The sequence below is a fragment of the Myotis nattereri genome (genome assembly GCF_964212035.1).
Source record: "Myotis nattereri genome assembly, chromosome: 17".
In the NCBI taxonomy this organism is placed as follows: Eukaryota; Metazoa; Chordata; class Mammalia; order Chiroptera; family Vespertilionidae; genus Myotis; species Myotis nattereri.
The window spans coordinates 43,736,531-43,880,709 of NC_138092.1; the positions used below are offsets into that span (position 1 = coordinate 43,736,531).

At 43.8% G+C, this 144,179-nt stretch overlaps 3 protein-coding genes across 3 annotated transcripts; 1 reads left to right on the plus strand and 2 right to left on the minus strand.

The window, feature by feature from the left end:
• Positions 1 to 6,780: 6,780 nt before the first annotated feature.
• KLHL38 (kelch like family member 38) lies at positions 6,781 to 11,602 on the minus strand (the record flags this gene model as incomplete). The annotated part of the gene is made up of 4 exons (XM_081111593.1): positions 11,519 to 11,602; positions 9,490 to 10,843; positions 7,936 to 8,041; positions 6,781 to 7,070 (listed from the first exon to the last, which is right to left on the minus strand). Exons 2-4 carry the CDS (start codon positions 10,840 to 10,842, stop codon positions 6,781 to 6,783), a joined length of 1,749 nt encoding a protein of 582 aa, XP_080967719.1. The 5' UTR covers position 10,843; positions 11,519 to 11,602.
• Positions 11,603 to 31,138: 19,536 nt separating this feature from the next.
• Positions 31,139 to 56,976, minus strand: ANXA13 (annexin A13). The gene is made up of 10 exons (XM_081110997.1): positions 56,814 to 56,976; positions 50,433 to 50,527; positions 47,480 to 47,650; positions 44,676 to 44,709; positions 44,493 to 44,572; positions 42,501 to 42,569; positions 41,976 to 42,077; positions 37,958 to 38,033; positions 34,451 to 34,563; positions 31,139 to 31,742 (listed from the first exon to the last, which is right to left on the minus strand). Exons 1-10 carry the CDS (start codon positions 56,815 to 56,817, stop codon positions 31,623 to 31,625), a joined length of 864 nt encoding a protein of 287 aa, XP_080967123.1. The 5' UTR covers positions 56,818 to 56,976; the 3' UTR covers positions 31,139 to 31,622.
• Positions 56,977 to 93,643: 36,667 nt separating this feature from the next.
• FAM91A1 (family with sequence similarity 91 member A1) lies at positions 93,644 to 136,422 on the plus strand (the record flags this gene model as incomplete). The annotated part of the gene is made up of 24 exons (XM_081111242.1): positions 93,644 to 93,715; positions 97,886 to 97,970; positions 98,972 to 99,123; positions 101,684 to 101,741; positions 102,421 to 102,488; positions 103,284 to 103,397; positions 104,607 to 104,697; positions 105,080 to 105,142; positions 108,690 to 108,796; positions 110,086 to 110,124; positions 110,869 to 110,981; positions 111,417 to 111,532; positions 112,335 to 112,447; positions 113,845 to 113,931; positions 119,846 to 119,978; positions 121,223 to 121,443; positions 122,748 to 122,882; positions 123,073 to 123,186; positions 125,434 to 125,506; positions 127,280 to 127,429; positions 129,719 to 129,823; positions 130,806 to 130,929; positions 132,417 to 132,486; positions 134,370 to 136,422. 24 exons carry the CDS (start codon positions 93,644 to 93,646, stop codon positions 134,553 to 134,555), a joined length of 2,589 nt encoding a protein of 862 aa, XP_080967368.1. The 3' UTR covers positions 134,556 to 136,422.
• Positions 136,423 to 144,179: the final 7,757 nt, after the last annotated feature.

Sequence of the window (144,179 nt, forward strand, 5' to 3'; positions counted from 1 at the left end):
CCAGTAAACCCCTTTCTCATATTGCACCGCTCCCCACTCCAGGTGCCATTCTGAAAACTTACCTTCTCTCTCCTTAAATCTTAAATGCCTGGACTGCCATTCATTCATTCATTCATTCATTCACTCATTCATTCAGCAATCTTTGTTGATTGCCTTCTCTGTGTTAGGAACTAGGGTGACAGATATGAACAAGGCATGCATGTTCTGGGTCCTCTTGGACCTTCCATTCTGGTGGGGACATCAACTAAATAAACTCAGGAAAGCCAATAAAATAATAAATGATTATGATAAAAGGTATGAAGAGAAGAAACGGGGTGAGAGAGACTGATGCAGTGGGTGGGTTGGAGACTACTTTAGATAGGGTGGTCAGGGTGGGTGCTGAGGCGGTGCTGGAAGTTCTTGTGATAACTGAACTATGTAATACAGGTACAGTGCTTAGTAAATGGGCAATAAATATTAGCCATTATTACTAACTGACCCATTCATTCACCCCACATTTTTTTGAGGGCTGATTGTTACACCCATTTGCATAGACACCGGTGATCTCCGTCTTGAATGCAAAAGTATCAGGGCTCCCTCAAACGCATCAGCATTCTTAGCTTTGACTTTCAGATAAGTAAGCCAAATAAATCTATACCCAAAGTGGGGACGAATTCTGTTTTCGTCTCAAACACTCCACAAACGATAAGTGTCTCAGAGGCTCTGCTAATGAATTGTATTATTTTCCCTTTGGTCTTATCTGAAGCACAGATGTCTCCACATTGCTTCCCTCCCAGTCCCTTTCAGAAGGTTTTGATTATGCGGTTGCCCTGAGGTGGCCTCTTGTCTCTGAATGTGGATGGAGCTGACAGGTCTCTTGGGGGAAACTGCAAAGACAGCCTCTATTTTGAATAGGACATACCTCTGTGCCTACGTCTTCCTAATTTACAGGCACCTCAGATTCTTGGATCTCTGTCCTCAAAGCACCATTTTATGGCCCATTGGCTTGTTATGGAAGCATTACTGGGAAATTCTGGACCACAGGCCCTGGAATCCTAATTATATCAGACAAGTGCAATGAAGACCAAAAGGGACTGGTGGATATCTTTAGGGAACAAAACCCAACTTCCCCACAAGAAGGGAATGACGTGGCCCTTGAATGGGAGCCTAGAATTCCTATAAGATTGCGTGAGAGCTGACATTTCAGAAACCAGACCCCCTCCCCCAGCACCCTCAGGATTAGCTTCTGCTTTGAGGTGCAGCCTCTCCGGACGTCACCCCAAAGGCTTATGTTGTCAGCACTGAGAATAGGACACGTGGGGTGACGTTGTGCTAACAGATTAGTTCTCTTAGATAATTGCTTATGTCTGACCCTGGGCTTCATCTCATGGACCCTAATTCCTCCTTGATTGGCATTTGGCACATGTTGCTTATCTTGGACTTTTGGGAAGTGGCTCAGAAGCTGTGTCTCGTATACATTGTCTTTGGAGTTTATTAAAAAATTACTAGTCCCCATGAAATGGTTTGTTTCACTTGAACACACATTTGCTGAGCTTCTTCTCAGTGCCAGGCCCCATGCTACAGCAGTGACAGATGTCCCCGCCCAGCAGATGTCCCTGATGACAAGAGGGAATTGAGGATGAGCCACGGTCACAGTAGCCTAGGCTGAGGCAGAGTGGGGTGAGGGTGCATCAAGGATGCCTTCTTGCAGGAGTTGGTATCCTTGTGGGGATGAATAGTGCCTCCCCCAAATTCATGTCTACACAGAACCTCAGAATGTGACCGTAATCACAAACAGGCTCTTTGCAGATATGATAAGGTAAGGATCAAGATGAGATCACACTGGACAAGGATGGGCCCTAAATCCAATCAGAGATAGAAGAGAGCACACAGAGAAGGCCATGCGATGATGGAGGTATAACCCAGAGTGATGCAGTTACAAGTCAAGGATGGCAGTATTTTCAGGAGCCACCAGGAGCTGGAAGACACAAGGAAAGACCCTCCCTTAGAGCCTTCAGAGGGAGCACAGCCCTGCCGACACCTTGATGTTGGACTTCCAGCCTAGAGAACAGGGAGAGAATATGTTTCTGTTTTTTAAGCCACCAAATCTGTGGTAGTTTGTTATGGCTGTGCACTTTGGGCTCGTCTTGAATAGGGTTCCAGGGCAAATAGCAATGTAATCATCTTCCTGCCACATCGCATACTCTAGGATCTATTTTTCATTGTTGTCAGATGGATCCATATTAATCCTTTTGAAAGGTTAGACACCATCTGTTCCTACCTGATTTAAACCCCAATGTTTAAATCAGATAAGGCCTGTTTTCACCGAGAGCAGGCCGGACACTGCAATGGTGTTTAGGACCCATTTACTTATGCATCCACTTATGCATTCCACAAATATGTCAGCATTGTCTGTTTGCCAGGTACTGACTGAACTTGGCCTAGTGGTTCATAGGGAACCAGGCTCTTAATATTGCCCCAAAAGAGTTTCCCTTCAGTTTCATTCAACAAGTCTCTATGGTGCTACAATGTGAAAGGAGCTGGAATAAAGGGAGGGAGGGGACAAAGGTTGGAGAAGCCTCCACAGAGGAAACAAAGACCTGAGGAGGCAGGGAAAGGCACCATAGCAGAGGGAATAGCATATGCAAAGGCACAGAGGCATGGACATGCAAAGCATGTTGGAGCGAGGCACGGGGTGTCAGACATCCTAAGAAGGACAACGAGTTGGAGTAAAACCTGTCACAGTCCTTGTCCTCTGGGGCGTTATTGTTTTTTCACAGGTGGCAAAAGTAAATTCAGCTTCTTTGGTATCTTTGGTTTTAAAGATGTGGATCCTGGGAACTTTCTGTTGTTCACCAGAGAGAGTGGATGCAGAAGAGGCAGGGTCACAACAAAGACGCCACCTGGAGGGGACACCGGAGGCTCCAGGTCAGGGGGTTCACCTTCAGAGCCACCACTGCTCATGGGGAGAGCGTCGGAAGGGTCTGAACGGGGTGGGGCCAGCATGCCACAACTCCGTCCTGCCGGGGCCATTCCGCCCTGCGAGAGGATGGCCACGTCTCGGTCAGGGAATGGCCTGCTGGCCGGACTCCTCCCAGGACGCCTGCTGGGAGCCAGGTCCGGGCTGGGAGAGGTTTCCAGGGCCCTGCTTCCCACTCGCCCCGCTGCAGCTTCTGCCGTCTGTCACTATTGCTCTGTCAGGCTCCTGTCCTGTCACGGTTTATGTTGGGACGGGGAGTTTGATATTTTCATTAGTGGTTTTTTCTTGCTTAGACCTCGCTCTGCTTCATTCCCCCCTTCCCTTGTTGCCTGTTGAAATGATTCATCAGGAGAGTTGACATTTTTTAACTTAAAATGTTTTAGTTTAACTGCTGCCGGCTAAATATATTTTGACCTCAGCTCTGTCCTGCGGCTCTCTGCTCAGCTGGGGAGACCAAGGAAGCCTGGTGCCAAAAGCTTCTCTCTTTTTTTTGGACTGAATCCTCCTCAGCAGATCGGAAAGGATGCTGCGTGCCCTGAGGGTTGTTTTGCAATCAGTTCAGATGGGGCTTGGCCAGTGGGATGCCCAGCCGTGTGAATGTACCTGCCGCAGAGGTGTCTTATCTGATTCCCGAAGCTGGCCAGCCACGTGTCCAAATGTGTCTGGCCCTGGCGCCATCTTTCTTTATAGAACCCGGTGGGCAATTTACAGAGTTGTTCTGTGCCCCAGGGAGACTTGGACGAGCTCCAAGTAGCCACTAAGGCTGGCAGCTTATTAAGTACTGGATGGAGATGGAGGGAGAGACAGGGTGTTAGCAAGTCTCTGACGGAAGGATTTTTGGAGATCCCAGAAGGCATTTAATGACAGCAAGAGTCCCACTTTAAAAAAAAATGTTTTGTTTTTTTTTAAAAAAATACATATTTTCATTGATTTCAGAGAAGACGGGAGAGGGGAGATAGAAACATCGATGAGATGCATGGATCGACTGCCTCCTGCACGCCCCCTGCTGGGGATCAAGGTGCAGCCTGGGCAAGTGCCCTGACTGGGAATCAGACCATTAACCTCTTGGTTCAGGGGTTGACTCTCAACCACTCACGCACACCTGCCAGGCTAGAGTCCCACTTTTTTAAAAAAAAAATGTATTTTTTAAATTGATTTCAGAGAGGAAGGATGAGGGAGATAGAAACATCGATGAGAGAGAAACATCAATCAGCTGCCTCCTGCACGCCCGACACGGGATCAAGCCTGAAACCTGGGCATATGCCCCGACAGGGAGTCGAATTGCAACCTCCTTTTCATAGGATGGTGCTCAATCTTTGAGCTACACTGCTGGGCAAGAGTCCCGCTTTTAATGTGGGGCAAGTAGGATCCTTTATAGACAAAGCTCTTTTTACCCTCCAGGCTTGAGCAAGGCAGGCCATGCCTCTTAGTCCCCCACCCAGACTCACCGAACTCAGTTCAGGATGGCAAAGGGACAGAAAGAGAGGACAGGATCAAATCTGAGTAGAGGATCTGGGCTGCTTCAACTGGTGCCTACATACACGACTCTCTGTAGATCCAGTCTTGATATTCATTGACTAATTATTAATCCACCCACCATATACTTATTGAAAATCTATATGTATGTGGCTAATACTGAGACTAGCCCTGGGAATGCAGAGAAAAGGGCAGATGTAAGGGTCTAGAGCAGTGGTTCTCAACCTTGGCTGCACATTAGAATCACCTGGGAATCTTTTTAAAATCATGATTTCTGGGCCTCATCCTCTGGAAATTCTGTTTCTTTGTTACTAATGTTGTGGCTCTACCCCATAACAAAGAAACAGAATTTCCGGAGGATGAGGCCAAGAAATTAGGATTTTAAAAAGATTCCCAGGTGATTCTAATGTGCAGCCAAGGTTGAGAACCACTGGTCTAGAGGGAAAGACAGTAATTACAAATAGGGTAAGAGTCTCAAAGATAAAAATACAGAAAATAGCCCTAGCCGCTTTGGCTCGGTGGATAGAGCGTCAGCCTGCAGATCAAAGGGTCCTGGGTTCAATTCCAGTCAAGGACACATACCGTGGTTGCAGGCTCCTCCCCAGCCTGGGCCCTGGTTGTGGTTCATGCAGGAGGCAACTAATTGATGTGTTTCTCTCACATCGATGCTTCTCTCTGTCTTTCCCTCTCTCTTCCGCTCTCCCTAAAAATCAATGGAAAAGTATCCTCGGGTGAAGATTTAAAAAAAAAAATACAGAAAGTATAGGAGACAATGGGAACATTTAATGAGAGAGCTGACCCAGGCTGGGGTGTGGGGGGGAGGGGAGAGGAGGGGGAAGGGGAGGGTACACGAAAGGCCTCCTTGATTCAGTGACTTTTACCAAATCTGGTGTGTAAGGTATAAATTGAAATTAGGTCAGGTGAAGAGGTGAGAGAGGTGTGTATTAGGCAGGGGCAACTGCAAGTGCAAAGGCCCTCAGACAAGAAAGAGGGGGCAGAAATAATAAAGATCGCTTGAGCAAGGGTCGGGGGAGGCTTCTATCACACATGAACAGTCCAGAGCATGGGCCTGTGGTGCCAGACTCAGGGCAGCAAGACTCATTCCAGGTGTTATAGGTGGGGAGAGGACTTTGCGTACACCGATGGGCTGGGACAGGGCTGGCTGGGACAGGATGGGGAGGGACTCGCATATGACGGTCTTCAGTGCCCACAGATGAGCAGTGAGGTGGTTTTGACTGCGCCTTATAATGACCTAGGATGCTTTTCAAAACTACAGCGCTCTGGGCCCCGCCTCTGAGAATCCCCATCTGTCCCTCTCCACTGGGGATCAGTCCCGTGTTCAAACATCTTCCCAGGTGATTGTAATGTGCCTCCAGCTTCCGCTTATTCCTGCGCCCGGGACTGGGCCCAGCGTGGGAGGCACTTTGAGATAAAGAAAGCCACAGGGAAAGGCAGCCCCAGCACTGGGAGGGCAATAATTGCTGTAATCTCTGAAGGAATTTGTTGGCTTTCCTCAGAAGAGCAATTCTCATAACATTTACCAAAATGAAAATCCTGATTAATTCTGCAGGTTTATAGCTCCCCAGAGGCTGGAGAAAAAACATCTCTTGGCACCAGAAGCAAACTTTATTCTGGCAGCACAGACAATGCTGCGAACACTAGATACGGAGCTGCACATACTTTCTGGAATTCCAACGCACCGCATCCCTGGCCTCAGGGACACTCGGCCATGGCCACTGCTCATGCTGCCACCCGGACCAGGGGCTTCCAGGGGCTCTTCGCCCTCCTGTCCCAGTCTCCATGGTGTTCGGGCAGATGTGGCTTTTGTCAGCCCAGCATGTCTTCCTTTGGGGAACCACTTCTATGCCATTAAGTGCCGTTCAGATAGGTTGTCCACGATCATTAACCCCACCTCTGCCTGTAGGGACGCCATCCAGGACTAGCCAGTTATGGTAGTATGATCCCTGGAAATGGTGATTGGCTCAAGAGGTTGCATGGAATTCAAAAAGGGCCAAACAGCACTGTTTAATTCTTTTTAGTGTTAATGTATGGATAATGGTAAAGTCTCTCCTGAAGATGCTAAACTAGAGAATGTGAGTCTGGATTTGTCCTCACACGGTGTAGAGAAGAGAGAGAGAGAGAGAGAGAGAGAGAGAGAGAGAGAGAGAGAGAGAGACAGTATTTTCCAACAACAGGCCTGGTTCCAGGTCTCCGGACTCTGGAACTTTGAGTCTCATGAGCTCTGGCTGCACCTGTTTAGGGTCAAGTTTGTTGGAGTTGGGTTCTGTCTCTTGCAACAAGAACGTCTGGACTAACACAGCCGGTTTTTTGGTTTCTCATCGACCTCAGGAGAAGGTGGAGGCGTGGGGAATGCACTGGAGAGTGAGGCAGGCGTGGTCAAAGAGTTTGTGAGGCAGCTGTCCCTGCGAGGTCCAGGTGTCCGTCTCGGGGTCGTAGCAGTCAAAGGAGGCCGAGTCCTCGATGTGGCAGTCCGTGGTCAGCCGCCGGCCGCCCGTCACGTAGAGCTTGTTCCCCATCACCGCGGCCCCGTGGTGCATCCTCCGGTCTTTCATGTCCGCACATTTGACAAATTTGTTGGACTGAGGGTCATAAGCCAGAATCCTCCTTGTGTAACCTGGAAGCCAAGTGGTACGGCAGCAAGGTCAGCATTGCTCATTTGGGCGTGGAGGTCAGTGGTCTGGGTACGAGTCTGATCTCTGCCCTCGCCTAACACTGAGGCTGGAATCTGAACTACAGCGTGGAACGTTAACCGGTAACCTGCCCAAGGTTAAGTGTGCAGCAGGGATGGGGCTTGGCCCCTGCATCCCTAACCCCAGGTTAAGGCAACACATAGTCCGTTTTCAGTGGGGAGCAGCCTCCTGACTCCAGTGCCTTTCTCAGCCTCACTGGCTTCTTCATCCCGCTCACATGCCCACCCCAGAGCTACAACAATCCAAAGAAGGAACCTTTGGGAACTCATGGGTCCTCACAACAGCCTTATCGGGTGGGGCCCTCTGAGGATCTCCATTTTACAGATGAGCAAACTGAGGCACAACAGAGTCATAACTTGCCAAAGAGCATCCAGCCAGGGAGTGGCAGAGGCAGGATGTGAACCCAGATCTGTCGGACCCCCAAACCACGACACTACGCTGTGATTACAGAGGAATGATCCATCAGTAGCTAATGTTAACAAGAGCAAACGTGTTTTGAGTATTTGCCACGTGTCTGGGACCACGCCACGTGCTTTCAATACGTGAGTGTGTTTTATTATCACAACAACTCTGTGAAGTAAGGCATTATTTCATTCCTGTTTACAGAAAACGACAGGGAGAAACTTCTGGAGGGGAAAAGAACTTTGTCAAGTTGTCCACACCCCCTCAGCCAGAGGGATGTGGTTTTACAGAGACAGTCCTGCAGAACAACGTCCGTCTGCGAGTGACCCTTTTTCCATGGCAGATGCCAAGTTATGCCCAGCCTGGCGATCCTCTGCTCAGACTCACCTCCCACGATGACAATCCGCTCCCCCAGCACCACTGCAGGGGCACACACGTTCTTGATCATTCTCGTCTCCATTTTGAACCACGTGTTTCTGGAAATGTGATAAACCTGAGGGGGAGATAGAATCATGGCGCTGTATTTTAAAGTGATGTTTTCAAAAGACAGAAGTAGTAATTAAGCCCCGGAAGGTGTGGCTCAGTTGGTTGAGCATCTTCCCATGCACCAAGACGTTCAGTTCCCTGTTCAGGGCACATGCCTGGTTTGTGGGCTCAATCCCCAATGGGGTGTGTGTAGGAAGCAACCTATCGATGATTGATGTTTCTCTCTCCATCAATGTTTCTCTCTCCCTCTCCTTTCCTCTCTCTCTAAAATCAATAAAAACACATTTAAAAAAACATGGTCCTCTTTAAAAAGTAGTAATGAAAGGGTGAAATGGGAGAGATTTTTCCAATTTTTAGAATGTAGGTATATTACTATCAATAAAAAATATAATTAAATAACAGAAAGAAAAATATTACTAGAAATTGGTCTTCATGTGACCCCCATGAGATCAGAGGCTGTGTTTCTATAAAATGGGCCAAGAGTTATGCATTGTAGCATGTGTTTGCTTTCCTTGCTCGGGACTATTTTTTCTTTTAATGAGAAATGGAGCAACTTGGATGGTCATGAAACCAGTGCTTTTTCGGTTATTTTGATTTCTAGCTCATGTTTAAACGTCTAATTGTTCCAGTGTATCCGAGAGGGTCTTGGAGCCAAGAGCAAGTCTGGGGCTACGTGAGGAAGACTCTTGGACAGCTCATGCTTGAGAGTCATTAGAACCATAGACAACATGAGGCACGAGGAAAGGCAAACAGAGCACTCGGAAACAGAGCAAATCAGGATCCCCAGAACTTGTTTTCCTGGTAATTTTATCATTTTAAAGTTCAAATATCAAATGTAAATTAGTTTATTACTGGAAGAATTTAGCACAAGAGAGATAGGATGGACTTCATATAAAAAAAAAGGAACAAAAATATTCATTTATAGAGGAAAATGGCCCAGTATTATTCACTGGGAATTCTTTCTGTGTAAAATATAATTGCCATCATATAAAGGCCTTATTATTTTTTAAAAATCAGTTTACCAAATTTTATCATCACAACCATCCAATGAAGTAGGTAATATTATTAACCCCCATTTTTCAAATTAGACATTGAGGTTCAGAGAGGTTAAGTGACATTCCCAAAGTCACACAGCTAGAGTGAGAAGAAGAGCTGGTCTGGTTGAGTCCAGAGTCCATGTTCTTCACCTTTACATTCATGGTTGTATCTGATGTACCTTTGTATATATGAACCTTTCACAAAATAATTCATAAATGGATAAAATCTTGTTGAAATTAAACTTCCTTCCTCCCTCTCTTTCTTCCTTCTTTTCCTTCACCCCTCACCCCCACTTCCCTGCAGATGACAAGTGTGTATGTGTGTGTTATGCGAGTATTTATATGTGTGTGTGTTTGTGTGCATGTGGCGGGGGTACACACTTAAGCACTTACATGATGAGAAGGACCAGCCATTTACCTGGATAAGGCGCACAGGGTTCTGCATAATGTCCTCTCCCCCGAAAAGGTAGAGTCTTTGGTCTTTCACAGCAACTGCAGGGTGCAGAACCCCCACTGGCATGCTGGCCATCTTCTCCCAGGCATTGCAGATGCTGTCATATCTCTCCATGGAGCCCAGGACCTCCTGCCCTTCTCCAATCCCCCCGATGGAGAAGATGAAGTTCTTATGGGAGGTGCTTCTGTGGGAGTAGCGGGCCGCCAGCATGGGCTGTCCCAGCCTCCACTGGTTGAGTTTCAGGGAGAAGATGTAGACGTGGCGACGGGGCTCACCCTTCTCTGTGCCCACGGCCATGCCTCCCAGCACATAGACGCTGCGGTGCAAGGCCACGGCTGCGGCCTTGTAGAGCCGGGCGGGGAGTTTGGCGAGGCTCCGCCATTGGCCTGTCCGTCTGTGGTACAGCAGAACGTCCCTGGTGGTCTGCTGGTTGTCCTTCCTCCCACCCAAGAGGATGAGGAAGTCTTGGTAAGAGTTCCTTGGGGGCACGTGCCACGGAGGTTGGAGGTCTGGGACACTGGTGGTGCCATACAAAGAACACATCTGCCTCCTGGCCATCTCCAAGACGATCTGGCATGAGGGCGAGGACTGAAGGAGGGCGTCGTTGGCGATGAAATGGTGGAAGAAGGCCGGGTGGATGTACGGCAGCCTGACGAGCTTGAACAGTTCCTGCATGTGTCGCTTCCGGGTCTGGAGGTCATGCTTGACCCAACCCATGAAGGCCTCAAACACCTTTTCCTCCTCCCCGCACAGCCCGTCGTCCCCCAGGTAGTCTCTCAACTCCAAGGCGCAGAGTTCCTTCAGGTCCGCGGATGCGGCCACCTCTGGGAAGTACGTCAGGGCCACCTCCCTGGCCGTCTTCTTGAGGGTCTCGCAGCTGAGGATCTCCGAGAGTCTGATCATGCCCAGGCAGTTGCTGGGGGTCAGCTGGCTCTGCAGGTAGGAGGAGCAGGCCTCAAAGAGCTTGGGGTACTGCAGCATGGAGGCAGCCTCCAGCAAGGGCAGCACGTTCTCAGCCGTGATGGGCACCTCCCCCGTGTACACATACAGGACGAGCTGCTCCAGGGTCGTGGAGTCGATGCCTCTCAGCTGGACCTTGGCCTCCCCGCTCTCCCGGAAGTTGCTGCAGAACATGGCCCGGAAGTAGGGGCTGCTGGAGGCCAGCACGTTTCGGTGGCAGGGTACCTCCCAGGCCCCAACACAGATGATTACATCCGTCAGGATTCTGCTTTGTCTTAAGCCATTGAGCTGCCTCAACAAGTCAGAGGAGAAGTCGTGGTCTTTGAAGAGCAGCCCATCTGCTGACTCCTTGTCCATCTTGCAAAGAAGTGGGGTGAAGGGGAGTTCCAAGAGGGAGCACGTACAGGAGGGTTTAGCTGTCGCAGCTCGGAGACTTAGAGCATCTGTGTCCACTCACCAGTGCGTATGGGTATCGCCAAGAGTATTGCTTAGTGAAGATTGCAGAGGGAGGCCACCCACACTCCAGACCCCACAGCTGACACCTCTCTTTTTGGTTATGATTGCTCCGAAAGGTAACAGGCAAATAACATCTTCCTTCAGATAATCTGAGAAAAAAACAAGCAAACAAAAACAACTAAGGTTGTAGGAAGGTACTGATGGTCGGGGTCTGAAATGTTAGCCGGAAGCAAAATAAACAGCCCGTGCACTTGACCAGCGGAAGTCTGTGAGCCTTTCTCCAGATTCTCAGCCTTCTGTTATTTAGTGAACTCATCTCTGCATCTTTCTGGGTGTTAGTCATTCCCCAAGCTTGTCATTCTGAGGGGGCGTGGCCCTCTGGTAACCAGACAGAAACAAGGGATGAAAAGGGACTTTTGCAATACATTTATTGAAACATGACTTCACAAATTCGTTAGGGTTTTGTTTTAAAGATGGGATAAGTAGAAAGCAGAGCCCCAGTAATACCCTGGGCGGGGTGTGTTGCTCGACACCTGGCAGTCCACCTGCAGAAGAGGGAAACGTTAGAGACATTTACCTTGTTTGGCTGCAGTGATAGCCACCGATGCCTGGTCCGACGGGTCCCGCCGGAGTTTCCACCTCTGGCTCCAAGTGAAACCATAAACCTGGGCCTTTCCTTCAGTTGACAAATGGTTGGTCCTGGGAGAGTTCTGGATTTGTTTATGCTAAAGGAGCTTTCACAGTTTTCTAGAGCGTTGTGACAGAGCTGCTGGGCAGGGAGACGGTGTATACATTCCAGAGCTAAGAATAGCTGCATATGTATTTTCCACTGTTGGGACATGTGACTTTCCACTTGCCTTTTGCAGCAACCCCAGGGCTGGCAGGGCCGCGCATGCCCACATGCCTGTTTCCTTGGCAAGTGTTTACATCGGCATAAATAGATCTGAAGGGACGGCTTCTCTCAGAGAAGACTTTGCTGCCTGCTTGGAAACATCCTGAAGTGCCTGGGAATTCTAGATGTTTGTAAACAGGTTGCTGGGGCCTGGGATAGTTACTGACCATAGTTCTGGGCACGTGGAAGGTGGTGGATGGTCACAAGGGAAGCCAGAATGTGGGGTGCTGTTTAATGGGTTTCTGTTTCCACCGGAGTGGCAGGATCATTGGTGAAGGCTGTGATTGCCTCCTCCAGGCTCTGAGATGATGGGACCCATGACAAAAGCTGTTTTGAATATGTGTGAAGCATCCCAGGGGTTCCAGACTCTGGGAGACCAAACCTTTGTTGCTTCTCCTGACCCTAGAGGCTTCTGTCTTCAAGTGGTGAGGGCAGCTGTGCTCTCTGCATCATACTGCCTTTCCCAGACACGAGCGATTGTTCTTCAGTTATTCTTTTTATAGGTCTGGCTTGCTTTTCTGTCTTACTTTTCTTTTTTTCTCCTTTTAGAAAGGCTTGAGCTAGAAGCAGGAGGCAAGGTTTATTGCTCCAGGCTGTTCCAGACAGAGAGAGAAAGAGGGAGGGAGGGGAAGAGAGAGATGGAGGTGGGGAGAGGGAGAAGCAGCAACAGAGGGAGATGGGGGTGGGTGGGGAGAGAGAGAGAAAGAGAGAGAGAATGGAGGGGGAGGAGGGAGAAAGAGCAGGAAGAGGGAGAGAGGGTGGCAGGGAGGGAGGGAGGGAAGGAGAGGGGAAGGGAGAAGAAGGGAAGCAGGAAGAGGAGAATGATGAGATGATGGAGTAAGCGTTAGTCATCAAATATAAGAATCAGAACCAGGACGGAAGGTTATAGAACCACCAGGACGAGTAAAAAGGACCTAGGTCTCTCCTGCTCCCATGTCCAGAGAGTTCCTGTTTGGGGATACCAGCAGCGAGTGGCAGGGAAGCCCGTCTTTCTCTCCTTGTCGGTCTTGCTTGGACTATTGCAACATCCTCCCAAGCCAAATTTTCTCTTTGTTCCAAGTTTCTCTCCCCCAATACACCCTCTCTGTCACCACCAGCGTAACCCTGGAGAAGGCAAACCAGAACCTGCCGGTCCCCTACATCATGCCCTTCAATGGCTCCTATGTCTGCAGGATGAAGTCCAGACTGTTTAGCAGGAAACAGAGTGGTCTCCTGATACGTCCCACTTAAATTTTTTATGCTAGCTCCATCAGACAACTTGCAGATGCTTGTATGTGTCCGGTCCTTGTTGGGAAGGCTGGATGACCTGGCCTGTAGGACACCCCAGGGCAGGGTGGAAGGAGTGTCTTTCATTCATAGTTGCATGGATCAGCCCCAAAGAGTCCAGAAGGTCAATGGCCACCAAGTATATCCTTAACATGTCATTGGGGCCAGGGACCTTGGGGCCAGAATTAAGAGCAGAAGACCTGAGCCTCGGGGGTCAGAGACCTATGGAGATACACCCATTAATTAGAATCCTTTGAGGAAATGGGGCAAGGAGCTGAATGTCCTCATTTATTTTAGGTCCCCATACATTCAGACCCCAAACTCCCAAAGAAGCACATAAAGTTAAGACAAAAAAAAGTCTGCACAGTTTCTCTCCTGGCTGAGTGTGCTGGGCCCGGATTCCCGTGGAAGGGGAGGCTGGTTCAGGTCAGCAGCAGGTCTGACAGCTGCAGGCAAGGAGGCCACCGACATGCTCCACCAACGCATGTCCGGGCCCCGTCCTCCTATCGCCATCGGGACGAGACGTAACTTTCACACCAACCAGTGAACCATGGCAGTCGGTCCCAGGGAGCTGTGTGTCAAGAACGTGCAGAGCAGACCTGCACCTACAGGGCTGAGAGCTCCTCGAACACTGGAAGGCTTGTTGTCTTGCGAGCATCTCCCATTCCCGTCAGTAGGTGAAGGAGAAGAAGGGGAACAGACACATAAGGCCTCAGTGGACTGGATCGTGAACAGCTGTAGGAAGGAACTTGCCTCTTGCTATGTGATTTAAAAACCTGTCTAGGTATGTGAGTTCCTGCCTGCCGGTGTCTGCATCTGTGTGGCTGGGTGTGTTATTTGACCAGCTTGTGCAAAGCTGAGCAAGGACTTTGTACTTCAGACAATGGCCAAAAGGCGGCCTGCTCCTTGATTCTGGTGTTGCCATGACGACTGTGCTCCAAGAGCTAAAAGCCTAACCCTGCATTTACTAGGCCGGTATTGCAAATGACAGCACAATGTCTTCATATTTTTCCCCCTAGGGAGGGTCAGGGAAATACAGACCAACAGAGAGAACAACAGGACTGCTAGTGGGTTGTTGGTATACAACCTGCTGTCAGGCCCCCTTCCTCCCTGAGAACTGCATCCTGACCCGATGCATCATTTATGCCACAGATTAGCTTTCTGGGCTCTAAATCAAATTGGAAGAAAAAAATAATACGATCAAAGATGCATTCTTGCTCTCTCATTTTAACACTGCGAGTCACCAAGAATAATACACTTGCCTTGGCCTCCCTGCTCCCCAGCGGGCGCTCCTGGTGGTGAGGTAGGCCTTTAGGCAAGAATATCCTCCCTCCAGGCCCCTGAGGCATGATTTGGCAATTTTATGCTGGAGTGTAGAAGGTGGATGACCTACAGAGAGATGTCTGTTGAGAAGGTGAACTTTACTCCCAGATGTAGAATTAATTAGACTCCCTTGGGGAAATGTGAATTGAGCAAGGTAAGGGTCTAATTAACTAAGCGTCCGCCCGTCCGTCTGTCCGTCCATCCATCCATCCATCCATCCATCCATTGAATAAGACAAGGTCCCTTGCCCTTGTGGTACTTACCATAAGGGAAGTAGGGAAGATAGACAAATAATTTAAGTGTCCTAAGTGTTATGAAGGGGTGCCTTTCTTAACCTCCTCCTTCCCGAGTCACCCCTGTCCCACCATGAATTCTAAGTCCTCTAGAAAGAGAATGATATACAAGCTCTCATATCAGGCTGAGTTTTAGTCAGGTGTTTTCATCTTTCTCTCCTGGATTGTAGCTCCTTGAGGGCAGGAAAAAGTCTACACTCCTGCCCCATGTTTGGAAAGGCAGAGAATGGAATTTGTTGACAGAGATTGACACTGGACACTATTGGCTTACTTTTGCCTTTTCCAGACTGTATATATTTTTACAAGTGGCTTTCTTTTAAGTTTTTATGACACATTTTTAAAAATATATTTTATTGATTTTTTACAGAGAGGAAGGGAGAGGGATAGAGAGTTAGAAGCATCAATGAGAGAGAAACATCGATCAGCTGTCTCCTGCAACACCTCCTATTGGGGATGTGCCCGCAACCAAGGTGTATGCCCTTGGCCGGAATCGAACCTGGGACCTTTCAGTCCGCAGGCCGATGCTCTATCCACTGTGCCAGACCGGTTAGGGCAATGACACATTTTTAATCTATGTTTTCCTAATGATCAAAAATAAAAGTTAAAAAAATATTTTTCAACTTCCTGATAGTTAGGAAACAGAATCTGAAATACTTTTTACTTCTTTCTCCCTGGTTTTTGTAAAGATAACCTGGAATTTGGCTCAGTTTGCTGTCATCAAATCATTTTATATACTGTATCTTATTTTTTAAGAATGACTTTTTGCTATTTGCTTTTGAATCATGTTTACAACTATTATTTAAACTTAGCTACATACTAGGCTGATTTACATTTGCACCGCCAGTTCTGTTATGCTGCACTTTCCCATTCTTACGTGCTTAACTCTGACCCGTCTTTTGATTAACTGAAGTTCCTTCACTCATAATATTCTTTTTTTGGAAGAATAGGGGAAAGGTGCATTTTTCTGAATCCTTCCTTATCCAAGGTTCTTTTTTCCTACCATCTACAAACAACAGCTTGGCTGGGTACGATAGTTTAGGACAGTGATGGCGAACCTTTTGAGCTCGGTGTGTCAGCATTTTGAAAAACCCTAACTTGACTCTGGTGCCGTGTCACATATAGAAATATTTTGATATTTGCAACCATAGTAAAACAAAGACTTATATTTTTGATATTTATTTTATATATTTAAATGCCATTTAACAAAGAAAAATCAACCAAAAAAATGAGTCCGCGTGTCATAGGTTCGCCATCACTGGTTTAGGATCAATTTTTTTTTATTATGAACTTCCAGTTATAAATAAATCAAGGGGATGTGATGTACAGTATGGTGACTATAGTTAATAATACTGTATTGCATATTTGAAAGTTGCTAAAAGAGCAGATCTTAAAAGTTCTCATCACCAAAAAAAATGTTATAACTGTATGGTGATAGATGCTAACTAGACTTATTGTGGTGACTCCTTAGCAATATATACAATTATCAAATCATGTTGTATATCTGAAACTAATATAACGTTACATGTCAATTATATCTTAATTAAAATAATAAATAAATTTTTTTTCTTCAAAATTTTCTGAAAGTCACCCACATTATTCTGGAAAAACTGCAGTACTACAGAGAAGTTTAAGAATTAACTGGTTTATGTCTTTTTGATTCTTAAAATTATTTTTTCTTTTTTAAAATGTATTTTTATTGATTTCAGAGAGGAAGGGAGAGGGAGAGAGAGATAGAAACATCAATGACGATAGAGAATCATTGATTGGCTGCCTCCTGCACGCCCCCTACTGGGGATCAAGTCCACAACCCAGGCATGTGCCCTTGACTGGAACTGAACCTGGGACCTTTCAGTCCAAATGCTTTATCCACTGACCCAAACCAGCTAAGGCAAAATTATTTTTCCCATTAATTAAAAAACATTGCCAGGATATGTCCAGGTATCTGCTCTTTTAAAAAAATTAAATTTTGCCTATAAAACATAGCTATTGATTTGTTAATTTTGGCCTTTACTCAGCCTAAGAAAATTTTCTTCAATTATATCTTTGATTATTACTTCAATTGTAGTTCTCTTTTTAATGAATTATATATATATATATATATATATATATATATATATATTTATATTTAAGTTGGCCTCCTCTTCTAAATCATTATCTCTTTTTAAACATTTACTTGCTTGTCCTTTCCTCCTGCATTCTAGAACATTATCCCAAATTTACCCTTTACATCATTGGTGTACTTTCCCATAGGGTTAGGCTTCTTTTTTGCTGCTTCCAATCCATATTTGAAATATGTTATTGCATTTTTATTCCTCCAAAATAATCCCACAATTCATCTAGCTTTCTTTCTGGCTCAGTTTGATTTCTAGAAATTTCTGCTTATTTTATAAAAGTAATGTCTTTTGCCTGGCCAGTGTGCTCATTGGTTGAGCATCAACCCATGAACAAAGAGGTCCTTGGTTCAATTTTCCATCAGGGCACATGCCTGGGTTGTTTGCTCGATCCCCAGTAGAAGGCATGCAGGAGGCATCTGAATGATGTCACTTTCTCATCAATGTGTTTCTATCTCTCTATCCCTCTCCCTTCCTCTCTAAAACTAACTAACTATACACACATACACACTCACACATCCTATATAATAAAAGCCTAATATGCAAAAATTGTCCCCTCGGGCGGGAGTTCGACCCACCAGGAGTTTGATCACTCGCTATGATATGTGCTGACCACCAGGGGGCAGCATGGAATGAAGGGCAAGGGGGCACAGCGTGGAATGAAGGAAGGCCCCAGCCAGCAGCCAGCAGCTGGGGTAAGGAAGACCCTGATTGGTCCTGATCGCTGGCCAGGCCTAGGGACCCTACCCATGCACAAATTTCGTGCACTGGGCCTCTAGTACAGTGTTTGCCAAACTTTTGGACCTCACAGACTACCAGTGGTCTGCAGATCACCGGTTGGCAACTGCTGCTCTAGTGTGTGTGTGTGTGTGTGTGTGTGTGTGTGTGTGTAAGTAAATATCTTTTTTTTCTATTGATGCTGAAGTTTTTAAAAAATTTTCTTCTGGAGTATTTTCCCATAGTCTGGCTCTTTTCTTTATTCATCTTTGTGTGAACGATTTATGCAGACCCAATGATGGCCAAACAATAGACTGTATAGCATGCCTTAGGAACCACTAACTATCCCTATTGAATATCCTTCTTACATTGATAGTTGAAGGGATGGTTGGCTGCTTTTCCCACTTCCTAGCTCCATTCCCAGGGGTCCTGTGGCATCCATGAAGCTTGGCTCTACAGGACTAAGGTGTACTTTTCTTCTGTCTCCAATGCATGAAAAACTATAACCCCAACTATCTAACAGATGCCCCTAGCAGGACCCACAGCTTTCTAAGCTTATTTATGACGATTCCATTTTCCCCTCAGGATCCACAGGACTCTGGCAGGGATGCTCCTCAATCTTCCACATTTTGCCCTGTTGCTTGCTTCTGAGTTGCGTTCTCTAACACAGTGGTTCTCAACCTTCTGGCCCTTTAAATACAGTTCCTCATGGTGTGACCCAACCATAAAATTATTTGCGTTGCTACTTCATAACTGTCATGCTGCTACTGTTATGAATCGTCATGTAAATATCTGATAGGCAGGATGGTCTTAGGCGACCCCTGTGAAAGGGTCGTTCGACCGCCAAAGGGGTCGCGACCCGCAGGTTGAGAACCGCTGCTCTAAAAGGATATGGTAAGACTGTGTGGGGTGCATGTGTGCGTCTAAAACTGTACTCTGGCTGCTTCAAAAGGTATCACCCATGCAGCAGAGGATAGCTGGCCAAGTTTAAGATTGGTCTATTATCTGGGTCTTTGAGTCAAGGAGCAGTAGTGTAGAAGAAATGAACTCTCTCTTTACTGACTTTCAAAGAACTGGATCTCCTTTCTACCATGAGGTAAAATAGGAATAGGTCACTTGCTATTTCTTTCAAACCAATTGTATCTGCTTCTGATACTGGGTTGATTCCCATAATGGGTTATAATCAGTCCTAATTTTCTGAGGTGTGGTGAGTATTCACCATTCCTTGTAAATCGTTTTTGGTGAGAAATAAATGCTACTAAGGAGACGCTGTATTACCTTCATACCTTGTTATTGAAGTTCAGTCCTCAGACCTGCCAGGGATTCAGAAGCCTCTTGGATAAAGGCTTCCCTTGCCATCTCTTTCTTTCTTCTACATCTGAATAATCAAAAGGCAAAAAAAAAAAAAAAAAGAGTGGGCCAAGGCAAACATGGTTGATTTGGTAACCCCCGTTCCTAGGGAAGCATGCCCAAGTCTCCAGGGCTTTGGGTAAGGTAATAGGAAGTACCCTCTTGTGTTTTCCATTCCAATGGGCAGGCCAGCACAGGCCATAGCGTTTCAGACATGAGCTGGAGGTTGGGGAGTCTACTATTTAAACTCTTTGTAACACCTAGTGCATTGTCAGTTGTCCAATAAGGCATTGCACAATATTGGTAGTAATTATAGCAACCAGAAACTGCCTTTCCACCCAGGAGATGTGCACATTACTCCTATTGTCATCTCCAGAATTTTCTTCAACACAGGTGCCCGGAGGAAAACTTTGTTTGTGGCTCCCAAAGTAGAACATTATACAATGGAGGTGGGGGAGTGGCAAACTGACAGCATAACTGACATGCCAGTTGTCAGTGAATGTTCCTCCAGAAATGGTTTTATAAGAATAGTAACAGGGATGATCTTTTTATGAAATGAGGAGATCCACCGGGGCATACCAACTCATTTCATTCCAACACAAAATCACTGAACAGCTTCTACACACCTATTGTATCCCCTGCTCATGGAATGTGTTTGGAGAGACACACAAAGATCTCATTTTTACCAGACCGTATACTAGTCCTCTCTACCTGAAAAGCGCCTCCTTCCCTATTTAGAGCAGATAATGAATTAGATAACAGTGGGGAGGGAAGTGCAGAGGAGAAGGAGAAAAGACTGTTCCAGAAGGTGTTATAAAAATGTAAATTATGCCCAGAAAGAATGTGCCCGTCCTGTGATTAGTTTGTCAGATAAGCTAGTTGGGGTCCGAGAAGGGGCACCTTAGGTAAATAGAGTAACACCAAACCTGGGATGGTGGTGGTGTATTAAGCTGATGCTTTTCTTTTTATTTTTTTAAAAAAGAATTTTATTGATTTTTAGAGAGAGAGGAAGGGAGAGGGATATATAGAGGGAAATGACGATGAGAAAGAGTCATCAACCAGCTGCCTCCTGCACGCCCCCTACTGAGAATCAAGCCTGAAACCTGGGCATGTGCCCTGACCCAGCATCAAAACAGTGACCTTTCAGTACATAGGACGATGCCCAGCCAGCTGAGCCACACCAGCCAGGGCAGGTGGTGCTTTTCTTAGAACACTGTTTCTGGGATGTTGAGGGATTGTTGGGCAGAGAGAAGGTCAGACTTGGTCTTACCGCTGAATGGGCAGAGGAAAGGGTGTCGAAGACAAACTTGCTTGCTTCACAGCAATGCCTGAGGTTTGCCCCAGAACCTTTGCAAAACATTTCCTTCCAGTGCATCACACAAGGGGCTCAGATGTTCTGATTTAGGCGGAACAGACCTTTCCCACTGGACATTTTCCCGTGAACGTTCTGCCAGTGGTCACTCCCTAGGCTGTGTTCCCCTGCTGCTCCCCGCTATCTCCCCATCTCATTTTCTCCTCTTGCTCAGCCAATTTATTTCTGTTTACAAAACCAATATCCTGTTATCTCTTCTATTATCACATCTCATGAGCACTTTCCTGGACTTAACTGGTTCCAGCCTTTTCCTGTTCTTTTCTTGGGGGCAAGGAGAGAGCTGAAGGGAAGCCAGGCTTCCCCCCAGGTCAATTTGCTTATGAAATAAACCATGAGTCAATAATCCAGAATGGCTCTTTTTCTCATCTGTCTGAGGGCCCAGGCTGTCCATTTCCAACGGTTACATAAAGGAAGGAAAGCAGTCTTTGAACAGACCTAATGTTACCACTTCCATTCAGGTGCCTCGGAGCTGTTCCCTTAGGTGTGTGGTATAATCCTCAGGGTAACCCTGTGAGGCAGGTTTCATTCAGCTCGGGTCTTCGGTATAAATATGTCCCAAATATTGCACAAGACATATCCATGCCGAAATACTTCTCAGCATATGAAGTTCATATTTCAGTGTATATCCTGAATTTTTGTTTGCTAAATCTGGTAACCCTCCTTTAAACCCTTGCTACCGATGAAGCTGTGTGACTTGCTCTGGGGATTTGCTTAGGATGCTAGATTCTTGCTCCTGTCTTTCTCCATTGACAACAGTCAAACAGGAGAGAGAGAGAGAGAGAGAGAGAGAGAGAGAGAGAGAGAGAGAGAGAACATAAAGAAAACATAATTTAAGGTAAATGAATGTGCTCTGGCTTCCTGCCATTTGCCATTTCATTAGACATTTTCACCTACAGTCAGGAGCTGCCTGGCAGCACTTAAATTCATTAGAGGGCACAGTGATGATCTGATACTTTGGCTGAATCCCGACCAGAATTTTGACCTTTATGAAAGGGACATGACAAAGCAGAGAGCCCAGAGGCCTTAGCATCCTCAGCCATGAATGCCTGCCTTGGATTTGGCACTAAATCTACGAACCAGGTCACCTCTGTTAATTATTTTATGAGTTATATTTTCTTTATAGAAAAGTTGAGAATGGGTCTGCTGACCTTCATTCCTCATGGAGCCATGCCATGTAGCATGGTACCTCATCTAATACCAGACAGACCTGGGTTTAAATCCCAGCTCTGCCACTTACTGGCTGTGTGACCTGGGCAAGTTACCTAATCTCTCTGTGCCTTGGTTTCCTCGTCTATACAATGGAGATAATGCTAGTGCAAAATAGAATGAAGGCCGTGTGGTTTTGAGGTGAGGCTTACTAATTACTTCTTTCATTGAAACAAACACTTCATTGGCAAGCTAGTCAACTCCTCCTATAAACAGCTCCAGTCAAGGGCTGTGAATGAACGCCTAGCTCTGTTCTAGGAGCAACTGGGGTACCAAAGAAGCAGAAAACCCAGTCTGTGCCCTGAAGGACCAATGGACGATATCCTATGGGAGGAGAGCAGTTGAATCCGGGTGAAACAACACGACTATAGAATTAGTGTGTGATGATTCAGTGCAAATTCAGGCACGATGCTAAAGAGGAATGAGTAGTGACAATCATGTCACAGGCTTTTAGGGCCATTGGAGTTCACCAAGGGCATTTACACACTTTTGAGAGGAGGAGTGGTCAGAATGCGGAGGGGGTGGACCTGGGAAGCTCCTTGGAAGAGGGGGTTCTTGGAAAAGTAATAGATTTGGATTGAAAGATGGCACCGCTCATGGGACAAGCCCAAAGTGCAAAAGTGGGGGAGCTGGTGATATCAGCAGAACAGCAGCTGGGACTTTGCACTTCCTGGAATGCTGTTCTCTTCAATATTCATGTGGCTGGCTTCTCAGAGTTCAGAACATTATTTCCTTGACCACCAAAAGTACCTTGCATGCCCCCCCTCCCACCTGTCTCTCTATGCAGTGTCACCATCCTATTTTATTTTTTTATCACCCTTAAAAATATATCCTATTTATAATGTTTCGTTGTTTGTTCTCTGTCTCCCCTAATAGAAGGGAAGTCTCATGAGAACAAGAACCTGGGGCCCATAGTGGGTGCTCAATGAATATTAGTTGGAAGAACATATAAGCAGGTAGATAGGGCCTCGGTGCTAGCCTAAGGATTTTACAGAAAAGTAAGAGGCTTCAATAAAAGCTATATAGAAGTATACTGTATATCCCCAGAAGGACCCTTCTGTGCCAAGAGTCAGTGACTGCTCCTTCTTTTCTTTTTGCTTCAAATGAGTCTGGGGGGGTGATGGGAGGTTTGGGGCATGTCCTGGGTTTCGGAGCCTCCTCAACCTGCAGCTGTGTCAGGCACTGGTTCCCACCCTGGCTTCACATTCAAGCCCCTGGGGGAAATGGAGAATTTCCTAATTCCCGGGCTGTCCTCCAGTCTAAGTCCAATAAAATCCAACTCTCTGGGGGAAATTCTGTAAGCTCTGCAACCGAGGGTGGGAACCTCTGTGCTAGACACCATTGACGTCTCTTATGGATTCCAGGCATGATCAACTGGCCTATCTTACTCACTGTAAGAGATAAAGTAGACACTAATCACTTTTCTCCTCATCTGCCTCACACCCTGCCCAGGGGTGAAGTGCAGACAGCTAAGTTCTCCGGTGCGTTTCTATATTTGATAACCTGTTTGGAATTAGCTGTACATATCCTTCCCCTGGGTCGACCAGTTCTGGCCAGGCCTCTCATGCCATCCAGACGAAACATTATTTTGGGGCCTGGCAGCCCTGAGCTGGCTTCTGTTCTGCTGGCCCCATCAGCTGGCTCAGTCCCAGCCTCTACTTTTACTGCCCTTGTGGCTGTCACACACCCCCAACTTCTGTTTATCATGTCCTCAGCAATGCTACGGACCTAGAGTGACTTACTGTGGTTGATATTATTTACGTCACACGGAAGATGCCAAGCTCGCGCCATTGCCAGCAGATCTCATGTCCCTGCTCCCCAGTTGGCCCAGGCAGAGGAGGCTGGAGAAGGTAGGTGATCTGAGGTCTCCCTCTTGGAAAGGGTTATTGAAGATCCTTTACTCTTGAAACTTGCACTTGAATTCTCAGAACTTGAAACCATTTTGCTGAGTGTCATCCTTCCTCCCCATCCGCTGTATGCCGATATAGATGTTAATCTTCTTGGGCTGCATGTGCAATGTGACCTCTGATGAAGCAGAACATCTGGGCAATTATCTATAGACCCGGTTCTAATTGCACTAATTGGAATAGAATTACTGGAGCTGCAGAGAGACCTGCTGCTGCCATCTGGGTTCTCAATGCCAAACAAGAGGCAACCAATCAGTAATTTAGGTGATGGATGCCCTGGAGCAGTTCAAGACCGATTTTGCTCATTAGCCAAATCTCTACTTGCCCTCTTCCTCTCCTCTCCACCCCCAGCATTTCCTTCAGAATGTGATTTTCATAAATCATGTGACTTGTTTTGGAAACTATGAATAACGACTGTAAACATGACATTGAATCTCCCTAATCTTTGGGTACCGTGAGAGTTAATCAATTAATTAGCCCTCCACTTAACAAATATGTTGAATGAGTCATTTGTAAACAAATCTTTATTTAGCACCTACTGTGTGTCAGTCACTAGGGTCCAGGGGGATGGCAGACAATAGACAAGCAGAACAAATAAATCAATAAATAGGGATGGGCTGTTGTGAGATCATAATAAGTGCTGTAAAGGCAGCACTATGATTGAGAAGGGGGTGAAGGGAAAGACTATTTCTTAACTAATGGTCAGGGAAGCCAAGGTGGTCAGAAATATAGAGAATTGCTCTGCATACTGGGGCTGGAAGGCTGAGTAAGATGGGGTCCTTGGTCCCACAGAGCTCCCTGTCTCATTGGGAATAGTAATAAAGAGAATAATGAAAAATAATATAGTAAGGTCTATGATGAAATTGTGTAAAAGAAAGAGCACAGAGGAAGTGACTAGCTACATGGGATGGGGGCAGGCAAAGTGAGATTGGGATGCTCAAACTAAGACTGAAAAAACAAGTGGAAGTCAAAGGATAAAATTGGCTTGAAAAGGGGAAGAAGGAAATGGTGTGATGTATTCATCTAGTCAACCACATTTTATTGAGCATCTACTAAGTACCAGGCATTGTTCTAGGAGTTGGGGCTACGGTGGTGAACAATGGAGAAAAACTCCCTGACCTAGCATTTATATCCTAATGGTGGCATGGGATGGACAATGGATAAGTAAACAAGTAAAGTGATTTCAGATGGTGAAGACAATCTATACTAGTATAAAAAGCCAATGACCAGAACGACCAGAATGACTGGTCGACTGGTCACTGTGAACCCACTGCAGCTGGCCAACCTCCCCCAGCCTCTCCCCCTGCCTCTCCCCCGCAGCCAGCCCTGCCCCAGATCAGCCCCCCCATCCCAATTGGGGGCGGGGCCAGCTGGCTAACCGCCCTGGTCGGCCCCACCCCTGATTGCCACCCCCACCCCCCCATCAGCCCACAGCCCCTCCACCTGGCCAGCTCCACCCTGATCAGCCCCCACCACCCTGATTGGGGCAGAACTGGCCAGCCAACCTCCTGTATCCCCTCCCCCCCCCCCCACCAGCCTGGCCCTGATTGGCCCCCACCAGGGCAGGCTGGCCAGACCCCAACTGTGCAAGAATTCATGCACTGTGCCTCTAGTCCAGGATAATGTTAAAGGGAGAGTTTGGAGGTGCTCTGAGGGCAGTGATGGGGATGAGACTTGATATGGTCTCCAGCATCAGCTTTTGGAGGAGGTGACATGTGGGATCCTGGGGTGCTTTGAGAGAAGGAACATTCCAGGAAGAGGGAATCACAAGTGTAGAAGTCCTGAAGAAGGAATAAGTGACAAGTTTGAGGAACAGAAAAAAGTCCTGTGTGGTTAGTACCTGGTAAGTGAGGGGGAGGGGGCGTTCCAGAAGGAGTCCGAGATGAAGAAACTGGGAAAGCAGGAAACCCAGATATGAAGCCATTGTGTGGGTCCAGGCTGGACAAGATGGAGGTCTGACTTGGAGTGACTGCTATGGAGGTGGTGAAACATGGAAAACAAGGTATTTAGAGCAGTTGGACTTCTGATATATGGCCCTTGAGGGTTGAGGAAAAGGAGTACTCAAAGATGACTTTGATTTGAACAACTGGGTGGATGGGGGTTGTTACTAACATGGGGAAGACAGAGAAGGAACTGGTTTTGTGGGGGGAAATCAATTTTTTTCTTTGTATGCATTTAGGGTGAGATGCTAATTGGCCATCTCAGTGGAGAGGAAGCAGCAGTCCTCATAAAGTCTCATAAAGTGGCAAGCCCTTCCACGCTCTGGGACAGTGTGGGAGAGAGCTGGGGTAGAAAAGGCAATGCTGGCTGTGGAATGGGAAATGGCCTGGAGGAGGGATGTGTCTGGAGGTGGGGGGACCATCCTGGTCTGTCATGTCAATCCAGGTGGGAGAGGGCGGGGGGCATGAATCCGTCTGACATCTATCTGCACTATAGTTTTGTCTCCTCATGCAATAGACTGCCTCATAACTCCATCTCAGGGTTGGCTACCCCAGCACAGATGGGCGTCTTGGTTAGACAACAACACAGCTGTTGTGTAGGGTGCTCTTGGCCTGCATCCATCTCTGTACTAAGGGTTTCCAATACTTTATCTCATTAATCAGCACTAAGATGCTATGAGGTGCAACTCCTCTACTTATGCATAAATGTAGTTGCTACTTCTGTATTGTTTAATATATATGTGTGTGTGTATGTGTGTGTGTGTGTGTGTGTGTGTGTATATATATATATATATGGATTTCAAAGAGGAAGGGAGAGGGAGAGAGGGGTAGAAACATCAATGATGAGAGAGAATCATTGATTGACTGCCTCCTGCCTGCCTTCTACTGGGGATTGAGCTGGTAACCCGGGCATGTGCCCTGACTGGGAATTGAACTGTGACCTCCTGATTCATAGGTTGATGCTCAACCACTGAGCCACACTGGCCGGGCTATCCTTATTTTAAATGTAGCACATCTTTATCTAGTCTTCCTGGGGTATTCAATTTAGCTTTCAGAAAAACAAGAAGTCTTTGTTTTGCATTTATGGTTAATCAGCTTGTTTAATATTTAATTAAATTATGTAATTACAATAGTGAGTGCAATATGTATAAACAGATTTTGGAATAAACACAATGCACTCTTGCAAAATGCATGAGCTACCAGGAGAGAGAGGACTTCCTACTCAGTCCCACACCACCCTCCAGCCTTCAGAGCATCTGTAGAGAGGACTGGCATGTTGGTTAATGTGTCAAGTAGGTTAAATAAAATTCAATTAAAAGTGGTCCTACTAATGGAAATACACACACAATTCATATTTGCATGTGCCAGACACTTGAAGTGAATGCAATACTTGTTTGGAAATGATTTTGCTTTTCTGATGATTTTTTCTTCTGGCTCAACCTTTTCCAAAGACTGGTTCTGATTTGAACTGGTTCAGTAGGATTTTAAAAACAACCACTTTGATTGTAAAAAAAAAAAAAAGTTAATACTTGGGTTGGATACAGAGTTTAGCCAATTAGTGTGTTCATTTTGGTTTGTGAGTCATATTATCTGGGTCCACATTATTCATAGTCAGAAATGATTCAAAACCAATGTTTTTTTCTTCTAGTCTAAAAGGGCCTCAGGCCTCTTTTGTCCTGATATATCATTGTTCTAAGCAATCCTGAAGTGACATTTATTGGGGACCAAAAAAGATGAACAGGAAGAGACTGACATGAAAACCCACTGTCTTGATTCTGACACTGAAGGTGGTCTTGGTTTTCTCTTCCCTTACATGGTATGAGTCTTGGCTAAACATATTTTGAGCTCTCTGAAAGTTGGTTATCTTAGGAACTGAAGACATCAGTATTTCTGGTTTAGTCACAAAGAAGTCATGGAGCATTCTCTTCGAAACCTAAGGACAATTCCTTGGGTACTAGGTAATTGGAGGTCTGAGAACCACTCAACCATGGCCTTCCCCTTCTCCCCAGACCGAGGACTAAATCTGCCATTCAAAATGGAAATGTAATCAGTGGCACATACAGGGCACTGTGTGGTTTGCATGGCTCCTTTTGCTAGGAGCTTTCTTTCTACTATCTTGTTTGTGCCATTTCAAGAAGTCAAAACCCCCTTCTAGCATGAATCAGGTGGTACTGGATGAAACTTGAAGACCTCATATGAACTCATGTCTAATTTAATATAGATTCAAATGGATCTATGTCTGTATCTGTACTTACATCTCTACCTACATCTACACCTATATCTATGTCATGTGTCTAAATATATGTACAAATATAGACATTTGATACATGTCTTAGTATATACACCTATATTTCCTAGTTCTGTCCACTAAGTGGGCCTAGAACAGGGGTGGGCAAACTTTTTGACTCGAGGGCCACAATGGGTTCTTAAACTGGACCAGAGGGCCGGAACAAAAGCATGGATGGAGTGTTTGTGTGAACTAATATAAATTCAAAGTAAACATCATTACATAAAAGGGTACGGTCTTTTTTTTTTTTAGTTTTATTCATTTCAAACGGGCCGGATCTGGCCCGCGGGCCGTAGTTTGCCCATGGCTGGCCTAGAAGCTATGACACTCCAGTAGCCATGAGCACACCCAGTATCCAGATCTTGGTTTCTAATACCATCCTATCTAATAAAGAGGGAATATGCTAATTGACCCTCATGCCATCACAAAGATGGTGGCGCCCACAGTCAATAAGGAGGGAGTATGCTAATTGACTGCCACACCCACAGCTACAAATATGGCAGTGCCCAGTCCCCTCGGCCCTACCGGAGTGGCTGGCCTGGCCACTCTGCATGCCTACCTCTGGAGTTCCCCAGTCCCCTCAGCCCCCCAGCCACCCAGGGCCGGCCTGAGGTACAGGCAAGCCTCAGATGGCAGCTGCCCAGCCACCCAGGGCTGCCTGAGGCTCAGGTAACCAGGGCTGACCAAGACTTGCACTGCTGGCAGTGGCAGCAGCAGAGGTGTGATGGGGGGGTCGCCTTCCCCTGATCGCCGGGTTGCCTCCTGCCCCTGAGGACTGTGAGAGGGGGCAGGCCGGGCTGAGGGACCCCCCCTCCAGTGCATGAATTTTCATGCATCGGGCCTCTAGTTATCCAATAAAAGGAACCAGGGCACTGTGGACAAATGGCAGATTGTAGGACTTGGGAAGAGAATATGCAAGATGGGCCTGGAAAATCTTGTAGTGCCAGAAATTAAAGAAATACACAAAAGCCAAGTGAAGGGGTATATCGAAGGGACATAGGAGCCAACTGTAAGAGCTACCAATAGACAAAGCTGGAACAATTTGAGCAACAAAGTAAATAATATAGTATTGGATTAAATCCAAAGTACAAAATCTATACTGATATAAATAAATTATAGAGTAGATGAATAAAGGAAGAACAGGCAAACCTCCTATACAGAAGAATCCAAAATAATTTATGTAAAATTCTCCACTCACAGAAGTGGACCATAACTTCCTAACTCTGAAGTGTGGGCAGTACACAGTGACTTCCTTTTAATGAGTACAGTGGAGATACCTGACCAACACTGCCTGAGCCAGGTGATCAACATCGTGTTAACAGCATGTCCCCTTGGTATGATGGGAATGGCACTTCACCTCTGTGATCTTCCTCCCCAAAACCCATAGCCCCAGTCTAACCATGAGAAAACATCATACAGATCCAGCCTAAAGGACAGTCCACAGAAAACTTGCCCAGGTCAACAAAATCAAAGGAAAGTCTATGAAAGTGTTACAGTCCAGAGGAGCCTAAAGAGACATTACAACTAAATGTAATGTGATATTCTCATGGGAACCTGGGACAGAAAAACAACATTAAGTAAAAACTAGGGGAATGCAAATAAAGTGTGGGCTTTACTCAGTTATAATCTATCATTAGTTCATAAGTCATGACAAATGTACCATATTAATGTTAGGGAAACTGGGAGTAGGCTATATGGGAAACTCTCATTACAACTTTTCTATAAATCTAAAATTTACAGAAATAAGACCAAAAAAATAGAAGTTTATTTTGAAATATTCTCCCTGGCCACTTCTTTTCTTTCTCCTGATCCCACATTCTGGTCTGCACCCTATGGCCTGGTCACGCAAGAAACTGCAGTGGCATAAACATGCAGCCTGGACCTCTCTCTCTGATCTCTCTAAATTGAACATGGCAGCTCTCGCTTGTTGATACAGAGAGCTGAATGCCACATCTAGTTTTATGGCACCCTCATTTCTTGGCTTATCTAGATTCTGGGAGCTTCTCTGAGGCATTTTTATTGGCTGTAATGTGGTGTGAGACAGTTTGTTTGCAGCCTGGAGGAATCCTGTGCATTGGTGTCTTGCTGTTGGAGAAGCCAGACCCCGTCTGCGGGGCTGAGACACATTACATTGCTCAGTATATTGAGAACATGAATGTGAACATAACTTCTTAATTCGCTAATCACCGTGGTATAGCCACTAGAAAGACACACCATGACATGTATTCCTATACTGAGTGTTTGGACTATCTGCTGTATGTTGTTGATTACGCACCCAGAGTGATTTCCCAAAGCCCAGTGTTCCTCACTTAAACGGCGCCGTTGCCCCAAGGCCCAGGCCCACACTTGGCAGGCAAAACCATGGCTAATGGGATTCAAGAAAACTCTGGCAGCTGCATTGTTGCCTCCCCAACCCTTCCCTTCCTTTCGCCATATCCATGCCTCAGGAGAAAGGATATCATTGCCTCCTGAACAATTGAGTTCCTTGATGCTTCTGAGCCTCTGCCCAAGCCCTTCTTTCTCTGTTTCTCTGGAGACCTTCTATACTTTCTTCAAAACCCAACACAAGTGTATCCCTTTGAAATGTTCCCAAGTTACCCCAGGCAGAGCTGCCTGTCCCCTCTTCTGCGCATGGGTAGAGAGCTTTACATGCCTGTATTCATGTACTTACAGCATTCGGTTGAATAGCGGAGGCATCTGTCTCTATTACTGACCGGGGAATGAACTGCCCAAGGCATGGCCAGTGTTCTACTTACTTATCTTTGTATCCCCAGAGCCCAGGCTGCATGTTTATGCCACTGGGTAGTAGGGAATTAAACAGGTGAATGAATACAGACCCGTTACTTTGTGTTATTTTTCCAAGAAAGGCAGTTAGTCGTATAATTTCTGAACTCAACCAACCCTGAATTAAAACCCCAACTCTATCACTTGCAAATGAATTTAGCCAGGTTATTTAATGTCTCAGTTTCCTCAACTGATAAATAGTAGTAATATTAACCTCATGGGACTATTAAGAAGATTACATATGAAAGTATGCTACTTAGCAGTGCCAGACACAAATACTCACCCAATGAATGATAACTATAATTGTTGGGTCAAAGTGCCCATGTTCTCTTGACAGGCCCCTCTGTGTCTAGCAACATGTAGCCATGTGAGACAAACATCTTGGAACAGAGATGCTATTGGTGCGGAACCAATCCATTTAAGCATCAGCTCATTGACCTTGATCCTATTGGCACTGTGCCCAGCCTAATTGTATTTGAAGATCAGATGGAAGACTCAAGTGCCTCAAATGTCTACAGAAGCAAGAAAACCCATTTAAACCAGGTAACAGATTAGTAGATTTTACCTCTAGTTATATTTCTCATAGGCAAGTCAATTGTTTCCTTGCTGCTGGCCTTGATGACTATCCTTGGTGATTAGTAATAAATAAAACTGTTTGCATTTCCCCAAATATGTTTGAGTTTCTCGAGGCACATATTTCTAGGACAAGAGCCAAAATTAATCAACCCAGTCTTAGTAAAAGCTGCTGATGAAAGCATAATCCACAACTTTAATTAACATTGAGGCTTTGAAATTGAACACACAGAAGGAAAATTAATGAATTGGTTAATTTTGTCTTTCCTGTACCTTAATCATTCAATCTTTACCCAGAACACACATACCCCTGTGCGATATATATTCTTCTAAATTTTTTACCACCACAAATGGAGAATTATTTTCATCACCTGCTGATTTCATTTGTGCGCGTAAAGCATTCAGTTACCATGCTAAAGGAAAGTTAAGAGGCAGCCCAGACCCTTGCTAAGCTGGTTTGCAAGAGTGACCTGCTCAAGCATCTCGAGGCTGCTGTCTTTGACTTAAACAGCCTGGCCTGGCTGCACTGCTGAAGCTGCCAAGAAAGTAAACCAGGATTCTTGAAGGCTTTTTGTGCTGGAGTCACATTTGCAAATCTTGTTTGGAACAGGCTCTTGACAAAGATGGTTCCTCCCTGTGCTCCTACCGCTCTGGCTTGTTTCAGTGCAAGAGGGCTACCAGCAGTTTCCGGAAGTCCCCAGAGGTGTCCGAGCGAACCATGTCAGAGAGGGACTTCTGATACTTCTCTTGGAACTTAGCTTTTATCCCCTGAAGGTCAACCTGTAGGAGAGAAGACAAGAGCAATGGAGACGGCATTTACAGCGTGCTCACCATAAATGCAGCAGCACTCTGCGAAGCATGTTATTCTCCTTTGCTCATTTATGCCTCAAAGCAACCTTCAGAAGTGGGGGCTATTATTCGTCCTATTTGTGGATGAGAAAGGGAAAACTGAGTTCAGCTCCCCAAAGGTTGCAGAGGTGTCTATGTGTGTGTGTGTGTATATTCCAGTAAAACTTCATGGACACCACAGCTTGAATTTCATATGATTTTTATATGTTGCAAAATTTTACTTTTCTTTTGAAGTTTTTACAGTTATTTAAAAATAACCCATTCTTAGGTAGCAGCCCTGGGCAAAAGGCAGAGATTTGACATGAAACCTCTTTTCCTTTTGTACCCTGATCAGCAAGGGCATTGGTGCCAGTCAACAAAACTCAAATCCACTTGTAGGACTTATTTTGAATCTAATTCATTGGAAGCTTGAAAACCTAGGTGGTGAAAGTGGGGAGAGGACTCAAGAAAAACAAATTAAAAGATTGTTCTGCTCTGAAGACTTACAGCCTAGGAAGGGAGAGAACACTTGTCGTAGAAAAGACATAATTCCAGATGGAACATAGTGAGCCTCATAAAAGAAGCACAGCACTGTCTTTAAGCAGTTTTGTTGCTTTCCCCCCCCTTAACTTTTTAATTTAAACTCTATTTTGCTTTCTAGACAGACCTACAAACCATCACTCAAGTTATGATTCTTTTGTCTCCTGCCCCAACTAGAGAGCTGAACAAGAGGAGAAGGGGGGTGAGTGAGGAATTGTTTGAAGTGGGTGCTGAGCAGCAGAGATCTTGGAGCAGGCAGGTGGTGTCTATCTCCTTGCTCCCTTGGCTTGTGCACTGCTTGGCTGGGGGGGCGGGGCAGGAAAGGGGGGGTGAGTGCACACTGTGGCTCTGTTCTTGTACCATAATGCTTTGGGGGGTTAGTGGTTCTGGCTAACTATATCTAGCTGGGCCTGAAGCATTCTTTTTGGAGATATATATTTATATTGGTTTCAGAGAGGAAAAGAGAGAGAGATAGAAACATCAATGATGAGAGAGAATCATTGACCGGCTGCCTCCTGCAGGCCCCTACTGGGAACTGGGCCTGCAACCCAGCGTGTGCCTTGACTGGGAATCGAACCGTGACCTCCTGGTTCATAGGTCGATGCTCAATCATTGCCCAGCACCAGCCAGGCAAGGGCCTGAATCATTCTGAGGGAATGGTCCACATGTGGAGATGACCCAGGACATGGTCAGTGCTGAGATGGCCGAGCATCTTGGAATGAACACTCCATAGCCCGTGTTGGAGTGGACATGGAACCCTGAGGAGCCCTCCGGACCCATTGTTCCCCTGGGGTCTTGTAGAATCCCTGCCCTGCTCTCCACCTGCCTGCTCCTTCGAGTGCCTCAAGACTTTGGGTGGGGGGGTTGAGTTGCTAAGAGACAGAGAGACGGAGAAGACAGAGACCTGGAGAGGTAAGGGAAAGGGAGAGATTTGGAGCCACGGAGGAGAGAATGAGGACTGCTGGAGAGGGGCAGTGAGACAGAAGAAGGGGAAGAGGGAGGAGAGAGAAGCATGGACTTTAAGAGAGAAAGAAAACTATGAATAGGGGAGAAGGAGGAGGAGAAAGAGGGGGAGGAGAAATTCCAGGAATAGAACTAAAAACGAAAGAACAGTCTTGTTGCTAAGCTATACTTAAAAACAACAGGGTTAGATGTTAAGTATTATTTGTCAAAAGCTGTGGGCCAGAATTTGGGTTGGTATCCTTCCCCCTCCATTTAACAATTTCTTGAGGGAAGATGCCTGTGGTTTTCAAGTGCTCAGTTACTTCATTCTCCAAGGCTTCTCCTACTGCAGCTGAAATGCGTTTCCCATAATTTTGTCATTTCTTCTGTGTGTGGCTCTATATTCCAAAGCATTTGCTATGAATCCTGACAGCTGCTCCCAAGCTTTGGGCTACTCATCCCCCTGTCGCTTTCTCTGTCCCTTTCTTGCCATGCATTCTCAAGGGGTACAATATCGTTCCTACCAGGGCAAAAAGTGGTTCTTATAGGACAAAAAAAACTCAATTTTTTTTTTATGTAAAAGTACCTATAAATGGAACATAAATAAGTATACAGTGTATTTGTGGTGTTGACATTTCTTGACGGGGGGGAAGAGGAGCAATTAGGAAAAAAATGGGTCCAAAAAGACTCCTTAGCGGGGCGATTGATAATTTTAAAAAAGTTGAGAAATATTGTCTTGTACTGATGTGTTTCTTGTGCAAAATCGGGCTTCTGCTCATTAAATGAAGGCCTAGCTCAGGAGTTAGGAAATCGTTTGCTCATTGTCTGTACTGCTGGGTGACCTAGGCCATTGCTAACCTTTCAGTGTCTTAGTTTTGCCTTCCACGAAATGGGACCGAGCCTAGCTGCACTGCCCAGGGCTCCACCAGGTCCCCTTTGCACACCACGCGAGTTTTCTGGAGCCACAGATGACAAAAATAGAAGTGGCTGTCCGTATTGTATGTTTACAAAAAGCGACAGGTTGAGGCGTAGCACAAGATCTTTCAGAGCCCAGAACCCAAAGGATGCCTTTGTTTTACTTTTTCTGTAAATAGGCCCTTAGTAAAAATGATTTGTTGATGACATGATGGCAAAAAGAGAAGTTGCAGCCTGCTACTTTGGAGTCGAGTGTGTCTTACCTCAGCCCTGGTCACAAAGATGTGAATTAGCGTCTCCTCATCGGTCCCCACACCCTTCATGGCCTTGTACAGACGCTCAGCAAAATAGCCCTCCTGGTCGCGGGCACACCTCACTGGCGGGTGAGGGAAAAGAGAACATGAGGCAGTCACATTTGGTTGAATAACGTGGAAGGAACAGAGATGGCCCAGAGTGTCACCTCCCACCCTTGGAGGCAACTGGATTATGGAGCAGGTGTTAGAAAGGAGCAAACTCCATTCTGTTATATCATGGGATCTGGAAGATTCCCCAGGTCAGTGCACCTGGATGCTTCAACCAGAACCCAGTCAAAACCCCTTCAAACAAATAAGAACCCCCCTGATCCCCAAAGACGCTTGGCATGCTCAGGCTCTCGCTACAAAGTTCATGCTTCTCACCAGCAGCAATAGCTTCCCATCTCAGTGAAATCTCTGACATTGGAGTTGGGTCCGGAGAGGAAACAGATGGACCGGCAACCTTGCTATAACACAACTTCATGATGTTGGAGATTCCCTCGGTTGGCCTGCAGCCAACTTTCCTGTGCTAAACAACCTTCCTTCCCTTTGTTTTTCTTCCCTGGGTTTGTTCTGTGAGTCTCATCTCTGGATCTTTTCCAAGTTCTCCACTCTCCTCTTAGTTTGCGGTCTGGGATGTGGGCTTGATGTAATGTTCGATCTTGCCTACGGGTCACCTTCCTAGGATGCTGCTAGTTGCTCTCATCTGGCCCTCTCCCTGCCCGCCGGCTTTGATCTGATCCACACATTAATGAGGCATGGGTTTGACTCACCAAGTAGGAGATAGGATGCACCTCTGGGGATCAGTCATTCTTTTCTCCCCTCCTCCCAGGCTCCTATGGGCCCCTATTGACTAACACTTTGGGGGAAATGAGCCATTTCCTCTTTAGGTTGTTGACATTTACCTGGAACACGTCATGTTTTTTATGTTAGTGATTGATAACAAGTAATAACTTCAGCATATGCCTGTACTGCACAGCCTTCAGATGTCCTTAATGGAAACTCTTGTTTTCTAGGTCATTGCCCATGTGTTGGATGCTTACGAGGAAGAGAGAGGAACGGGATTAGGGAAGCAAAGTCCAAGTTGGGGGTCTGTCTTCTACTTTTGTAGGACATGTGTCAGCCATCAGAGTGTCGATGGACAAGAAAAACCCAGACCCAGTTGTCTGTCCTCTTTAGCCTGGGAACAATCTAAAAGCTACTGAGTTGGCGGTGGTGGTTGTGAGGGGAACCTGTCGATCTGGGGAGTGGCATGTTTGGGACTCTGCGATCCCTAGACATTCTGAGCTAGTGCCCCCACAGTCTCTTCCTGAAGACCGCCAGCTGTGTGGTACTAAGTGATGGTGACATGTCTGCCTGCCTATGTCCACATGCTCTACACAGGCGTCTTTTCCCTTGGCATTCCGTCTTCCTGATATTTTGGGGAGAACATTCTCAGCTTTTCTTCTGTAGATGATCTATGCTTGGTAACAACCTCCGTCCTTAGCGGTGGCAGAGATCCCTCAGAAGTTTGGATGGGGCTTGCTAGGAAAGAGATGTGAATAACGAGTGAAAGCCCAGGCAGCTGCCCCGCCCCAAGGCTGCCTCCTGCTCCCTCTTATGTCAGAGCAGGTGTTCTCACACTCCAGGGAGCATAAGTGAGGCCCTCGGGGATCCTGTCAAAGTGTAGCTTCCAGGCTCCGTTGCTGGAGGGTCTAAGTGGGTAACCTGCAGTGGGCCCAGAAAACTGGATTTTCACACTGTCGGGGGAGTCATTTGGTCTCACAGCCCCTCCTCCTTGACTTTAGCCATAAACCGGCAACTGTATGAGATGGGTGGGAGTATGGGATGAGAGGACTGTCTAGAAAATGTGGTCATGAAGTCATGTCTGTCTACTATCTGTGTGGTTTCTTCTCCAGGTCTTTCCCAGCCGCTTTTATGTTGGCTACAATGGAGGACACCTACGTCCTGGTTTCATGCTCCCAACTACGGGGCCTGAGCCTCTCCCGCCTCTGACCTGCCTCGCTCGGGCTGTGTTTGTTTGTCATTGCTGTCGCCTACTCGGTTGATTTGTGTGCATCTGCCATAAACTGGAAGCTTCTTAAGAGCAGAATGTGGACCTATTTACCTCCGATCCCCACACCTAGCAGGACCCCTGGCCCAGGCAGGTGCTAAGCACGTGTTAAAGAATTGAGTGGTTTTATTACCATTAATATTAATAAGGGTTTTATTCATCAATAATTAATATTCATGAAGATTAATCTTATTCTTTTGACTGAACTGGTGTTTTCCTGATTCTCTGCACTGTAAGCACAGGATGTGTTTAGAGCCTCTTAGCTGGGCTATGAGTAAGTCTCTCCACTTACTTAAGACACTCATTCTTTGAGTCCTAAGGACAGTCTACCATGTACATTCAGGAGAGTTCAGGGCTTTCAGGCCTCTGTACATCACAATAGAAATCCTGCTCATTTGAATGCAAAATGAGGATGGATTTTTTAAAAATCAATTGCTGACATTTAAAAAAATAGTGGCAGGGGAAGCCGGCGGGGAGAAAGGAAAGAAAAAGAAAGAGGAGAGAAGGCCTGGCAGTTGGAGCACATTTTTTAACTTCCAGGGCTGCTTTCTTGGTTCTTCCTCTTCTGGGGAAACACCTCTCCATTTCGTGTGCCATTTGGGATGGTGCCCTGGACTCCTTGCCACAGGAGTGTGGACAATGGACAATGCCTTCATTCCAGGGCTTGCAAAAAGGAAAAAGGAGCCTGCCAGACACAGCCCATGCCCATCTCTCTCTGCTATTTCCTGCCTCTGGGCTACCCCTGGAGAGAAGGTTCTGGTGCCTGCTTGGCATGGTCAAGATCTGGTCTCCCTCCCAACTCTTTCTTAAAGGACCTCATTCATCCCCAGTGTTGAAGGGAACCAAATGGAAAAGGACACCCTCGAGCCATCAGGCATGTGCAGCAACTTGTTCGTGAATCCAGAACCTGGATGCTTTGGAGTGTGTGTCGTATGAACTGCATACCGTTCCCTGAGACTGAACAATGGTCCCAGGCTGTTGACAGCTGCTCTCAGGGACCTGCAGCCTTAGTGGGACTGTCGTGAATGCCTTGGTGTGTTCCCAGATGACCTCTTCAGGACAAAGTCACTCAGTCCAAGTGTTGCCTGCTGGCTGCTCACAGCTGAGTCCCTTCCAAGGAACTGTCCTTCAAGGAGGGAGCAGCCTCACCTAAGCTTGCACGTGCTCCGGGGCTGCCACCAGCCGGCTGCTTGATGTGCGGGCCCCCTTGCCTCCACTTTGGACCTTCCGGCTTCAGGACTCCTTGGGGACCAGCAAAGCCCCTGTTCAAACTGTATCACCTTCATTCCCTGCCTTGCCCAGTGCTGCCTGGAGATGTTGTTCCCAAACTATCCTACGAAAGCTTCCTGCGCACAAAGCTCCGTCCCCGAGTCTGTCTCCAGGCAGCCCCGCCTGAGTCAGGGACCCGCCTGGCTCTGCTTTACCGAGGGTCAAGTAGGCCTTCTGCAGATCTCCCGACGTCTCGGCTTCAATGGCCTCTTCGATGTCTTTACCGATGAGCTGGAGAGACAAAGTCCAACCATTAGTTCAGGTTTTGCTTTGGGTGCACTTGGGGCCCTTCCTCCACAGAAAGCACTAACCTCTCCCAGATTTGGTGACGCGGCCTTAAGGAACTCCTGTCTGGCCTCGGGGTTTGCGGGGCTGAAGGTGGTTGCCCCCATTTGAGTGGGACTCTCGTGGCTGAGGAGTTAGTCCAGATTTGACCCCTTAAAGGATTTAAGCCCAGTCAGGACCACACCCTGAGCCCCAATTTCCTCCTCTGCAAAATCAGGGGATGGAAGAATAATGAACATGTATTGTACAGTATCAATTCTTTATGTTTGTTTATACATAGTACTGAGTTTCCTATGTGTTTTTTTAAATTCCATTTCTAATTTTCTAGGAATTAGAGATTCTAATTTCTAGAAGGCTGTGGTTGTAATCATCTGACCCACACCTTCCTCGTCTCCTTTGTCCTTGGACTGGGGACTCAGTCTCCTACAGTTTGGGTGAAATAAGTAGCGGCTGTGAAATTCCTGGGAAGAACTTGGTCTAATGTTTCTGATAGAGTGGGGCTGCAGGGGCTAAAAGGGGGGTGGGCTGACCACATCAAAATGCCACTTTCCTTCATTCTGGGGTGATTCCAAATGGTCCTATATTCACCACCAGCTCGCATATCGCTCTGCACAGCATTACATGTTAGGTTTCTTTCCAAATATTTACAGAAGCTGGAGTTCAGAGTAAAGTATGACTGTGCTTAACCAAGTATCGGCTGGGCGGCTGGGCTGTTCAGGGCAGGCCAATAAAGAGAAAGGAGGGCTTTTTGTTGGGCTCGGGAAACATGTCTAAGCATTTGAAATACTGAAACATCTTTCCTAGAAATTATCTTCAGAGGATATGACACAATTGTGATTCTATAAATAATGGGGGCCCCGAGGACACGCCAGTGGAGTCTGTGGAGTTTATTCTGAAAACACAGGCCAACAAAATATTCTTTGTGATGCAAGCACCATGGATGTGGGGGGCGGAGGGCCCAGATTTAATGACGCCTCGTTGCTTGGTCTCCGTGGTTCGCACACCGAGGGGTCTGGTGTGTGTAAAGGACTGGAAGCAGACCCTGTTGGCTCCTTCTGGTCCCGTCCTTTCCTTAGCTGTCCCCAGCCTTTAGGGGGTTGATGTGGGAGCTGGTATTTCGGGAGGGACTGGTATCACTTTCCCACGGATAGGGTTCTTGTTCTGTAGGCTGAGATTGCATTTCAGGAGGACATTGTATTCATGCAGGTCTGTGTTCACTAAACAAATCCTCGCATGAAAACACTTTCTGTTTCTATTGTTCATACTGGGCCAGGCAGTGCTTTTCCATTTGCTGTAGAAGCTGAGCCTACACAACAGATAAAAGCAGAAAAGCAGAGCCGTTCTGGGAGGCAGGGGATGGGTTCCTTTGCCAGTCCTGGGCAATAATGCCAGGGTCTGCCCACTCGGGGTCTCTTCTTAGCACAACTCCAGGGGGCGCTATTCACACAATACAATGCGAAGGCATTGCTCCCTCTTCCCTACGTACCTCCTGTCCCAAACCCCTCCTGGTAGCTACTAAGGCACCTCCAGGGGCTCCATGGAACACAAATGAAAATCAATTGATGGGCACAAGCAACTGTGACTCTCCTTTTCAATGGCCAGCTTTTCATTTCCAGAAACATTTAATTCTTAGGGGGCTCTTTGGACAGAACCAGGTTGTCTGATCTTAGTATAAAAACACATTGTGGCTGAAACTGGTTTGGCTCAGTGGATAGAGCGTCGGCGTGCGGACTGAAAGGTCCCAGGTTCGATTCCGGTCAAGGGCATGTACCTGGGTTGCAGGCATATCCCCAGTAGGAGATGTGCAGGAGGCAGCTGATCGATGTTTCTCTCTCATCGATGTTTCTAACTCTCTATCTCTCTCCCTTCCTCCCTGTAAAAAATCAATAAAATATATTTAAAACAAAAACAAAAACAAAAAAAACCACATTGTGAGGGTGAATTCCAGACCAGCCTCAAAGGCTTCTAGTTAACCAGGTAGGGAGAGTTTTAGAAAAATAGGGATGTAAACCAATTCCTCCAAATTGACAGTGAGCCCACAGCAGAACCCTATAAAATGACTTTGGCTACAGCAATTAACGGGCTAAAATACAGACCATAAGTCTCCAACCCCAGAGAATCTGACTTAGTAGGTCAAGGGTGGGGACTGAGAACTCTTATTTTTAACAAGTTCTCAAGTAGATTTGATGCTGTTGTTTCAGGATTAATATTGGTAGAGAATAGCCATACTCAGGTACTTAGTAGTTTACACACACACACATACACACACACACACACACACACGCTCGCATGTATGTGCCTTTATAGTCATTGGCAATGACAGCCATCCCAGAACCTCTGTCCACGGCCCCAGTCATGTGGGAAGAAGGTCGAGGCCACAGAGAAGGTTTTCAGCTCAGTCTGCACAGCTCCAGGCATAGAGGCCCTGGGAGTGTGGGGTCAGCTGCCTTTGATCATGTCTCTGGGCACGATTTGAAAGCAGAGGGCCCTCAAGGCTTATATACAGTGATGATAAAATTCCGAAGCTTTATTGTCTTTTCATCTGCTGGCAGCACACAGGAAACACTATTTCGAGTGAGGAGCAGCCAGCTCCAGCCGAGGCAGGAGCTCGGGCTGGGGAATCTTGGAGTTCTCGTCCACTTTCTGCTACCGACTTGCTGTGTGGTCCTGATCAGTTACAGATGGCTCCTGACTCACAGCAGCCTTTCCTTGTCCAGCGGTCACGGGCAGCAATGGCTGCTCAGCCTACATGATAGTTACGTTATGGTTGTGAAATTGAAATGAGATACAGGGCAGAGAAGTGCTTTGAATAGTTAAAAGCACTCCACCAATATAAAGTAGGAGACCAGCGAACTTCTGATACTCCCCAAGAGGCTTCTTGCAATTAAAGACCGCTGTTTGGGGAAAGACTCACCATTAAGTGCCTAAAATAGCTACTTCACTTTGTTGGCTTAAACTTTTCATTAGATTGAAAAATTAATTGTATAAAAATAATTTATACACATCTCTTCAGGAGTGTACCTCTGAGGTGTATCACATCCATCTTGGGGGTGGTAAGCACTTAAATTAGAATGATGATAACAGCGAACGCCTGTATGCTTACCGCTTGCCAGGTGCTGTCCTGAGCCTTTTATGTTTGTCTTATTTAGCTCGCAAGTTAACCCCCTGAAGGTGTACTGGTGAGGATCGTGGCTCCTGCTTTACAAATGAGGATGGAGAGGGTAGGTCCCCTGCCAGCGGTAGATCCAGGACCTGAACCTGTGCGCTCTGATTCTCGGGCTTTGCTCCTGAACTTGACACTTCTCTGCTTTCCTAGCCTCCCTTATAAAGCAGCGTTTCCCAGACTTGGCATGGCCTTTGGAGCTGGACTATTCTTTGTCGTAGGGGACTGTCCTGTGCATTGTAAGATGTTTAGCAGCATCCTGGCCTTGACCCACTCAGCTGTGGGCAAACTACGGCCCGCAAGCCGGATCCGGCCCGTTTGAAATGAATAAAACTAAAAAAAAAAAAAAAAAAAAAAAAAGACCGTACCCTTTTGTGTAATGATGTTTACTTTGAATTTATATTAGTTCACACAAACACTCCATCCATGCTTTTGTTCCGGTCCTCCGGTCCAGTTTAAGAACCCATTGTGGCCCTCGAGTCAAAAAGTTTGCCCACCCCTGCACTAGATGCTAGTAGCACACAGTGTAACAACCCCAAATGTTTCCAGACATTATCAAATATCCCTGGGGAGGGAGGGGGTGCAAAATGATCCCTGATTGAGAACTCCCTGTTGTAAAACAACTCCCCACCTCCCAGTTCCATATTCCAGATTGTGGCTTCTCTTAGAAATAACACAAGACTCAGTTTCAATGTGACTCCTTGCCCGGGTGCTTGATCACTCACAATTTGATAGGCTTGAAAGGTGGCCCGTAGCTGCTTGTAGCTCCTCTTGGCCAGGACTTCATTGAAGGCAAGTTCGTCAGTGCCCCAGCGGCCCTCCCCTGCCTCCGGAGTCAAACACAAACATTTCATAAAAGCCTTTGCAAAAAGACTGAATAGACAGTGTTGGGACCAGGCCTCACGTACAGGAAATGATAAAATATACTTTGAATAGAAGCCAAATTGATTGACTAAACACTTGAAGCTTCTAACCCATGAGTGTACTTGACTTAATGGTTTATATTATTTACACCCCCTCCCCCCTCCCACCTGGTTACAAAATGGATCTGAGGTGGTTAACCCCCGAGTATAAGAATAGGACTTATTCCTTTAGGTTCATGATGACTGTAAATATAACAAAATATTTCAAAAATCATACATTTTTCCTGAGTAACTCCCATGTGCATGAAATAAAGAAACGTTTGTTGGAAATAAGGCTGATACATTTTCAGAAAGATGTTGCCGAGACTGGCACGCCTGCCCACTTACATCATACAGCTCTTGGGCATCCTGACCAGCTAGATCTTGGTCCACATCATCTCCTTCATCACGATTAGCCTAGAAAAATCGACACATTGTTATGAACTTGCGTTCCTACCTGAGCACAGAAAAAAAAAAGGGGGAAATGGGATGGTTTCAGAGGGGTGGCCTGGGAGAGCCAGCCTGGTGAAGCGCTGCTCTTTGCTGCCATCTTTTGGGCACAACTGATAAACAGAGTAGTTTTAGGACAACACTTGTTTTTTCTTTTCTCTTCTTCTTTTTTTTTTTTCTTTTTCTTTTTTGGTAGGAATCAGGTCACTCATAAACCCACTGACCTCTTAAGCAGGCTGAAAGCAACCTCACAATGTCCCCTAAGGTCAGTCCATTGGAAAGTTAATAGTCTTCCTGTCAGAATATCGAAGTTTGCCTCCGAGGGTCCCACTCCTGAAGAATTCTGAAGGTTGGCTATGGAAGGTCTTGAGGTCTAACCTAAGCCCTTTGTGGCAGAGAATTCTAAGATGACCCCAGTGGCCCTCACCCTTGCATAATCCCTTTCCCTCAACTGTGGGCCAGATGTGTGAATGTAATGAGATAGCACTCCTGCGATTATGCTGTGTTAACAAGGCAAAGGGGATGTTTGCCGATGTGATTAAGATCCCTAACCGGTTGAGATCATCAAAAGGGATAGTGTTCTGGTGGGTCTGAGCCAATCAGGTGAGTTCTTAAAAGGTCAGAGGTGGAAGAAGTCAGAGAGATGAGCTCCTACAGGCCTGGGAGAAAACAACTTTGAACTGTCTATGGGGGCATTTGACAAGGACTGCAGATGGCCTCAAGGAGCTGGTAGTGGTCTCTGGTTGGCAGCTACCAAGAAAACAGGGACACCAGTCCTACAGCTACAAGGAGCTGAAACCTGCCAACCTGCCAAGCTTCAGTAAGCTAGTCAGAGGACCCAGGTCCTCAGATGACATGGTGGCCCTGGCCTGACTCCAGGGTCTCAGCCTGGAGAGACCCTGAGCAAAGGACTCTGCTGGCCTTAACAGGATTCCTGACCAGTAAAAATGGGGAGATCACAGAACTGTGTTGTTTTGAGTTGCTAGGTTTGTGGCGATTTGTTATACAGCAGGAGAACCCGTATATACTTTCTACCACAGTCCGTCTATCCACATGGAGAGGAATGAGCAGAGGAAATGCACAGAACTCGTCAGATGGATTTGTCAGTGAGATATAGATGCTGTCTGGCTGGAGGCCTGGCTGGGAGCTGTGTCCTTGCAGGGCCAATTCTGAAAGCCCCACTTTCCTGGCCAACCTCCCTGCAGGGTTCTTACAGGGAGACAGAGTTGTGTTGTGAAAAGGGCCCTGCTTGGGTCAGATGGTCTGTTTCTGGTTCCTGGGCTGGGTCTTAACTCTATGTAAACCCGGGCAGGTTACCCATCTTCTCTGAGCTTGAGTTTCCTCATTGACAAAAGGAGGTGGTGAGGCTCAATGAGGTAACTCGGCAACTTTCAACCTTTTCATCTCATGGCACATAAGCTAATTACTAAAACTCTGCAGCACTCCGAAAAATATACTAGTATTTTTTGCTGATTTGGCAAAAAAAGGTATAATTTTGATTCATTTACACCAGATGGCTAATGGTTGTGTTGGTTGTTGTCATTTTTTTATTTGACAGTCTAAGGGAAAAGAGGTCAGTGCCCCTGACTAAATAGTCAGATATTGCGTGTTTTAAAAGTTCTTGCGGTGGACCCATTAAAAATACCTGAGATACTCATGAACAAAAAGGGATTGTAAACTGCAAATGACTAGACTGTTATTGTGGGGAAATTCCCAATTGAATAATTTCACAATAGCTGATCTGACAGCCTGGGTTGATGATCCATGGGAAGCACTTTTAATAAAAGGAGATGTTTACTGAATACATGGCCTTTTCCCGTCATGGTACCATGTTGCCCAGGGCTGTTTCCCAACCTCATAAAGCTCAGGAGACCTCTTTGCTCTTCTTACCTGTAGCAGGGACACCAGAATTTTTTTTAGGTTTCCACTCGTATCATCTTTGACATCTGATTCAAGGCTCCTGTCAAATACTTTTGAAGAAGGAAAAAGGAAGGAAGAAGCAGAGGGTTTAGTTCCCCACAGGCATTTTGAAAGGAACATTCTTCATCTGAAATCAGACGAAAGGTTACTTACACCTTTGGTAGGCCTCTTTGATGGCGATGATTTCCTAGAAAAGATAATAAAAAAAAAATCAATACTCCGAGGTGGGTTAATGGATAAGCTACAGAGACACACACAGAGGGAAGAGTCCGGGACTGGTCTCTGGATACTGGATGCTTCCAAAGAGGGCCAACCTATGGGTCAAGGCCTAGGCCTGGAGCAGATCCCGGGAGGTATGAAGGGGCCCCTTCCGTGCAAACATTTCAGACACACAAGTAAGGTATACGAACATTCTTCTTAGCTCTAGAAAGGGGTATAGCTAAGCTAGTGTCTTTCATTACCTCCTCACCACACTTCACACCTCCAACCCCATCCAGGTAGCCAGCATTGGAAGTTCAGTGCATATCTTTGCAAGTAATTTTCTTTGCCTTTGTAACATATATATGTGTGTGTGTGTGTGTGTGTGTGTGTGCTACTGAAAATATATAGAACCGTTTTGTGGATGTGTTTTAAAAGTGGAATACTGAACATATGGTGCTTTAAGTTATTTTTTTCGCTCAGTAATATACCTTGGAGATCCAGCTATGCTTATACAGTTACCCAATGTTTTCTAAATGGACGTAAAAGGTTCCTTCCTGCGATAAACCACAGTTTGTTTGGCTAGCCTCCAGTTGATGGACATTTAAGTTGTTTCCGATTGTTCCCTACTTCAAACAAGGCTTTATTCAGTTGACAATTTGTTGTGTGCAAGAGTATGCGTTTGTGTACAGGGTGTGTCCTGGGACAGTTGCTTTATATTTCAATGGCTGGTGCCAGGGCATCCACTCAGGCGCTGCCTCAGTTTACACTTGAAGCAGCAGTGGGTGCCAGGCATTTCTGCACAGTATCACCTGCAGGCTGTTTAAAATGAAAGTCAGCATGCAGTGATGGGTGGTGGGTGGGGTAGGCGGGCAATAGCAATGAGAAGCCTGGCTCCTGTGCTTTTGTGGGTGGGAGGGGAGGTAGATGGGGGGCAGGGGGCCCACTTGTGTCTAAGCCAGCGGTTCTCAACCTGTGGGTCGCGACCCCTTTGGCGGTCAAACGACCCTTTCACAGGGGTTGCCTAAGACCATCCTGCATATCAGATATTTACATTACGATTCATAACAGTAGCAACATTACAGTTATGAAGTAGCAACGAAAATAATTTTATGGTTGGGTCACAACATGAGGAACTGTATTTAAAGGGCCAGAAGGTTGAGAACCACTGGTAAGCAGCTCCCTTCTGTTTCCCCTCCTTCCCACCCACTACCTGGATCTGCCTGAACCTGGGGCCTGCTTGCTCTCTCTCTCTCTCTCTGCTTTCCTTCTTTTTACTGTCAGACCTACTTGATTGACAATAAGGGTCTTTGCTTGTTGTTTGAGACCAGGACCTGTAAAGAACTAGGCTGAGAGGGAACAGCATATGGTCAAGTAGGATTAGAAAAATACTCCTCAAAGTAACCTCCGGCCAAGGCAGGCTGCTGAGTGCCCTGATCTTGGACGCTCGAGGGGACTGTGGTGCTCCTGCAGCGGGGAGACCATTGAGGAGGGAAAGTTGTGTGACTGTGGGGCTGAACTGATGCCACTGCCCTTTGCTAACCCTCCTCTAAGTCACAATTTTAAATGGAAACTCCCAGAAACGGAGGGTTTTTTATTATCTCGTGGGAAGTGAGGAAGTCCAGGCAAGCTCCGGAGAGGGTTTTGGAGCATGGTGGCGCTTCTGGAACTCAGTCAGACAGCCCAGGCCCAGCAGAAGCCACCAGCTCAGGGTCGTGGGCACGCAAGGTTTAAAGGGCCTTTTAGTGGCAAGCTCTGTTGCTTCCTGCTCCAACCACTGCTCCTGGTTCCTACCCGGAGGCCTCACGACTGTTGGGATTTTCTGCCATTTTCTTGCTGGGCCTCCCCAGTTTACTGCGATGGGTGGTTGTGGAAGAGGGAGGGGTGTCTCCAAATAATGATTTTAGACCCTCTTTACCCTTGTGGCTTCTGGAACCTAAGATGAATGGGCTTCCCCTGGGGCCTTAGCAAATGCTCTTTTCAGCTGCTGGAATGTGGCATGTGCCCAGCGGACAGGGGAGAGGGCTGCAGATGGAAGGACACAGAAACCTCCAGAGAGGGGCTGGCAACCCTGGGGTCCCCCTGCACCACCCACCTCTCTGCCTCCGTATGGTCCTTTCTGTGCTCCCTGCTAGGTGAGAGCCATGCACGGGGCGGTGCCCACACATGCTTGGACTGCTTATCGCAGTATTCATTCCAGAGACCTGCAAAGTCGGGCTGGGAGGGAGGAAGCAGAGCCTTTCCTGCTGCATATAAAACTGTGCATCTGGCCTTAACCGGTTTGGCTCAGTGGATAGAGCGTTGGCCTGCAGAATGAAGGGTCCCAGGTTTGATTCTGGTCAAGGGCATGTACCTTGGTTGTGGTCACATCCCCGGTGGGGAGTGTGCAGGAGGCGGCGGAATTGATGTTTCTCTCTCATAGATGTTTCTAACTCTCTATCCTTCTCCCTTCCTCTCTCTAAAAAATAAATAAAATATATATTTTTTTAAAAAACTGTGCATCTGTTTAGAAAAACAAAGGCTGCCTTGGTACAGCCTTTCTGGAAGCATCTATTATGTCAAGCCAGTGGCAGTAACCCCAAGACTGACAGCCAGAGGATTGAAGAGGCATCTCTCCTGCATGGGCCAAGTGGACACATTTCTGCCCAGACACTTGCTCACCCAAAGGGTGCAGTGTCCCTTCTGCCTCCTGCTGCCATCTCTGAGGGGTGTGTGGGTGCTCCCTCGGGGCCGGGGCCGAGGGCTTGGCTGGAACTAACCTTATTGGTTCTCGTGCACAGGACCTCGATGAGCATTGCCTCATCCGTGCCCAGACCCTTCATGGCCTTCTGCAGCTGCCTGGCATCGTACTCGCTGGGGCGGTCCAGCAGCGCCAAGGCTGTCTTCTTGAAATGCCCGCTCAGCTCACTCTCCAGCACCTCCTGCAGGTCCTGTCGGAAGACATCCAAAACCCTGGCTTTGAATGGCCTGGGAGAAGAGGGGCAGGGGTCTGCTCTCCCACCGCATGGCCTCGGATCCACAAGAAACCTACTATGGGCACTCGAGGAGTGATCGAAACAGGAGCTCTATGGACACAGTGACCTGCTCTGGGGGACAGTGGTCACCCTGATTACCCATCCATTCCCCCCCAGGACTGGCAGAGGGCAGAGAGAAGATTCCCTGCTCATGTCTGGAGGCCCCAAAGGTGAATCACAATAACAAGCAGCATTTGCAGAATATTTGGGGGTTCAGAGGGCTTTCTCACTGATCCCCAAAACGGCCCCAGCAGGGGATGTATGGACAGTACCCCCATTTACTGATCTCAAAAAGATGAAGGACTCACCCCCAGACACTCAGCCAGAAAGGATTAAAATACAGGCTTGTAATTTCTAGGGGGAGCAGATCTTTTGTCACCCAAATGGGAATGTTTGAAAGTGAAAAGGATAATTTCAGAAGAAAATAGGACTAAACAGGGACCTTCTTGGGCAAACCGGATGTCTGGTCACTCTGGTTTTCTTGTGAAATCCTGAAAGGAACACTTACAGTAGTTGATGTTTGGATTATCAGATCAGCTGTCGCGGTATCACAGTACTTGTGTTCGAGTCACCCTTATTTTACTTAATAATGCCACACCCCCATAACTTGTATTATAGTAGTAGAGGCCCGATGCACGAAATTCATGCACCTCCGCCCACCGCCGCCATGGCCCCCACTCACTGCAACTTTGTCTGGAAGGAAGGAAGTCCAGAAGGACATCCAGTCTAATTAGCATATTACACTTTTATTATTATAGATTATTGCCCCTGATTTTCATGGAGGCTTGCTACGCAAAAGACCATAAAAATGATGTCCATACAGTTGCGATACAATTACTTAAAAAAACTTTGATATGTTACTCTAATGTTTTAAGCTTGTCTTATTGATTTGCTATGTCTCTTATTTATTACATAGTGTTATAATTGTACTGTTTTATTGTCAGTTAGTGTTACTCTCTTCCTGTGCCTCATCTATAAATTAAGCTTTAGCATAGATGCGTATGGATAGGAACAAACAGGATATATTAGGGTTCAGAACTATCTGCAGATTCAGGCATCCTCTGAAGGTTGTGGAATGTGCCCGCTGTGGCTGGGGCTGCTGTATATAAAAATGCAGAGAAAAGAAACCCGGCTGCCTATTCTGACAAGCCACAGGCATGAAAACAAATCCTCGTGTGTTTACATTCTGCTTGGACACGGAAGCCGGCTCAGGGTGCCTCGGCCCTAACCCTGGTTCTGCAGCTAGCCAGTCATGTCACCTGGGGACGGGTGTTCTCTCTGAGCTCAGCTGGCCGGGGGACTTCGGTTTGTTCGTCTCTAACATCTTCTAGCTTCGTGATGCCGTGATTCTAGATCGCCTCTCTGGAAGTCCCGCTGTCTGGAATTGCAAAGCTTTGTGCCAGAGTATGCGCCCTTTATCTTTACCAGAGCCCCGAGGCCCTCACTTCAAACCCACTGACTCTTATTTCACAGTAAAACTGAAGGTGCCTGCGTCGGACTTTCCATATTGCTCCCATGGGCATAGACATGGCACTTGAGGGGCTGCTGCAGTTAAAGGGGCTGGCATGGATGATGGCTCAACCTCATTCAGTCTCATTAAATGCAGCTGAACTGCAGTGTTATCAGTGAATGACATTGTCAAGCCTGAGTGTGAAGAGAGATACAGGAAGACGGTAGAAGCACAGCCATTGGGGCCACCTGGTGTATCAACAAACAGCTGTCTCATGGCGACGGGTTCTCCAGGAGGGAGCGCTGGCCCCGCGGTCCTGGATCTGAGTCCTGGTTCTTTCTCTTACTTGCGTGTGATTTTGCATAAGTCATGTAAACAAATGAGCTCCACTCCTCCTCTCTGTAAAACGGGAACATTCATGCCCAGCATAGCTCCCCTTTGCTGCTATGTGCTGGCATTCTCCTGCTTGATTCGCCCAGAACCTGAGAAGGGAGGTAATTATCATTGTCCTTCTATATGTGAGGGGACCAAAGACTAAAGGGTTCGTTGCCAGCCCAATGTCAAATTAGTCAGAAAAATCCATCTCTCAGTATGTCTGTTTATAAAGAGTGATTGAAACTATAGGGGTTTCATAAATGTGGATTAGAATACATTATAATAATTAACACTCACTTTGCATACTGATCATTCTAATGACATTAAGAAAAGGTTAAATTGTGTTCATTATATAGTAATATAAAATACAAAGCCTAATGCATACTTAGCAATTTCTGTACATAACACCATCAACAACAACAAAATGAAAGAAATGTTTTGGTGGCTTTTTTTAGTTTTCTGTACCCATCACTTATGAAAGATGTATCATTCTTGAAGACAGCCCAAAAAAATGAAGAATTCTTCGATAAAGACCCACTTGTGAAAACTGATTTTCAAATCACTGGCCTATCTGTAAGTTAATATGTGGAATTAGTCCAAATGAATGGAGAAAATGGCAGAGGGATTAATAGAAAAATGAAGTCAATTAGAAAAAAAATGAGTTAGAGAATACTGGTTTTACGGGCCATTAAGTTAACGAGGCAATTTCAGTTTTTCTGAAGTCAATTCAAGTTTTAAATAGTTATTTCATTTTTCCTCTTGGGATAATTCAGTGAAGCTGTAAAGACACTCTCTGCTGCCTGGGGAACATCGAGGAGGCAGACACGTCAAGGCCCAGGCCGTATGCATGCTTGCGTGGACCCTTGGACTCACCTTGCCATACGTTGCCTTGTACTTTTGCTTTATTTGTTGCCTCTCATTCGACGTCCTGCTTGATAAGATTTCAATGATGGTCGCTTCATCAGTTCCTAAAGGGCAGGAGAGAGAAGCAAAGTAAATGTGAACAAGAAACAAGATGGAGATTTATTGTAGTCAAGTGTGAGGAAGCCAGGGTCGTGGTCAGAGGCTGTGGTGGAACCCAGAGGGACCCTTTAGCTTTAGTGTCTTGTGGAGAATGGTATTCTTTTCACTCGCTTGACAAATATCCATGGAGGCCTTACACTGCATGAAGCACAGTGCTAGGCATTGTGGTGGTAAAAGGAAGAAGTGTGTGGCCTATTCCTTAATTTCACTCCTAAGTATACACTCGAGAAATGAAAACAAATGTCCATACAAAACGTGTACACAAATGTTTATTGCAGCATCATTCATAATAGCCAAAAGATGGAAACCACCAGAATGTCCATCAGTAGACAAATGGATAAACAAAATGTGGTATAGCTATACAACGGAATATTATTTAGCCAGGAAAAGGAATGAAGTACCAATACCAGCCACAATATGAATGAGCCTTGGAAACATTATGCTAAATGAAAGAAGCCAATCTCGGAAGACCACGTTAAATGATTCCATTCATGTGGAAGTCCAGAATAGGAAAATCTATAGAGACAAAAATATAGGCTAGTGGCTGGCTGTGTTGGGTGGGGGACTGAAAGCTGAAGAGTGGAACGTTTCTTTTAGAGGTGATGAAAATGTTCTAAATTCAGCATGGTGATGGGCCATTCCCTTAGTCTTAAGGATTAGTTTCCACTTTACAATTCTGGGGAGACCTAGCTTTTTTATTTCAATTAGAGAAACAGAACATTCTAGGATGAGCTCACTTGTAAAAATAGTAGGGGTGAATTGCCTGCCTCATTCTGGTTCAGTTCCAACACTGTTATTTATGTTGTTCCTCTTCATTTCCTCCTGTAACATTACCTACGTAATGTGTATCCAGTTACTTCCTCTGTGACATTTTTTTAACTTCTGAGTGCCAGAAATCTCACCTCAAGAGGGATTTCTTTAAAAATCTCGTGAATCCACCCCTTTCTTTCCTGTGCGCTGCTCTTGCCTGGGTCTAGGGCACCCGTATCTCAAGCCTGGACCTTTACGCTTGTCATCCCTGGAAAGAGCCTTCCTATCTCCCAGGTGGCCCCTGCGCTGTATTGTGGCAACCAGGAATCTGGGGCTCATCCCTGGCTTCCCGTTTTCCCTCACCCCACATCCAATTAGTCACCACTAACACCTCACTACCTCACCGCGCGGGTGCAGCCATTTCTCTCCATCTTCACCTCTGGCACATGACTCAGCAGAACTAATGACGCCTGAATGGGTTTCCTGCTTACACTCCCCTTTTCCAATCAGCGTCCCCTATCCCCAGAATGACCTTTCTGATGAACAGGTCAGCCTGCGCGTGCCTCTTCGTCACACCTTTCAGTACAGGCCCCTTTAAATCCATGATCCAGTCTCAACTCGTCAGTGGGGCACAGGAAGCCTTTTGGGTTAGTTCCTACTTGCCTCTCTAAGCCTTGACCCTCCCCACTCACCTGCTCCCAGGCCTCCCTTCCATCAATTCCATGGATCACTTGCAGCTTCTAGTACAAGCAGCACTTTCTCTCTCACCCCTGGGCGTTGCATGGGCTGTTCCCTCTACCCGGAACATCTTTATCTTTGACCATCACGTTCACTCCTCCTCCTCCTGTAGGACTCAACTCACTGGCTCCCGTGGCCTGTTCTTCTTCTGTCCTGTCTATCACGCCACTGTGCCAGTTCCGTGGAGTGGGGGGTTCTGCTCGCTGCCACTTTCACAGAGAAGCTCTCAGTATTTCCCGGAGGACTTGATGAGTGAACGAATGTTCAAATGCATGCATACATGTATGAATGAATGAATGAACGAATGAATGGAGAAGTTTGCACTGAATTCCACCGAACCTTTTCTCTGCATTGGTGTCGGCTGCATGTGCTTCTCAGGTGGATTGTATGTAACAGGGACCAATGGGAAGCCCTCTACTCTGATGCCATAGTCAACCTATACCTGGATAATTCAGGAAAACGGAGTTAAAATGTAAAAAGTAATGTCACTTAGACTTTCCTTCCTGAAATGCTTTACAAAGAGAAATCAAAGAGCAAAGCAGACCGGAGATGGCTCAGCAACCGCCTGGAGGTGTGGGGAGGCGTTGGGAGGCGTGGGGAGGCGTGGGGAGGCGCAGGGAGGCATGGGGGAGGCGTGGAAATGACTAGATTTCCCTCAAGCCCCTTGAGTCTGGGTCTCAGGTTTATCCTGGGAGCCGTTCCCACTACCCAAGAAGGGATTAACTGAACAGTGACCTCATCTTACATTTCACAATATGCATGTCATCTAAGCAGTCTGTGCTGCCCAACGATTTCCTGTAAACATTTACAATGGTTTGAGGCGCTGGGGCCAGTCCCCAGTGGTTCTGGGAAAGGCTTTTAAAAATACGAGACAAGAAGGAACCTCAGCCCTGACTGCATGGGACACTGTAGAGTAATTACACAGCAGAGGTCAGGAGAGGGTGACCAGCAGCCTCGGGAGGGCCTCCTGGCTTTTGCTTTCCCAGTAATTTTCTGGGAAGATACAGAGCTGAGTTTCAGCAGGATGAAGGTCACTGGGTTTGAAGTGCCTTTTGCTTCACACCAGGGGCCCATGTGCCAGAAGAGTGAGCCCCGCAGTGAGCCAGGGGCAGCAGCTCAGCTTTCCTGCCTCGCCGAGCCTGGGGCTGCAGCCCCATCTTTGGTGCCCAAGGGCCAGTGGGCACCCTAGCCGGTTTGGCTCAGTGTATAGAGTGTCAGCCTGCGGACCAAAGGGTCCCAGGTTCGATTCCGGTCAAGGGCATGTCCTTTGGTTGCAGGCTCCTCCCCGGCCAGGGCCCTAGTCAGGGCTCATGCAGGAGGCAGCCAATCAATGTGTTTCTCTCACATCGAGGTTTCTCCCTGTCTTTCCCTCTCGCTTCCACTCTCCCGAAAAATCAATGGAAAAATATCCTCGAGTGAGGATTAACAACAAACACACCAGTAGACTTTCCAGTCCCTCCAATCTCTCCTTTGGAAATGGAGGTGCAGGGAATGAAGCACGAATGAAGGAGGATTTTACCTGCCTGGGAGGGTCATTATTTTCTACTTGCCCACTGGATTGGTTTCCTGGCTCTGTATTAATTTCCACAAACTTGGGGGCTTAAAGCAACAGCAGGGCCTCACTCCCCTCAGAGGCTCTGGAGGCGGCAGGCAAACCTACTGTTTCTTGGTTTGTGTCTGCATCGCTGCCTGTCTTCACTTGGCCTTCTCCCTGGGTCTTCTCTTCTGTCTCCTTTAAAGACACTTGTCAAAGGATTTAGGGACCACCCAGGTAATCCAGGATGACCTCATCTCAAAATCCTTAATTACATATGCAAGGACCCTTTTCCCAAATAAGGTCATCTCTCCGCTTCCAGGGGGACATGTTTTTTGGGGGGAGGAGGGAATGGGCACCATTGAACCTGGTGTACCCTCAGCCATAGAGAATAAGGACCTCACAAGGGTGGGCCTCTTCGCTGCTCATGCTAACCTAATCGCCTTTGTGTGGACTTTGGATCTGAGCATATGGTTGAAAAGGAGGAAATGAGCATATAGTGAGGGCCAGTGAGGTGCTGGGCCCTGTGCTGCCTGCTTTATCCTCAGCACCTCCCTGTGCGGAGACAATATTAGCCCCATGTTGTAGACGAGGCAACGAAGGTTAGGGCACCAGTAAGTGGCAGAGCAGTAGCTCAAATCCAGGTCCAAAGTTCATCCCCATGCCTGGGGGGGAGAGGGAAGAGCCGGGGCTCAGGGTGGCAAGGTCGGCTCCTGCGTGGCTTGAGCGGCATTGCTTCCTCTCCGGGGACCTCACATGGGCTAGACCTCGCTCCCCAAAGTGGGGTTCTGGGACCTGCTGCATCAGCATCACCAGGGAACTCCCTGGAAATGGACAGTCTCTGAAACCCCTCAGGTCCTCCCAGTCAGCACCTGCATATGAATGAAGACTCAAAAGCACATTAGGTTTGAGCAGCTGGGGACTAAGAACATCTCCATGGCAGCTTTCCTCGCTAAGATCCTCTTTCTGTTTCCGTGAGGGAGAATGGCAGCCATCCTTTAACGCTGGGGTCCATACACTCTCAGGATTGAGGCATTGTCTTCAGAAGGGCCCTGCTGGGATGAGGGCAGCAGAGGGACACAGAAGCCTGAGAGGAAGGCCTGACAAAGAGCATCAGCATTGGGGGGACAGTCAGGGGCTATTGCCCCCCCACCCCCCAGGACCCAGACCAGTCACTACTTAGGAAAGGTGAGGAGAGACACCAAAAAAACAACAAGGAAATCTCTAAGTTTCATGTTGCTCTTTGAAAAAATCAAATATTATTTTGTGGTATAGCATTCTTGTTATTTTGAACTGAGTAGATGGTGAGTGGATAGAAATTGCACATAATCTTTTGAATTATGGGGCCTCTAGACCTGCTCTACTCAATACAGTGGTAACATGTGGCTGTTGAGGACTTAAACTGTGGCTGGTCCAAGTTGTAATGTTCTGTGAGTGTAGAATACATGTCACATTTTGAAGACTTAATGTGAAAAAAGGGTTTTCAAATATCTCATTAATAATTTTTATATTGATTGCTGAAATACATTTGATACAGTATTGAGCTAACTAAAATATAAAATTCAAGTTAATTTCATTTTTTTCTTTTAAAATCTGGCTTCTCAAAAAATTTAAATGACCCACAAGGCTCACCTTTGTGGTTGTTGGACAACAAGGCCCTGGACAACAGTGACGTCTGAGTATTAAATCCAGCCCTGGTAGGGATGGTATATCAATGAGATGGGTGCATGGTCTTGCTGACAACTTTTGCCAATGATACAATTTTGCTTTGGCTTGTGCTTCTTGGTAAAGGTTGGAATGCTTGACCTTCAACCAAATAATACCTTTCCAAGATAGCCCTAGTTTCTGTTCGCCACCTTCATTTCATAACTCTTTGGTCTTGAGCAAGATAATTAACCTCTGCGCCTCAGCATTCTCATCTGTTACATTATTATAATACAACTTTACAGGGTTGTTGGGAGGATTATACAAGCTTGGCACTTGGCACTTAGAAGGTGCTCTACAACCGTGACCAACACAAGAGTGGTCCCACCTTGTGGCCACATCCAAGCACATCCAAAAGCGGGGAGAGAACAGTGCATGACTTTGCCATCCAGTAGGTGTCCCACCTGTGCTTACTGAACTACACCCGCATGGTGGGCTGAGCATGTGGGGGTTTATCTTCAACCACAGCTGAATCATTCCCACACCCACTTCAGCTCTTGGTTCCAACCCACATCCAGGTGTTAGGACCTCACTCACGAGGCAGCAGGGAAGCACCTGTGAGGCTGGCTCAGTCACTCTGCAAAACTCAGATCTGTAAACATCCTGCCCCTTCCAGGCAAATATATCTCCCGACAGTTGTTCAAACATAAGATTGGCCAGGTCTGGGTATAAGCTAGGGGCAGCTACTGCTGAGCTTTCCTCTGATGCCCCAAACCAAGCAACCTGGTTGACATCCTTCATTTCCAGTTCTCTCTCTCTCTCTCTCTCTCTCTCTCTCTCTCTCTCTCTCTCTCCTCCTCCTCCTCCTCCTCTTCTCCCTCTCCCCTCTCCCTCTCCCTCTCCCTCTCTCTCTCCCTCTCTCTGATTTATTTAAGAATACTTACTATGAAGAAATCTCTTCTACCACTTCCCTTTCAGATCTTTTCCGACCTCAACTCCTTTGAGTCCTCCCAACATTTCTTGGGCAATAAAGGAATACGAGGGGTTTAGATGACATTAGCCTTCATGAACTATACTTCTCCTAAATTTTCTTCCACCTCCAGGGCAAATTAAACATTGTACTATCCAATTTCTAGCTGTTATATCGAATCCTGAAAAGCAATAAGATCCGATTATAACTTTGGAATCTTTTATAGAGAACCTTAGAAGTAATCAACTTGGGTTAGCCTAGAGCAGCCGTGGGCAAACTACGGCCCGCGGGCCGGATCCGGCCCGTTTGAAATGAATAAAACTAAAAAACAAAAAAGACCGTACCCTTTTATGTAATGATGTTTACTTTGAATTTATATTAGTTCACACAAACACTCCATCCATGCTTTTGTTCCGGCCCTCCGGTCCAGTTTAAGAACCCATTGTGGCCCTCGAGTCAAAAAGTTTGCCCACCCCTGGCCTAGAGGATACAAGTTAACTGGGAAGTCATCTTCCTAAAATCATGGGAAAGTTGGACATGAGATCAAATTTAATCAACTTCAAAAGTAAATCAGCAAACAAAATACATTCCATACCCATTCCTTTGCAGGCTTTGTTCAGCTTTTTGGCGTCTCGATCCACATCAAAACCCTGATGACTTCTCTCTTTGGCCTGCAGAAAATAATTGAACAGGAGAGTGGATAATAACAGGCATTCTTAAATTATCTGTGGCCAAAATTGGTAGCTAATTAGAAGAGCAAGCAGGTATGCAAATGAGGGACCAACTGCCACTTTACATGCGGGTGTATGTGGAAATCAGCCGGGGACACTGTGGCCCCAGAGAGATGGCTGGTACTCCTTGGGACCAGCTGGCCTTGGAAAGCCATGGAGAATAGGCCCCTTTGTTCTCAAAGACAATCAGCCTGGCCAGCTCTGAGCTGAGTGATTTTCATATCAACGCTACCTTTGTGTGACTGTCTCTGAAACAGAGTGCAATGCAGTGGGCCAGCGTCCTGCAACGGTGGTTCCCCCTTTTGCCGTGAGACACAGGTATGTCTAGGGAATAGGTGTTGCCACCCAGAAGCTGAGGATTCTAAGATCTTATTCCAGATCCATTTGGTGGCCTGGGGTAAAGCTTTGCCATTCACACAAAGAAAGACAATGTTTAGTTAAGCAGAGGTACCATATAGACCAGCCATAGCATAGTTACTGGTTTTTACTGCTCCTTGGGGAAAGGAAGTTCTATGTATACACTAAGCTAATGTTTCTCATACTTCAGTCATTGGCATAATACATGCGCTGATTTGTCCACAGCTACTTAATTCTACATTATTACATTATTTGCTTACTATTTTTGTTTCAACCGACCTACTTTGTTTTTACTTAAAAGTTATTTTATTTTATTTTATTTTTTCAAATATATTTTATTGATTTTTTTACAGAGAGGAAGGGAGAGAGATAGAGAGTTAGAAACATCAATGAGCGAGTAACATCGATCAGCTGCCTCCTGCACATCTCCCACTGGGGATGTGCCCGCAACCAAGGTACATGCCCTTGACCGGAATCGAACCTGGGACCCTTGAGTCCGCAGGCCGACGCTCTATCCACTGAGCCAAACCGGTTTCGGCCTTAAAAGTTATTTTAAGAAGGAAACTTCTATTAGCACTAAGATGCAAAACCAGTATCGGTTGCCTAAACAAAAGATAAACATGAAAATAAATATATCACTATAAAAATGTTAAAAGTTAATTGCAGTTATGCAACTAGTAGCTTTGAACACACCCTGCATTTCTCAGTGCTTGGTCTTTCCTCACAGGGACTCTCTTTGAGGAGGTGTCACTGTTTCCCATCCTTCGGTGAAGGCGAGCTTAAGGGCTCCATCTACACCACCGATTCCCCTCTCCCTCCCTTCATGTCCTGTGGCTCCTATTGGGAATGCATAGTGCACACGTAAGGCCCAGTGGTCACGTTGCCTTTATCTGTCTGGCATCTCTAGTTCACATGGTCTCATTGGACTGTCAGTTCTAGGGCTTGGGCCCCATTGTCTTGCCCCTGGTTGGGCACAAACCCTGTCACTCTGGCAGTTGTGGCTCGTTCAGGAGTGGGTAATCCAAGCAGCATTAATTAGAGTCTTTCCCTTGGTTGCGATGTAGATATTGAGAGAGATACGTCTGTCCCCACTGGGCTTGCTAAGCTAGAGAGTGTGGGTCTAGGGCTGCTGGCATCCACACTGTCCACTACATGAAGGGAACATGAGTTCAGAATGAAGCAAAGCAGAGGTAATAAGAGTAAAAATATGGGGGTTAGGAGGGGAGAGATAGAGATCGAGATAGAGATAGAGATAGATAGAGAGAGAGAGAGAAGAGAGAGATTGAGTAACATTGTATAAATCCTCAGATACAGCATTGCCTAGAGACCCTTGTACTTCCCAGTTTCATTAGGTAGCAAACTACCACTTTCTCTTAAGTTAATAACGAGTTTCCACCCTTGCAATCAAAGGTGTCCTGAGAAATAGCCAGGGACTGGGGGAGGGCTGGCATCTAGACCTTGGTTAATGAAGAATCGTGTCATCCTAGAGCCAAAGGGATCTCCATGGCCACCTGGCGCCCCACTGCCTTCGGATGGTCAGTGTGTGGCCCATCCTGAAGTAGGTGTCACCAACACAAGTCAGGAGGGGACCTTCCATTTGTTGAGCACCTGCCACGTGCCAGACAGTGTCTTCATTTACAGACCTTTCTTCATTATTCACAGGGAGGAGTGGGCCTTAGGAATCTGCTTTACAGACCAGGAGAGCTGGGTTCAGACAGGTTAGGGAATTAGTCTGAGGTCTGCGGGATGCAGGTTTGCATCCAGCTCAACGTGTCTCTTAAGGCCCATGCTCTTGGGCCCAGCGCACCATCCCGCCTCACACTCTGTGACCGGGGCCTTCGTGTCCAGCAGAGGAGTGACATAGCCCAGTTTCCCTTCCAAATCTTCTGTGGAGTATAATATAAGAAAGCTATCTGGTGCTTCCGAAGGCGTGTTGGCAGGACTAGCGACGTAATTTGTGGGGCTCAGTGCAGAATGAAAATGTAAGGCTCTTTGTTCAGAAATGATTAAAAATTCTAAGACAGTGACATCTGAGTATTAAACAAAGGTGCCAGGCCCTTCTGAGTGTGGGGCCCTGTGTAACTACACAGGCTTGACACTTACAAAGCCTGCCTTGCCTTTTTTTTCCTTTTAAGACTTTTTATTGATTTTCAGAGAGAGAGAGAGGAAGTGAGAGGTAGAAACATCAATGTGAGAAACATCGATCAGTTGCCCCCTGCATGCCCCCTGCCCGGGATCAAGCTCAAGACCCAGCCATATATCCTGACCAAGAATTGAACTGGCAACCTTTCAGTGCATGGGATGACACCCAACTAACGGAGCTACACGGTCAGGGCACCTGCCCAGCTTTTTGATGCAAGTCTGGAAGGGGTGGTTGTCTGAGTGTGGGAATGCGGGTAATCTCAGAGAGGTAAATGGTGTCCGTGCTTTTCATTAGAAGCATATGGAGGCCTCAGGAAGTGAGGTGGAATTGAACCAGAACAGCAGAAATCTCGTATTAGCAGACGGATTCATATAATGTTCTGGATGTCCTCTCAGCCTCATCAGTGCAGAGAAGTATTACCTGTTCCACTTCACAACTGACAAATTGAAATAGAGACACAGGTCATGAGGTTGTGCCCCGCCGGGGGCCTGTCCAGCTGGGGTCACCCTTGCTGAGGTGGTGCTGGCAGTGCTGCCTCTTGCCCACAGGGACACTTTTCCTCATTTGCACAAAGATGCTGCCAGGGCTTGCAGGTGCCATGTGGTGACTTGCTTGGGATCACCTGGCCGGGCGATGGCCGATTCACAGCCAGGGCTGGAACCAGGACTGTCTGACTGTCAGGTATGAAGTGACATTCCTGCCTCTAATCCCTCTGTTTCCCTAAGGAGGTTCCATGATAACATAGAGTTACAGGAGCGGAGGGATGGGAAAAGACCCTCTGAGCACGCCCAGTTTGTTTATCCAGGGCCGAAAGGTAAGTGCCATTCGGGCTGAAATGACTGTGCTCTCTGGGGGGTGCAGTGGGAGAGTGTTGACCCTCCTGTTAGAAACAAAGGTATATTGAGACTTAATTTCTCTCTTTTTATTTAACAAACGTGGCATAAAATGCACATCAGATGCATGGCCGTCAGCAGGGCTAATCACCACCCCCGGGTCCCTTCTAGGAACCGTTAGCCATGCTGGTTAGCTTTCCTGATCCCCAGACAGTCTGGTCTTGTTCCTCGTCACAGCAGGATATTTCATGTCAGAGTGAAGGAGTCATGTGATGCGATTTTTTAAAAAGGGGAAAAGAAAACAGTCTGCTTGGAGTTGTCCCCTCTGCGTGGCAGGCACTGCCCCCACAATGGGCATATTCATCCGCCAGGGCCAGTGCTGATGCAATGGGGTGCCCTGGGCTTGCTCTGATGAGCTGGGTACCCAACTCCCCCGGAGTGTATGCGGAGCGGACATTCCACATCCATTGTTCATTGTCAAGGGGCCAGGCAGCTGGCGTTGGGGCCTAGGGCTTGTTTGCCAACCAGATTTCCTTTTTGAAACTTGAGGCCACGAAGCAGAACGTCCACATGAAGCAGGTCTGCAGGAATGTGAGTCAGACACAAAGTGGGGGTGCAGGGGGCTCCAGGATGGGGACAGACAGGTTTGTGAGGGTTTTGGCAAATACACACATATTTCACCTTCTTCCAACTACAAGTCATAATAGGTTTTTGTGTTTTGTTTTTTTTTAAAAAAATAGGATTTGTACTGATACTCAGGAGACACATAAAAAAGACAAGACATTAGATGCTAATAAAAACGATTACAGAAGTCTGGGCTCTCAGCCCACATGAATCCAAGTTTAAATGTGGGTCTGCCTCGTAGCAGCCCTGTGAACTTGGACCATTAACCTTTAGCCTCCCTGTCCTTATCTGTAAAGTGGGGGCAGTGTCTGCCTTGTAAGATTGGAGACTTGCATGACATAATGTTTCAAATGCCTGCGAAAGAGAGGCCCACACAGTTGCCGGCCTTCCTTTGCTTCTTGGGCCATCCCTTGCTTTTTGTCTTGTAATGATATTTAGATTTCAACTCTGCACATTTTGATTTACCAGGTGGCCAGTGAGCACATAACAGTCAAGTTTAAGAACACGGCTTTCTAGTCATAATCCAGTGACTGCTTGTTACTTGGGGACCTTGGGCAGGTTTGGGAACCCCTCTGTGCCGTGGTTTCCTTAAGATAAAAGGGGATGATAATAGGCCTGCCTCGCAGGACTTTTGTGAGAATTGAAATGAAGTCATTCGTGCCAAGTATCTAAAATGAAGCCTAGCCTCAGCTGGTGTGGCTCAGTGGATAGAGCGCCGGCCTGTGGACTGAAGGGTCCCGGGTTCGATTCCAGGTTGCGGGCTCCATCCCCAGTAGGGGGTGTGCAGGAGGCAACCAATCAATGATTCTCTCTCATCGTTGATGTTTCTATCTCTCCCTCTCCCTTCCTCTCTGAAATCAATAAAAATATATTGAATTAAAAAAAAAAAAGCCTAGCAGAGATTGTGTTCTTAATGAATGGAAGCGATATTAGTTGGAGGCAGATCGCCAGTGAACTTTCCAGAATATGTTAATCCCTTTCCTGCTCGAGACCTTTTCATCTTGTCAGTGGCACGCGGACGATCAGTTTTTCATGGATCCCCTGCAGTTTGGATCTAGAGTTCCAGGATATATTTCACACAGGGCAGTTAAGGGGTTAACAATTCAGGCTGTGAAGTCCTGGGGGCTTAGGATGACACCCCAAGGCCACCAAGCTTGCTCATCAGTCTCATTGGACAAGGGTGGTCGTTCACACCTGATTGAGTGTGAGACACAACCTGGTACCTGGTGAAGTGCTGCCTGTGCCAATGTGTCAGGTGCAGCGTGGAACCAGATGCTATTCACCCACAGAAGGTCCTGCCTGGCCACGAATACGCTGGGGATGGCCCATCTTGGTGTTTCTTCCTTCTAGCATGCCTCCCTGTCACTTCTCTGTGTCCCCATGATCCTGCTTCTAAAACCAGGAGACGAGTGCTCCCTCTCTCTGGAGGAAGGAGGAGTAGAAATAAACGGAGGTGCTGTGAGCCTCAGAACCGGTGTCACCTGGACGGAAAGAACAGTGGACACACCATCTCTGGGAAAGGCCTCAGGGGTGTGCCAGCACCTGCGCATCCACTGCCCCGGCGGATGCTCCGCTCTTGTGTCAGGTTCTGATACCCACAGTGGGAAGGGCAGAGTGGAGAAACAGACACGTGGCCAAGCGCTTCTGTCCCCGTGCACGTTAAGGAAGTCTTAGCTGTTCTGATCGAAAGGGGGCATTTAAAGAAGGTCTTCCTACAGTTTGCAGCAAACCCTGGGGATGGAGTGTGTGGGAAAGATGTTGGTGGATATGGTTTGCAAAGTGCTTGCTTTGTGTATTATATGGGAACCAGGATTTTCCAGGGCCCAGCCTTCAGTGCACTCACATTTAAGTCACTCCTACGGTCAGCCGGGTGACTTGATCTTCTATTTGGATAGCATCCCAAGTGGAAAATAAGACTGCACTGCCTCCTGAGAGACAACTGAATTCATTAAAAAGCAATAGGCGGCAGGCACATCAGACTGTCCTCGGAACAGTTCCTCCCACTCTCCCTGCGTCCTCTCTTGCTTTCTCTTTCTCTGCTTCCTTCTTCCCTTTCTCCTTCCTCCTCCCTTTTTTCTCTCTCCCTATCCTGCCCTCAACAGACAGGTATTGAAGATCTATTGTGTGGTGCTCATTACCCCAGGCCAGGGGACTTAATGGCCTATGAAACCCAGTCCTTGTCCCCAGGGAAATAAAGGTGAAAGTAGATCAACTACAACTGCGTTATGGGTTGGTAAACAGTTGGGGGCAAATAGCTGAGAAGAGAAAAAGGGATTTTTATGGAGAAGTTGACATTTATGCTGGTTTTTGAAAGATGCAGAGAAGTTAGGCAAGGGGGGTGGTGAGGAAGGGGAGGTCTGGGGGTGAGGGAAGGACATTCCAGGGAGAGCTACAGCGTGATGCTTTCGGGGTCTGTGCATACATGTGCTTAGTATGACCTGTCACTGTGCCACTGCAGAGCAAACATGGTTGGTCTAATGACCTGGTGTGGACTTGGGAGTCAGACCGACTGTGTTCAGTTACGCTTTGCCCCTCGCTGGTTGTATGTTGGTGGGGAAGCTGACACATCTCTCTGAGCCTTTGTTGTCTGTCTTTAAAGTGGAGAAGCACCCACTGACAAGGGTGGTGTGAGGTTTGGATGCAGTCGTGTTTGGGATGCGGTGGCGCATGCCAGATTACAGCGAGCACTAGGTTGGTAGCACGTAGGTGGTGGGATGCTTGGTGACAGAGCATGTCAGGCTCATTTGTAAACTCTGAAATATTATCAAAATGTGATGGGAGTGGCATTTTGATTGTTTGCGCTTCCCAGTGCAGTGGCCCTGGCTGGCTGCAGTCTGCTCGGTAAATATTTGAGAGTGTTGCTTGGTATCCGGGCTCTGAGACAGCAGGGCTCTGAGGAAGTGCTAGGGACAGAGGGCAGAGGGCTCATTATACATGCCTCTAAAGAGGGCTGCTATTCCAGCGGACGTGAGATCGGGAGGAGGCTGAGGAGATTAAATATGAGAGCCAGGATTCAAACCAGGTAGTGGCCTGGGCTTATGAGCAGGAGCAATATGGGGGCAGGTGAGGGTTGCGCTGGGGAGAGCCTTGAACTTCCCTGAATTCTCCTCAGTGTAAGCAGCGACCATTCCCACTGCTGGTAAATGGCACCGTGAGCCAGTGTTGGCACGTTGGGCTTAACTTGGGTAGATTTTACTTTGTGTAGATTTTAAGGTCATTATAGAATTGGGGGAACTGAGGTGCAGTTTGGGAAAGAGACTTCCCTGTGGTCATATAGGTGCCCTTTCCCAAGACACCCACCCTTGAGCCTGGCATGATGCTATTTCTCTCCTCATACTTTCTAAGTCTCTATTTTCCCACTTAAAAGGTGGTAATAATAGCACCTTCTTGTGGGTCGTTGTAAGGATTTGTATCAAAAGTGCTTGGCATGCCCTGACCGGTTTGGCTCAGTGGATAGAGCATCAGCCTGCGGACTCAAGGGTCCCAGGTTCGATTCCAGTCAAGGGCATGTACCTTGGTTGCGGGCACATACCCAGTGGGGAGTGTGCAGGAGGCAGCTGATCGATGTTTCTCTCTCATCGATGTTTCTAACTCTCTGTCCCTCTCCCTTCCTCTCTGTAAAAAAAAATCAATAAAACATATATAATTAAAAAAAAGTGCTTGGCAGGTGGTGAGTGCTCCATGTTATTCTTATCACTTCCTCCCACCTTGACCTGATTCCCATGGAGTGTTGAATGAGCTCTCGACATGGTGCTTTGTGAGGCGCCTTTAAAACTGATTACATCATTTTGTCCAAAATCAGAACCCATTTTGTACTTATTGATCAGTAGTAGCTTAGAGTTTAAGAGAAATTTATGGGAGAAACACATAAAATTGAGAATGACAGCAGACTATAAAACACTATGTGCCAGGCCCTGGTCCAAACAATTTACATATAGTAACTCATTTATCCTAAGAGGTAGGTATTATTACCTCCTATTTTGCCGATGAGAAAACCAAGACATAAGGAGGTGAATAACTTGCCTGAAGTCATGCAGCTAGTAAGTGATGGAATTCAGACCTACACAATCTGGATTCAGAAACGCCACTATTAACTTATTCACCAATTTTTTGTTCCTGTCAAAAAATTTTTTTTAATATAATGGTAGAAAAGCTCAGTTCAATTCTTAGAATGCTGGTCTTTTTACAGAAACACCAGTTGAGACCTGCTGCTTCTCTAATAACCAGGGAAGCCAAGGACCCCTTGCATAGATTGTGGGATTATAAATGTTCTTGACCATGAAACACAAGGAAGTGAAATAAAAATCAAAGGCCTCTCCTGTGGGCAAAGAGTGTGTGTGGAGAGGCCTTGCTGTTCAGGTCTGCTCCCAATATTTCTTCTGAGCCAAACGGAATCACATTTTCTGCTTCTCATCTGTAAACTGGGACCAATTCCTGCCCTACCCAGCAGAATCTCAGGAAGATTAAATACGGCAATGTGATTCATTCTGTCATTATTCACAATAGATTTTAAAAAAAGATGTGGCATATAATGTATATAATCCTGGATCCAGATTGTGTTTGAATTCCATCACCTACTACCTGTGTAAAGGTCATATTGGCATCTGAAGTTTGAGAAACAGTGAATGTACCCAATCCCCATATTTTACAGATAAACTGAGACCTGCTTGTTAAGTCTTCCCAGGGTCACCTACTTGCTTATGGAAAAAACCCTAAACTTTTCTCTCTCAGGATAATTTTTAAACCTCTAACTGATCATTTATTTGTATTTGAAATCAGGTAGTATGAATGCAGTGTTGTGCTATTAAAGTTCATGAATTCAGAGCCCGAAAATATCCTTGTGACATTTACATAGACATGTTTAGTAGACATGGATGGGCAATTTGAAACAGAACAGAGGGGCCATTCACATTTTTAAAGATGAATCTTGGATGATTAGTGGGATATTGTTTTATTAAGTTGACTATTTCTTGGGTACAGTTTCTTTGGAACAGTAAATTTGATAAAGTCTTGCTTTTAGGGTTTTTTAAAAATCAAAATCTACTCAAATGCTCATCAGAGAAAAAGTAAAGCCATTAAATAGAAAATATATATATTGCAATATATTCTGTTGGCTATATTTAGGCACAGTTTCAATCTTAGAAGAATATCTGGCATTATACCATGTAGTTATTGCTCCATTTTAATTAAGATTCTCCATGGTCACAGTGATTAATGACAAAGCCAATTCCTCCATTCTTAGATCCTCTTCCCACTTGTACCCCGCTTTAGAAATCTATTAATCAAGAGGTAGACCAGATAGCTAGGAAAGTATGTTAGGAAACTTGGGCTCTGTTCAACCTTAGCAGGGTGCTGAGAATGCACGGAGCTGTTTATTGCTATTGATCCATCTTTTCAAAGACGCAATCTCAAAATGCCATGTATAAATTAAGTATTGGCCATCAGTCTAAATGAGTAGGAATATTTGCATCATTGGCAGATAAGGCTGGAAAAACAAAGCAAAACAAAACATTGGCTTGGATCACATCTCAATATGATTTACTTACATATGTTGCTAATGACTATGAAAATTGAGTGAAACGTTCTAGATTAAAAAATGATTTTTCTCCTAAGTTTGAGGTTACTTAAATGTTGTCATATTAAGAACATCTTTTGATGAAGATTAATATAGTTAGGTCGGTTCCAGAAAAATAAGCTTTCTTAGCCTATGCCCTGGGTTGTACCTGTCAGTGTGATATTTATCAGTCAATGTGATATTTACCAGTCAAAGGTGACTATGGGGTTGAGGCCTGACCTTAAGAAGATCTTAGGCGCCGTTATTCCTGAAAGTACTGACAATATACTTAGAAGTGCATACGATGAGATGGGCCTACAGTGCAGTGGGCTCTGGTATAGGGAGATTGAATGGAGGCTGCGCCCAAACAGAGAGGTGAGTTTCACTCAGTATCTTTCTAGGTGAGCCTTGCTCATCTAGGCAGGAGAACCAGCAGCTCCGCAGCCTCATTCCTGGGTATTTCTGCAGAAAAGCCCTCTCACCCTGGCCCTCGGCAGTTACTGATGGACTAACAGCCTTTTGCGGGGGAACCGCTGCCTCTCAGTTCCTATTGTCACCAACGGGGCTACAAGGGTCAATGTTCGAGATGAGTCGACTTTTACCTGGTGATAAAAGAGGCAGTCAGTGTCGGGGAATGCCTGGGCCAGAGGAGCGAGCAGAAATTCATGGTTGCTGGTTGAAATTCAGCCAGATAAAGATATTATGGGGTCATCTCCTACCTAATAGCCTTGCTTTCCCATCTGTGTCCAATGAAGTGATTCTTAACCAACCAGGAGCAATTTTGCCTCCCTGGGGACACCTGGCAATGTCTAGAGGCATTTTCAGTTGTCACAAATAGGGGAGGTGCTACTGGCATCCAGTCATAGAGGCCAGGAATTCTGCCAAAAATCCTACAAGGCACAGGACAGCCTCTCACAACAAAGAATCCTCTGGCCCCAAATGTCAATAGTGCCAAGATCTAAGGTGCTAAGGGTCCACAACCTTGGCCTAGTGGTTGTAACAATTCTGTCAACACGTTAGTTTAAAAGGTGTTGAGAAGGCTGAGCTTCTCCTGGTAAATGGCACATAGGTACCGACTAAAGCAAGATCCCAGTCACAATGAGCAAACTGTGGTGGTTACCTAAGAGGGAAGATTAGAAGTGGACCATGGTGTCCTTAATTTTTTTAAGCAGCCCAGGTGACAAATCTGAAAGACGAATGTAGGGATGAGGTAACTAGGAGGAAGAGCTGGAGTTAAAGTCCATCCAAAGGGAGAAGCCTGTCATCACCCCCCTGTTTCTTTGTCTGCATCACAGTTGTTGGAGGCATCACAGCCTCCACCAGCAGCCTCAGCTGGCTCATTCTTAGGGGCCCTTTAGTATTATGACTTCCTTCTAGAGGCAGAATAACATGCATTGTCTGGAAATAAGATTTTGTGTCCTGGTGAAAATGACTGTCTGCTTTGAGGTTGTCCACAGATTGTTTGGGGAGTTAGAGACCCCTGAAGAGTGTTAAACCTCTAGCTATCCAATTACTGCTGTATTGCATCAACAAAAGTGAACCTGGAGGATAGTGTGGTAGTGGGGAGATGCTGGCTATTTCTCAACCGTGAAAGAAACCATGCCTTCAAGAGTTATGAAAAATGAAGCACTTTCCTCACTAGAAAAGAATTATCCATTTCCTTCTTCTATTGCCAAAGGCTGTTTTCTTTGCCAATTTAATGAAGGTATGAACTCAGGATTCATTGCCTGCAGGAAAAAAAGAAGCCAGTGTGCTCTGGAATCCTCAAGAGTCAATGATAAGTGGGTCAGGTGGAATTGAAAAGAGAAAATATTGGGGGCTGAGCTGGGCCAGTGCAGCACTGAATGGTGCTGTGTAGTAGAGCATAATCAATGATAGGAACAAGTTCTGATTTGCTGAAAAGGAAATGAGGTGAAGTAGCTAAATTTACTTTGAGCAAATTTCTGTCTCAATCAGAATCAAAACAATGGACCTTACTATTCCCCCTGAGAAGGGAGATTAAATGTGCATTGGATCCAAACCTATTAATTATTTCTTTAAATTTAAAAAAAAAACACCATTTTTATCTTTCTTTTTGTTCCAATCAAAGAAGGTGTGCTGTGGTGGATGCCATAATGTGACGTTCAAGGGCCTTTTAGTTTCCTCTTACACTCATGGTGCTGTTCTGAGGACTAACTTTCTGAAATAAAAGTTTTCCTGGTAAGAGAGGTATGGCTGCCTGGTCTAGGCTGGTTTCTGCTTGGGGTTCACTACATTTCTTTGGCTTTTGGGGTCATATTTTAACACATACTCTCAGTTAAAACGACACTTCCTTTTATCCCAAATTCTGATCACATTTTTACCTACCTCCAGAGCCTCCCTCCTTTTCTTGGGAATCCAGACCTGTTCCCCTGTGTCACGTGACGCCCAGGTGTTCCTATCCACCTTCACCTGAATTTGCCTGGTGTTTACCTGCTGCAAGTCCCAAACTGCTCTCCCTTTTAGACAATATTTATGTTGGCACAAGGAAGTCATAAACGTGGCATGTTCACAAACACCATGGCAGGTTGCTGAGCAGATGTTCCCACATTCACAGGCTCATAGTTTTCATTTATGGACACTCACAATGGCACCTGCCTTTGTGGGCAGGGTGCTGATCTGTCCTGTACGGGTGCTGGTGTGCTCCAGGTCCGTGTTTCTCAAACTCTGCTGCCCATTAACATCGCCTGGGGAACAGTTGCCAATCCCAATGCCCAGGCCCCAATGAATTCAGACTCTCTGGGGGTGGGACTCAGACATCTGTGGTTTCTAGAACTCCCCAGCGTGCAGTTGGAGAATTTGTTCTCCAGTTCAGTGCAATCACTTGAGGATCTTGTTAAAAATGCAGATTTTTGACTCGGTAGGTCTGGGTGGGCCTGAGAGTCTACATTTCTAATAAGCACCCAGGCAAAAATGTGGATGCTGCCACCCTTCCAGAGACCACACTTTGAGTAGCAAGACAAGACTGTAATCCTGTCTAGTGGGTCTTCATCAGCCTTGAAAGTAATTTTCCAAAAATCATTAGTCCTCTTAAGTTTGTGATTTTTTCCTTATATATCAATGGCCCGCCTATATCTCACTCCCTCTCTGTTACTCCACCAATACCCTACAGCCACACTCGATGGCAAAGTCATCTCACTTGATCTCAGCACTCTCTTTCCCTCTAGATTCCGATTCTCTTGAAAACAATGCACATGGTATATTGGAGTGTCATTTGGCTAAACCGAAGCATATTTTTCTGTGGAACTTATTTTTCTGTCTATGCACAAAGTCATTGAGCACAAGGATATACGAGGATATGCCCTTTAGGCTCAGCAGATTCTTTGAACATTGTGTGATTTAGCAAATGATAATAACCCAGTATCTTATTACTGCTCCAAATAGGCAAGTCACAAACACTAGTTCTTTAGTTAAAAAAAAAAATCATTACTCGTGACAAAAGGACGGGGGCAAAGCACAAAGCGAAAAAAGTAATTTTCAGTTTTTAGAATTGGCTAGTATTCCATATTATAGTACCTTGGAAAATGTAATCTTCTGGCCAAGACTGTTGGCTTTAGAGCAATATTTGCCAAACAGTTATCTGTAGAACCCTGGTCTGTGGGCATATTTTTGGGGATTCAAACCTCTCCTGGTAGGCTTCTTAAATAGTATAGTGAAAGCCGATAACTTACAAACTAATATAAAGCATATTACATCATCAGGATGGCCAATCATGACCAAGACTCATGATTTCAATGCCTGCATTTGTGTGTCTACTTATGACTGTATATATGCTAAATCGCCATACTTTAATTGTGCAGGATAATGATAAAAGAACAAAAAACAGAGGGAGGTTTAATATTTGCATTTCAGCCAAGAGGAGGCCCAATTATATTGCAGAGAGTCTTATAAACAAAAGTGTATCAGTAGTTTGGATAGAGAAACATGATAGGAGAACTAAGAAGTCACACAGCACATCACAGCAATCAGGACCGTTTTCACACTGAGCAAGACCATTTAATCTCAGCAAAATAGCATCATCTATTACACGAAAGCAAGAACATACATTTGGACACCATCAGCTTATGTTTTACTAGGATTTAATTTTTTAAAATTTGTTTTGGTTATATAGTTGCTTCAGAACTACAAACGTTGTCTTAAATTTCTATTCAAGTTACTTTCTTTTTTTAAAGGAACTTGCATGCCCCCTACTGAGGACCGAGCTCACAACCCAGGCATGTACCCCGACCAGGAATTGAACCACGACCTCCTGGTTCATAGGTCCGTGCTCAACCACCAAAACATACCAGCTGAGCTCAAGTAACTTTCTAATGCAAGTCATTTAAGTTATTACTGGGACAATGTTTTATACTTTCAAAAAGTTTTGCATCTACTCATTTAGCAACATAGTCTTCAAACAGATTCAGTCGTTGGGCACACCTTAAATTCTGTTAGTATTTTCAAAAATGTCCTAGTGGCCATATTGTAGCCTCATGCTCTGCATCTTAAGGCACTGTTAAGGGGACACTGCTGGAAATGTAAGCTCAGTGCTTAGATTACATTTTTAAATTAGCTGAAAATATCATAGCAAACGTTTTCTGGGGGAAATGTTTCCTTGCTTGGAAGTAATGCCTGGTGATGACATTTTCAGACTGGAGGATGGCAGAGGGGCCAATAAGACAAGTGGTGGCGAGTAGCGCTGGGCTCATACGAAAGCCCAGTCATACCTATGGTTTGGAGGGAAAACGTGCTTACAGGCTGATGGGGCTCTGGCTGTCCACTCCCTGACGGGCGGCTGAGCGGCTGCACGGCTGCCGAGGGTGGGGTGTCCCCTTTGGGCAACTGCTGACTGCCCTCTGAGAGGCAGTATGACTGGCTCTGAAGAATCAAAAGAGAAATACGTAAAAATGCTAGACCACTCACAAAGGCCAGCTCCCCGTGGGGTTGACTTTCAAGGGATGAGATGCCAGGGGAGAGGAATAGGTTTCGGTTTCTCTGAAAGATATACTGACTGGAGGGCTCATAATCTTGGCTAGTATGTAATGTCATTTACAGATGATTTAAAAAATAATGCCTCTCTGAAGAAGAAACTTGTAGGTTTGCAGCCATATGAGTGCACGTTTAATTTATAGCAAAGGAAAAAACCCATACAAACCAAGTTAGAGTTTCCGGAACATTTTGGAGTTTTATTCTCTTTGCTCCTTGTGCTCACACAAGAAATCATTTTGTTGCTGTGGGAAGCCATAGTAGGTGCAACAAAACCTTATGAAAAGTCTTACTGTGACAGTTTTAGCTGTTTATTTTTCAAGATTTTACTCTGACCTGCCTTGTGCACAGTCGGTTCCAAATGCTAGTATTTTGGTCAGTTGTTAGTTATCAGTGATTTAGACACTTTTTTTTCACATGAGCCTAGGTATTTCAGAAGAAAAGTAAAATATTGAGTCCATTTCCTAGATATTTGCAAAATATCTGGATATTTGATGCTGTTTAGAAATAATACTGGAATATTTTCAGCTTTTAATCCAAGTTATATGGCCTTGTAGGAGTATTTTTACCTTGGTCTACTGATCTTTGCAAGAACCCTGCCTTCCCTGCAGAACTCTGATGATCAGTCTATGAACTTTTGTGCATCTTTGCTACTAACAGCGCTAGTCATTCATTCCACAAATACATATTAACCATTCTGCTCTCTGCAAGGCACCTCATTTTAAACACTTCCCTGAAAGAATCTTCATCATCACCTTAATCTCCCTCCTAAGAGATTTTTGACTAATGGGGCGGTGGCGGAGGGGGGGGGGGGGAAGGAATACATTCTAACTGCATTTTAAAAGCATGATACGCTGTTGTGAAAATCAGTCATAAGGAGTCATCACAATCATAACGTATAAAAGTATTAATTATGATTTCATAGTTTAAATTTCTACACATGCTATATAACCAAAAGGAAAACTGTATTCGATTCCCAAAGGCAATAAATACTTACATGATGGTTGCCCATTTTCGTTTTTCTGAGATATTTGTTCTGTATTTTATGAAGAGATCAGCTCTCCTAAAGGCCAAGTTGATAATGGTTTTCCCAGGACATACGATCTCTTGAGTTTAATAAGTAACCTTTGGCACTGAATTTGAATACACTGTTGGGGATGGGTCGGGAGTGGCCATATCTACGAATGAGCTTAACCTGTCCAAGCTGCCTTATAAAGAAATATTTATTAGTAAATCAAGTGTAGGGTTTTTAAGTTTAATAATCTAATCACAACTAAAAGACCAAACCTGTCTTTTAGGTTATTGAAATGTGTGTATTTTTTTAAAAAATTTTGGGTGTTCATTTAAAATGTTATACCTTGTAATAGTAAAAGCACTAACCAGACTGAAAAATCTTTCTATTTTACTAACATCACTTTTATTAGAACAGACAATCTTTTTGAGGGCTACACTGAGTTATGCTATTAACATTATAATTTAGCTGGTTTTTAAATTTTAAAAAGTAATATGTGCACTTAGTAAACTTTTTTGCTCATAATATGAAAAGTTATCATGAAAAATAACCCTCCTAACCTCCCAGTCCCTCCCCTAGTGGTTTCTTGTGAATACCTTCCAGAAATGTGTATCTGTCTGTCTATTTATTTGTTTGCCTGTTACCTCTGGACTGCTTTTTTTCTCTCTCAACAAATGAGTTTGTACAATGCATTCTGTTCCATATCTTGTCTGCTTCACTATATTAAACACATATATGTCATTGGTATATTTTCCCCCAGTGACCATATGGTAGCTTATTATGGGTATGAACCAAACCTTATTTCATCAGTCCACTATTCAAGATCATTTCGGTTGTTTTGGTCTTCTGCATGAATCCTTGTGTATGTGTCCATGTTTATCTGTAGAATAAAATCTTAGAATGCAATTGCTGGCCAAAGAGTATGTGCATTTAAAATTCCAGTAGGTGTTGCCAAATTGTCCTTCGCACAGACATAAAAATGCTCCAAGACCAGCTGACCCGATGAGGCTGACTTTCAAAAGACAGAATGTATGCCCCCTGATAATATGCCAGTGCGCATTTCTCCACATATTGGCCAACACTAAACAGTATTAAGGTTTTTCATTTCTGCCTATTTCAAAGATGAAAAATGGTTACCTCACTTTTTAATGTACATTCCTTTCCTTTGAAATTCTTAAAATTATATATCCCATTTTTTTAAAGCCATGTTGCATGAATTTTCCTGTGGTCTGCTTATGTCCTTTGTATTTATTTTGAGTTATTAGTGTTTTCATTATTTATATGCAACAACACGAGGTTTATAATAAGACCAGGGCTTTTGTCGAGTGTAACAATTATTTTGTTGTTTGTCTTTTGTCTCTGAGTATGTTTTGAGTGTGTATGTGTGTGTGAAGGAAGTGTTAAGTGCTTATGTATTTATCTATATCAATCGTTCCTTCTTTGGCTTGCTTAGAAAAACATCTCTGCATTAAGATGATTAAAACTTCTTGTACATTTTCTTCATGTTCTTTTACTGACTTCATTTTTTAAGGCTTACATCTTCGAGGCATTTGGAACTGATTTTGATAGAGAGTAAGGAAGGAATAGAGTCAGCTTTCATTTGGGTTATTCAATCGATCCTAGATAGTTAATAAATAATTCATCTTTCCTCTTCTGGCCTAAGATGCCATTTTTAGTTTATGCCAAAATTCCTGTGTAATATCGTATTAAAATTCTGACAGGTTTATTAAATTCTGAGTGTATATATTCATTCTTTTGTTCCTTAACCTTTATCTATTGAAAGCCTTTGGATGTGCTGGTGGCTGGGGCTACAACAATGAATAAGACGAATGTGAATTTTCTCTTCTTAGCACCTACAGGCAAGTAGAGGAGCTAGACAAGAAACACACCATTGCAGATTGTGGGATGGGCTATGAAAACAATAAATAGGATGCTGTGATAAAGGCTAGCACGTGCATGGTGTGTGTGTGTGTGTGTGTGTGTGTGCAATTTACTTTAAATAAAACGTGTGTTCTTCCAGGAGCTAACATTTAAGCTGTGAACCAAAGCATGAAAAGGAGCTGTCAGTTGAAAGAGAAAGTGGTCCAGATCAAACCAAGTGTTTTTAATTTGTGCTAAGGCTCAGCAATAGGACAGAGCTTTGCAAATTAGAAGACATGAAAGATGGTCAAAGAGGCTGGCGTCTGCTGTGTGCCGGGCAGGGCAGGAGGGTGAGTGCTGGAAAGACACTGGTAAACAAGACAAGACTCCCCTCCAGGAAGGGGGGTGGAGACAAGAAGACGGAAGTTACAACTACCGCATTGACCCTTCAGTATTATTTTGTCTCCAGTGTCTAATTTGTGCTCCGACCATCACTGTCTCCTTTTCCCAGCCTCAGACTTCTCGGGGCCAAGTCCTCCCTGGCCCACCTCCGTGAATCAACCTTTGCATCACTAACCCTCCTAGAGCCCTTGATCAGTGACAGCTCTCTCCCTCCCTTCCTGTCCCACCTCCCGGCTGTTGAAGCTCAAAGTCCAGGAGGAACAGGGCGATCGGATGTGCAGTGTTCAATGTGGAGATAAGTTCTGTTCCAGGATGCTGAGTTACTGAGCACAGGAAATGTGTAAAGAACATCCTGGTACAGTTCATGGCCCCAGGGAGGTGAGAGACACAAAGCTTAGAGGCCCAGGAAGAAGCTGAAACTGTTTTATTTTAATTTTTCTTCGTTATTCAGATTTGCCCAGAGTCAGGTTTGGAATGGACTGAAACACACTATTCCTAAGAGCTCCCCCCATTTTCTCCTCCGCAGTTGGATGGGTATGTAGTAAGGTGGCCGGGGTAATTCCGAGCAACAGCAGGGGAAGGAGAAGGCCCCCGGAATTTCTCGGAGGATGTCAGGGCTGGAGCCCCAGAGGGAAGGTGGAGAAAGCGTGGGAGGGGAGGTGAAAGACACGACAGGGGTAGAGAAGGCACAGAAGAGATTGAGAGGGGTTTTGAAGGTTTTTTTTGGTATAATTTTAAATATTTAGCGATTCTACATTAACACATGCTGTGTAATATCTTTAATATACTGGGGCCACTTATTTCCACCTCTTGGGTTTTGGTGGCTCTCATAGTGGGAATGGCAGCCCAGGTTCTCAATTCCCCCTAACCTTGTGGTCTCCACAGCAGGTCACAAATCAATCCTGCCGGAGTCCTTCCTGTTCTGCCTGCCACGGTGAAGTTTCTAACACTTCCTTAAAATGTTACTCATACATCTGTTAGCAGTTGAATTCTATTTCCCCGCCCCTTGCCCCCCAGGACACACTGAGGGCATAACCCTCAGTACCCCTGAAGGTGACTCTATTTAGAAACAGGGTCTTTGCAGATATAATCAAGTGAAGAAGAGGTCCTCAGGGTGGGCCTGAACCCATTGTAACTGGTCTTTATTTATTTATTCTAAAAATTCCTCACCTGAGGATATTTTTTTCCGTTGCTTTTTAGAGAGAATGGAAGGGAGGAGGAAGGGGGAGAGAGAGAGAGAGAGAGAGAGGTGAGAGAGACATTGATTGGCTGCCTCCTCCACACACCCTGACCAGGGTCGGGGACCAAACCTGCAACCCAGGTACGTGCTCTTGACCTGAGGTCAAACCCATGACCCCTCAGTGCTAGGGCTGGTGCTTTAAACACTGAGAAACACCAGCCAGCGCTAACTGGAGTCTTTATAAGAGGCAATTGCCATGAAGACACACACCCACACAGGAGAAGGCCGTGTCATGATAGAGGCAGAGACTGGGGTGATTTAGCTACAAGTCACGGAAGGCCAAGGACTGATGGCCACCACCAGACGCCTGGAAGAGCTGGAGGGGTGGGGGGCGGGTGGCAGGATTCTCCTCTACAGGTTTCAGAGGGAGCATGGACTTGCCAGCACTTTGATCTTGGACTTCTGGCCCCAGAACTGTGAGACAATACATTTCTGTTGCCATAAGCCACCCAATTTGTGACACTTTGTTACAGCAACCGGAAGACCCCCAGAGAGAAGAGTTCAGTGGGCAGGAGGAAGAAGAGGAACTGGGTTTGGCTGAGAAGTCAGGGGTAGAGCCAGAGCGGAGAGCCATCCCCAGGGGGTGTGAGAGTCTGGAGACGTGGGGAGGTAGAGCACATGGAGGAGAATCACAGACAAGGGACGGGCTTGGAAAGCCTATGTTGGGTGGAAAGAAGAAAGAGGCCATCAAAGGGGTTGGGTGGTTCATCAGAGAAAGTGATAAAAACAAGATGAAACAAATGAAGAATATGCAGCATTGGGATGCAGGCTGCCTCCTCCAGGTCAGCCCTCACCTGCTTTATTATTTTGTTTCTTAAGGCGTTACACTAACTATGCGGCGTACTTAATTTCTAGTATTCCTGAGATTCCTTACAGCTCTAAAATCTCCTAAGCACAAGACGTTTTTTCCCCCCACACTGTTCTTCTCTCACTAGAAATAGCTTTTACGATCTCCGCTGATTTGTGGGAGTAAACTATAGGGAGGAATGTCAGATGAAATTCTTAATTTTATGACAAAAAAAAAAATGAATGCATTTAGAGTTTGGCTGCATTTTTGTATTTCAGGTATTTATAGGAGAGATAATAAAAACCCCAATGGATAAAATCCTTCCCACCACCAGGATATGAGAGTCCCTTTTATTCTGGGCTTTTCCCCAAAACTGAGCCTCACCCCAAATCTCCTTAGGCCTAAAGGGAACATTATTTTTTGTTTACCTGTTTACATGTTCTCACCCCAAAATAGGACTTCCCACAGCTTTGGATGGCACTTTTCACATGGAAATAACGGCAACTGCCTTTCAACAGGTATTTGTTGAGTGAGAGCAATGGAACGCTGTCTCCCATTAGCCAGATTTTGTTATGAAGAACTCCAAGGGATATACACATTTCTTGAGCACCAATTTAATTCATGCAAACATTTCTTAAAATGAATGAATACTTTGGCTGGGAGAAGTGTGTGTGTGTGCATAGGCTCTCCTCACTTTAAACCAATGCAGGTTAGGGAGACTGGCCTGGTCACCTACACACCCCAAGATGACCCTGTAATTCTTACACTGTTTCTTTCAAAGGGGATTGATTCACTTGTGCATTCTAACCCACTGGTTACTTCATGAATGAAACAGTTAATTTATTGAGTGTCTGTTATGCGCCAGGTGCTCTGCTAGACACCGGGGACTGGTAGTCACAGGACCCAGTCTGAGCCCAGTGGAGCTTACATTCTATTGGGGGAAAAATAAAGAAGTCGACAAAGACACAAACAACATGCTTACAGATTTTGAAAAGGGTGAGGCTGTGCAGAGGAGAGAGGAGAAAAGGAGAGGTCCCAGGTGTGCCTTAGGTGTGCTGGCGCCACCGGCGGGACAGCGGGAGTGGAGGACACAGCACAGGAGGCAGAGAAGGAGCCGTGACTCACACTGAGGACAATGGGAAGAAAGCGAAGTCTAGGAAGGCAAGACAGTGTTTCGAGAAGGTGAGTAGTTAACTCTGCCGAATGCAATCTGTGAAGCGAGCAAAGGGTCTAAAATATATTTTATTTGTAAAAATGGACCTTACAGGTTTTTAAGAATATATGTCATGCGAATGAAGCAATCTTTTCTCAGATAGTTTTACTTTTTCATTACTAATTAATAATGAATTTTTATTTAGTTTAATTTTAAAAAAATATGTTTTTATTAATTCCATAGAGAGGAAGGGAGCAGGAGAGAGAGAGAGACACATCAATGATGAGAGAGAATCATTGATCGGCTGCCTCCTTCACGCCCCCTAATGAAGATCAAGCCCGCAACCCAGGCATGTGCCTTGACCGAGAATCGAACTGGTGACCTTTTGGTTCCTGGGTCAATGCTCAACCGCTGAGCCACACACAGATGGGCTAATTTTTTCAATTTAGCAAATTTAATTTTGTTTTTGTATAAAGAGATTTTATTATAATTGGAGTCAGCTTGATTGGGATGAGGTAGAGCAGGTGGCCGCTCACAATGTCACTCCAAGGGCGGCTAGGTCCCTCTGGCCGCCTCACTCACCAGCTGTTCTGCCCCATTGTTATAGCTCTAAAGTGTGGGGTTAGAGTTAGACAGTACCTTGTAAAGTCCCTCCCATCTCAAGATTCCTTGGACAATTTACCTTACCCTTTCTTATTAAAATGTATTAACATCAATGAAAAAAAAAAAACACTTTTTTTGCTGTTCCAAAAATTTGCATAAGGTTAGCATTGCCAGTGTTAATGTGCAAAAAAAAAAAAAAATTACACATTTTTATTTCTGACTTTTCATTTCATGATCCTGGGCTAAGCCGTAGTGAGATGCAAGATCCCCATCTGCAGACTCCGATTACATTGATGACATCTGAAAGCCTGTTCCACGTTAGAAATTAAATTTTACTTGACAAGGGCACACCGTGGCTAAGATGCCCGCGATAAGGAGTGTTCTTGCCTTTTGAACTCCCCGTGTTCTGTCTCTGTATCCTGGCTGACTTCAAGCCCTGAGCTTGCTCTAAAGAAGGTACATGTTGCAAGTTCTTTGTTCCAAGGCCCTTTGCTCTCCCAAGGACCAGCATGTGTGGGCTCCACTCAGGAGGCCGCTCGGCTTTATTTGACGATCCACACATGGCAGAAGGTAGATTGCGGAAAGCTGTTCCATAAAAATCTCCCCTCGGCCTGCATTTCAGATCTCACAAATGTCCCTGAACTCTCTTTAAAGGCTGTAGAAAATTGTCATATAAACCCGATACACTGATAACAGATGAATCATTGTTAGAACAAAAAGCTGATGAATCACCTGCTGACCAATATGCCATAGAAATGCCAAAAGGTAAAGTGATGAAGGTGACACACCGCTTTTTACCAGATAACTAAGGTTTCCTAACCTTTCCTGATATCAAGACTACTTTTAGAGATGTAATTCTTAAAGTAACCGATGTGATCAAGCATTACTCAGAATTTAATTAGTACCTTAGATGAGCTGACAATTTCTCTTCCATAATTTATTTTGTTAATCCTCATTTTAATCCCAGGGAGGATTAAATGATCAGTGAGTGGATGTTGGGGTGCTGTGTACCCCAAAGATGTTTAGTAGATAACTGAGAAAACAAACACAGACAAACAGTAATTATGTGCTAAGTAGATGCACAAAATAAACAACGATAAAACTTGCAAATGGTTCTTTTTCCACTGCAGCAAATATAAAAATCCCATGTAGATGGGAACTCATTTTCAATATTAAAATATTCATTTTTTGTTGATTCAGTGCAGGGCAACCCTGTTGAGAGCAAGTGTTTCAAACAAATTAGTATAATAAAGACCATTAAAAAGGAACATGTTTAGTTGGGTTGAAAAGATATACAAAAACCCTCTTGTAGTCCAGCTGGTGTGGCTCAGTGGTTGAGCATCGACTTATGAACCAGGAAGTCACAGTTCAATTCCTGGTCAGGGCACATGCCTGGGTTGCGGGCTCAATCCCCGGTGAGGGGTGTGCAGGAAGCACATGATCAATGATTCTCTCTCATCATGGATGTTTCTGTCTCTCTCTCCCTCTCCCTTCCTCTCTGAGATCAATGAAAATATATTAAAAACAAACAAAAAACCTTGTAGAAAAATCAGCTGCATTACATAGGCAATAGTAAACTTGCAGGTGCCTAACGATAGATATTATATACACTGCAGAGTTTTTAATTTGGTGGAATTTTGTCTAGAGCCACCACCCAAGGTAAGCTTGTCCTGCGGTACCTGAGAGGCCAGAGCGGGTTTGGAATGGAGAGGAAGGCCAGAGATCAGTGTGCCTTGGGTTGGTAAGTGTGCCAGCTGGTAAAACATTATTTCTGGGTGTGTCTGTGAAGGTATTTCCAGAAGAGATTAGCATTTGATCCAGTAGGCGTGGGTAAAGAGAAGGTTTGCCCTCATTCATGTGAGCGTCTGAATAGAACAAAGAGATGAAGGAAGGGCCCCTTCCTCTCTCTCTCCTTGAGCTGGGATGGCCATTTTCTCTCGCTCTTGGCCATTGGAGTTCTGGTTCTCAGGCTTTCTGGCTTGGACTGAATTACACCACCCGCTTTCCTGGGTCTCTGGCTTGCAGGGGGCAGATTGTGGGACAACTTGGCCTCCATAACTGTGTGGCCCAATTCATATCATATAAATGTATGTCTGTATTGGTTCTATTTCTCTGGAGAACTCTGACGAACATGTAAACATTTGTTAAAGCTGTGATATTGAGTTGAAAGATGGGCTTGATATTTCAAGGTTATTATTACCCACCTCTGTTCTTCGTTCCACTTGCCAAGACTAGATGTTTCATAACACCTGCTGAACTCACCTACCCCCCTACTATGTGCTGAGCACTATGAAAATATTAACGATAGAAATGATAAAGTCATTATTGGGGTCATTGATTGCATCATTATTGAGAAGACATGCATTCACCACCTCATTGTCAAAGGTGCCGTGGAAGCAGGCCTCTGTGCACTGGGCTGGGGAGTCTATGCCTCAGGTCACCAATGGGAAGTTGAAGACAGGAAGGAGCCAATAGATTTCTCACTCCTCTTACCTCACATAACTGTTTGGAGTTACAGTAGTTTCATATTGCCTCTTGAAAGGTGTCACACAGGACTAAGCAATGAACTGTGGTTTTAGCATGCAAGCTTTATCTATTTGTTTTCTAGAGAATGGGGGCTACGAGATTATTTTTTAAAAATTTATAGAATATTATCCCTGAGTGCCATGGAGTACCTAAGGTAGATGAGTGGTAGGGGAGTAAAAGGGAGAGGAAATCATGAAGGGCTTCTAGAAGGAGGTGACCCTTGAATAGGGTTTAAAGGGAAAAGTAGTTGGGCAAAGTATGGTTGATGAAAGAAAATGAAATGAGCAAAAGTAGAGACATGAAACTTATTCAGGGAATAAGGCTTCTACTTGGAAGGCAAGTGAAAAATGTGGAAATCTTGAAGTCTTACTAATATTTCAGTTACTGATTTTTATTGCCACTTAATAATATTAAGTAATGTTATCTATATATATAAAAAAAGGCCAAGTGACCAACTGCATGTCTGTCCGACTAACCAGCCGGTACATATGACGCGCACTGGCAATTTAAAAAGGAACGTTGACTCACGCACGCACGATACATATAAAGCTCTCGCTGGTGCCAATCGCACACCTGTGTTTCGATCTGTCATTGTCAATCGTGAATTTGGTTGACACTGCTATTATAAAGGGCAAATAGCAATATTAAAATATTTCTTCTAATTAATTTTCTTTTAATGTGCACGAATCCATGCACCAGGCCACTAGTTTCTTTTTTTTTTTTTAAATATATTTTATTGATTTTTTACAGAAAGGAAGGGAGAGAGATAGAGAGTCAGAAACATCGATGAGAGAGAAACATCGATCAGCTGCCTCCTGCACATCCCCCACTGGGGAAGTGCCCGCAACCCAGGTACATGCCCTTGACCGGAATCGAACCTGGGACCCTTCAGTCCGCAGGCCGACGCTCTATCCGCTGAGCCAAACCGGCTTTGGCGAGGCCACTAGTTTCTTAATAACATGGACATTAAGTAACAACATTACTTAATAATATTAATATTATTACTAATGACATTATTACTTAATATTATTGTTACTTGAATATTAGTAAGAAGGTTGCTTTACTTTTCTCTCAATCGAACCTTCCACTGTGGAGCAGGTGAAAGGTGAAGGATTTAGGAATACCCTGTTGTTCGCATACAGGTGGCCTGAGGACTGAGTGCATGTGCCCGTCAATGTTGCCCCACACGATGGGTTTTCATTTGTTTGTTTGAATTGGTTGTCCATCAGTTTCACATAAAACTTAGAATTCCTGTTTCTCTTGAAAAATTAGAACTTATGACCCCACATGAAACACATGGGCACACTTTAGATGAAGGTCTGACATTCCCACAGCCACCACTACCCCCTGACCTGGATCATATTACTCATGTTCATGACTTGCCTACTTCCTCTAGCATTTGCATTTGCAATTCTGGGAATTTACTTGCTATTGGGCAATCTTGGACCAGTGAGAAAACCTCTGCCCCCTACTCTCCCAAGGCATTGTCTGTGTGGCCATGAAAGCTCATCTTGTTGAGACTGAGATGATTGACACAGTGCCTGCTGCTTTTGGGCACCAGCTCCTGAGTCAGACTCAGTCACCAGCATGTCTGATTGGTGAAGCTGAGGTCACATGCTCATGTCAACTGCAAAGGCAGCTGGGAAAGAGAAAACTTGTCATATAGAGCTTCTTTGATTGGAGATGGGCTCTGCCTCTCCAGCAGGATTAGTACAATGTTTAGATGTTGAACAGCCAAATGAATGACAAAAAGTCTGCTCGAAAGGGGTTGGCTATCTAATTGTGGCACATCTACCAATGGGGCACCTGAGATGATTTCAAACAACCTTGCATGATTTTATATATATATTTAGAAAAATACAAATAAGACATCAAATCTGTGAAGGACTCAAAAAGTTTCTAGAGTATGATAATTTTAAGAAAAATCTTGAGTAAATAGTAGTTTAGATGATAACTTGGAAATAAAGTTATTATTTACATAACTGAACTTATGGGAATTGATCTAGATAAATGCAAGTCATTAAATTTCTCTTTGTGCCAAGTAATAATAATAACAATATGTTTACAGTTATTGAATTCTATGGGCCAGAGAGACCCTATTCTAAGCACTTCATTTGTTTGTTTAAACATCTCATCAACTTTATGAGATAGTGACTATTATTTCCTCAATTCTATAGATGGGGAGCCTAAGGCACCAAGTGGTTAAACAACCAGAGGTCCCCCAGGAAATTGTCACATGAGGAATCGAATTCAGGTCACTGCTCTCCACTTGACAACTTCAGAACTAGGGTGGGAGTGGATTTCTGGGCAATGATTGTACAGAAAATCTTCAGAACTGATGTGGGATTCGGAGTCAGGAATTTGGAGATGAATGCTTTTGGAGAACTCATTTTTGTGTCAAATGGTTTGTAGTCTAGAGGAGAGATCTCAACCTCGGTACTGTTGACATTTTGGGCCAGGTAGTTCTCTTTTTGATGGTGGGGGCTGTCTATGCATTTCAGGTAGCATAACTGGCCCCTGTCCACAAAATGCTGGTAATAACTTCTCCAGTTGTGACAACCCAAAATGTCTCCAGACATTGCCAAATGTTCCCTGGGGACAGAATTGCCCCCTGTTGAGAACTCCTGGTCTAGAGAATTCCGAAGTACCTCAGAATTCTCTGCGGAGCCCAGAAATAATTCCGGCCTGATGAAATGACGTGACTAAGCAGCTCTGGTATGTTTTTCCCGGCTGTTCTTTCACAGTATCATGTCATTATTTGCTAATAGCAGGTGTGTCTAGTTTCTCATTTCAGAAATACACGGTACCAGCTTGTACCAGCTATTGGTTTTTAATGCAGTATGTGGTAAATCTTTAACTTTGTGGTTTATTATTATGAACAATCAGCTTCTCATTTTTCTAGAATCCAATGGCTCTACACTTGGCAAGAAACTACAAGTGACCTCAATCTCTTTAAATATTTAAGCCAGGCCACATTTTTTTTCTTGACTTAATATTTAATCATATAAAGAATTTTTTGGGGGGGGGGTGTTCTATGTAAAATAAACTAGGTCCATTCTCTCTATATAAATATGTTTTTATTAGGACTTTAATTACAAATATCAATATTATGATAATGAAATATTAATATATCATAACATTTTAATGAGCTACCAAAGGACAACTCACCTCTCAGGTGGGGCGTTTTGGTTATTAAATCGGTGACATCAGACTCTAGCAAGAGCGTTAGCTAATCCTTTGTATTTTGGTGTACCTGGGCCTCCGTGGTATCTCTCTACCATTCATTCTTTGCCAGTCAAAACTCCTTCCCCATCCAATCCCTTCAGATCTATCCAAGCATTAAAGCCCACCTGCTCCATGCTTGCTTCCAGAATCCTTAATCAGAAGAGCCACTTCCTTCCACTGGACCCATGCATCATCTTGTACCTACCATTGTGGTCAATGTTTCATTGAATTAAGTACCTGGATTCTCAACCCAACTAGAAAGTAAATCATTGCTTTATTCATCTCTGAATCCCCCGATACATAGTCTGTTATCTTGCACATAGAAACCACTTAGCACATTTTTGCTGAAAGAATGTATCCTTTAATTAAATTAATCCTTCTCTAGAATCAGAAATCAATATTTGACAGCAAGACAAAATCAGTTGCTTACTCTATTTCCGTTGTGGGGCTGCAGGAATCATATTGTGGTGGGATCTAGGTGTCAAGTCTTCTATCTTCTCCCCCTGTTACAGAGGGAGAGATTTTCCTCTGGGATTTTCTTTAATGCAGAATGTTACCTGCTTTGTGTTTCTTTCACATTTGGGGGTTAACCACAATCTTTCGTGTTCATTTCATGGATGGAGTCCACAAGCAATCTTGCACCCTATACTCTTTGTAGCCCCAATCAGGGTTATCTGCCTAAAAGAATCCTACAGGATCTTAAATCCTCCCAAGGATTCACACTTCCCTTTTAGATACAGGCCCTTGCGTAAGTCACAGTTTGAGTCCTCTTGGTTATTCTTTTTTTCTGAGGAGCCCATGGAACCTGCCAGGCTTCCCCTCCTGACAGGCCCTGCTACCAAAGGTTTGCTACCCAAGGATGGTACTGTGTGGATCCTGATGCTCTCTTAGAAGGAACGTAGTGTGTGACTATCCCTCCACTTGAGTATTGCCCCTTATCTCCAATGTGCAGAAAATAAGTCTTAGCTCAGATTACAGCTGGCCGTTGTCTGGGGTTGAAAATGTTCATACGTGACTATTTCTGTAGACAAAGAAAATTGTGGGACCTAATCCTCCTCACAGTCTCACCCTGATGGTGTGTGTGTGTGTGTGTGTGTGTGTGTGTGTGTGTGTGTGAAGGGGAAGGAGTGGGAAGGGTGGAGTCTTAAATCCACCAATTAAGATACTCTTCCTGTGTAAATACGGTCATCTCATCGGGTCTATCAATGGTTTCCATTCTGCAAATGCCCCACCTTAAAGATTCCAGTTTCCTCCCTGTTTCTCCTTAAGATACGCCCATGGGAACGAAAATAATTCAGAAAACAAAGACTGGTTTTCAAAACTATGTTTTACTCAAACTAAAAATATCCTACTCTTTATTTCAAAAGGTGAACCTTTCTCTTCGCCTTTCTTCTTAATAATTGTTATCTTCTCAAAGGCAAATGGATGATGCTGGCTTTTTTATTAATTTTTTCCTGCTGTCTGCTTTCCTGGGCCTACCTTTTACCAGGTGTACAATTCAGTTGGCTACACAATCCAGTTGGCTTTCTGTATTCTTTGAAAGAAGAAAAAAAACAACAAAAAATGACTCTGCATTAAGGCTATACAAGTTCTGAAAAGATATGGCTTCTAATGTCCTTTAACTTAATCGTCCCAAATTCTAAACGAAAGAGAGTTTCACATTTCTATACAGCAAGGGAACAAATGCTTACACAGACCTGGGCCAAGAAAGAGCCCATTTACCCCTGCCCGGGATCAGCTGTAGTGTTGCCAAGGAAGTATCCCCTATCTCACTCAGATGTCATAGATAGAGGTCACGACACAGTCCTACTATGCCTGACCTTAATTCCAGATCACATTTACTCTAGTAGACAAACTCACGTTTCTTGTTAGACAGTTAAGAGATTACGTGTTGCTAACAGTGTAAAGTTTGAATGACATCATGTAGAAGGAAACAAAAAGATTTCATTTCAGCCAAGTTTTAAGCCACTGTGACAATGCACCCAAATAAGCTAAAAGGCTCTGAGATGGACCAATGCCATATGTGTAACACAAACTCAGATAATTTCCATATTAGTCCCGTGGTGTGTAATTCTTTATTTATCTCATGGCTCTTGCAACGGTTATCAAGGGATGGTGGAATTATTCCCTTGGTCTGCATGAATGTTGAACAGATAGATGCCAGATTAATTCTCGTACAAAAAAAGGCCTAGATTGGGGGGATTATTTTGCATGTCCAAAAATGTATTATAGTTGGCTGCATAATTATCATTATAGAGTTAGAATAAATGTTAGAAGGTATCTTTGTTCAACTCCTCATTTTGCAAATTCATTTCAACAAATGCTCATTAAGTACCTAAGGCCAGAATAAGCCTAATAAGTGCTTGTCAATCCTTGTTGTGCCTTGAATTGCCTATATTTATTTAAAAAAATATGCATACTGCTCTGGACGGTTGCTCAGTGGTTAGAGTGTCAGTCCATGATTGAAGGGTCCAGGTACAGTTCCCCATCAAGGGCATGTACCTGGGTTGCAGGCCTGATCCTGGCCCAGGCCGGCATGTGTGTGGGAGGCAGCTGATTGATCTGTCACTCTCACGTCAATGTTTCTCTCTCTCTCCCCCTCCCCCCCCCACCTTCCACTCTCTCTAAAAATATGCATACCTGGACTCCAACTGAGGAATTCTGATAAAATTGCTCCGGTGCGAGGCCTGTATATTGGTAGTTTAAAAACTTCTCGAGTGATTCTCATTCTCCTAGCACTACCCTCTCCCCTCATTAAAAAACAAGCAAGCAAACAAAAACACCTGGCATTAACATTTTTTATTGTATATTTTATCTACTTACTTAAATTAATAAAGTAATGGAGGAAAAAAATAGAGGAACTTTCCAGCTGCCTCCTCGCTTCTATAGGCTTTCATAACCCCATTCCTTTTACCTGTGTATTTTTTCAGCTAGTCCAACCTCTTTTAAAATAAAAAATTGAATACCTCCTGTAGAATGCACAAGTTCCATTCACTCAAAATGTGATTTTTACTCCTCATCATGGATACTGTGAAAACATATTCAGGTAAGGATAAATCATGCTTTGTAGCTGACTGATTTGTCTGAGCTACCAAAGGGCACAAAACTTCAGGCTCAATGATGACCCTGAGATTGTATAAACCCCAGCTGGACCACTGCCCAGCAGTCCTAAATGCATCATTTCCCAAGGAAGAATTGACCGTATTTGGTGCTATCAGACATTAGACACAAATTAAAGAAAGAATTTCAAGGACTTTAAGGCCTGAGAGAATGGTTTGGATAAAAGTCAATAGTCAGAAATGGGGGAGAGTTTGCAGTTTTAGGTAAAGAAATGTTGTGTGAGATCAGCCCCTAGTGGGCACCTTGAGTATTACAGTGGTTCCGCATTTCAGTGGAGGTGATGTGGCTTGATACTGGAAAGTTCATTTCTACCGCAGACCACGAATGTTCTAAACACAGACTGGCTTCAGATGGACAAACTTATCACATTCTCTATATTATACATCAACATATAATATTAATCTTTCACAGGCTCTATGGCAAGAGGCTCTCTCTGCCTCTCTCTGAAACAGGCTTGTAATTCTTGGTGGTTTTCCACCATTTGCAGAAAAGAGAGACCCCTGGAAACTCCATGTAGGAAAAAATGGTCCCACATGACCTTTGCCCTTCTCACCTCTCCATCCTCACCTCCTGATTCGTCAGGATCCCATTCACAGATTTAGGAGGAGGAGGAGTTTTCCAGGTGGAGAAGGAGGAAAATGCATTCAGAGAGGAGATCTCTATGCAAAGACCCAGCATGTGGCAGGTTTAGGGAATTGCAAATGCATTTTTGAAGTGTGTAATGCAAGAGAGGATGGCTGGCTGGGCCTTTTAGTCTGGCTTTCATTGCCTCTCATTTCCACGCTAAGTGACAATTGGTGGAACAGAGACAGGGGCACAGAAATACTTCTCTGCCCCAAAATAAACCCAGAGCAAGCAGGACGGTTTTCACAGCAGACAGAGTCCATCCAGAGGTGGCGGGAGTCACGGAGAATGTGGCCCCTGAGAAGGTCCCTGTTCCGTCTTAGCCAGACGGCCCATCCTCAGCTCCAGTCTCTGGGAAAGGGGTCTGATGCTGTGGGGTTTCCCACATTTTCAAGAGAATTCCAAAGTCTGGATTTTTATGAGAATTCTGCTCTCTCTGCCCCATCTATTCATTCATTCGTCCGTTCAATATTTATCGAGTGACTACTATGTCTTATTCTAAGCCTAAGGACACAGCAGAGAACAAAAACAGACAAAAACCCCTACCTCAGGGCACTTCCAGTCTAACGGGAGAGATAAATAATTCTAAAAATGATGTAAATTATTAAACACATAAGATGGTAATAAGTGCTATGAAGAGCAAGAGCTGAGGAGGACTGGAGCTGTGTTACAATGTTGAATAAAGTGGTCAGGGAAGAGAACTGAGAAGGTGACATTTCAGAGCTCAGGTGTCATGTAACTAGTTCACTCATTCAATACATTCTGTGGTATCTATCTGTGTGCAAGGCAAGATTCTAAATACTGGAGATAGACTGATGAACGAGACAGACAAGTTCCTTCCTACTCAGAGATTATATTCTTGCTGGGGAGACAGACCACAAATAAGAAACCAGATAGGATAATGTCAGAAAGTGACTCCTTGCAACAAAGGAAATAGACACAGGTAGTGTGTTAGACAGAGGAGGAGGAGAAGGGGGCAGGCTGGACAAAGTAGTTGGAGAAGGCCACGCTAAAGGACAATTGGTGGAATAACGGAAGCCTGCTCTGCAAAGGTCTAAGGGAAAAGCTTGCATTCAAGGTCAAAGAAACAGCATCCTGGCCAGTATGCCTCTGTTGATTGAGCCTGGTCCAGGCACCAAAAGGTCCCGGTCAGGACTCGAGCAGGAGGCAACCAATGGATGTTTTTCTTTCTCTCCCTTCCTCTCTGTATCTAAAAATCAATGGAAACAATTAAAAAAAAAAAAAAAGGCCAAAGGAGCAGCAAGGGCAAAAGCCATCAGGTGGGAACCATGGTGTTGAGCATCAGGAGGCAGTGAACTGGTTCATGAGAGAGAGCAATGCATATGGGAAACCCAAGGTCAAGCCCAGGCAAAATGGTGAAATGTTTCCAGTGGCTTCCTCCCCTCCCGTTCTTTTCTCTAGACATCATTGCCTCCCCTACAGGTACTTCTCTGGTCTCATTTAATCCTGAGTTCTTTCTCTTTCAAACTTTCAGAAAGGGATGTGATAGTTCATATATACCCACCCCCTCAAAAAAAATACCCCACAAAACAAGCAAACGAAAAAAGCACACGATAAGGCTAAAAAGCTATTATTCCTCCTACGGGGATTTACATTTAAATTATAATGATTTAATTATGAAATTTAATGCATCAGCTGTTGGGGCGTTGGAGTAGTTTATTATTGGGGAAGTATATTAATGTCCTATAGCTGCTGTAACAAATTGCTGCAAATCTAGTGACTCAAAATGACCCACATTTATTACCTTGGCGTTCTGGAGATCAGAAATCCAAAATGAGTTGGCAGAGCCGTGACCCTCTGTGAGGCTCTGGGGGCAAATCTCTTTCTTTTTCCAGCTCCAAGAAACTGCCCCCATACCTGGCCTTGTGGCCCAAAGTCACTCTGAGCTCTGCATCATCGTCACATCTCCATCTTTGACTCTGGCCCTCCAGCCTCCCTTTCGTAAGGACCCAGTGGGTACACTGAACCCACTCAGATTAGCCACTAGGCTAATCTCCCCATCTTAAAATCCTTAGCTTCACCACAGAGGAAGCAGTCCCTTTGCCATGTGAGGGGACGTAGTCTCAGGGCACAGGCATTGAGACATGGACATCTTTGGGGGGTTGTTATTCTATATCAGTGATGGTGAACCTTTTGAGCTCAGCGTGTCCGCATTTTGAAAAACCCTAACTTAACTCTGGTGCCGTGTCACATATAGAAATTTTTTGATATTTGCAACCATAGTAAAACAAAGACGTATATTTTTGATATTTCTTTTGTATATTTAAATGCCATTTAACAAAGAAAAATCAACCAAAAAAATGAGTTCGCGTGTCAGAGGTGACATAGGTTCGCCATCACTGTTCTATATACACACAAAGCGATATTCTGGAGGCTGTGAAATTAGATCACCAGAAAGCTCCCTGTATTCAGGTTGTTTCTGCTCACTATTTTTGTTGGAATTTCAGGAATGAAACAGTTCGGTAGTCTGTCCGAGGGGCAGCTTGCCCAAGCCATTTGGGTAATTTTCCTTCGTCTCCGTGGGTAAAGTCAGATAAGATTGAATCTCATTGCCCTTGAATTTCTGAACACATGGTTCACCCACAGGCTCATTTGCATGGCAGCTTCTGGGAAAGGGCTTTTCGCACTCTGCAGTGTCTGACCGCTCTGGAATTTGAAAAGGAAAGGGCTAATGAAGCAGAAATAGCCAGGCCTGAGTCCGCACCTAAAGGGATGGTCATTATTGTTTACCAGTGAGCAGTTGTTTGTGCTCCCTGCTGTTGGAGGGAGCAGTCCTGTCCTTAACTTCCCAGCAGAGGGGCCTTTGAACCCTGTAGGTTGACCTGTTGTCTCTCTGAATTGCTTTGTTTTCCAAACTCTCAAAGACAGGTCACCTTGGGGGAAATGAGGCAGATCAGTACTGTAATCAGCACCCTGATTCTCATAAGCCAAACTCTGCCACCAGATTATACTCTGAGGGACTTGCCATTTGGATTCTTCCCATACCTAGCTTTGACCCATTACCATTCCTTCCTTCAAATTCTGCCTCTCTCAGACATTTATTAGATTAGAGTCTTTTCTATTTTCATTCTTTCTATTGTAACTACTATGTCAGAGTGTTTTCTTTTCCTGGCCCAATTTTCAAAGGTCTGTGTCTTATGGATTCAGTGGGAGTTCATCTCCACCATGTCCCATCTCCTTTTGTAGTTCTTGATGTGTCCACACTATCTTCAATATTTGTTGATAAAAAAGATGAATGTAACAGGTGGTTGTCTGTTTAACTGTTATAATTAGCTAAAAATCGTTGTTTAATAGGGGTTTAAAAATGATGTCGACTTTAATTTTTGTTGTTACTTACATTGCATTAAATCAAAGTTAGACTTTGGAAGAATATGGGTTCTATACTTAGAAGCATTAAAAATGATCTTTGAGGGTGATTTGTGTTGTTGACTTTAACTGAACATTGTCTGAACTGGAACAAGAGGCGGGACAGTTCAGGGAGAGCCTGACTCGAGGAATTGAAAGGATGGCTCTGGCATCAGGCAGCTTTGGGTTTCGGTTTGGCTCCGTCACTACCACCTGTGTGATCTCGCCAGCAAGTCAGGCAGCCCTGCCAAGCCTGTTTCTTCCTCCGTTAAATCAGAATGGGAATAGCACTATTCCTTCCTACGGTTCTGAGGAACAACAATCTATTGCAAGTCAAGGGCTTTATATATAGCAGACAGGTAATCAATATTTGTTGAATAAATGTCTCATGGTCAGAGTTCTTTTAACTTTAACTATGATGATGAAAGTCTGTAAACACAGGATTCAGAGCACTTAGTTGTGGGCTCTTATAGTTGGACTAGGGGCCCAGTGCATGAATTCATGCACCTTGAAAGGAACTGTGGGCCTCGAGGCTGCCTTGGGGACAGGGGTGGGTCTCAACCCATTCTCTGTGCCCCTGCCTGGCCCCTCCCTCCACACCTCCGGTCCCCTGTTTGCTGGCAGCTCCGCTTCCAATGCCGCCACTCCCATGCCCTGATGGCGCTGACCCTGCTTGTACCCACTGACGGCGCAAAGCAATTGGGGCTGGCGCCGGCAGTGGGTGTGAGAGGCAGGCGGGACCACAGTGTGCAGGAGCAAAGAATTTTCAGTAACCACCAGAGGCTTACCCCAATGACAGCAACTGGCACCCCGCCTTGCCCCCACTCACCTGCTCCACCATCCCGCCGAGGCCGATATCCACCATATCCCCTGCTCTGCTGCCTGCTGCCAACACCCACCAAGTTCTGCGCGCCCCCTGGTGGATAGCACACATCATAGTGACCGGTTGTTTGGTTGTTCCACCGTTTGGTCTATTTACATATTAGCCTTTTATTATATAGGATAACCTCAGATCAATACACTTATGCAAGGGGAGTGTGGACCACATTTGTTTCAACTCATCAGAAACAATGGGGTTCTTGCTATGAGTTAGACTGGTCAGCTGCTGAGATATGGGCTAGGTATCTTTTAAAAATTCCTGAGTATACAAGTGTCGGTGTATAAAAAACAACAACATTGTTTAAAACTGAAAAATAGTTGCAAAAATACTGAGCTTGTCTCTAGTTGCTGCCAGTAACAGTGGTCATGGGTTTGCTAAGCCAGTGTAACAAATTCTGGAAGAAATGGTTCCCAAGCATCTCTCTAGAACTGAAACTAAATAGGCTGGATTTCTGCCTTTAACAAGTGACTGGAGGCATTTGTATGAAGAGAGCAGAAGAAAGCAGTAACCAAGGGGCTGCCTGCAAGGGTGTTTCTCTCCTGGGTTCCCTTTCTGCCTCCCTCGCTTATCGCTTATCAGCACCAGCTTGTTTAAATTCTCAGCTCCCTGAATCTCTCTACATTGTAGGAATTTGGATCTTTGTTTGAAGCAGATCCCAAAGTTTCTCTTCCACAAGATTCAGCTACTACCTGGGAGGGACGAAAGGTCACCAGACCTTTGCTCTGCTACTTCCCAGCTTCTCACTCAATTGTGGGGAAAGCTCTGACTTAGAAACTCCCTAGGTGGTGGTGCCCAGAGGCACAGGCCTGGGGTTGGCTATGGAGAAGCCCTCTGGGGGCTCACTGCTCTCGCATTATTTGAAACCAGCCATTGGCTCTTGTAATCGCGGCTCTTGGGCCCCCTGGGTTCGCATTTGGGGGCAAGTGGGTCACCCAATAATGGCAGTGCCAACCCAAGCGCCCTTTTTGATTCTTCCCCAGAGCGACTGCGGGAGACGAAGGGCGTGGGCAGGGGACACAGGTACCCGGGTACCTCTGGACATCACCTCGTAGCCCCTCCCCGGAGTGCAGAGGGCGGGGCCAGAGGCCAGCCTGGAGCCCCGCCCCTTCGGCCTCGCGCCAGCGGGCGGAAGTGACGCACACCCAGAGCCATTTCCGGCGGGCGAAACTAGGAAGAAACTTGAAGCTGCCAAGGTTTCCCCGTGCCCGTCCCCGCGGCTCCCGTGCCCTTTGGCCCGGGCCGCGCCGAGCCGTCGGGAGCCCTGGCCATGGGGCTGTGCGGGCGGTCGGCGGTGTGAGCGCGGGCCTCCCGCGGGCCCCCCGGACAGGCCGAGGGCGGGAGGCGGGAGGCGTCGTTGCAGCCGCGGGCCGGGGCGCCCCCGCCGGCCAGGGCTCGGGGCACCATGAACATAGACGTGGAGTTCCACATCCGGCACAACTACCCCTGGAGCAAGTTGCCGGCCAACGTGAGGCAGGTACGGCCGCCGTCTGGGGCCGGGCCCCGCCGCGCCGTCACCTGCTGGCTGCGCCCGCGGGGCCGGGCTGGTTGCTCTCGGCTGGCTCCCGCCCGCCCCCCGCCGGGTCCGGGGTGAGGAGGGGAGGCTCGGGGGCCGCCGAGGCTGGAAGCTGTGGGCTGGGACCGCGCTCTGGGCTCGCCTGGCGCTTTTGCTTGGAGCCTCCACTGCCCCGGGCAGTGGACGAGGCGCCCGCGGAACAGATGGGAGACTGACCCCAGAACTTCTGGGCGCGGGGCCGGGGCGGGAAACCAACCAGAGCGTTGCAGGCGACAGCAGCTCCGACCCACCCGTGTTGTCATATACACACCTTCTCAGAGGAGGGAGGGAGCCGTTGTTCGGGGAGTGTCGCGAGGCTGTGCCCCGGGGGCATTCAAACAGGGCCCTAGAGGACGAGTGAAAGCGGGAATGAAGGTTTCCAGGCAGAGGGCACGTCCTGTCCAAAGGCTCGGGCGCGCGAAAGCGTGTCTGGAGAGAAGCAGGCGACCCGCTGTCCCGGGCGTTTGGAGGCGCAGGTCCAGGGACCGGCTTGGAGCGGGGGTTGTCTGTGCGCCTGGGCTTGGGAGCAGGTGAGGCTGGAACAGCAGAGCCGGGTTTTGAAGGGACTTCGTCCTTTTTTTTTTTTTTTTTTTTAACTTTATCCGCATGACAAGATGGGTTTATAAGAGACGTTTCAGCAAGAGAGGTTTTTGAGAGTCAAGTCTCAAATGCTTGAGGTTGATTTTTACTCCGTTGTTTGATGCATTTATTGAACACCTACTGCGTGCTCTGCCTTGTTCGCAGACAGACCCTGCCTTCATGGAGCTGACATTTTAGTAAAAAAAAAAAAAAAAAAAAGATCGCAGATGAATAAGCGTAGAACATAGCAGGTGGTGGAACACCGTGGGAAGGTAGTGTGGTAAGAGCTGCAGATGAGCCACTGTTTCTCTGGTCAGAGGTTGGCCTTCCGCTGGGTGCGGAGTGGAGTTCTGCTTCCCTCGGTGCTGGGCAGTCGCCCTGGAAAATTCGGGAGCGTGGTGGTGGTGGTGGTGGTGGTGGTGGTGGTGGTGGTGGTGGTGGTGGTGGTGTCAGGGTTATTGCTCTCCCGGCTTGGAGACTTAGTTCTAGGAAATGAATAATTTAAGGCCTGGCGATGCATCACGTGGCAGAGAAAATACTTTCACTCCGGGATTTCAAGAAAGCAGGGAAGTGGAAGGATAAATCGAAGGAACTCGGAATGCGTGGTTGTCCGTGGCTCCCCGTGCAGCGCTTAGCTGGACCTGGAAAGAGGGGTCTGCATCCGAGGGAGTCAGTCCCGCTCGCTGCGTGTGAATGAAGGCTCTGGTGGACACTCCTGTTCTCTAGGGCTCTGTGGCGGATCGGAAGACGGTCGGAAGGACCAACAGTCCTTTCCTTTGTTTCCTTTATTTTCCCTCGACTCTTCCTTTCACAAACATAAATGTGGCATAATGGAAGATTATGTCCAACATGAGAAACTGGCCTTAGTTAGTATTGGTAAAAAAACATTTCTAAACCTTAGGCATGACTATTAAAAGTAATTTCAGAACACTATTAAAATTAGGTACAAATGTGATATTAGATTAAACAATTTTGGGGGGTAAGAGCACGTAAAAGAATAGCTGTTTAGCTTAGGATAAGTTTGCACTGGTAGACGGCATTGCAAAGCACCTCTGCACAGGGTACGCGGTGGTCTTTCCACTGTGCCTGGGCCAGGCTCCGCCAGGGTGGCTCATCCGCTCTCTATCTCTGTGTCTTGCCCTGAGAATGGGCCCCTCCCATCCATTCTTCACACTACACTGGGGTGAGCTTTCTAAACACAACCCCGATTCGCTCACCACCCGTCTCCTGTAGTGTAGATGTACGTGTGGCTTCTTCGTGAATCTCAGATACTAACTCCTCCGGGAAGGGGTCGCTGGCCTCCTAAATCTGGGTCAGTTGACCCTCAGATAACGCACCTCGGCACTGTATTTCTACACTCCGATAGCACGTAGCCCGCTACAGTGCATTTTCTCGTTACAGTACTTGTTTTGCTTTGGTTTTTGGAGCACCTATCACATAGATTTTAGTAAATATTTTTGGAGTGAATGATGGCATCAGCCGGAGATCTTGCCCCAGGAGCTAAGTGAAAGCTCAGGCAACTTAAAAGTGGGGGATGTTCCTTGTGGAAAGGATTTGGATTTGGCATTAGAGAGATTCTAAGTACTTTGATAAAGTTTCCAGCAACTTCTGATAAGTTTAATTGGGAAATGACTCATTTTCCGGTTCTGAAAGCTGGGGGGAAAGGTTTCAAATTGTTAAAATTTTTTTATTTCAAACTATTGTTTTAAAACTTGCTTTTATATGGATGAGATGAAATATTTTTATGGGGTATGGGTCATACTAGACTTAAAAAAACATAAAAAGTTGTGGAAAAGGCCATTATTTCAGGATTTTAAAAGTAGTTTATGAGTATCTTGTAGTCATTGTTCAAAACAATTCATTGTTATTTTAAATCTTATGAGGAGGTTCTGTATAATCCCAAAAAGGTCAATTAAAAAAAAAATCTGTAATTTTTTTTTTTGAGTTGCACATTGAGGTTGGGGTTTGTAGGAACATCTGATGGTGTTTTTTTACGGCCAGTGCCTCTGTTGCCCCTTCATCTGTTAGAGGTCCTTCTATATGCAGCCCAACTCCATTTGTTAGACCTGGTCAGTACTTCTGCAGGGTCAGCGCTGTCTGAGAGTAAAATGAGCTTTCTTTAGTTGCCTCCTGCAGTGGCAACAGTGTTTTAAAATGTGAATGGTGGGAAATTTGGGGTAGGAGTGGGAGACAAGCGAAAGAATCTTTGTGAACAAAGCAGTTATATTTTGTGTAGTGGGTAGTGAAGAGTAAAATCAACTGTTAATGTAGTTCTCGGGTATGTGTGTGCACACCAGTGAATTGATCAGGACCAGTCATTAAAGCCTAGTGCAGAGACTTAGATGTTTAATAGATACTGCACTTTCTAATTAGCTTATAAATAATGGACCCTTATATTTTGTATGAGTGGCTTGAGTTACACTTTTTCTTCTGCAGTTACATTATCAGCACATACATTCCGACGATAGTGTGAGTTGTGGTTTAAGCTGTGATAAATAATCTAGTTGCAGGAAGAAAGATTTTTAGTTTTCTCACATCACCTTTTTTTTCCTTAAGATACTATCCTCTAATGGTTCCAATTATTTGCCAGTTTATGTAGATGTTTCATCTGTTTTATGAAGATTGCCTTAAGTGAAAGTATGTGTATGGACATTTACCTGGGCTTTTAAAAACCTGTGAGTAGGAAGTATAATCACTCAACCCTCTGATCTTTCTGTTGCTAGTTTCCTAAGATGTCTAATTTTACTTTATAGCACATCGGAAGGATTATACCTAGTAATTAGAAGAGGGATAGCAGTCACATATTAAGTTTATGGTTACACATTGAATATAATTTGATTATAATCAGGCAAACGTATTCTTTGCTTTCATGAGAACCCAACTTTGAGCTAAAAACACTATGTGCACAGCTGGAAAGAGTTTTTTGATCATTCCAATAGTATATTGGAATTCTAAAAGTTTCTAAATGTTTTCTAATGAGACCATAAGCAGATGATGTTTTAAAGAAGTAATCTTAAATTTAGAGGTACATTTGAAAGTACATTCTCCAGAAATCTTAATAATCATATTCTTCAGCTAAAAATAACTATCAGACCAGAATCCATTGTCAGTGGCCATTCTTAAATTTAAATAAATGTAGGTGCAAGAAACCATCCATCCATTTACCCAACGGTGCTAAATTGGGAGAGTCAGGAAAGGAAATCTTTGTAAGTAGAACTTAGTGCTTTGTTAAGTGAAACTATGATCTCAAATTGCTCTTTTATGTTAAATACTTCAGATAATTTCAGTAAGTCCTTTTAGAATAGCAGACTGGAAATAAACACATTAAAATTTTGCTGTAAAACCATAGCAGAAATTTAGGACAGTAGTATAATATCTAAGAAATTCTTCTCTATTCCGTTCTGGAAAGTTTAGATTTCAGAATAAAGTTAGGGGACATTGTTTTGAAATCTTTTGGGGAAAAAGTACTATAGTTTAGAAGTTATTTTAAATCTATTTGAACTTTTTTTTTAGAGTCTTGGAAATTCACAGAGGGAATATGAAAAGCAGGTTGTCTTGTACAGCATCCGCAATCAGTTACGATACAGAAATAACTTAGGTAAGTAGAGATATTTTTACATTGAGATGGAATTGACTGTTGCTGAATTATCATTTCATAAATCCTATATTTTCAATACATATTTTATAGTACTGAAATTATTCCATGTGCAGACTTTAAGGAACTATACTGACCAATCCCACCTAACAATTTGCATTAGCAAGTAGATTTTTCTTCCTAAATCTGATGAAATTTATTTTTTAGAGTATTGTTAATAGGTTTGTTTTACCTATAGAATATTAGTCTTGATTCAAATGCCCTCTTTTTACTTTAGGTAAGAAAACATGCCAGAAAAGAAGTATATTAGTTTTTAATAATTTTTTACTTTGAGTTTGTTTTTGTCTCCATAAGTTTTCCAAATACTATAACTTTAATGAAAACTCTTTCTATAATAATTGGAGTACTTTTTAAACACAGTTAGTTTCATGTTTTTATTTGTCAGGTTACTTTGATTAGTTTAATCTATTGTCCTGCTAGTCTTCCCTCCCAGGTGCTCTTCTCATTTTAAATATAGTATTTCAGAGAGAGATTTTCTTTTTAAACTTATTTCATGAAAGTCAGATGTCTTTTTACATTTAAATCACAAAAACCAACAAATAATTTTTTAAAATAGACTTCATTTTATAGAAAACTATCATTCGGTTTGGCTATCTTGTAAAGTGGCATAGTAAGGGTTTGAATGAATTATAGATTATGTTTTATACCTTTTTTGGGAGACATTCCATGCTTACTTTCTTTACTTTTTGATTTGGTATTTGTCTTGTCTGTCTCTATCTGTCCTAGTATACATTTTACTTACATATATTATACATAGTACTTATATATTTCTTGTGATATAATGTTTCTTTGTTTCAACTTAGTTTATTTTATTTATTTTCTTCCAAATTATATACTTTTCTTTTTAATTAATATTGAGTTGTAAAGTATTTCTCATTGCATTTGTAATTATATGTAAGTATTAGACATGTGAAAAAACTGGAGAATTTCCTTCTTTTCCTCAGTTAAACATGTCAAGAAAGATGAACGCAGATACTATGAGGAACTACTAAAGTACAGTCGAGACCATCTCATGCTGTACCCTTACCATTTATCAGATATTATGGTAAAGGGCCTGAGGATAACACCATTTTCATATTATACTGGGATTATGGAGGTGAGTTTACTGTGTACCTGAACCATTAGGAATGGGATGGGACCACATGTCAGGCACACTTTGCAGATGACCAGCTCTGCAGCTCTAGTAACATTGGACATTGTTTCTGAGTTTATACTGTAAAAAGGTCTGATGGAGTAACCATCAGGTGGTTGATAACTTTAAGAAAAGTGTTTGTTTATAAATTAAACAGTACATTAGACATGTAGTATATACTAGCAAAGTTAAAGTGGAATCATTTGGGGGTCTGGAATAAATTAATTCAATTTACATTTCTCATGGGAAAAAATGATTCAGTTTTTGAACAAATTGCATTTCAGACAGCCTTCTAGAACTGATTAGGTTCAAGAATCGAGGTTCCACTGTAGTTGTCATTATCAATATTTTCATAGTACTTATTTTTATTTGTTCTTTTTCCCCCCAAATATACATTTTTTTATTGATTAAGAGAGGAAGGGAGAGGGAGAGAGAGATAGAAGCATCAGTGATGAGAGAGAATCATAGATTGGCTGCCTCCTGCACACCCCACTGGGGACTGAGCCCGCAACCCTGGCATGTGCTCTTGACTGGAATCGAACCCGAGACCCTTTAGTCCACAAGCCGACACTCTATTCACTGAGCCAGACCAGCTAGGGCTGTTCTTTTTTATGCTATTACTAGAGGCTCGGTGCCTGAAATTTGTGCATGGGTAGGGCCCCTAGACTTGGCTGGCAACCAGGGCTGATTGGGCCTTCTGGCTGCTGGCTGGTTCCTCCCTTCTCCAGCTGCCGACCAGGGCCTTCCTTCATTTTGTGCTGCCCCCTGGTGGTCAGCGCACATCATAGCAAGCAATAGAACTCCCGGTCTCCTGGTTGAACTGCGGGGACACTTTGCATATTAGCCTTTTATATATATAAAAGATAGATATATATCTCATATATATATCTTTATTTATATATCTTTATATACATATATCTTTATATATATATAGATAGATAACATTAATCAGCCATTTTTGTTAGCAAAGTTTATATAACATTTATTTCATTTAATGCATGACTAAGGTTAAAAATGTGGGTGACAGATTGAACATTAAGATCAGAGAAACTTAATGTATTTAGCTGTTTACTACCTATAGCAACAATAAATGATGATATAGATCTGGTGTTATATAATACATGTGTCAGACTGCTAATCTTTTTGTAATTATTAACTTCAGATTATTAGCTGCAGAGTTAATAGCCTTTTTCCAAAGGCAGTTTTTAGGCCTCTGTTGAATAACTGTAAATACCAGTTACATACTTTTTAAAACTGAGCTTTTTGTAAAGACTGGCAGCATTTATCTAGTATTCATTTGCTGTTTGATTATATTTGAGTGCTACTGTTCTGTGTTCATTAGCCACTTTAAGCACAGAGAGAAGCCTAGAACTAAAGGAGTTGGGCACCTGTAGTAACAGGGAGATTTGCTCCCTTTACTTATGTCCTTGTGCTCCTTACTCACGGGCAGTTCTGTAGTCCCCTATTTTCTGTGTCCTTATTTTGAAGGAAATACAAAGTAAAGCTTGAGGCCTGACAGCCTAGGTTTCTGTCAGTCCCTTTCCTGAGAACCAGAGTAGCATAATGGAGGTGGCTGCTAATCAGTGAGTAGAATTGTTGTTGCTTCTCTGACTATATTTCTGGTGTTGTCCACAGGTTTGGGGGAGATAGGGAAGTTTTGTCCCACTTACCAGCTTTCAGTTATGTCCATGTGCTTGCTGCTGTCTGGTTTCTGTTCTTACACCATTGGGTATAACTTTTGGGTTGAAAATGGGTGTTATCCCACAGTAAACAGTTGGTTTAAAAAGCAGATGGGCCAAAGCCGGTTTGGCTCAGCGGATAGAGCGTCGGCCTGCGGACTGAAAGGTCCCAGGTTCGATTCCGGTCAAGGGCATGTACCTGGGTTGCAGTCACTTCCCCAGTGGGGGATGTGCAGGAGGCAGCTGATCGATGTTTCTCTCTCATCGATGTTTCTAACTCTATCTCTCTCCCTTCCTCTCTGTAAAAAATCAATTAAAAAAAAAAAAAAAGCAGATGGGAGTTGGAAGAAGCTGGATCCTCAGTTGAACTCTGCAGCCGATTGGGACTTCTAGGAGCAGAGATGACTGTGTGGTCAAACACTTTGCTGGCAGTACATGTCTTAGATGTGTGTTGATGGAGCTGTGATACATTGCGTAGCCTTTTCTCAGGGTAGGAGTCTAGGATGAGATGTGAAGTGTGGCGAGGTTGGCATCCTGAGCTCTCCTAGAGGTACTCCTTGCTTAGCTTCCACAGGGCAGAAGTGACAAGGCAACTGTGTGGGATTCATAGAGAGTGCTGAAGGAACCCGGACCCGACAGCCTGATCTTCAGGTATTAGGTGGGGAGGCCAGGTGGTAAGTGCCACTGTGTGGCACACATGCTTTAGGTACCCAAACTCTGATCTCAGTGCTTCGTGTAATAGTTATTGTTCCTCTTATTGCTATAGAGCTATATGTTTAGACACATATTTTTATCTATAGACATTTTGCATTTAAAATTTTTTATTTATTTTTTTCTTTAAAAAGGATATTATGAACAGTGAGAAAAGTTATGATTCCCTGCCCAATTTTACTGCTGCCGACTGTAAGTATTTAATCATGCTGAAGGCAGTAATGTTTAGTGTGTCCTTGTGTGTGCATGCTATTGTGTCAGTATTGTAATGTGTGAGACACTTGAAAGATGAGAACCGCAAGCATCATTGTTGATTGATACAAGTCAAGTGTAAAATTTAGTCTAAATGTCTCAGAAGAATATTTTGGAGTGTTAAAATCAGAAAAATGGAACTAGTGTATTTATTTCTAGAGAATGAAGTTCTTCCTGATAGTTGGGCTGTGTTGTGTATCAGATGAAGAGAAAAAAAAAGTTGTATATAATAATTTTATAGCATGATACACAGTTATAACTAACAATTTGCTGGTGTTTTATTAAGCTTATTTTAATGAGTGTATATTTGAAATGGGACATAGTTCTGTTGTATAAGAAGAAACTTTTGCTGAGAAGTACACTTTGACTTCCTGAAATTGGGAGGACTTCTGCTTTTAAAAAATTTTTTCCTTTAGCATTGTCAGTAGTGTTTACTTTAATTCATCTCTCTCAGTTTCATTTTCTTTTATATTCTGTTTGAAGAATTCCTTTTAATTTGATATTGCCAACCAATAATTAAAAGATGAACAAAAGCCAAGGGTTTATTCCCTAAAAGACTGAGTGTCCTGACATGTCATGATGCATTGAAAGTCTTTACAGTACAGACTCTTCCTTCCAGGTCTAAGGCTTCTTGGCATAGGAAGAAACCAGTACATCGACCTGATGAATCAGTGTAGATCGTCAAAAGTAAGTTAGTCATTTCCCTTGCTTTCTCATTTCTTGTCCTCCTGATCACAGTCTGATTAATTTTCATGTGTTAGAAATAATGAATTGTAATTTCTCTGATCAAGTAAAGTATGCTTCACACAGAAACCGTACAAAAACTTAGTATTCTCTAGGCTATCACTTAAATGATTATTTAATTAAAACAATTGAAGGCATAGAACATATAGTTAATTTTTAAAAATATTTTTATTGATTTCAGAGAGGAAGGGAGGAAGAGGAGGAGGAGGAGGAGGAGAGAGGGAGGGAGGGAGAGAGGGAGGGAGGGAGAGAGAGAGAGAAAGAGAAAGAGAGAAACATCAGTGATGAGAGAGAAGCATTGATCAGCTGCCTCCTGCCCGCAACCCGGACATGTGCCTTGACGGGGGAATCAAACTGTGACTTCCCGGTTCATAGGTTGACACTAAACCACTGACCCACACGGCTGGGCTATTTTTTAAAATTAATTTTGTCCTGTTGGTCTTTTTTCTTGCTCATTCTACTCCCAGGGTTCACTTAGTGGGTAAAGTGAGTACACTTTTCCAAATGCATTTTCACATCCTGGGCTTCATTTTAGTCTGGATTTAGATCCAGATTTAATGATTAGTCTTTTTAAGTAATTTATTGAAAAATAATTTGAGATTATTTTCTACATTCATGGTACAGATTCTTAGAAATGAGAATTTAAAAAGGTATTAGCCTGTTAGAAACAGTCTTCAGATAGGATTGATAAAAAAGAAAGTACTAAATTTAGACTAGTTGCAAACTGTACTATTGCAGAAATTTTTCAGAAGGAAAACAGCTCGTGATCTTCTGCCAGTAAAGCCGGTAGAAATTGCCATAGAGGCGTGGTGGGTGGTGCAGGCTGGATATATCACAGAAGACGACATAAAGGTAATCTTATAAGTTATTTTTTATTTTAAAAACTATTTTTCATTGTAGTTCTCTAATTTTTAAAAAGTAACACTATTCTGTTTTCTTGAAGAAAATTAAAAATTTAAATGACCTTATTAGACTAGAATATTGGTAGGTTCCCACGATACTCTTTAATAATGAGGGAGACTTGACTTGGTTCATGTGCAATATGGGAATTTTAATTCAATAGCAATTTCAGGTAAATTGATGTGATGCTGCAGCTACCGACAGTCTTTTTGGTTAACACTTTTGAGCACTTGCTCTGTGCTTAGATGTGCCTGGCACTATTCCAGTGCTTTTATGTTGTCTAATTTGTTGCTCAGAGCAACCCAGAGGTATGTGTGATTTGTACCCCGTATCACATATGAGGAATGTGAACAGAGAATTGAAGAGATGGCTCAAGTCACAGTGGTAATAAAGGTCCAGGATTTTCACCCAGGCAGTTTGCTATGGAGCCTGTGTTCTTAATTACTGTGCTAATTACTGTGTGAAGTGGTAGGTGCTTTGATGGGATGGTATCAAGGTGAAGAGAAATGGTACTGTCAGTGGTCAGACCACATTTGATATGAGCCTATGGATTTTAGAAGAGACGCTGTACAGGAAAGGGGTGGGGTGACGGACAAGGGCCCTAGAGACCAGGTCGGTCATATTCTGTGTGGCTAAAGAAATGTAAGTGAGCACGTGGATTTTTTGTTTGTTTGCATTTCATTTTACCCCAGAGGACGGATAAATCAAATGAGTGGAAGGCTTAGAAATTTTGTTTTAGTATAAGTATTTCCTAACAGAGCTGTCAAGCTAAGTCATAAGATAGTGCACTTCTTACTCAGCATAATCCTGTGGAGTTTGAATCAACTTTATTTTTGAGAGGTTCAGAATCACAGATGAATCAGATTCCAATTCAAAGAAGGTCAGTAAATACTGGTATTTATTAGTGAACATTTATTGCTTACCAGCAAATATTGTTATTTATAGTTACTTTGTTTTCTGAGTTCTGTTGGTAGCATCTTTTGGCACCTTAATTGATGGTTATGAGCATACTTTTTTGTTAGAGTTCTGAAGTGATAAATGAAAAAAAAATGTTGTTCAACAAATGGCATCTAATCATTGGTTTAAACATGAATAGATTTGAGGAGACATGGACTAGTTAATTTGGACAGAACTTAATTGAAAATATTTTGCTTTTCTTAGATATGCACTTTGCCTGAGAAATGCGCTATTGATAAGATCATCGATGCAGGCCCTCAGCTCTCTGGATCACTAGATTACAATGTAGTACATAGTAAGTGGTTAGTAGAAATGGTCTTTTGTCAACATAAAAACGTGTTTTAAGGCTTCAACAATTAATAGCAATTACTTATTAATTAGATAAAAATAGTAATATTTCCTAAAGGCATGTTATTGTATGAAATGCGACCATAGTCCATTGAATCCCACTGTGGCTATAATTAGTCACATTCATTAGAAATTTATACAAATGGATCATAGAAAAATTTTTAGTTCTGAGCATATGAGGGAAGCTGAGATTTGAAAACTATAATTCTTCAGTTAACTTTTTCACATGGCATTCAGTTGTATGAATCTTTACTACAGCAAATTAGGAATCAGTTGTTTTTTTAAATGTTTAGTATTCCATCTAAAAGAAGGTGCTTTTGCTTCTATAGGTTTATATAACAAAGGATTTATTTATCTGGATGTACCAATATCCGATGACAGTTGTATAGCAGGTAAGCATATGCTAATATTTTTTCATTTTTTTTAATCGCTCTGGGCACAGAATTATTACTCTATTAAGTTAGACATAAATCATTCTAGGATCTTTGATGTTACAATTTTGCAAAGAAACTCTTTTTCTCATTACTCTGTATTCCTTATTTTTATTTTTATAGTATTTTGTGTACATACTATATTAAAGTAATAGAAACTTAAGATAAATTTCTCACAATACTAAATCAGAGTATTGTTTTTATAAATTTATGTCACATTATAGTCCTTGCTTGGTGCATTACAGCTTTTATATACAGTAATATCATAGAATTGTGTATTCTCCATTTCCACTTATCTGTGCCTTATATTTCATGTCACTGCTATCTTTTTTATCTTCATCTTCTCACTTTCTACTTTACCCAAGTTAAATCAATGAGGCCCTTGTGTATTTCATTCTACGCTTATGGGGTATATCAGTTCATTAAATCATTCCCATATTGCTGGTTATTTAGATTATTTCCAGTGTTTTGCTACAATAGTGATGTGGTTAACATTTTTGAACACAGGATGGAGCTCTTTTCCTATAGGTTAGATTTCTTACCGATTGGTAGGAGTACTTGTTATATGTTACAAGTATGTATTCCAGCATTCTTGTTGTGTTATCTTTTATTATACTAAGGTATCTAATATTTTTGTGATCAGTTATAAAGTGTCAAAAAAATTCCAGGGAATGGCCCTTACTATTAACAATTGACTGGTGATAGAGCTACTACGAAAATACTTCCTCATATCAGTGTTAAATCTTTTTTTTTTCCTCTCTGCCTTTCAGTGTTGAACCTTGCCTGGTTGTCATGCACTAGTGTGTCCTGATCTTCATTTGTGTTAGCATGTGTTATGATTCTTTAATAATGCATTTGTATAGACATGAATTCTGTTTTAAGCTTGCGAGACAGCTAAAAAACTCAATGAAATACTAATTCTGGTTTGTATAGTGGGTGCTATAACAAATCAAATACTGGTTTTAAAATTTGAAAGATTTTGACAAGGAATTAATTCTGGAAGAACGGTGGTAGTGGCTTCCTGTCACCATTGGAAAGTACGAAAGCTTTACTCTGGTCCCTGCTCTCATTTGATAAACTGACTGAGTCATCTGAGATCCACCTAAAGAGATTGGTCTTTGATTGGTTCATTTCAGTCCATTTTGATAGTTTAAATATTATATTGGCTCAGGTTATCTTTAAGTTTTGAAGGGAGCATCAGAGAAGGGCTGAATGGATGGCTTCTCTATTACAGTGTCATGTTCTGCCATGGCTCACACAGTATCTGGCAAGTTTTGGTGGTACAGACAAGACCCATGGTATTATAACTGCTGTCACCATGTTACCTCTGGCTGTTCCCCAAATTGGAATAACCCATGAAAGGAAAGCAGTTTGATAACATGGAAGTCATCAAATTCAGCACAAAAGACACCTGACGGTGATTTCAAAGGAAGCAGTCCAGCTATGTTTCAACAAAAAAACAAGTACTGTGAATGGTGGAACAAATAAATGTGGGGAGAGAACTACTTTGACGAGAATAATTATGAAAGGGTCTGTTGCTAAATAAAATCCATTTATTCCATCATCACATTTTATACTTGTACATTTTATGTCTACCCTTTCCTTTTAGAGCTTTTAGATTTCTATTGTGCTTAGATAGAGTTCTTCTAGGTTATATAAACAGCCTAAAAGTTCTTAAAAACCTTTGTCATATATTTTTAAAACTGTAATCTTGGACTTTTTTTCCTACATGATGTGAAATACGGGCTCAACTTAAATTTTCTTCAATTGGATAACCCATAGCATTTGGATAAATGCTAGCATGTTTTTTCAATAACTCATTATCACTGAATGGAAGTATAATTTGTCATATATTAAATTTCCCTCTATATTGGATTAATTATCATATCCTTTATTCTTCACTTATTTGTTTTTATTCTTAGACCATATTATTTTCATTACAATGACTTAGAGTAATCTTTAATATTAGTTATAGCCAGGCCTTCGTCGTGTCTTTTCTTTATAACTTACTTGGCTATTCCTAGGTGCTTTTAAAAAAATTTATCTTTATTAATATTTTTTGAGTAGGCAATAATTATGATATAAAATTCTAAATTTACAAAAGAATATAAAAACATCTGCTTCCCCCCCCAATTAGCAACCACTGTTAAGTTTTTGTATATTCTTCCAAAAGTATACTAAGCACATAGCATATATGTATATGTCTTTTTGTGTGTGTGGTTTTATTTTTATACAGATTGTGTATTCTAGCTCATACTTTTAAAAAAAGCAATATATATTGGAGACTATTCTATATCTTATCATATAGAATGCCCTCATTCTTTTTGCCTAGATGTATATTTCTAACCTCCCAGTGCTGTGGTTTTCTCATCTCTAAAATAGGGGTATAGTATTGAACAATTCATGAGGTTAAAAGGATTGAGTGAAATTGTATATGTAAAGTACCTGGCAGTTGTCTGGCACTTAGTAAGTGTTCAATGAATATTTGTTATTACTAATTGTTACACAACTGGTAGTGTAGTAAAAAACTAATTATATCAAATATGGGAATTCTAAAATATTTCTGTAAAGAAACCTTTGATCCTTAAAAGTACTTGGATGACTGGAACCATGGGTAGCACTAACTTAGAAGATGATGTGTTCCAGGTCTGTAGTGAACAACTCCTGAAATGTGCATTGTGGTTCTTCACATGTCTTCATTTGGGCCCCTTGAATTTTGTCTGATTTTTCTCTGTTTGGAATAATTTAGATGGTGTTACGGTCAGGGGACACAGAGAGACCCTAATTTTGCTATGCTCTAAGCACTTCTGCTTTCTCAAAAATTTTTCAAGGGAAATGTGCCCACGGGGCAAAGGGAAGCACGGTGCCTGTTACCACCTGGGCAGAGCGCTCTGCTAAATTGGATTAGAGCATCTGGACCAAAGAGAGGGAACTAGTGAGTGTGGAGAGCCAGGATTGGGCTGTGGAAGGTCTTGACTTTCTTCCCGCTGAGAGGATACAGAATAGAGAGCCCCAAAGAGGAAATTACACCAGTGATGGCTGGTAAAAGTGGGTGGCAGTCACATAGATGTGTTTCCCTCTTCTGGATGGAGTGGGGATGATGGGAGAAAGGCAGAGAGCCAGTACTTTCAATCCGTCTGTTTTTTGGGTAGCCTAGTAAGCCAGTCCTTTGCTTTTCTGCCTTAGCTCAGTCCCCTCTGCTGCCTTCCCATTCTGAAGCAGCCCCAGTCCCCTGGCCTTGCTACCGAGCCCATGTCCTCCAGCACTTCCTCTGCCTTTAGTGCTGAGAGGTCCATGCCTGTAGGATTTATGCTCTGCCATCGGTCTTCTGTGTGTAGACAGGGTTGTAATGGCCGTAACTTCAGGCGTCTTGGTATTGAGTGGGTAAAGTGAGTCAAAAGCTGAATTTCGTCTTTTAAGTGAGAGGTTTCTCTTTTTGAATGGCTATTTGAATTGCACATTCTTGTTTTATAAAATAACTGAGAAAAGTCTATTTTGTTTATTTTAGTTCCTCCTCTGGAAGGTTTTGTAATGAATCGAGTGCAAGGTGATTATTTTGAAACTCTGCTCTATAAGATATTTGTTTCAATAGATGAGCATACTAATGTTGCAGAGGTGAGTGTACCAGCGTCTTGTGAAAGAATTTAACCTCAAGATTATAAGTTAAGTTTGTGTAAAGTAGGTAAAATTATTTAATGATACAGTTAAAATGTTTTAAAAACTTGTTCATGGGTAGATCATGGACTGTTAATATGCTTTAGTCACTATTCTTAAGTTATTTTCTGCATATATAAAATTTGGTAAATAACTTTTTATAGGACTTTACAGTCTTGCTCCGGGTAACAACATGAGAGAGGGACCACATATATGACAGTGGCTGCATAAGATTATAATGGAGCTGAGACATTTTCTATGGCCTAGTGACATGCACATAGCACAATGAACTATTTTTGTGCTGGTTTCCGTCTGTGGATAGTAATGTTGTCAGCTAGACTTGTGCACTTTCCACAGTCTTTCCCCTTTCTAAACCAGTGTTACTGCTGGACCTACCCTTGTGGTTCTTGTTACAATTTTGCAAAATGCCCTTCAGCAATATCCATTAGCAAACTTTGAAGAAAACAAGTTTCTTACTTTTAGGCACTGGAATGTACAAGGCACCTGTTGGTAGGATGGGTGGGGAGGTTGGGCAGAAAAAAACAAGTAGCCCAAATGATCAGTTATGGAAATCAAGAGCTAAAACACAGGAGCCTGGAGGGGTGGGCAGGTAGGAGGTGGCGCGGCTCTTTATCTAGTCCAGTGCCTGGCAATGTGTTTATTCCAGTTAGCCTTCTTTGGAATGGACGGCTCTGCACTCAAAGCTTAAACCAGGCACTTAATTACAAAAAGAAAAGTCAGCTGTAGGGCTTGAACTACAGTTACTCAATTACCCACATGTTTGTGGTGATGCCGGTGTGAAAACACCCACTGCACTGCCAGCAGTGCAAAAGTACGGCACACACAGTTACAGTAGGGGCTGTGTCATCTAGGTTGGTGTACGTACACTCTGATGTTCACACAAAGACGAAAGTGTCTAATGTCGAATTTCTTAGAATGTACCTGTCTTTAAGTATTGCATGACTGTATAATAAAAGGATTGTAGACTATTTCTTGCTCATGGAAATTTCTTATTTTAAATTAGATAAAATTAAAGAGGAAGGTATCTTAAATTGTTAAGGTCATTACCTGAATTCATACTACTCTAAACATTCTAGAGATATGGAAAGGAGAAAGTTCTGATTTCAAAATTTATTCAGTCTTCCAGATGTTCATAATTTAAAATGTTGCTGATTATAGTTAAAGTGTCTATTGCAACCATGTAATATGCTGATAATTCTAACAATGTAAAACAATTTTTTATTTTCCAGCTTGCAAATGTCCTTGAGATAGACTTATCCCTGGTGAAGGTATATAATTTTTATACTCTTTTTACTTACAGTGTAAATACTGAATGGATTTTATCATATACTAGAGGCCCAGTGCATGGGTTCGTGCACGAGTGGGGTCCCTCAGCTTGGCTGGCGATTGGGGCTAATCAGGGCCGGATGGCCCGGGGTAAGGACCATGGGAGGTTGGCTGCTGTGGGAGGTTGGCTGTGGGAGCACACTGACCACCAGGGGGCAGCTCCTACATTGAGCGTCTGCTCCCCTAGTGGTCAGTGCGCATCATAGCGACCGGTCGTTCGGTCGTAACAGTTGCTTAGGCATATATGTATATATTTATCTTGACAAGCTACCAAGAAACAGAGGCAGTGAGATTCTTTTTAGCTGTCAGAGGACGTGTGCAGAGGACCTGCTCACAAGATAGAAAAGAGCAAGATAAGGGCCCCCATGGAGTGAAAAGGAGGGCGCACCCACACTCTTTCCTGAGCAGGAAGCAGGCTGATCGGTGTCTTGTGATGAGATAATTAAAGCAACAGCTCCGATACTGGGGATAGATCTAGGGAGGGCCAGGCCGGAAAATTGGATGCCTTCCCTCTCTGACACATGTGAAGTCAAGGGGACAAACAGGCCTACTGAAAATTGCTTTTTCTACCTGTGGGTGAAAATGCTTGAGGATCACTATAGGTATAGTCTGTGATACTATTTTGTCTACAGAGGTTCTGATGTCTGGTTTATTTTAAATGCTCATTTCCTATTTATTTCTTTCAGAATGCTGTTTCAATGTATTGCCGATTGGGCTTTGCCCATAAGAAGGGACAAGTAATAAATTTGGATCAACTTCATTCATCGTGGAGAAATGTTCCATCTATAAACAGATTAAAGTAACTCATTTATTTAGTATGAGATATTAGAATTTTTATTTGGAAAAAAACGTATAGTCTTACACACTAAAATTTTACCTATTCACTCTGTCATTTGAGGTGAACCCTATATATTAGTGGTCTTTTTAAAAAATCTTGTGTGTGTGTGTGATGAATTGTTTTTAGAATCTGAAGAAAATTAAGAATCTCCCCAGAAAAAAGCATATACAATATTTCATATACAATTTTAATGGCTTCTTGAATTCCCTGAAGCCTGTCCATGGGTCTTGGTTCAGAATCCTTGTTCTATCAGGCACAGCATTTTGGGGCTGCATCTCAATTTCAGACTTGAAAATGACTGGATTTAGATAGGTGTTTATAATTTAAGTACTAACTTCATTAGCTACTTTATATCATCATATGATTTTTAAAAGTGAATGATTTCTTCATCAATAGGAGTACATTAGATCCGCAGAGGATGCTGCTGTCCTGGGACGGTGGGGAAAGCAGGAGTCCTGTACAGGAAGCATCGTCGGCTACTGACACTGATACAAACAGTCAGGAGGATCCAGGTCAGCAGTCCCTCAGTTTAATTTGGAGTCTCTCTACAGATACGGCGTGTGTCAGCACATACCCCCACAGAGTGGACTCTCTACACCTATTTTATAGTTTTGTTCTAGATTTCACTCATTCAAGATGCCATTTTGAGTACTTAACAATATGTTGGGCACTGGTCTAGGTCTTTAGGGTATAAAATAGACAAAAATGTAGTACCTTCCTTCTAAGAATTAAGTCTAGGAAGAGAGAAGGCAGTGCAACCACAGAAATCACAATGTGAGAAGTGTTGTAGTGCTTGTGGGAGCAGAGAAGAGCCCTCTTACTGCCTAGAGAGGTTCTGGAAGCCTCAGGGAGAAGATGATACTTGCTGGTGAGTGACGGGAGGCCATCGCACGGGCTTCCACGAAGGGAGGCAAAGCATGGGGGATGAGTGAGGAGGTTGTGCCTGGTTTTATGTCCAGGGGGAGGGCAGCACAGCATGGTCTCCCAATTCTCCCCCAGTGACTTGTCTGAAGAGATTAGGCTAGTTGGTCTTATTCATCTGGCAGTTATCAAGTCTTGGTTCATTATTGCTTTTCAAGAAATTGACTACAACAGTGAGTGCCTTTAAAATACGTGGGGGTTTTTTTGTTTGTTTTTTTGGTTGTTTATGTTGGAGATAGTACCGGGACCTCTTAGGTTGACAATATTGCTTATACTTAATTATGTACTTTCTGATTATTAAATAAAGGCAAAATGAAATACATTCTTATTCCAAATGATAAGCAAAGTATACTTTTCATTTACTTAATCTTAAATTACAATTTTTTTCCTCAGCTGACACAGCCAGTGTAAGCAGTTTAAGTTTGTCTACAGGATATACAAAGCGTATTGCATTTCTGTTTGACTCAACTCTCACTGCCTTTTTAATGATGGGAAATCTTTCACCAGTAAGTCAAATTCTTGTTCAAATATAAAGATGTTTCAAGTAAAGATTAGATATAAAATAATTCAATGCTCTGTCTTTTTTACAAGTACTAGATTTATTCTTGAAAACATAACTGCCTTTGTTTTATATTCCTTAGAGGAGTATAGTAACTTTTTAGTGATGGTTACGTTTGTAATTAGAAGAATCAGACTCTCACCTCAAGTTTAAATATATTGGAAAGCATAATCTTCTATAATAATAAAAGTGTAATACGCATATTAGACCAGATGTCCTTCTGGGCGACCTACCGGACAAAGTCCGGGATGCGAGGGAAGCCCAGGTGCCTGCCAGTGGCCAGAGGGAATCCTGGTACCCGGGTGCCTGCTGGTGGCTAGAGGGAAACCGGGTCCCGGGTTCCAGAGGGAAGTTGGTGCCAGCAGCCAGGGGAAGGAAGGCCTACTCTTGCATGAATTTCGTGCATTGGGCCTCTAGTCCTATCTAATAATAGACAAACAGGGTAATTGACCGTACCTTCGCTACGCCTCCCGTGGGCTAATCAGCACGATATGCAAATTAACCACCAACAAAGATGGCACTTAATTTGCATACATAGGCTCCAAGCGGCGGAGCGAAGACTGAAGGTGAGCTGGAACCACGAAGACGGCTCCGGCTGGGGCCACGAAGACAGAGGACGGAAGGCGGCTCCGGCCGGAGGGAAGGCCTGGGTCCCGGGTGCCAGAGGAAAACCGGTGCCGGCAGCCAGGAGAAGGGAAGGCCTATTGCACGAATCTCTTCGTGCAACAGGCCTCTAGTGCTATCTAATAAAGAGGGAATATGCTAATTGACCCTCACACTGTTGCAAAGATGGCAGCGCCCACAGCCAATTAGGAGGGAATATGCTAATTGACTGCCCCCCTCAAAGATGGTGGCACCCACAGCCAATAAGGAGGGAATATGCTAATTGACTACCACACCCTCAAAGATGGCAGCTCCCACAGCCACAAGATGGTGGTGCCCAGTCCCCTCAGACCCGCCCCCAGGCAGGCCCGGCTTTGCCATGTGCCTGCTTCCGGGGTCCCCCAATCCCCTCAGCTCCCAGCCGCCCAGGGCAGGCCTGAGGTGCAGGTAACCAGGGCTGGCCGAGGCTTGTGCTGCCGGCAGTGGCAGCAGCAGAGGTGTGATGGGGGCGTTGCCTTCCCCTGATCGCTGGGTCGCCTCCTGCCCCTGAGGGCTCCCAGACTGTGAGAGGGGGCAGGCCGGGCTGAGGGACCCCCCTCCAGAGCATGAATGTTCATGCATTGGGCCTCTAGTATAAATATTAGATGCTATGCGCAGCATAAAATGGGAAAACTAGAACTTGAATGACTTGTATAAGGCACTGAAATACATTTTAGTGTTTTTGTTTTTGCTTTATTGCAGAACTTGAAAAGCCATGCAGTCACCATGTTCGAAGTTGGCAAACTCTCAGATGAGTCTCTGGACAGCTTTCTTATAGAACTGGAAAAGGTAAGTCTAGATTGCTGACTATGGGCTCTCAGGGCATTTGGAACATTTTTTTGCTTGTTATTGATTTATGTAGATTTTTGGTATATTCTTGCTTTTTCCAACCTCATTTCCCACCTGAACACTGTGGTAGTCATTGAGGTTTAAACATATTGAGTAGATGAATACATTTTATGATTTTAAAAATGATTTGTCTATCTCATTTAACAGCATAATTTGATATAAAGAAGAAATAGGGTATAGAAATCTTAGTCTGGTGTAGTTTTTTACACTGCATTTTTCTAAAATAGCCTTTATGTATGTATGTATGTATGTGGGACTCTCTGAAATCTCTTAAACAATTTCATTTGAAGTTTTTTCCCACCTATTTTAAATTTGGAACAATGTTTCTGGGTATCATGCCATACAGGGTGGGGCAAAAGTAGGTTTACAGTTGTTCATGTGGCAAATAATACAGTCCTATCTAATAAAAGTGAAACATGGTAATTAGCGTACGACCACTACCCTTCCCACTGGCTAATCAGGGCGATATGCAAATTAACTGCCAGCCAAGATGGCGGCCGGCAGCCAGGCAGCTGGAAGCGAACATGAGGCTTACTTGCTTCAGTGACGGAGGACTCCAACGTTCCCCGCCTGCCACTGCCGGCCTCTGAGCTGCAACTCTAAGCAACTATGTTACAAATATAGAAGCTAAACAAAACCCCAGAAACCTGCTTTAGTCGCCGGGCTTCAGCCAGCAGGATCGCAACATTGTTTCAAATACAGAAGGTAAACAAAGGCCAGAAACCTGCTTTCAGCAGCGGAGGCCTAAGAGCTGGAGCCTCAGAGCTAAAGCTGGCCCAGAATAAAAAAAGAAAAGAAAAAAAGGAGCGGTTGGGAGCTTCAGTCACCCGCCAGCCTGAAAACAGCCTCAGCCCCTCACCCAGACTGGCCAGGCACCCCAGTGGGGACCCCCACCCTGAAGGGTGTGTGACCAGCTGCAAACAGCCATCATCCCCTCACCCAGGCTGGCCAGGCACCCCAGTGGGGACCCCCACCCTGATCCAGGACACCTTTCAGGGCAAACCAGCCGGCCCCCACCTGTGCACCAGGCCTCAATCCTATGTAGTAAAAGGGTAATATGCCTCCCAGCACCGGGATCAGCGGAGCCGCGAAGCCTCCCGGCACCGGGATCAGCGTGCCAGGGGGCAGCACCCAAACCCCCTGATCGGCCCTGCTCTGTGCCTGATAGGGGGGAGCTCCCCAACCCCCTGATCGCCCTGTGGCTCTGTGTGTGACAGGGTGCGGTGCCCCAACCCCCTGATCGGCCCTGCTCTGTGTGTGACAGGGTGCGGCGCCCCAACCCCCTGATCAGCCCTGCTCTGTATGTGACAGGGTGCGGCGCCCCCCCCCACCCCCCACGGGCCCTGCTCTGTGTGTGACGGGGTAGAGCCATAACCTCCCCATCGGCCCTGCCCTGAGTGTGACAGTGGCAGTGCCCCAACCCCCTGATCGGCCCTGCTCTGTGGGTGATAGAGGGTGACGCCCCAACTGCCCCCCACGGGCCCTGCTCTGTGTGTGACGGGGTAGAGCCATAACCTCCCCATCGGCCCTGCCCTGAGTGTGACGGTGGGGTGCCCCAACCCCCTGATCAGCCCTGCTCTGTGTGTGAGAGGGGGCGGTGCCCCAACTCCCCTATCGGCCCTACTCTGTGAGTGACGGGGGTGCTCCCCAACCCCCTGATGTGTCCTGCTCTGTGCGTGACAGGGGGTGGCGCTGCAACCTCCCCATCGACCCTGCCTTGAGTGTGACAGGGGGCAGTGCCCCAACCCCCCAATCGGCCCTACCCTGAGCGTGACTGAGGGTGGCATCGCAACTCCCCAATCAGCCCTGCTCTGAGCCCGACCAGGGGCTGCACCTAGGGATTGGGCCTGCCCTCTGCCACCCGGGAGCAGGCCTAAGCCAGTAGGTCGTTATCTCCCGAGGGGTCCCAGACTGCGAGAGGGCACAGGCCGGGCTGAGGGGCCCCCCCTTCCCCCCGAGTTCACAAATTTTTGTGCACCGGGCCTCTAGTCCTATATAATAAAAGCCTAATATGCTAAGTGTGCAGTCATCTGGTTGTCCTTTCAACCAATCAAAGTGTAATATGTGTTATGCCCAGAGCTCGGGGTCCCCAATAATCCACCACCAGGGAGCCTCCTCCGATGCAAAAGCAACGAGTCTTTATTGATCAATTCTAGAATTGGCTCCCAGCCTCTATCCGGCACAAGCGGTGAGGCGAGAGAGACCGTGTCCCAGGAGAACAAAGGTTATATAGGGCTAGCTATTTGGGGTGGGCTTTAGGGGTGGCGTGAGTTACAGAGATTGGTCAGGGTTTTACAGCATAAGGGTCAGGAAGTGACCATCACATTCTGAAGGTTGGAGCCGTCCTCCACTATAGCCTTATTAGGACCTTAGCTACATTTCTGGAGCTTCATTGGTCCACTCAGGTGGGTGGTTCGGAGAGTTAGGACAATACCAGCATTATTATTGTGGTCACTCTCGGGGGGGGTGGCGGCTTGGGCTGGCTGAGGGCCCAGCCTTGCAAGACAAGATAGAGGAGAGGGAGAAGAGTATGTCCCTGCTTTGTCCTTGGAGAGGGAGGAGGGTGCATTTCTGCTTAGTTCTGCTTAGTTCTTTCAAGTTCCGTTCTGTCCCTTCAATATGCTAATGATATGCTGAGGACCCTCAACCGCTCAATATGACGTGCACTGATCACCAGGGAGTAGTCGACTGGTCGATCAGTTGCTATGACATGCACTGACCACCAGGGGGCAGATGCTCTGACTGGTACGTTAGCCTGCTGCTGGGGTCTGGCCAATCGGGACTGAGTGAGATGGGCCGGACATGCCCTGGAGCCCTCCGGCGATCCCTCCCCAGCTGGCCAACCTCTTGCATCCCTCCATGGCCCCAATTGTACACTGGTGGGGTCCCGTGGCCTGGCCTGCGCCCTCTCACAAACTGGGACTCCTCGGGGGATATCGGAGAGCCGGTTTCGTCCCGACGGTGGATTGACTGGTTGCTATGACACAAACTGACTATCAGAGGGTGGACGCTCAATGCAGGAGCTGCCCCCTGGTGGTCAGTGTGCTCCCACAGGGGGAGCGCCACTTAGCCAGAAGCCGGGCTCATGGCTGGTGAGCGCAGCGGTGGTGGCGGGAGCCTCTCCCACCTCCGTGGCAGTGCTAAGGATGTCTGACTGCTGGCCTAGGCCCGCTCCCTACCTAAGTTGGCATTCGGATATCCCCCAAGGGCTCCCAGATTGTGAGAGGACGCAGACCAGGCTGAGGTACCCGCCCCCCTGAGTGCATGAATTTTCTGCACCGGGCCTCTAGTAATTAATAAATAAGAATATAAGAATAAAGTCTGTGTTTCATGTACTCACAACTGTAAACCTACTTTAGCCCCACCCTGTATTTGTTCTTAACCACCTTTTTTCCTACGAGGACAGCACTGATTTCCCTGAGCTCTAAATCTTGATTGCTCTTCTGTTTTCATGCTCTGGATATTTTATTCTGTCTTCTGCTCTTAATGCAAAAAGTTTGTGTACCTGATCTGTTTCTTGACTAGTAATTGTGGTACCTTTTGTGCTTTAGTGATGAACGCTGTGTATTAAATGGGCTGTTTAGAGAATTTTTGATGAACATGCATTGAAATGTAAGCCCAGTCAAGGCAAGGGCTTTGTTCAGCACTCTGTTCTCACATCTTAGACAGGTCATAGCACATAAGAGGGACTCAGTAAATCCTTGTTGAATGAATTTAAGTTGTATTTTCAGCAATGATGAACAGCTATGTTGAGTCACATACCTATTGTCCCTTGTAACGAGTGATACAAAATTGTGAAGAGGGTGATGAAAATTAGAGGCACAATTGGTGACTGTGGATTGGAGTACTTTCCTGGATGAAGCCAAATGTATATCATAGAGGTTTTTAAGTACCCTATTTGAATCATCCATAGGACATACAATTTATATAATGCTATGATTTAGCATTATTAGCTTGCTAAAGTTGTTAGTTTTACTTGTTGGGGTAATTCTGTTCTCATGAAAGATGTTGTCAAATGGAAAATTAGTAGAGATTGAGGTTAATATTTGTTTCAGTATTGTCTGGGAAAAATTTTTATTTAATAATTTTTAATATCTTTTTTTTTCCTTAATTTTTTTTAACTTAAATCTTTATTGTTCAGATTATTACATTTGTTCTCTTTTTTCCCCCCATAACTCCCCTCCTCCCAGTTCCCACCCCACCCTCCGCCCTCACTCCCCACCCACTGTCCTCATCCATAGGTGCACGATTTTTGTCCAGTCTCTTCCCGCATCTCCCACACCCCTTTCCCACCCAAGAATAGTCAGTTCATTCCCTTTCTATGTCCCTGATTCTATTATAATCACCAGTTCATTCTGTACATCAGATTATTTATTCACTTGATTCTTAGATTCACTTGTTGATAGATGCATATTTGTTGTTCATAATTTGTATCTTTACCTTTTTCTTCTTTTTCCTCTTCTTAAAAGATACCTTTCAGCATTTCATATAATACTGGTTTGGTGGTGATGAACTCCTTTAGCTTTTCCTTATCTGTGAAGCTCTTTATCTGACCTTCAGTTCTGAATGATAGCTTTGCTGGATAAAGTAATCTTGGTTGTGGGTTCTTGGTATTCATCACTTTGAATATTTCTTGCCACTCCCTTCTGGCCTGCAAAGTTTCTGTTGAGAAATCAGCTGACAGTCATATGGGTATTCCCTTGTAGGTAACTGAGTTTCTTTCTCTTGCTGTTTTTAAGATTCTCTCTTTATCTTTTGCTCTTGGCATTTTAATTATGATGTGTCTTGGTGTGGTCCTCTTTGGATTCCTTTTGTTTGGGGTTCTCCGCGCTTCTTGGACCTGTAAGTCCATTTCTTTCACCAGGTGGGGGAAGTTTTCTGTCATTATTTCTTCAAATAGGTTTTCAATATCTTGCTCTCTCTCATCTTCTGGCACCCCTATAATTCTGATGTTGGTACGCTTGAAGCTGTCCCAGAGGCTCCTTACACTATCTTCGTGTTTTTGGATTCTTTTTTCATTTTGCTTTTCCGGTTGGGTGTTTTTTGCTTCTTCGCTTTTCAAATCTTTGACTTGATTCTTGCACTCCTCTGGTCTGCTGTTGGGTGTCTGTATAATATTCTTTATTTCAGTCAGTATATGCTTAATTTCTAGCTGGTTCTTTATCACAACATCGAGGGTCTCATTAGATTTCTTGTAGATCTCATTAAGTTTATCGGCAGTTTCTAAAAAATTATTGAAAAGACCTTAAAAGTGCGGTTTTGAGCTCTATATCCTCCATTTCTGTCATGTTTCTTTGTCTCCGCATTTTTTATGCTTTCTTGGTGCACTCCCTTGTGGTCTTTGTGTGCAGTCTTGTTGTAGTTAAGCCTTGATTGTTGTCGGTAATACTTGGGGTGATTTGACCTCCAGGCTAACAGCTGTGAGAATCAGCTGTGTCTGCAGTGGGAGAACTTCTGTGCTGGATATAATTACTAGAGGCCCAGTGCATGAAATTTGTGCACTTGGGGGGGAGGGCATCCCTCAGTCCGACCTGCGCCTCTTGCAGTCTGGGAGCCCTTGGGGGATGTCCAACTGCTGCGGAGGCAGGAGAGGCTCCTAGCACCACCACTGCGCTTGCCAGCTGTGAGCCTGACTCAGGGCTTCTGGCTGAGCAGCGCTTCCCTGTGGGAGTGCACTGACCATCAGGGGGAAGCTCCTGCATTGAGCGTCTGCCCCCTGGTGGTCAGTGTGCATCATAGCAATCCATTGTTCTGCTGTTCGGTTGATTTGTATATTAGCCTTTTATATAGGATATATTAGAACGAATGGTATAAGAATGATATTTGTTGGAACTTTTATTTTCTCTTGGTTTAGGTTCAGAGCACTGGTGAAGGAGAAGCACAGAGATATTTTGACCATGCACTTACTCTGAGAAACACAATACTATTTCTTCGTCACAATAAAGATCTAGTTGCACAAACAGCACAGCCAGACCAGCCCAATTACGGTATGAGTTTTATACTTGATTTTGAAGACATGATCCTATGGAAGTTCTTTCTAAGAAATTAAATAGGTCATGCCCACTTATTTAATCATCATTTACTTAATACATTTTTGTAAGTATAATGAACTTATAGCTAGAGGCTTGTCATGTGAATTTCTTTGCTTGTCAACTGTTTCCTATCTTATTCTACTATTTCTCCTCTCATGTGCAACTGACATTTGTAGTATTTAAATCTGATGAATACCTACAAACAGGGTTGGAGTGTCAATTTGTTTAAGTAGCTGAGTGGAATTTGGAACAGGCATGGGTTCTGAGGGGTGGACAGGTGCAAAATTGAGTTAAATATATTATGAAGCATAAAATTTCAAGAATGAAAGATTCCATTGCATTAAAAACAATAAATAGGAGTTTCTTATTCAAATGCTGCTGGGATGCTTATTTACTAAAGTACTTTACTTTAAAAAATAGACTGGGAACAGAACCCCTTTTTAAAGAGAAAGAGAAAGTGGTGGCAATTTTAATGTATTGGCGAACTCCCGGCGGCTGTTGCCTTAGGGTGCACTCTCAGTTTTGTGATAGGCAGGGAGTGTTCCCCAACCAGAGTTGAACTGATGGTATCAGGATTTCCGATTCTGATTCAGTAGGTTCTGCATTGTGGAATGGCACCCAGGAATGTGTGTTTTTAAAAGGTGGAATGGCTTGAGCACCAGTGTAAGAGCATTTGGCTCAAGTCTTTGGACATTCACAGGAGTTGCATCTTAGGACTTCGTGAATTCTTAGCACCACTGGAACATTTAATTTCACTCATTTTTTCAAATCCGTAACCTTTTTTTTAAATCTTTTATGACATTCCTATATTTTGAGAAAATAGTCCCTTTTTTTTTCTTTAAAGATAGAATATTAAAAGTTCCAAATGTCCTAAGGGACCACTAAGAAGACACTTTTAAGATTTAAAGCTAATAGTCTTTATTCCTGGCCCAAAGATAACTGTCTACTGGTGTTTCTTTAGGCCACCTTTTACTTTTTAAAAAGTGCTTGCTTTGCCATTCTTCCTCTCCATCCCCAGCCACCCCGGGCAATGGCATGATGAAAGCCCGAGTACCACAGGAAAGCTGTGTTCTTCCCTCCCCCAATTCCCGATCTCTACAAACAGCATCTCAGCCGAGTTCTGAATTTAGTTTAGGAACAGGAGTTCCGCACTTAGATATATGTGCCTAAACCGCTGGTCCATAAAGGTAGGTAATCAGTATTTTGTCTTGGACATTTTTGTTTCATATTGTCAGTCTTTCATTCTCTGTGTGTGCTTGATCACAATTCAGGTTTTCCTCTGGATCTCTTACGCTGTGAAAGCCTTCTTGGTTTGGACCCTGCAACTTGCAGCAGAGTTCTAAACAAAAATTATACACTACTTGTTTCCATGGCTCCTCTCACCAATGAAATTCGGCCTATCAGCAGCTGCACCCCTCAGGTAAAGACCCACTTGGCAGAAGGCCGGTGCTGTCGCTTCATTCGTACTCGTGGTGACTTGAAGAAGAGGTTTAACAGTCTTACAGGGTTAATTCTCAGTTTGCAGATACCAGATTCAAATTGCTGACTCAGAAAGCAGTTTTGTATTTTATGCTGTTGTAAGATGTTATGTTCAATTTGTGAGGTATAATCGGTACATTTTATTTATGTATCATCTGGTGACTTGCGACACAGCAGATTAATGTTTTCTTCTTGAATGCAGTCTTTTAAAGAGAATATTTTGGAGGCTTTGAGAGGGGAGTCTGGATTGCCTTGAGGAATAAGATAATTTTAAATAGGAAAAATGAAATGCTATAGAAATGGGGTTATGATTCTGACTAAATGGAAAAGAAACAATTGTACTGGAAAAGAAGTAGAACTTTGGTTATCTTTAAAATTTACTTGTGACTTCCAGCTTTTACTTTTAAAAAATAAATCAGTTCTGTGGATTTGTATACTTAGCAAGGGCATTGTGGTCTGTACCATTTTCAAAGAGTGGGGATTGTGTTACTCTTTTTCAGTGTTACATCCTGCTGTGCAAGATTTAATGGTGTAGAAGAAAGGAAGGGATTCCTTTAAGGGGTGATTTTGTTGCCTGTGCTGATCTAGCTGCCCCAGTGAGCACACCCTCCCCCCACATTTGTCCTCTATTCAACTGGAGTGGTTATAGGTTTGCGTTCAGCAACCTTTTTTATAATTCTTTGTGTGCTATCTCCAGTACCACTCCACTCCACACTCTCTCCTATTCTGTAATGCAACCTCTAGACATAATAGTTCATGAACTGTAAATGAATGGGAGGACAGTCCCTTTTGGGAGAAATTGCATGTGATTAATAATCATAATGACAAACATTTTTATATAAAGCTTACTATATACCAGGTACTATTTTCAACTTTTTAAACAACCCTACAATGTCCGTATGAGGTAGATGTTTTATTGCTACCTTACAAAAGAGCAAAATGAGGGAATAGAGAGCGTTAAGTAATGTTAGAGGTGATACGGCTGAGGGGATGAAGCCCAGATTCAGACCTTGGTGGTCCTTCAAAGTCCATCCTCTAACTGCAGTGATAAGATGTGCTTTCTCAGTTCCAGCACAAAAGAGAAACTATTTGAACAGAGAATTTAAAAGTTATTTTCATAAGGATAATAGCAATTAACATTTATATGAGGAATTAGCTTTTAATATGAGTATACTTGGTTACTTAGGAAATTTGGCTTTTTTAGCTAAGTATTACAGCTTTACCTTACCTGCTTTTTTGTTACAGCATATTGGACCAGCTATCCCAGAAGTCAGTTCTGTCTGGTTTAAACTGTACATTTACCATGTCACTGGGCAGGGACCACCATCTCTTTTGCTGTCCAAAGGTACAAGACTTCGAAAACTGCCAGATATTTTCCAGGTATGTTGTGTGAGATTTGTTTGTTTTAATTACTTTGGGGGAAGATATTAATAATGTCTTAATATCTCTATTATATAGTTATATATTAGAATAGTTATATATTAGAAATTAATAAGTGGCATTATAGATAACTTAATTTTTTGTCCATATTTCTAAGCGCCATTTTATCTCATTCATTTCTCTCCCATAGGGTTACGATCGATTACTGATAACATCTTGGGGGCATGATCCTGGGGTAGTCCCTACATCCAATGTGCTCACCATGCTGAATGATGCTTTAACACACTCGGCGGTTTTGATTCAGGTACAGTTACTTTATTGGAATCAATCCATTTTGGATTTTTCTTTTAAAGATTGTAATTTGTCTATCTTTCTGCTGAATTGCAATCACATGTCAGTAATTTGAAATTTGTGAAGCTGAAACATAAGGAATCAGATCTAGGTTTCAGTCCTGGCCTTTGGCTGGCAGTGCAACATGGACTTTGAAGTTAGACTCAGCTTTGAATTCCAACTTCACCTTTGGTTACCCTTGTGGCTGTATTTTTTTCTTTTAGGAATAGCTTTATGAAGATATAATTCATATAGCATACAATTCAACAATTTAAATTGTGCAGTTCATTGTTTTTTTTTAGTATACATTAGTTCTCCTTTTGCGTGGTTCCACTTTCTGTGGCTTCAATTGCCCAGGGTCTGCCATGGTCTGAAAATATTAAATGGGAAATTCCAGAAATAAAATAATTCATAGATTTAAATTGCATGCCATTCTGAGTAGTGTGGTGAAATCTCGAGTGGTCCTGCTCCGTCCCTCATGAGGAGTCTCCGCATCATCCCTTTGTCCAGCATATCTACACTTGTGTATGCTCCTGCCTGCAGCCACTTGGTAGCTGACTTGGTTATCAGAGAGGGGGGGAGAGAGAACATTCACGTAACTTTTATTACAATATATTGTTGTAATCGCTTTTATTACTAGTTATTGCTAGTCTCTTACTGGGCCTAATTTATAAATTAAACTCTATCGTAGGTATGTATGTATAAATAGGAAAAAAACCATAATCTATGTAGAGTTCAATACCATCCTTGGTTTCAGGTATCCACTAGTGGTCTTGGAATGTATCCCCCGTGGATAAGGCAGACTACTGTAGTCACACATATCTTCAGCCATCACCATACTCAATTTTATTTTATTAATAATTTTTATTGATTTTTAGAGAGAAAGGAAGGGAGAGGGAGAGAGAAACATTGATCAGCTGCCCCTGCACACCCCCTACTGGGAATCAAGCCCGAAACCCTGGCATGTGCTCTGACCAGAAATTGAATGGGCGACCTCTCTGTTCATGGGACAACTCTCAACTCACTGAGCCACACAAGCCAAGGCCACCATATTCAGTTTTAGAACATTTTCATCATCTCAAAAAATCTGCACCTTTAGTTCTCACTCCCCTATTCTCCCAGCCCCCACACCCTAAACACTACTAATCTACTTCCTCTCTCTAGAGCAGTGGTTCTCAACCTTCCTAATGCCGCGACCCTTTAATACAGTTCCTCATGTTGTGGTGACCCCCAACCATAAAATTATTATTTTTTTGTTTAAATACTTGTGAACTTTATATATATATATATATATTATTGATTTTTTACAGAGAGGAAGGGAGAGAGATAGAAAGTTAGAAACATCAATGAGAGAGAAGCATCGATCAGCTGCCTCCTGCACATCTCCCACTGGGGATGTGCCTGCAACCCAGGTACATGCCCTTGACCGGAATCGAACCTGGGACCCTTCAGTCCGCAGGCCGACGCTCTATCTGCTGAGCCAAACCGGTTTCAGCCATAAAATTATTTTTGTTGCTACTTCATAACTGTAATTTTGCTACTGTAAACAATATGTAATTATATATGTGTTTTCCGATGGTCTTAGGCGACCCCTGTGAAAGGGTCGTTTGACCCCCAAAGGGGTCGCGACCCACAGGTTGAGAATGGCTGCTCTAGAGCCTATTCCTGGCATTTCATATACATGAAATTATATAATGTGTGGTCTTTCGGGACCAATACTTGATCTCATTCAGTCTCCACTTGGCTGACACCTGAGTTACCTGTGAAATTAGCCTCCTTTTTAAAATTTAGCCCATGCACTCAATTTGAGACACATTACCTTATAGATTCATTTATACTTTAGATCAGGGGTCCTCAAACTACGGCCCGCGGGCCACATGCAAATACAAATACTGTATATGTTCCCGTTTTGTTTTTTACTTCAAAATAAGGTATGTGCAGTGTGCATAGGAATTTGTTCATTGTTTTTTTAAAACTATAGTCCGGCCCTCCAACGGTCTGAGGGACAGTGAACTGGCCCCCTGTTTAAAAAGTTTGAGGACCCCTGCTTTAGATTGCCTTTGCTTGCTGTAGAAAAATAGAAAATTGTTTAAAGCACTTTGATGGAGTATTAAGGTAGAATATACCACCACGTGGCAGAGTCTTATTTGGTGCTTTAATATCTATTGTTGGAAATGTCGTTTTCTCATACACCTTTCAACTTGTGTGTCTTCACGTTTAGGGACATGGCTTCCACGGGACAGGAGAAACTGTCCACATACCATTTCCATTTGATGAGACAGAACTACAAGGAGGTACCTCACTTCTGATTTGTATCTATTTCATTTCTTTATCACTAATCTTTGTCACCAATTTGGTGGAAAACATAGCAGGAAGTGAATGCTTAAAATTTTGAAGTTCTAGGATGTTACCATTTTGTTTTTAAAGAGTATTGGCAAAAGGTAGTTTTCTGTCATATGCCTTTTCCCACAAAGAATCGATAGTGTAAGACTGACTTAGGACCTTTGGAGGAATACGAGTCTGTCTTGGAGATGAAGAGAATACATAGGCGTCTGCCCAGATGGAAGCCTAGGTTTTCTGTATGTTTAGTCTCTCAGTTTCTTTTTATTGCTTATTATTTGAAGCAAGTCATAGGGAAGATTTTATGCTTAGAAAGATGTTTAGAAAGTTGGTCACCCCCAATGTTACACACTGGTTTTCTTTTAGGGGCTTTTTTAGTTATTGTAGAAATGGGTCCTAATAAACGTTTGTCTCCTACTTCACAGTTTACAGAGCACTTGCATGTATTTCTTGTCTCAGCATTTTTATTTATAATAAAATTTTTTTTGCTGTTAAATTGTATTTTTGCTGATGAGAGGATTTGAGTGGATTGCAGTTTGAGCTAAATTAGCTGGTTAGCACCAAGGGGAAAGCCCTGGTTAATGTTGGCTCCTGGATTTGGCTGTGCAGTCTCATAGTTGATAAAGATGCAGAGAAGTTCTGTAACAGCCAGTTCATTCTTCCTTTTGTCTAATAGAGAAGATACCTTTTCACTGTTGAATGTTAAGAAAATATGTACATTCAGAAGAAAAAATACTATCTGATTAAAACTTTGCATATATTTACATAGCACTTAAGTTTCCTGCTCCATGTAAAACTGCTGTTCTGTAATCTATTTTTCTGATTTTTAGAGTCTTATTGCTTGGAATTCAAGAGAGCAGTGAATGGTTCAAGTAATTTAACCGAAGTTATCCCATATAAGAACTTACTGTTCTTTCAAAATGTTGCTCACCCCTGCCCCTGCCCCCTAAAGCAAGGAAAGGCAGAGGATTTTTACAGATATCGTCTCCTTTTCGCATGGCCAGACTAGGGGAGCCTCATGTTTGAAATTAAGTGCTCTGTTTTGGCTGTTGTGTGTAAAAAATGTGGGGAAGAGAGGACTCAAAATAGCCATTTTTTCAGAAATAAGTACTTGTCTGCAACTAAACTGTGCTACTTAATCCTCTGGTACTTTATAAATTCTGTGGGGGAAAATGTTCACCTGAGGATACAGGGTAGTGACCACAGGAATTAAAATGTAGAAAATCTCAAGAACTAATTGGTAGTTCTCTTGCCTTGGGAGATAATTGTGAATTATAAAAAAGAGAAATCTCCATATTTGGATATAGAGCATCTTTCTCTTTTGTAAGTTCACAGGTAAGAACTTGAGTTAAAACTTAAATAATTCATTAGGACATAATTTCAAGTATATTAGCTTTAATTTCAAAAATATGTATATTTAATAAATTTCCTGGTAGAAGCCCACCAAGTATTTGAGGCAGAATAGAAGCACAAGTAGACGCCTAGAGAATTTACCACTGACTATTTGCTTCTGTTATACCAAATACCTCCTGAAGGCTATAAACATGTTATATGTATATAATATCCTTTTATGTTCACAGATATTTCTTCATTGGAATCAATCTTGATAGATTAAAGTATAAAAGTAATTCTAAGAATTGTTTAATAAAAATATTTTTAAGTTTTTCATGCTGTATTATTTTACAAAACTATTCACTTATAATTTGATGTCAACTCTTTGTTCTTAGAGTTTACTCGTGTCAATATGGGTGTTCATAAAGCATTGGAAATATTAAGGACTAAGGTGGACTTGCAGCATTTTTGTGGCTATATCACCATGTTGAATGCTTCGAGCCAACTTGCAAGCAGAAAACTCAGTGATTCTTCTGATGAGAGAGGTTAGCCAATAGTTGGGTTTTGAATTAAAGATTATTTGGTATTGAGTTAATTACAACCTAATTATTTTAAAAGCACGGCGACTTTTGTAGGGATGTTGAATTATTTACCTCTTAATGCTTTTTCACTGACGTATGAGAAAATACTCTGTGACATCATTTGGACAAGTATCAGTTGTTTAAATGGAGGAAATATTAAGTGCATAACTACAGAAGTGATGACCTGGGTGGGGTTGGGATACAGAAAGGTTATCAGGTTTTAGCCCTTTACTGTCATATCTATGTTTATAGGCTTTAAATTAACTTCCTTTATGGGGTGATGGTTTCAAAGTTTTAGTCTCTTTGTAACGATGTCTCCAGTTCTTCCCTTTTGACCTTTCTCTTTCTGTGAAGGCACTATTGTCTCAGTTACCCAGGCCAGAGTCCTATCGCCGTCATCCTTCTCCTTTTCTGCACTGTCCAGTTGTTTCCAAGTTCTGTGAATTAATGGTTGGAAAAGTCTCTCATATCCGTTTCTTCCCTTCTCTTTTTATTCTCTGTAACTGCTGTTCTAGTCTGAGTCCTGGTCCTTGAAGCAATCATTGTCTGCTTAGCTTTCCTGGCCTCATTCTCTTTCTTTCTATCTCCAGTCTATCCTGCATATTGATGATGGCTAGTTTTCCTTCGATATCTTTTTCTTTCTTCTTCTTTTTTTTTCTAATCCTCACCCAAGGATATTTTTCTTCTGATTTGTAGAGAGAGTGGAAGAGAGAAGGAAAAGCAGAGAGACATAGCAATGTGAGAGAATACATCGATGGGTTGCCTCCTGCATGAGCCCCGACCTGGGCTCGGTCCGGGGAGGAGCCTGCAACCGAGATACATGCCCTTGACCAGAATTGAACCCGTGACCCTTTGGACCGCAGGCCGACGCTGTATCCACTGAGCCAAACCAGCTAGGGCCTCTTTTTCTTTCTTTTTAATTTAAAATTTTATTTTCCAATTACCTTTTCATGCTTACTAATAGTTTCTGCTCTGTCCTAATTCTGGCTTGTAATGTGGCTGTGGTTGCCATGGTGCCAGCTCTGGTCTATGACTCCAAGGAAACATTTCAGTTCAATTGTCTATCGTCAGTTGACTACTCCTTGAGCCTCTTATGTTGAAATCCTGAGAAAATAATTATTGCTAGCCATCCAGTGTCTTGGATTGGCTCCCTTTGAGTTAGGTATCTGTTTGTGGTCCATTTACCTTTGGCCAGAGGATTTGGGTAACTTTTGATTTTTGACATAGCAGGTTTTTTATATTTATTATTGCTGTGTAATAGGCAGTTTTCAACAGTTAACTGCCAAGTATCACAGGAGCATTTTCCAGAGAAGAAGGCTATGGAGTTAAGCAGTCATTTCAAAGCATGTCTGCTACTGCTGCCGTGTTTTATTTCATTCATTCCACAAACATTTACGGACTGTCTGCTTAGATGCTGGAGACATTTAAATTTGTAAGACCTGAGGAATTATACCCTAGAAAGGGAGAAAGCAAGTGAACCAGGATGCTGTGCTGTGTTAAGACACTGGGATAGGGCTCTGCCTTAGCTTGCAGTGCTGAAATAGGACAGCTGAGCTATCAGAGAAGGCCTCTTATGGAAAGGAAAGTTTGGACTGAATTTTGAATAATGAGGAGTTATCTACACAAAAGATAATTGTTGTTTATGTGGAAGGTAGCTGCCTTTCAGGCAGAGGGAATCAGGGAATAGAGTAGCTTGTGGCAGCCAAAAGAAAGAATCTATTGGGCAGAAGTAGATGAGAGTAGAGAAGTAGATGCAGTAGAGAAGTAGGTGTGCTCTAAGGAGCATCTTCTGTGCTGAAAGATAGGGAAGTCAAAAAGACTTTTGAAGAGGAATGATGTAATCAGACTGCATATTTCCATGGGGTAGAAATGACTTTAGTAGTGAGCTTACTGATAGTCTAAACTTCTCTTCTGCCATTTGAATCCTTGTTTTTACAACCTTAGCACTATTTACGTTCTGAGCTTTGTTGTGGGGCTGCTCTGTGCACTGCAGTATGGTTAGCATCCTTAAATATCAGTGGCATCCCTGTTCCCATTCATGACAACAAAACCTGTCTCCAAACATTGCCTAGTGTCCCTTGGGCGACAAAATTATCCCCCAGTTGAGAACTACTGTTTTAAGGTTAAGGACTATTCATTGTTTTCCATTGTCATTTCTGTTGCCTGAATCCACTTTTATGTTAGAACTGATTTATTGACAACTTATACCAACTATTAGAATCTTAATATTTGTGTTTGTCCTTAAATTACAAGGTGAACCTGATTTGGCTTCTGGCTCAGATGTAAATGGAAGTACAGAGTCGTTTGAAATGGTCATTGAGGAGGCAACTACAGATTTAGCAACTAAGCAAAACTCTGGTAAGGTTTTAAAAATTATTTGCAGTCTTTTTAAAAAATATATTTTTATTGATTTCAGAGAGGAAGGGAGGGGGAAAGTGATAGAAACATCAGTGATGAGAGAGAATCATTGATCGGCTGCCTCCTGCCTGCCCCCTACTGGGGATCGAGCCTGAAACTCGGATATGTGCCCTTAACTGAAATCAAACCTGGGACCCTCCAGTCCACACTCTATCCACTGAGCCATACCAGCCAGGGCTTAACTTTTTTGTTAAGTCATCTGGATGTCATTTGTCCATAAAGGACCTTGTAATAAGAATTTTCTAGCAAACATTTTTGTATATTTAGAATAGTCAAATATTATTAAAATATTATTAAAATACTAGAGGCCCATTGCATGAAGAGATTCGTGCAATAGGCCTTCCCTTCTCCTGGCTGCGGGCACCGGTTTTCCTCCGGCACCTGGGACCCAGGCCTTGGTTCTGGCCGGAGCCTTCAGTCTTTGTGGCTCCGGACGGAGCCTTCAGTCTTCGCTCCACTGCTTCGCCCCTACATATTCAAATTAACTGCCATCTTTGTTGGGTTAATTTGCATACTCTCCTGATTGGCTGGTGAGTGTAGCGGAGGGACAGTTAGTTTACATATTTGTCTATTAGGTAAGATGACCTGAGAATAGTGACTTAAGTTTCGTATTTCCTTTGTTAAATATTTCAGTTAATTCTCTCATTTTGTAGATATCTTGCAATTGGGTAAAAGACCACTTTGGACTGATGAAAACTAGTACCTTCTCCTCAGAAGCATGTACTTACATCCTCAAAAACATTCTTTTCTATTTCAGAGATTCACTGACACTCCTTCCCTCTCCGCCTAGTTCTCTCTCCTGCTCAGCCAATTGGTGTGTGAGAGGAATCTATGAAAATCCATTGACCTCAATTAAGAAACCCTGGTCAGTTATAATATATAAATTTATGCATGACTAATAAGTTTACATGTCCTTTTATAGTTGCCACAACAGAAGCAGATTGGGTTCCTCTTGAGCTATGCTTTGGAATTCCACTGTTTAGTTCTGAATTAAACCGGAAAGTTTGTAGAAAAATTGCTACCCATGGCCTTTGCAGAAAAGAGAGGTAAGAGTTTATGTTCATTGTCATCTTTTCATCTATGAGATTTTTAAGTCAGTAATATTTGCTATATCTTTCTTGTATTTTATACATGAACATAGCAATTACCTGTGTATATTTGTTTATTGAATAAAGTTTGCTAGTTTAAGGGTTTTGATGTATTTTCAAAATTAAACTTTTATACCTCAGAAATTAGGCACATACAAACATTTTAGGCACATGTTTTGGCTAATTATAATTATATTTATATAGTTACCCAGATTTGGTGAGGGTGTGGTAAACGGAGAATGCTCATGAGAGTATGAGCCTGGTTTTTTAAAATATATAAATGTCTGTAGAGAATTTTTCTTGTGGACTTCTCTTATTCCACAAACACACACTCAAGTTATGTTATCTTAATAGTGATTATGTCTTGTGGTGGAATTATGGCTGACTTTCAAAGTTGTCTTCAATTTCCACATTTCCTAAAATGAGCATTTATTACTTATCAGAGATGACATGTAGGTTTTCCCTTATGACAACTCTGATCCATTGGTCGTGGCTGCTAAAAGGTAGTATTGTAAAGACTCTGAGACTGACTGGGTTAGTTAGAAAAGAGCATCATTGAATCTGATGGTCATAGTGGATAACTTGGAAAGGTGATATCTACCGATCTGTTTTACTTATTTAGGAAAACAGAGTTGGATAATAAATCATTCATTTTACTGGCTTAATGTAGCTTATATCAGAAGATTAAAAGTGCTCAGTTGACAAGTAATTTTATTTATGTATTTATTTATTTATTTTGGTTAATCCTCACCTGAGGATATTTTTCTACTGATTTTTAGAGAGAATGGAAGGGAGGGGGAAAGACAGAGAAACATCGATGTAAGAGTGACACATCGACTAGTTGTGTCCTGCACATGCTCTGACCAGGGGAGGTATGTGCCCTTGACCAGATTCGAACCTGGAACTCTTCGGTCCAGGGCCGATGCTCTATCCACTGAGTCAAACTGGCTAGGACGACATGTAATTTTTAATAACTGTCCTCTGAAAATAAAATAAGACATGAATAAAATAGAAATGCTATAGCTTTGAAGATTGTCACTATAATTGTTACCTATTTATATATTTGAAAAATATTTAATTTGGTGGGTTGATGTATGTTAAATATGTCAGACTTCATCCCTCCAAGTGCATAAATTTTTATTTTAAAAGGTTATTTAGTAAACATTTATATTTGCTAAACCTTATAATAAATTTTAATTTTGGTAATTTATGATGTTTTATGTCAAAATGGTCTTTTTATGTACTGTTACTCCCTATTATTAAAAGAGGCAACAATTTCATTGATGAGAACCATTGAAATTGGTTTTTAAAAAATTTTAATGTGGTTAATCAGGATTTATATGCTGATATAAATGTTTTGAAATTAGTAAAATTAAACTGTTGAAATTAGCAAAATTAAACTCTTGTCATTATATTTGTACTAAACTTTCCCCCCTTTCTTTCAGCCTTCAAAACCTCTTACATTCCAGTAGAAAACTTTCTCTACGAGTCCTTAACTTTGTTCACTCATTCCAGGTAATAAACCAGAAGATCCAAATGTTATTGGTGTAGAGCTTTAAATACAAAGCACTTCCATGTTTGCTTTGAATCTCCACTGCAGTAGACATGAAATAAGCATTAATTTAAATTTATACCCGAAGACACCAAGATTCAGGAAGTAAATTGACTTGCACCGAGCTCATGAGCCAGGTCTTCTGGCTCTAAAGCTTGAACTCTGTTCTGTGCCAGTTCTTCATTCAGGAGTGTGTTCAGCATCTGTTACAGGCCATGCATCATACAAGGTGCTGGCTCTTGAGTCTGGTACTCCATTAATAACTGCAGGGAGCTCCATTGTCTGTGTGGTAGTGAAAGCCAGTGCTCTAGACCTTTTGTGTCCTGTGTCCCCACCCACCCCCCACCCCCCAACACACAGAGGAAAGAATACCCTAGATTTGATTTGTAGATAAACTAGAATGGAATATTTCTGTTCAGAATATCTGATCTAATAATTTGAAATTAATATTTTAGAGTTTTGTTTCATTCATTCTTTCAATAAATACTTGCGTTTACTCCATCCAGACCCTTTCCCAAGTGCTGAGGAAACAATGATCTCTAAGACACTAGAGGAGCCTAGAGGGTTGTACGAGACACTAGTCAAGTAAACGTCGATTTCAGTAGGTACTTTGAAGGATTCAGGCTCCTTCAAATCTGATGGATTCCAAAGCTAGACCTACTTTAAATAGGTAGAGATGCTATATAATCTGAAACCTAAAGGATGGAAAAGAGTATTCCAGGCAGAGTTTAGCAGGCACAAAGGTCCTGTGTCAAGAAAACAGAAGGCCAGTGTTGCCGAAACCTCATGAAAGAGGGGCAGTGGCAAGAGGGGTGGGAGGGCCTTCTAGAATGTATTAAAGCATTTGTGGTTTATGCTGAGTGCATTCAAGACTTAAACAGAGAATGACATTATTTCTTTAAAGATTAGTTACTGTTTAGAGAATAAATTAAAAATGGGCAAGCATAGAAGTAAGATTAGTTTGGAGACTACTGTAATAGCCCAAGTGAGAGATTTCAGTAGCAGCCTTTCTCACTAAAAAACCCCCCACAAAAACACAATTTTGTAGGTATCCACAATACAGGTTTATTACACATATATACTGTTACACCAATAAATTACATATATTATAAAACATACACAAAAATAGAAATTCTTAAAGGATGCAATAAGTAGATACAAGATTTTAAAATTTTCGTAGTACCATACCCCACTTTGGAGTGAGTACCCCACTTTGGAGGCCACTGGCCTAAACTGGCAGTGGCTGTGGTGAGTTAGGTAAATTATTTTGGGATCCATGTTGGAGGTGGGTTTACAGAACCTGGTGATTAGTTAAATGTGAGGAAATATTGAGGGTGTGATAGGAAGGGAGGAATCCGAGAGATTCCTGTATTTCTGAGTAGCTTGATGTGGGGGGTAGGGGACACGGTCAGTGTGGCACGTGTGGTGCAGCATCTGAGCGCGAATGTCGGGCATGCTTGAGCCCGGAGTTCTCGGGGGAGGTCTGTGCTGAATATGTGCCTGTGAGAGCCCTGGGAGTGGATGGGCTGTTCTAGTGCTAAATGCTGCGTGAGGGTTTTTAGGGATTGAGAACTAACCTCTTATTATACCGTAGTCTCATAGCCTAGTATTTCTATTCATTTCAAAGCACTTAGCATAGTCCAAGTTGTGGTAGTCATTTCTGCATATGTTAATACCTCTCATTGATTATTTTGGGTTTGTGAGGTAGGTCTTTGCGTCTCCATTAGTACTTTGCACTCCATAAACATTTCTCCGGTAATCAAGGTCTGTTTTCCTCATTAGCTATACTAAGTGGTTTGGTAACATGTAGAATACAGAATTTTTCTCTTGTTTCTTGATCTTTTAGGAAGGTGCTTCAACACTGGATATTCACACAGAGGCCAGCTTTTCAAGTTTGCTCTCCCAGTCATCCCAAGCAGATCTGGGAGTCCCACTGCCCGCAAAGAACTTAATATTTAAAGATGGCATCTTATCAGAATGGAGTGGACGGTCACCTTCCTCACTGCGTATTGCTAGTCTCCATTTGCAATGATTTGGTTACACCATTTGTTGCTCACACTTTCTGCCTTTTTCTTTCTTAAGGTTAGCTTTATAGTGCCAGCCACTAAAGAAGCATCCTGCCGCTGCCGTGCGATTCATGCCTACCTGGTGTTTGAAGTTTGGGGGACACGTTCACGGTTTCTGAAGTTTTCCTCATCGTTGCACCTCCTAATGCAACCAAGAGCTTTTTAGCAGCCTGCACTGTATTTTTTACCTTGAGACAATCTGCATTTCTTTTATAAAACAGGATATACTTTATAGGCTTTCTGATGACTGTTATGTTTATAAGCGGTCTCTACGAATATTGCAGTGGTAATTTTATATGTTAGGTTATCAAACGTAAATCTTGTTTAGTTTTATATTTTGTTACCTACTCTGTAGGGGATCATGGGAAGAGGGGATCTCTTCCTCTGCGAAGGCTTCTTGGTACTTAAGTAGCAAAACTATGAAACATACACACCCAGGACTGAGAAATGATGTGATGGGGCATTAAGAACTCCTGTGGCTGTCTGTAAATTATGTAGATCAGTTGGACGTTGTTGAAGGTATGTCAGTCAGCATAGTTCTGTGTAACTTACCCTTGATTTATAAGGTCTTAACTCCGATTCTGACTCTACATTGACATCTCATGAGAAGCTTTGGAAAGCATTCTATTTTTAAACAACATTTATATGTGGACTTCTGTTGTCACTCACTTTGGACTTTATATTTTCATAGAGTCTTTCTGGAAAAATAGAATTTATTTTCCGTTCTTGTAGCTGTGGCTGCTGCACATTTTCACTGTGACTTATTTTTTGTTTGTAGTTTTACCAATTAATTGTTATGAAATTGAATTTGATGTTCTCAAACCAAGGGTTATGATTTTAGGTTAGAATTATATAAGAGAAGCATTAAAGCTATGTCTTCTGATCAAAATACTTTAGTGAAAAGCCTACTTTGAAGACATAATTAGGTAGTTTGGATCTTAAATTTATGTGAATAGTTCGGGGAGGAAATGATAAAGGAAAATTGAGTATTTCAAAATGTTTTTTAAGTCATTGATTCTTTTAGTGTCTCAAATATTAGAATAATTGGAATCACTTTTTAGATTTTTCAGGTTACCTTGGGAAGTTTGTGCAGTGTTATAGTTTAGTTTAGCTCTTCTCCTAGGATAACGGTTTGCTAGTTTAAAACTGTAACCAAATGAACTGATCAAAGAACATATATCTAAAACACTTAAGGCATTAGAAAATTTGGGAATGCTAAAACCTAAACTTTCTTGCTGATAATTTTTGTTATTTGTAGAACTGATATTTGTGGATTTTAACATACTTCTGGAAATATATGCCTTTTTAAAACTGTTAACATAACCATGCATTCAGCCCCATGGCCTACCCACAGAATTGAATCTTTTGGAGCAGGTTACCTGTGGCAAGTCAGTGCCGTGTTTAGGTAAATGCAGTTAACTTTTAGTTTTCTACTTTCTCTCTTATATGAGGTAGAAATCAGTGTATCTTATAAATGTTTGTCTATAAAAGGAAAAATACATACTATTAAAATAATTTCTTATGACTGTGAATCACTCATTCCCCCCAATAATTGATATTGGACATTCCTAGTGCTATTAGGTATGTATGTAACTTACAGTTTTTCAACCAAAAGTTGAAAATATTTCATTTGATCAGGGCTCTCTAATCTCATTTGCTTTGTTTGAATTAACTGTAGTTATTTTATTTATTCCTGTATTACCAGTCTAAGTCTATTGTAGTGACATGTACACTAATAAAGAATCAGATATTTGTACTTGTTGGCAGTGAACCCAGTTGTTGGTGAATTTAAAACTTAAAATGTGGAAGTGATTTGCTGCTGCATTTCCTTTGAGAAATAATGGAAGAAGAAATAGAACCTAATCATGATCATGAATTTTAGGGGAAGTACTGAAAAAGCATGTGGCGCGCTCTGGTTTCTCCTGTGAATAAGGAAAGATTCTGGTTCCCAGCTGAAGACCTCATTTTTAAGGAGGGCAGTCTGCTTTTTATTTTTTATTTTATTTTATTTTATTTTTTCGTTAATCCTCACCCAATGATATTTTTTCCATTGATTTTTAGAGAGAGTGGAAGGGCATGAGGGAAGGAGAGAGAGAGAAACATCTATGTAAGACAGACACATCTATAGGTTGCCTTCTGCACGCATCCTGGCCAGGGCTAGGGATTGAACCTGCAATCCAGGTATGTGCCCTTGACCTCGAATCGAACCAGCGACCCTTTGGTGCACAGCCTGGCGCACTAACCACTAAGCACCACTAGCCTGGGCAGCCAGGCAGGCGGTCTGCATTTTAGAACTGTTAGCAAAATGTGCAGGCTGCTTTGTGCTTTGCTTTATGAATTTGGCTTTGTCTCATTTATATTTTAACTCATGTAAAGATGCATCTCTTAAATCTTACAAGTATTGATCCATTTCAACAAAAAGGTAAATGTAAAATACAGACTTTATTATTTGCCAAAGATGATTTGTGAAATAATTTTTTTGCAGATGTTTAAAGTAATTTCATTGGCTTTTGCTACCTCCCATTTCTTTCCCCCTGTAATGTAGCTTAAACCATGGCAAACATTCCTTGGAAACTAAGAGAAAAAAGGTATCAGGAAGGACATGGAATTTTGTGTGACACAATTTCACCTCTCAAGTGGGTCTAAAGAGCCGAAACTTCGTTATTAAAAAAAGATGATCATCTGATTTCCTCCCTTTTAAGTATGTAATCAGATGATTTTGTGGGTTTTTTTTAAAATACTGGTTTCTTTTATTTGATGTATTTAGTTTTCTGTTATCTTTCTCTTTTATGTTCAGTGTTTCAAATACAGTTTGTATTTAAAGATTTTTAAAGTACCAAAATTGTAACTAAGTACAGTGGATTGTTTTCTGGTATGATATTAAATATGAAATGTATAAAGTGTTGTCAATTTGATTATTGACACATATACTATGTTTACAAATAAACTGGTGGTGATCAATTACTGAGAAAATGTGTATAATCTTCTGTAAGTCCCTTTCTTAATTTTAAGTACAACCATGCTGCTGTGGCTTTCCTATACATTGTTTTAAACAACCGTTTTATAAGAATTTCACATTTACTCTCTATCCCCTTCCCTCAGCTTCCCCTAATGTTAACATCTTATGTAAACTATAGCACATCTGTTAAAACTCAGATATTCGCATTGATACGCAGCTATTTACTAAACAGCAGACTTGATTTGGTTTTCACCTTTTCCCACTAATGTTCTTCAGTTCCAGGATCCAACCCAGGATACCACATTGCATTTATTTAGTCATTAATGGTTCTTTAGACTCCTCCTACCTGTGACGGTTTCTCAGTCTTTCATGACCTTGACACTGAAGGGCACTGCTTGGTGGTTTGAAGGGTGTTCTGATATTTGAGGTGATGCTGTATCGGGAGGGACAGCACGGAGGTGATGTGCCCTCCCACACTGCATCGTATCATGGGTATGTGGTGTCAGTGGGCAGCACTGGTGATGTTCCTTCTTTGGTTTAAGGTGGTATGTGCTAGGTTTTCCCACTTTCCTTACTTTCTTAGGAAGTGAATCATTAACTTGAGCCCACATTCAAGGGGAGGGGGCAGTATTTAATATTTACATTAATATGTGATCCTGGCTGCTTATTTTATACTTTAGTTTGAAATTCAATACTGTTATTATTTTGTGCAAATTGTTTCAGCTTTGGGTATTGGGAACATTTGTGATCTGCTCCTAAATTCTTTTGACGTGCCCTTATTATTTTTTTAAGACCATATTCTTACTTTGTGGCACTACAAGTATTATCTGGACGCCTGCCCAGGAATGAGCTATTCCTTCAAGGATCCCTGATTCCTTTTACTGGCAACAGTATTTAGAAACCAGGATTTGGGTGATGGGTGTGCTTGTTGCTACTGGTTGTATGCCTCTTCAGTGGAACAAGCTGAGAGATATAAATATGTATACTAACCAATATAGGTGCACATCTCTGTATTATTTCTAGATCTATCTCTGTGTATATTACATAAACATTAACTTAAACTGACTCTCATCAGCAGCACAGGTTCATTCTGGTTTTGCCCTTTGCTTATTTGTAATCTTCCTTCCTCTGAGAGGGAGTAACCTGGCTCCTGTTATCTGCAATTTATTTATTTGTTCAGCCCTAGAATACTTATAAAGTGGTTTCAGAATAGTTAAGTTGTACCCTGTGAGAAACAAATTGACCAACTAGAGTATAGTGTTTAGGTGCTTTGTCTTTAGCCCTACAGTATCTACTCAAAGTACCATTTCCCAAGTAACTTAGTTTCACTTCTTTTATTCCCACTCCTTTCATTGAGGGTATGGCATACATTTGTAAAACATTTGTCACTGCATTCCACCTGGAATCTGACATGCCAGTTGATTTTCTCACACAGTAAAATTCATTCCGTTTGGGCTTTGACACATGCATAGTCCTGTGTCCACGGTCTCGGTGCTATTCAGAATAGCTCCATGACCCTAAAAACTCCCCTGTGCCCAGCTCCCCACCCCTGGCAACCACTATCTGTTTTGGTTCCTATAATTTTGCTTTTCTTCAGAATGTCATAAATGGTAGAATTGAAGAATTTATAGCCTTTTGAATCTGGCCTCTTTTGCCTACCAAAATTCATTTTAAGTTCATGTGTGAATCACTAGCTCATTCCTTTCCATTGCTGAGTACTTCATTGTATGGATGTGTTAAGATTTGGTTATCATTTAACATTCACATATAAGCTTTTAATCTATAATAATAAAAGCTTAATATGCTAATTAGACCCGGATGTCCTTCTGGACAAAGCCACGGCAGCGGGGGCTGAGGCAGAGGCGGCAGAGGCCCCAGACTGCGGCGGTGGCGGCAGGGGCCGAGCCCCTTGCATGAATTCATGCCTCAGGCCTCTAGTAGAAACACATAATTTGTTTTGCTTGGGTAAATACCTAGGAGTGGGCTTACTGGGTCTTGGTAAGGGTATCCTATATAATAAAAGGGTAATATGCAAAGTGACCCTAATGGCAGAACAACTGCTCAACCAGTCACTATGAGGCACACTGACCGCCTCTCAGTCTCTCCCTCCCTCCCCTACCCCCCTCCTCCGCCGGCAGGCAGGCTCTGATCACCCGATGGCAAACAGGGAACCAGGGGTCGGTGGTGGGGAACGCCAGCAGTGCCAGGCCAAGGCTCCTGCCCCGCAGGTCTCCCCACACACAGAGGCAACCTGCAGCGGGGGCGGGGCTAGTAAGCGGGCCAGAACGGGGAAGATGGCCCTGATCTAGGGACTGTACCCCCGCACGAATTTCGTGCGCCGGGCCTCTAGTATTTTATAAGAAACTGCCAAACTGTCTTCCAAAACGACTGCCATTTTGCATGACCAGCAGCAGGGAATGCGCTCCTGTTGCAGTGACATCATGTGGCCGGTTTATTCTTTTCTGTACTGAGAAGTGATGTTGACCATCTTTTTGTCTGCTCATTTGCCATCCACATACCTTTTTGGGGGAAGTGTCTGTTCAGATTTGTTCCCCATATTGAAAAAATTGGGTTTTCTTGTTGAGTTTTAAGAGTTAATATAGGTTCTGAATAGAAGTCCTTTATCAGATATGTGTTGTGCACATTTTCTTTCTCCCATTCTGGCTTGTCTTTTCATTCTCTTGATCATTTAAAATAAGAAATCCTCCCAGCCTCTTTATATTTTGTTTCTTTTTCTTTTTTAAACTTGGGGGACAAAGAATGCCACCCTCGCCGAAACCGGTTTGGCTCAGTGGATAGAGCATCGGCTTGCGGACTGAAGGGTCCCGGGTTCGATTCTGGTCAAGGGCATGTGCCTGGGTTGTGGGCGCTTCCCCAGTGGGGGGTGTGCAGGAGGCAGCTGATCGATGTTTCTCTCTCATCGATGTTTCTAACTCTCTATCTCTCTCTCTTCCTCTCTGTAAAAAATCAATAAAATATATTAAAAAAAAAGAAAAAAAAGAATGCCACCCTCAAAAGAAGCCACTGTAGTGGTAGGTGTAGGGCATGAAGGTGTTGCAGTTTAAAAAGTTGGCATTCCTGTGGGCTTGCCCCCGTCTGTCTCTTCCTTCCACGTCACTAGAGGGCCATCTTGCTCTTTCTCTCCCTGTTAGATGCTCTCTCTTCTTGCTCGGTCATTGGCTGCCCTGAGACTGAGGCCCAGGCTGGAGAGCCAAGCGCCACCCTGTAGGAACTAACAGCTGGAGGTGCCAGATAACCACCTTTTTGTAGCTGGAAAGCGAGTCCATTCTTGAAGCAGGTTCTGAGGGCTGCGTCTCTGTGCTTGATGCATTCACTAATCTCCTATATAATAAAAGCCTAATATGCAAATCGGCTGACCGGCATAACGACCAGTCACTATGACGCGCACTGACCAACAGGGGGCAGACGCTCAACACAGGGAGCGCCACTCAGCTAGAAGCTAGTCTCATGGCTGGCGAGCGCAGCAGCAGTGGTGGGAGCCTCTCCTGCCTCCGTGGCAGTGCTAAGGAGCAGTGAGCAGGCGGGTGGTAAGGAGCAAGGGGTCCCGGGCTGTGAGAGGGATGTCCAACTGCCAGCTTAGCATGGGGAGCGGGCCTAAGCTGGCAGGCAGACATCCCCTGAAGGGTCCCGGACTGCGAGAGGGCGCAGGCTGGACTGAGGGACCCTCTTCCTCCCACTCCTCCCACCCCTGCAAGGATTTCATGCACCAGGCCCCTAGTCCTATCTAATAAAGAGGGAATATGCTAATTGACCCTCACGCAGTCGCAGATGGCACCCACAGCCAATGAGGGAATATGCTAATTGACTGCCCCACCCTCAAAGATGTCGGCATCCACAGCCAATAAGGAGGGAATATGCTAATTGACTGCCCCACCCTCAAAGATGGAGGCACCCACAACCAATGAGGGAATATGCTAATTGACTGCCACGCCCTCAAAGATGGCAGCACCCACAGCCACAAGATGGTGGCACCCAGTCCCCTCAGCCCTGCCACGCGCCTGCCTCTGGAGTCCCCCAGTCCCCTCAGCCCCCCAGCCACCCAGGGCTGCCCAAGGCTCAGGTAACCAGGGCCGGCTGAGGCTTGCGCTGCCGGCAGTGGCAGAAGCAGAGGTGTGATAAGACGTCGCCTTCCCCTGATCACCTCCCACCCCTGTGGGCTCCCGGACTGTGAGAAGGGGCAGGCCGGGCTAAGGAACCCCCCTCCAGTGCATGAATTTTCATGCACCAAGCCTCTCGTAAAACAATAAAAAGACAGGCCACTGTCTTCATTGCTGGCATTTAAAAAGTCACCGAAGTCCCAGGAGTGCTGGCGTTAGGCCAAACCAAGATGTTTACACTCAAAGCTGAGGTCCAGGCTGCCAAAGGCCTGAGGAGCTTGCTTCCTCTGCAGCCTCCTCTCTTCCTCGGGTGGTGGTATTTCACATTTTAATCCTTTCTCTCTGGGAATTCTCAACTTGCATGAGGACAGCACAGATTTTCTTTTCAAAAGAATAAAACAAAGTAGTTACAGAACAGTCACGAGGATGTAAAGCACAGCATAGGGAATATAGTCAATAATGTTGTAATAACGATGTATGGTGCCAGGTGAGTACTTGAAATGTCAGAAGGATCACTTTGTCAGTTATATAAATGTCTAATCACTGGTTGTTCACTTGAAACTAGTGTAATATTGTACATCAACTGTAACTGAAAAATAAAAAAAATATTTTAAAAAAGAATGAACAGAATTTGTGTATGGTTCCCCTTCTTCACTTGCCACCCCCAGCCTTGCTAACTGTTGGTGGAGTTCTCTTGGAAAACCACTTTGACAACATCAGGACTTACTACTGTAAGTCGATTATGAATAAGTTTCCAGAGGAAAGGAGAGAGGGGAGACAGGAAATGGAGAGAGGAGAGGGAGATCCTGAGCATCCGGATGTCCTGACAATGATTTGGCTCCTGGTTTCCTGTCCCTGAGCTCACTGGACTGCCCTCCTGGTTCCTACAAGCCTTCAGTTCTCTGGGATACTCCAGCATCCTTTCAATGAAGCCCCATTTTGGCACAGCCTTCTGAGCTGGGTCTAAGTCTCATAACAGAGGGTTCTCTTTAATACCCTAGAGGTGTGAAAGGAAAAAGGAAAAGAAAGAAAGAGACTCTCCTAGGCCATCAGCCCCTATCCCTGTCATCACCCCAATTCAGCGTGCTTTCCTTGACTCTAGATACATCGTCACCAGAATCCTTAACACGGTGCTCCAGGCCACTGGAGTTCACACTAACTGAAACATATTTGTCATCCCTGATGTAGGGACTATTCTTGGATTATCAAATGCATTCCTTGCCACAACCCCATGATGGTGGCACCCTCACACCACAAAGGAGAAACTGATGTCAAAGTGGGTCGGTGAGTTGCCTAAGGTGACAGCTAGAACATGGCAACGCTGATGGGTGTGATCATCAAATCCAGGCTGCTCCCACCAGGCCCCACTGAAGTCACATGGGTGTCACTGTGCCAGGCCTTCAAGCTGGGCCTTCAGACCATGCTGGGACTCCACCCCCTCTCAGCGAAAGAAGCTATTCCGCGGGAAGTAGCTCTGGAAATGCAACTGTTACAAAGTCCCTGTCTAAAGATGGCCGAGAAAGACAGCATCCTGGGAACCTTAAGTCACACATGCAGTCTGCCTGCTGCAAGTCTCTTTGGAGAAGAGGGTTATTAACGAATTCCCAATTCCCCACAGGAACACCGTGAGATACATGGGAGATATGCATATTCCTGCAGTTGTTTACATCTTCTGCATCTTTACGTTGGGTTAATTTTGTTGTTAAAATTAAGCTGTTCTCCCCTCCTGGCCTATCTTGTAAAGGATTTAAACATGATTTCATTTTGCTTGGGAACAAATGTGCCAAATAAATATATTCTGAGTAGCCACTGTTTCTTTTCTAAATCCAAGTGAAAACCCAAAGTAATGAATATCTGCAAAGGAAAAATGACCTAAAATGCCTTTACTTGTATTGGTGGATTTGGGGGGTCATTTTATAAAAACTTATGCAACACACCTCATCGGGGTTGGTTTGCAAAAATAGGCTGCCTTAGAACCAGAGTTTGAGTGACAGATATTTGGGGCAATATATTAGTGATCCTCACAGCAGCCTAAGACCAAATTTGCAAGTCATTTAGTTAGGCTAATTTGCATGTAGCCTGGAATGAAAGACCCAATTAATAAAATTTTCTTTGTTCTCTATTTCTTTTGTCTCCAAAATGATTAATTGACAGAGAGAAGGAGAGAATGAGAGCAGAGTGTGGACTGAACTGAGCATTTAGGAGGCCTGGGTCCAAACTGTCGCTACACCAAAGTGGTAGACAATAGGGCTTGCCCCGAATGTCCGATTTCCTCTTCTGGCCCATGGCTGGTTGCATTTCCCACCTCCTTAAAGCCAGTCCCAGCCACACAACTTGCTTTGGCTGATGAGATGTGGGCAGAAGGGCTGCGTGTCATTTCTGGGGTGAAATCTAAGAGCCATTGCCCAATTTGCTCATTTCTTTCTTTCTGTCACTTCACAAATGAGGTTGCAAAAGAGGACCTATCAGCCTGAGTCCCCAGGTGAGGGCGCTGTGGAGCCAAGCCCCCTGCC

Bases quoted from the DNA above. Each gene is read 5' to 3' on its own strand.
- ANXA13 (XM_081110997.1), bottom strand. The intron at 42,078-42,500 runs GTAAGTGGGCAG...TTGACTCCGGAG, and splicing joins ATGCCCAAGAGCTGTATGAT to GCAGGGGAGGGCCGCTGGGG. The intron at 34,564-37,957 runs GTAAAGCAGAGC...CTCACCCGCCAG, and splicing joins GAAGGCCTACTTGACCCTCG to TGAGGTGTGCCCGCGACCAG.